Below are 111,530 nucleotides of genomic sequence, written 5' to 3'. Positions count from 1 at the left end.
TGCGTAGCCATCAAATACATCACCTGTTCTTGCAGGGGATATGATAACACAGGGCACTGACTGTGGCAGAACCGGGCGAAGGCGCAATAATCCCAAGCTTTTGGTTATGGATGGGAAGCACCCCCCGGACAGACGGACGGACAGAAGCTGCTCGGCCCGAAGCGAGGTCTGAGAGCGGAGCCTCGGAGGGGTGCAACACTTACTGTTGGCTATGTTGGAAGCAGTGTAACTGTCTGCCATTCCTGAGACCTGGCTGGCAATGCTGATCTCACTGGCTCTCCGGAAGCCCCTGAACTGAGGGGCTGAAATGGGGGTGGACAGGGACGCGTTTTCCATGAAGACGGCACCATGAGACTGAACAACATCTGCTACAAAGTTGAAACAGGGAAATCAAAATATTAGACCAACAGACAGAGGCTGGGCAAGATGAACTCGGGGGAGAGGAAGGAAGCAAACAAAGCTGGAAGGTGCAAAAACCTTTCAGAACTGATTGGAATGAAACAAAAACACCCCACATTTCATTGGAGCTCTGGTTTGAAAAGAAAGCACACAGCACAGCAGGCAGAGACATGTGGCTGGAGGAGCAGTCTTTGATTGAGAGAAGCAAAGTAAGTAGCTCAAAAGGCAGATCCAAAGAAAAACCCAGGCAGACTTATTCAAGCAGCAATAACAAGCATGTGTCATACATACAGATGTGAATATACACAATTTTATATATTCACATTGAGACAAAATAACCAAGCTAAGGAAAACAACAAAAAAACAACCTTAGAAAGGGGGTATTTGTTTTCTTGAGATATTGAAATTTAAATTAATGTCTCCAAGATAGAAGCATTATTAAAAAACAAAAATCAAGAAAACATCTTCATGCCTGGCAGGGACTAAATTTGGACTTGTATTTTACTGCTGAAGGATACAGCCAACACTCGTTAATCTGGAGAAAGGGCTACTGAAGGGAGTCTGGTGCTGAGCACTTGTATCTCCCACTGGAGTCAGCAGATCAGGGAGCACTCAGGCTCTAAGAAAACAGAGCTTTTTTGGTACAGCATGCAGGTCTGGATTTTTAAATCCCAACCTGAGGTTTCCCAAGTTAGGCCAAACCCCTTAGTACATGAATACAGAAAGGAGGGTTTAAAATCATGCTCACACAGACCTTATATACGGATGGGAGGCAAAAGGACCTCAAACACTCAGGAGTGGCAAAATGAGAGATGCTGAAAGTCACACTAAAATCTCTGCATTTCAGTTCTCTCTCTGTAATGGGGCTAAGAGCATCCACCCCTCTGTGGATGCTGTGAGGCCGAATTAAGTGGGATATCCCAAGCTCCTGCAGGGCAGAGGTTTGTAATGCCAACACCAGGTGCTCACAGCAGGCAGCACCAGTGTGGCATTAACATGCAAAAGCAAAGCAATTCATTATGGTTTTATGGTTGCCCATCTCTGCTGCACTTGAGGAGCAGCACCTGAATTTATTCCCAGGTATCAGACAGGAGATACCAGAAAGAACATGAGCACATTACTCCCACACACCAACATCCTCCACCTATTCCAGCCTGTTTAGATATCCCTGGATTTAATCCTGGCACATGGCTGACACAGGGCATTGTTTTAGCAACTGGGTTCTTTTAATATCAATCTTTTTTTGCTTGAGGCTACTGATTTCCTCCCTCCGATCTCTCCGTTTGCAGCAGCAGCGTCTGTGCCCACACAAATCCTGCTGCAGCCGAGGGAGAGGGAATGTATGAAGCAAAAAAATGTGTGGCTAAGTGTCAGTAAAAGAGTTCTGTTCTCTGCAGGGAAAATCAGGCCACAAGCTGCTCTGTTTAAAAGCTTTGTGGACTGTGAGATCTGAGCCTTAGCAGGAGCCTGACCTGATGATGAGCTGCACACACAGCCCACGTTGTGCCTCAAAGGCCATTAGCAGCATCACTTTCTCAGCACTTTCCCCCTCTTTCTGCCTTGCTTCAAGCTGCTGGCTGTCAAGGCTGTGACCAGGATCCACAACCCAGCCAGTCCCACCAGGCCAGTGCTGTTTTCTGACTGTACAAAGCACCAGCATAAGCAAGAAGAGACAATCCAAGTGGAGAACAGGAGCTGCACTGAACCCCACTAAGGTCTCAAGGGTAAAGGGTCTCATTCCCTTTGCTGGAGGACCTGAACAACCCTCTCTTCTCTGGTCATCCCTCCCTCTCTGTTCTCTTGCCTGTGAGAGCCTCCTGTGCTCCTGCTCTTGTGTTGCCAAATGAGTGGCCCAACACAGGTGATGACCATCAGCTTCCCTGAATCCCCCTCAGATGCAAGGAGAGGTTTGGCTTTGTCTGTGTCAAGAAAAACGCCAGATTCAGGTTTAACCACCAGAGAAACCTGAACTTCCTTCCAATCCCTTAACCTAAAGCACCTGTGGCTTGAATTAGGAAGACAAGTTCAGGAGAAAAGGCTGGGCCCAGCATGGTCCTGCCTGGGGTGGTCATGGCTTTGACTCCATTAGCCCATCTTCATTCAGCTCTGCCTGAACTTCAACTCGTTTCTGAGAACTCAGAAAGTGAATAAAGGAAGAAACAGTGGGATTTTGGGTTTCCTGTTTTTTAGCCAATCTTGTTTTTCTGGGACCAGGGATTTTGGAATACAAAGAATTCACAGCAAATGCACCCAACCTCAACAGCCCTTCCAGCCCCATTCTGGTGCCATCAGAGGAACAATTCCCACTCCTGTTAAAGCTGGAGGTGTTTTAGCATCACTGAACTGTGCAGTTCAGCACTGCCTGCATTGGGGGCAGGACTCTGCTCTGCAGGGGATGAGGTGCCACCTGACAGCAGCGCTCCCCTGCTCCTGCCCACTCAGGTTGCTCTTGTGCTTTTCCCTTTCCCCAGGCTACACACCCTCTGTCCCTGAGAAAGGGCAGTTTCTAAGAAAAACGTAGGCCAGGAAAAGGCAGGGCAGGAAATGTGGAGAAAAACCTGTTTTATGCATTACAACCCCCTCAGAAAAGCTTCCTCCACACCAAAGCTGCAGTGACAGCAACTTCCGAAGAAAATCCTGAGACCTGACTTGGAGAAAGAACCCACAAACCTAACAGCATATTTCCTGAATTCATGGATTCTCTGCACCACCTCCCTTGTGCAGCAGTTTTGAAACCAAGGGGGCTTTTTTGGGGAGTGCAGTGACCAGGGTGGGATGTCACAGATGCTGCCACGCTGGCACAGACTGACCCCAGCACCTGCAGCCAGGTGCTCCTAATGGGAGCATGGGAAGTCTCCTGCACTGCAGAGGTGCATCCCCAGCCACAGCTCAGGTCCTGACAGCCACGGGGACAGAGGTGCCTTGTTTACTGCACTTTGTACTGTGACTCAGGGCTGACTCAGGGCCACTGCACCAGAGCGAGGAAGAGGAGCCTGGCTGGAGCAGTGCCCTGAGCACCCTCCCAGCAAAGCACCTGCTGCTGCTGGAACCACATGGCACAACCCATGCCACGACCCAAGATTTAACTGCACTTCCAGGGGAGTGGACGTGGGAAGCCAAAAAACTTTTGGTTTTGGCCTACCTAAGAATCTTTAATACTCATTTTGATACTGTGCTCTCTCGCTTACAGACTCATTTCTCAGCATTCTTATAAGGGAACAGCCCTGAGCCATCCTCTCAGGCAAGTCCTTGGGGTACCTGAATGACAGATTTTGAGATGTGCTATTTGGGGACTGAGCTATTGCACCAAAGCGGGAAGTACTGAAAGCAATCAAAAAATATGCACGGTTCAATAAAAACAAAAAGACTGAAAAATACAGAAAAGCCAGCCAGCTGCTCAGCACAGGCCAGGCCCTGCTTGCACTGGAGTCACTGGTCAGTGCTGGGCACTCTGCAGTCACTGCCCTGAGATCAAGAGCAACAGATTTCTGTTGTCCACGAGTTCTTGTGAGTTTGGAAATCTCCTGCAGTCCAGTGGCTGAACTGGGATTCAGCACTTGCTACACTCACATCAAGAATTGCTTGGACATGCTGTGCTCTTAACCCACAATGTGAAAAACAGAGAATCATAGAATCCTGTAATGTTTTGGGTTGGAAGAGACCTTAAAGACCATCTAATTCCAACCCCCTGCCATGGGCAAGGGATGCTTCTGCAAGCTCTGTCCTGACCACAGGCAGTATCAGCTCACAGTGAAATGGCATTTCATCAGGGACCTCCAAAGCAATCAACCAATAGTACCAGATCCTTTCCCTCTGCTCTGTCACAGAACCTCACAGCACAGGCAGCACGGCAACTGCACACCTAAAAATCCTCTCCACCTTCAGGAGACAGAGGGAGAGACCACCTGGAAAACTCAGCAATGTTGCTGTGCTGTATGACCACATAACAGCCCAAACTGCTCAGGGACAGTGAGGGTCAGCTTGTTAAAGACAAACAGGGCAGCAGAACCTGGCTCTCAATGCAAAACACCAAGAAAGGAACGAGAACGGGCAAGTGAGACACGCAGGGAAGAAAAAAAACCAAAACAAAGGCAAGTCTCATCAAAATTGCAGATGTAGCACCAGCCACAATCAGAATAAATGAGGCCATGCAGCACTGATGATGGAAAATAAGGCAAAACAAATGCATCAAACTTTGCTTTTAAGGCAGGAGATGAGAAATTGATTTAAAATAACCAACACGCAGAGCCACCCTGGGGTCTGAAAGCCTCAGTGCTGTGTTCAGCAGAGCCACGAGGAGCGTCCAAACGTGAAATACTCAAAGGGACAAAATCTGGTGTGACATGGACATCAACTGGACTTCTGGGCACGGTGGCTCATGGCTGCTGGGGAGCTGCACACTGCAGGACACCCTTTCCTGAGGGATCCTGCCCTTGGTGAGCACCACATGAGCAGGGTCACCTGGGACTGTCTCTGCCAAAGCCTCTTTCCAGCAGCACAGGCACCACAGAGGAAACCAGTCCGTGCATGGCAGCAGCTCCCCTTCCAGCATCAACACCAGAATGGGACAGAGTTTATAATCCCAAGCCCTTGTGTCCAAAGTGGCTCTCCCAGATCCAGGCGTGATCCCCAGTGGTTATTCCGTGTGGCACAGCCTGAGACACAGCACGAAGATTTCAACTCCAGGAGGCAACAGTGTGATCTCCAAAAAAGGACCCCAAGAACCCAACACCACAGACAATACAAAAGTGTAGATTACACACACTCAGCACAACCAGCACTTTTATTGGAAACATCTTGCCAATTCAGTACGGGAACAGGGATACTTGTTTCCATGAAGCTGTCCTGGTGCTGGAGAGCACCCAGAGGGCTACTTTCCATGAGGATGATGGGATTGTTCTGGATTGTCTCAACTAGAAGCAGATGGGGAAAAAAAAAACATAACAGAAGGACAAAGAACAACAGACATGCGGCCACAAAGTGTTAAACATACAAACAGTTACACCCCAGCACTTAATTATGAGTCTTCAATGAACAGACAACCTTCAAATAGAGTAAAAGAAACAAAACAGGGGTGATTTCCAAACAGACCAACATCAGAGATTAACTGGGAGCAGAGGAGAACACAACGATGGCATTTCAACAACAAAAGGGAGGCATCTTCACCCCCTTCTAAGCCAAATCCATCAATACACAGCAGATCCAGAGAAATCTTTTTTACTACGCGTGGAAAAAAATATGGCGTAAGGGAAGAATCAGACTCACAGCCTACACAGTGCAAAGCACAGGAGTACGCAGGGATGTGAGTTTGATTTTACTCTGCAAGTTCACTGAAATGAAACAGGGACCAGCATTTAGTACAGATGGGAAAATGGGGGAAAAAACAGCCTGAGAGGCTTTCTGAATTGTGAACTCCCAAAAAAGCTATGTGCATGAGGAGATGTGCACAAGCAGTGTGACACAAGGTTTTGTACAGAACCAATTATAATTGAGCACCTGGATTTTACATGATCAGCAGAACACACAGCTTAATTATAGCAGCAATTAACTTTTCTGGAGTGCCCTCCAGTGAACACTAACTTCAGGAGCAGCTTGGTGAATCATGGTTAGTCCTTCTGGGTAGTGTGTCCATCGCAACACTGACTCTAATGGAAAGGAATGGCCTGTTACTTTCTGATAAGAAAATGAAGAGGCTTTGTCTTACAGGAAAAGAGAATTTAAAGCTGGTTTTTGTCAGTTTTATTCATCAAGGCAGAGCAGTATCTCTTAAAATAACAAGGCTCAGACCTGGAGGTTTTGCAATCACTCTGCCCTTCTCACAGAAGAGCTAATTGCCATTTAACTTCACTGCATAGCAAGTGTCTCTCCAAATACAGCCAACTCAGAGGTCCAGGGAGGCTCTAATATTCCTGCTGCTGTCCAGAATGATAACCAGAGCACAGGTTTAGTATCAATGGGGCCTCTACCTCTGGGTTCAGTGAGAACAGGGGCTTTGGGATGTATTTAAGAAAAAGAAGGTAAGATGTTTAGCTGTCATTTTTTTGAAATAAGCCCCTTGCAGCTGATACCTAGAATACACCCAAAAAGCAAATTGCTTTTCAAGTTGCTATAGATTCCCTGAGCTGTTGTAACTGGCCTGGGTACAAATGCAGTTGTGGGTGGATCCATTTTTAAAAGTGTTGCAGCAAGATCTTGGCTAAATTTGACAAGTGAGTGGGGCCTGCAGAAAGCATTTTATTCACTTCATTAAACATGGGGTTTAGTTTGTGCCCATTTAACAAATCAGACTTCTAGACTGAGCAATTACAATCTTTAAAGGCACTGATACATAGAAGACCATTTCTTTGGATTTTCAACTTTAAAATTATTTAGAAGATCACCAGAATTATCCAGCTCTAGATATACAGTCTTCTTCATTTAGCCCTGCATGATTCAAATATTAAGACAAACAGGATGCAAACAAGTAAATCATCTCATCATCTCACTGTAGACTCTGCTCCTTCCAGTCTTCACTGGCCTTCCAAGTCCTAAATTCTGCCAACTCAGTTGTGTTTCATTCACTCTCAATCACAAGCACCAGCCTGGGTGTAGAACAGAGGCCTTTACAGAGAGGTCACCACCTGATGACCCTCAGCAGCTGGAGGCCCTTGTGTGACAAACAAAGGGCACATGGGACACAAGGCACTGATTTCACTGGAAGAAAATTCCTTTTCTGGTAAATCAGGAGCAAGGCTAATGCTGCAGGGCCAATCCTCTTTCTCACCATTCCCAACTGTGTGGATAACTTCATGTAAAATGTGGCTGTAACCCCTTAAACAGCTAATGTGGATCCAGAGGGACTTACCCAAAACAGCAGAGTTGCCATCGCCCAGCGGGAACCTCTGGTACCGGGGAATACTGAAGGGGGGCAAAAGGTAAAACTTCCTCTCCAAAAGAGGCTCGAGGCGTGAAGCAGATGGGTCTGCAGGGTGGAACAGGTTATAGACCTGCTGACAAGCTGGTCTGAGCTGAAAGACTAAAAAGACAAAGAAAAAAAATCCCTCAAGTCTCAAAATACTACTTTTTAGAATATAGTAAATATTTGTCTCTGAAAAGGACAACTGTCGGGTTACAAAATTGCAAAGGATTTATCATCTCCCTCATCTCCCAGTTCAGTCAACTGAAACAAGTTATTACAATGTTTACAGACTTAAGAATTATCCAGTACTTTTCACGTTTGGAAATCATGTAATCGGTGGTGCATAGAGCACACAGAGATCTGCTTCTTTACGGTGCAATAAATATGATACAGAAATGTTTGGCTTTAACCAGATTCCTGCAATTGCAGCAGGAGGTGCTTACACCACCCACCAAGGGAGCAGTCTGCATCAGGACTTACTGTCAAGAGCTGGAATTACAGTTTTCCGCAGTGCAAGCACCAGACCCAAGGGAGAACCAAAGAGGAAGAAGTCGGTGATCTCAAAGTCAAACTTCCCAATATTTCCTCCATCCAACATTGTGGAGCTGCTGGATCGCCTGGATGTGGGGTCGTTTCTCAGGACACTAGAATGTAAACTGGGAGAAGAACAGAAAATAAAGTCAGAATTTTATTCTGTGTTTTCATAATTAAAGCCTGGATTAGTGATTGACAGCGGATATAATTTCTATCTCTTCAGTGAAGGAACTGTGCTAATCAACCCACAATGACCCCATTGCACTGGCATAATTTAGATGTACAAATGCAAGCTTCAAGTGAGTTCATTTACACACCATCTCCTCAAAATGCTTTTTCTTTAAGGAGTTAAAATTTTGGTTGCTGCTACTGTATCAAACGTGTCCAGCTTTTCCTCCCTCTCTCAGGTGCCAAATCTGTTCGACAGATTCCACCTCTGTGGTGGAAAAAATGTTTGCAAAATTCCATCGCTGTGTAGTGCAGGCTGGGCAATGCACAGGTTTAACACAGAGATTTAAATTCACATTTTCCTTGGACATTGAAGAAGCAGCAGCAGGAACACTTAGGTGAAAATGCTGGGAATCCACCCCCACGTTAGAGAGAGTTGCTTCTTTACAGTCTAGATCTGGGAATGCAAAATGACAGATGTGTAACACTGATAACCTGGTTCACAAAAGGCTTTCTGGGATGCTTCTGTTCCCACCCAAAAGCACGAAGCTGCAAATTCCTTTGCTCTCCAGGCTGTACAGATTCCAGTGGCAGCTGTAGTGGGTTGTCTCATTATAATTAGAAGCAGAGAGTTGAAGGCAGTACCAGCAGTGCCTTTAAGAGGGTGTTTGCAAACACTTTAAAAAGCATCAGAACAGGTTCTACAAAACATGTAGGAGAAATGGATCCCGTAAGAGTTGGGTTGGATAAAGAATTTACTGGCCTGGAGTTGGGAATGACGCAAATCCAACAGTCTCCTGCCAGCTCTGTGGCCCCAAAACAAAACCCTGGGTGGTGACCAGCACTTGTCACATCCTCATGTGCAACAGCTCTGGCTCATCATGGCCACTTCTGAGGGCACCAACACTCCAGCACTGCTGTGATCCCAAAACAGGGCTGTTCTTCCCCACCACCCTCAGCACCAGAGCAGCTGCTCACAGACCCCTCAAGACACAGCCACTCAGCCCAGGAGCAGCTGCAAACGCTCACACTTTCGGGGAAGAAAACCGGGCTTCACGCAGACTTTGCCTTCCTGCCACAGCAAATAACACATCATGCCAGAGACAGCTCCTCTGCTGAACACCATTCCCAAAGGACGCTAAACCTCCGCCTGCTCCTGCTGCGCTGTCATGTTCCCTCTGGAGCTGCACACACGCACATGCACGGCTCTGCTCTCCCGGTTCCCAGCCAGGGAATGATAAGTTACTTATGCCAGACACACACACATCACGGGGAGTCAAAACAGTGGTGTCAAATGCAGGAGGAACGGGAGGTTACAGCAGTGACAGCTAAAACGAGCCTGTTCCTGTTCCTGTGATGCAAACGAGCCTGCCTGAGATCACAGTGCTCAGCTGCAGAGCCCTGAAACACATCTGAGAACAAGCCACCTTCGGTGGAGCTACAATTGCTTTAGCTAACAAGATGAAATGCATCAAGTTTGCTGTGTGTGAGGAATGCAAAGTCATTTAGGACACGCTCAGCTTTGCTGAAGGGAGGGTGACAGCGACGGGATTCCAACAAAGGCACCAGAGGAAAAGCTATCCCGACAGCAGGATGGGTGCAGGGGGTTTTGGTGTATTCCATACAGCTTCCCACAGCATCTCTTCGTGGGGAAGGGAAGAAGCAGAGCAGGCACAGCACTGAGCAATTTGGGCAGCTTCTCTCCTTTTGCCAGGAACTTGGTATCGTCTTTTCAGCAACAAAAGAAATGAGAGCCAAGGGGAACTCTGGATCCATCATGCTCCAAGCAACCTACAGTGCCCTGTTCTCCCTTTAAAAAGCAGCAGATGTACTGTGTGCATTAATTAAACAAGAGCGTATGGATTTCTGAAGCAAATCAACTCATTTACAATAATACAAGTACAGCACAGCCAGAAATAATGTAGTTGTGCAGAAGGACTGAATTTAAAAATAAATGTGTGATTGTAATCTCCAGATGCTGCTCTGGCTTGCTGGGCATTATCCCAGAGAAGTGGGTAGGTCTGATACATGAATAAAAATGAGTGTCTTTGGCACAGGCTGAAATCTGCAGTGGGCACGGACAGAAAGGTCCCCGTTTGCCAGGCTGCCCGTCTGCCGAGCCCAGGAGGAAAACTTGGCTCTGTTCTGCCAACCTCCTGTTCGAAGCCACGTCACACTAGGGCTTGGTTTTTGCATGGGAAAAAATCATTCCTTGGTGGCAGAGGCCAACAGGGCATTCTGCTGGTGCTGGCTGGGAGAACAAGGTCCAGGGACGGGCGTGGGAGCGACGTCCTGCTGACATACAGGAGGGAACGAGTGAATCCCTGCTCCTCAGCCTCCCCTGCACCACAGAGCTGAGTGAGAGACATGCAGAGAGAGCTGCTACTGCAGCTTCAACCTGCCCCTTTCCCTGAGGGAATCCTGGTCTTGAGTTCTGGGAAGAGCCAGACATTTTTAACCCAAGTTCTAAAGGGACATTTAAAAACACATAAAAACTCTTAAGAAGTAAAGATGCACCAATCTGTCACCCCACTGAATGCTGACAATTCTTGCCAGGGACCCACAAGTGCTGCATGTTGGGTGCAGGCACAGCCCTTCAGAGATGGAACAGGAAGGATCAGCACAAAGCTATTTGGAACAACAAACTGAGCAATCCATTATCCCCATCAGGCTCAGCACTTATTCTAAAATAGGTGTAAAAATGCATCAAGATGCCAGCCCGGTTTCCTTAACTGAGTCTGTGCCCCTGAGGTCAATAACGAGGAGGAGAATGAGCACATTTTTGCATGACTCATATTTTCTCCTGTGATGCAGGAGACTGTTTTGAGGAGGCAAAAACAAGAGCCTGATTGCCTTTTATTAACCTGCTGGAAATAGCCAAGAACCTTATTGTGGATTTTGTAAATGCAGCTGTCTTTCTGAATACCCTATCTCTGTGCACCAACAACATTCACTTCGACACCTTCTCTCTCCTATAAATCATTTACAAAAGGGCCCTGATGTGGCAGGACAACAGAAGTCCCTGTGCTGAAGAAATGACTCCAAGTAGTGATGGAGGGGGAGAAATGCAGGAGAAGCCTTCAGCTCAGCACAGGGCAAAAGGAGCAGCCTTGGACGCAGCTGCAATGCAGGTAATGGGGTTTGCTGTGGGGGACACTGCTCCCCACTTCCTGGGACATGAGGGAAGAGGGATTAAGAACATATTTACTGCAGTTCCTCCAGGCCTGCAGGAGAAAAAGGTCTGGGCTGTCCAGTTCCAGAGGCTGAAGAAGATGATTCAGCCAGAAAAATCCTCTGGATTTACAGAAATAATCCCTGAATGACCAGTGGCCATGGACAGACTGCTGTTAACAGACACATTCTGAAAGTCCATTTGAAAAAGCTTGAAAATGTGATACTGGGGGCTTCAGCAGTGACTAACAAATTTGAGATGTGCCCTTGGTGAAATGAAGCAGCCCTGGCAGGGGACAGAATAACTCAAGATCAGGTTTCAGAGAAGCTTTAAAATTAACAATGCTGGCTTCCCAGTTCTGCTTCAGCGAGTTCCCTTACACGATTTCTCCATTTGCTTTCTGACCTCCATCCCACACTTGCAGCACAGCAGAGAAGCAGTTCCCTGACTGCCTTGGCTGTCACACGACAGCTCAAAGGGCTTCTTGCCATTGCAACACTGATGCAGTACAGAAGCTGGATTCTCTCAGTACCACTCAGCAAGAAAGCTGTTAATTTTATTTGCATATACAACACACTGAAATCGATAACCCTCTAATCTAAATTGTTTTCCTCCACCCTGCTTATCACAGGATGACAAAGCAACACTCAGGTTCCACAGATGCACCACCCTCAGCTCCAGGACACTGCTGGATCTGTTCCTTCCAAATCTTAAATCTTACCTTGAAAGAAAGGCTTGATGTTGCTTTATCGTGTCCAGTTCATAGGTGGATGAATCACTCCTTTTTCGTGGCAGCTGCTTCTTTGGATCTTCTCCGTTGCTACGAGGAATATCAATGTTGCTCCTGCTGAGGTGTCTGCTGGCTTCCAGATTAGAGCCACTGGAACAGTGGCTGTTGTTCACTGTTATTCCAGGAGACAGAAGGTCGGTATCCTGGGATTTGAAGTACATGGATTTAGCTGAATTAAGAATACACCCACATTGTAACACCTCCCTCCTATCCTCCTTTCCCCATTTACCCCAAGATCCAGTTGAGGCCAATACAGAATCTCAGGCTCAACCACTCCCTCACACTTCACACCAGAGGCTGAAACGTCCCTGTTTAGAGCAAACACACCCAAACTGACACCCATATGCACCTTAAGACATGTCTGCCATTGATAAGGAATCGTCTTTGTTGTTTCAGGAGATCCTTACTAAAAACAGGGTCCATGGAGGAACTGGGAGCCAGCATTACCTGGACGCTCACAACGCTCCCTCGCCGACTGCTGTTCTGGCTCTCGGACACGGTCTGATTGCTGTAGCATAAGGCATCAAATCCCAGGATCCCTCCAACACAGTCCCCTACCAAGCAGACCTGAGACAGTCAACAGAAGCAGGGGAGGAGAAGGAGGAGAAATAAAAAAGAAATTTAAAAAAAAGTCCCTTGACTTCAGTTCAGAACTAACGGTTGGACAGAGCGCTGGATTACAGCCAGACAAGCTGGAGTAACAGGATGCCCATAACTGTTCAGCCCATGAAATCTGGCATTGCCTGCAGACTCCCATTCTCTCACACAGCTCAGGTGTCCTGGCAGTCCCTACCAGCCAACTGGAGTGACAGGACAGTAACACAGAGCTCTGATCCCGGTGCTAACTCAGGAAACCAAGCTGGATCTCCCTTGCCAGCTATCCGTGCTAGCTCAGGAAAGCTTCTGCCCATTTGTATCCTGAGGGGATAACACTGTCCTGCCTCTGAAGGTATAGGCAGGCAGGCACAGTAAAGCACCAAGATGCCTGGGCAGGAGAGGGCTGGCTGGGAAGAAGCTCAGGATGGATAAACCACGCTACAGCAGTGCAGTGTGACAGCTCCTCCAATGTCTCTGCTCTCGTGGGGCTGGGGAGTCACTTTGCTCAGAGGTGTGAGGCTCAGTCATGCTCTTTATGGGGTGCAGCAGCTGCACAGTCTCAAAAAATAAACCCATGGGTGCAACAGCTCCAGCACGAGCTGCTGAAGGTCCTTTAAAGCCAGGAATGCTTAAACAGCCTTGGTTTGCAATGGGGAAGAGACCATGTTTAGTAACAAAGGCAGCATTCCTGCTCGGGCAAGGTGTGTCACACTGAAACCTGATTAACTTCAATGCTTTGGAGCTTCATTTCTGAACACAAACTCAGACTGCTTTGAATCCCAAAGATTCAGGACAGCGCACAAGCACTAATCTCTCCCTCTCAGAAAGAAAGAAATGGAAAGCACAACACTTCCTTATTGCAGCCCAACACTGCCACGCTTCCAACCCTCCTGAGACACTGAAGGCAAAGAGAGAATTTCAGAAGGAAATTGCTTCATTTATTCTTCCTCTGGCTGTGGCATGAGCAGCCCCTGGCTCACCTGGCCATTGAAGGAGGTGCCCTCCTGGGATTTGATGAACTCACTGTAGGCCTGGTTGGCTCTGACAATGACAGTGGCCACGGCTTCTTGGTACTGCGGGGAGGACGTGGCGAGCAGCGGGAGCGCAGCGAGGGGAATGTGATCCTGGCTGTTGGACAGGCAGCCCTCGTCATAACTGTATGGGCTGAGGCTGAAGAGGGCAAGAGACAGTGGGAATATGGGGAAAACAACTTGCAGACAGTACAGTCAAGTGTTGTTGTTCATAAAAAAAGCCCCAAGACAGGAAGGCCATTTATTCCTCTGTGAATGGGTGAGAGCTTAATAAATCTTTCCCTCCCATCAAACGTAAATCTTCAAGGACAACACACTTACACTGACAGAACAACCCCCAGACAAGGAATTAAATCCTCAGTATTTATTGGATTAATTAGAATAAATCAATCTCAGAACTTGTGCTGCATGATTACCGTATTCACTCCAGCTAAGTATGAAATCGAGATTGAATGCCTTGCTGGTACATTAATAAATGCATTCTCAAAGCATGGCCAGAGCTTTCAGTGCTACATGCAGAACATCTCAGGGAAACAAATAAAACAAAACAAAACCCCCAAAAACCCCCACTCCATGATAAAACAGCATCAACTTACCTGGACACCAGGGAAAATGCTTCGGAGCAGATGGCTGGGCAAGGGACAAGTTTGATGGCAATGTGTCCCAGAGCAGCTGGGTAATGCACCCTCATCACTGTGTCAAACACAGTTGTGATGGTGTTGACATCCCCTTGCTTAGAGCTCTGGTCACCACTTCCTGAGTCCAGGATGTTCCCTCCGTGGAGGACCAAGAGGAGGACATGGATTTTACTTGGCTGCATTAATGGCTGCACTGATTCATCCTAGGTGGGGATGGAAGAGAAACAGAAACACTCATTTTTCAAAGGGGGGACTTGCACTTCATTTATGGCAAATTAATTTGTGGCAAAGGCCATTAGATACACCAGAATACAACAGCTGAGAACCTGAGTACTCCTTCCAGGTATCTTATCCTACACTTGTGCATGCACAAATGCACACACAGCCTCAGCCTGACTCGTCAGAAGCAGAAGGAATGCTGAAAGTCAAAAAAAACCAACATAAAATTGTATCCAGGTAAAACATGGCAGCAGTAAAGACATTTCTTGTGTGTATTAGAGTGGAAAAATACAGAAATAAGAGATGGGTGTTGCTTTTTGTGGGGTGCTGAGCTGCAGTGAAACACATTCAGCAAAATTAACAAATGAGATCAAACAGGTCAGCAAGCGGCAAGTTACTGAGAAGTTGTGGGAAGATCAGCCATTGCATGTTTGCCTAACACAGAAGTTATAAATAAGAGTTCAGATTTGCTTAAACTGTTGCAAGAGAGGAACTGAAAAAAGTTGATGGCCCTATAACCCAAGGAATGGCCAGCACGTGGCTGCGAGACTGCTGCATGAGCACAGTGAGGGATTTTAATCTGGCTGCCCAGATGATTTGCTTCTTGTGTTGAACCAATTCCTTGCCTAAACACACAAGCTGTAATTTGGGGGAAGGAGGGAATTGTACCCTTATCATTAATGCCCTGCCAGAAGAGCTGTAAGCCCAATCCTGACACCCCAGGCAGGTACAAGAGCATCCATGTGCACATATTGTAACACAACAGAGCAGTAACTATTTTTAAAATCTATTTGCTACCAGGGCTTTCAGTGTCTACAGCTCCCACACGGACTCAAATCATCCATCCCACACCTCTGAGATCTGTGCAAACCCTCCTGTACCTGACGCCTGGGTTAGCAAAGACAACACCTGAGAACATCCTGAGCAACTCCCTGTTGCCACTGACAGGGGGTATGGAAGGGGTGGAAGGCAGCAGCGTTTTCCATTTGGCAAATTGTTCTAATTCTAGCATCTTTAGTCACCTGTTGTCCTTTGAGCAGCGATTGAGTCCCTGACAGGCCTGCTGGTGGGAGGAAAGCATGCCCAGGCACACATTAGCAGCCTAACAACTAGATTACATTTTTACCAGATACTGTTAAAGCTTGTCTTACTACACAGCCCACCAGAGGTATTAAAATTCACATCCAAGTCTGTAAAAACGATTTTCACAGACCTCCTGCATAAGAACGGCCTTTAATTATTTAGTGCCGTTCCACCGTACTCATGGCTGCTCTTGAAACCTTCTGTGAGTCCAGTTTTAGCACCTGCACAGTGAACCTTTCCCTGGGTGGAGGCACAGGAGGAGCCCTCAAAGTGTCTCAGCACCTCTTCTGCTTCCAGACAAGTATTTTAAGTGCTCATTTGGAGAACGACATGAGTCACCATGCTCAGGTCATGCAGAAGTTTATCAGCAATGATTTGGAGGCACCTTTCAGTACATTACCCTCTGCTCTGAAGGAAGTGGGGAACTGCTGATTCGTTTAAGGGTGGAGGTAACAATTTAGAACTTCCTTGTAAGATCTGGAGCCTCTTAAAACACCTAAATCCTGAACCACCTTCTGGTGAGGGAAGCTTTTAACCTGAAAATCATTGCAATTGGTGGCACAGGAATTTCATACTATTTTAGCAGACAGCTTGTGAACAACTACAAATAACTGTCTTTTTCATCTTGCTTTGAAGTCTGTTCTTTTTCTAAAATGAAGGCAGAAACAGGAGGGGGTTGAGTTTGCACAGCCCTCTGAGGAAGACAAGGTTCCCACACCATCTTGAGCTCCAAGAGAAATCTTAGGGCTGTGACTTGCCTATTTTGAGGTGGCCAGAGATGTTCCCCTCCCAGCCACCCACTCTCCTCGTGGCCCTTGAGCTCTCATTCTATTATGGAAAAGCCAAACCACTGTGAACTTAGAGCCTGGCACAAACAGTAATTCCAAAACTCATTGTCTTTGATGGACCACTCAGACATAATATAGGCACTCTGCAGAGCAGCTGCACCACCTCTGCAGCACAGACAGGCAGCTACTGTAAGGGCAGGACAGGAACAGTCACCCCGGGGTGTCTCACAAGTCTAGAAAACCGGGGTGGGTCAGTGTGGTGTTATTTATTTATTATTTAGCCCAGAGCACTAACACAGGCTGTGCTATAACTGGTTTCCACACAAGACCCTGAGCAGCTCCACACTGTGGGCTTCAGCTGAGTGCTGTCCTTTGCACCTTGGTGCTGCAGGAATGTGCTCTCCCACTCCCACACTTGCTCATCTGGCATTGCAGGATAGCCCTACCCAGCCTCGAGCTGCTCTGATCCCCACAGGACTACCAGTTTTTTCCAGCTGGATACCTGATGCTGCCTGCAAACTACACAGCTTCTTCTACATGATGTTCAAAAGATGGGAGAAAAATCCCTTAAATCTGAAGTACAAAAGGACACACACAGGTGTTACTGGGGCTCAGCAGCACATGGAGACAAGACATTGCTGACAGCAAAGGGACCCGTTTATCCCACACAGAGACCTTCCACCAACGAAGGATCTTGTTCTGAGAAGCCAAAGCACTCACCTCGATGATGCTGAGCCTCTCCACGCTGGAGCCAACGCGGTACTCTGCTGATGTCTCCTGGTACAAGTCACCTGGAAACACAGAGGTGTAGAATGTCAGCACTGCCAGATGCTCTTCGGTAAAGAAACTCTTCCGTAAAGACACTGCTTGTTCCAATGCCTCACATCTCCTTCATTATTTCACCAAATCATCCTCTCCCTCCTTCTTGCCTCTTTCCACCTGAGAAGCCTGGGCAATGCTGGGTCATTTATTTTCCAGCAATTTCTCATAATCTGGGTAAGAGCTGAGGACATTAGTGAGCTCTTCTCTCATTACAGAGATCTGGTACCGCTGCTTTATTAAGGATGGCAACAATGGGAAATCCCTGCACAACTGTCAGAAATGATTGGTTTGTGGGAAAATAAAAGGAATTGCTTGAACTACACTGGGGAGTAGAGATCTGATGTATTCCTACATCTGTGCCTACACAGACTGACTTTGTACCAGAAAGCCTGAGTGTCACCTTCCACCGTGAATCGCTCTGGCTGAGGAGCTACCGATTCCTTTCATCACTTCATAATGATGAGCAGAAAATAAAACTGACGCAGATACAGTCAAGAACAAAGGATGGAGCAAAGGGAAAGAAGAGTCAGGAGAAATTCAAGTCATTCAAGACAGAGCTGGGATATTTCATCATTATATGAGAGAATCCTGGCTGTCACACAAAGGAGCCAAACCAACATGGAAAATAAAAGAGAATCAAAATCTATCCCAGCTCCCACTGAGCAAATCTTTTTCGGCAGCACCGGGCAGTCATCTTTATGCTCTGTCTCAGCTTCTCCCTTTGTGAGACAAGGATAACAAGTTTTACCTTGTTCACAATGAGGCTGTGACAATTGCCTGGAAATACAGTAAAACAGCACATGCAGTTTGTACTTGGAAAAGAATTACCCTGGACATCATCGCATTCGGGGGTTTCAATTTTATCCATCAGATCGTTGGAACTCCATTTTGTTATTTCTTTCGGGAACATTTCCTCATTGTCAGACAAGTCCTCTTTAAAAAAACAGATTTTTTGAGAGTCACACACACAAAAACATGTATACAGACAAGAGCACAGAATAGAATTTTAAATAAAACCAAGGCCCCATAACTCTATGCAATCTATCAACACTTGGATAATTTAAGTCATAATAAACCATATACTTTACCAGCTTTTGCTATATAGAAACCAAAGCACCTTTTGAAAAGTAAACAAAATGTTTTAGTTGCATGATTTAAAAAAACAAAACCTCTAAAACATGGAAAAAAGTAACTTGGATTTTTAATGCTACCATCTAAGGTACCACGTTTGGCCTTTGTCTTGCTACTTTCTCTGATTGGAGCCAGAATGCTCCAATACAGGAGAGGACAAAGCAAGGATTCCCACTGGGATTCTCCCAGACCCCATTTGAGAGCTGTGGGATTTCTTTGGGGGAAGCAGGGACAAGGATCACTGTTGCTCATAGGATTGAACACCTAAAAAGGCAGGAGCAACGAAGGGAATGTGACCTCCCCAGGCTGATTTCCTCAAGAGACGAGACACAGAGCATGGATCTGTCATTTCCTTCCTACCTCAGTATCTTCCAAATCCCCTGGCTCAGTTCAACTATAGTCAATAAAGAACAAGGGTCCCAAAAAATATTATGTTCCTCAAGTGAAATTAAAAGGAAGAGATATACAAAGGGGAGCTCTCCTTTCTCTTTTTTTTTTTCCATTGAGGATGTATCTTTTGCTGCTACGAAGGTTAAGTGCTTTCTAATTTATTTATACTTCTGTGCTTAGTATGTCTTTCCTGAAAATTTTGGGCTTGCAAATTTAATAAAGAATTTTAAACATAATAACAGCAGTAATTACAGATGTCTTGAAGATCTAAAAGCTGTAATCTTCAGAGTCCCAGACTAGGATTTCCCCTTTCTTATTGCTGTAGAGTTACGAAGAAAATAATTAGCTGGAAGAATCCCACAATGGGGAACAAAAAAAGGTTATGAAATATATTAGTCTTTTCAGCAAATCTGAGCAACAGCTTTAAAAAAAATTCGTATGAAGGGCACTAAGTGAAGATCCAAGCAAAGCCTGATTATTTTTAGGAGCTTCTATTTCAACTTTGACCATAAAAAGAGAGCAACCTGGAAATTTTGCACCAGCATGCCATTTCCTTTTTCAACCATGGAAAAAATTTGAGTAAATCCCAATTTCCCTGCACATGGGAGCGTGGAGCTGCCTGTCCAGAGTAAGTGGAAAGCACAGGCTTGTAACACATGTGCTGGCAGAGAATTAAGAGGACGATTGCACTCAAAGCTCTTCCAGCAACTTAATCTAAATATTAAACTTAATTCCTTGAGAGGTCTAATTACAGCCCTTACTGCTGCTCAAGTGATCCCTGAATGGGATATTACTCCCATTATTAGCATTTATTACAGGATAGATATTCGATATTACTGTATTTGTCACTATCTTTACCAGTGAATGAGGGTGAGTGGGAAGCTGGAGACAAGGAATCTTCTCGGGCTCAGGTTACGCCCACTGCGCTGCGAGGAAATTTTGTGTGTGTGTGTGTGTGTGTGTGTGTATGGGAAGCACTTCTGAGGAACTCTGCTGGATGTTGACTCACATCCTGAGCCGTGCCAGTTCCCATGGTACCGACCCCGGCAGGATGAGCTGCGAGTGGAGCCTCATCCCTGCTCACAGACCCGGAGTCTCTGCGGGCCAAGGGACACCGAGAGGTCCCTCCTGGGGACGGGCTCTGCTCAGCTGCACACACACACCAAGGCTTTGACTCGTGAGCCAAAATCCCACCAGATTTAGGCAGACTTTTCAACCCAACTGTGCCGACTGCAGAGGACAAACTGTGCGTACACGGAGACTCGCTGTTGCTCGCAGGAGAGCAGCTGCTTTTACTCTTAGCACCCTCCTACAAGTATTGCAAGAGAGGTGCACAAGGCTCGTTTTTGTTAAGTCCCTTTCCCAGGCCTGTTAGGAGCATGCCAGGGATTCCCTGGGGCCCTGGATCCCAGGCAGAGCTGTCTCATTCTCAATTTTATTACTGAGTAATTAAAAAGGCAAGAAGCGTGTGGATAGCAACGGTGCCGTTTGGATGACTCATTCCTCTTCCCTTGTATGTGTATTGCTGCAATAAATCCCTCACATACTTGTTGTAAATGCTACATAAGTTAATAAATAAAGACACTTAAACTAAGTTGGCCCATCCCCTTCCTGGCAGGAGACACACATTTATCCCAAATACGTGTCCTGGCCATTTCAGCTGCTGTTGGGCAGGTCACTACACTAACACACCCCCTTCTACCCCACAATTTGAGACCCATGCCTAAAAACTTCATGGGAGAACTTTTCTGGAACACAATGCTATCAGTTTTGGAGGCTGAACTTCAGCTGAGCATCAGCAAAATTCTGCTTTGCAAAACTGGGGTGTCATCTTTTAACAATTGCATTTCCCAACTTCATCCAACCTCTCACTTCCATCAGACCAGCTGGGAGAAGAGTCCATCTGTTGCCAATAGAGACAGAGCCCTTCAGGCTTAAATTTGCATTAAGTCCAACATATAAAATGAGTGCAGTGGAACAAAGCTTCTTTACACACACATGCACAGAGAAAAAAATATAACAGCGTTCGCTTAATACAGATAATCAAAATTACTTTGAGAATTCTGGAATCAACACTGATTAATTTTGGCACCTGAAGTACCTGGTTGCATTTGCTGTTGTATTTGTTGGAATGGTAGAATGAGGAGTTAATAAAGGCAAACTTGGGTCTCTTCAGGCCCAGACAGAACAATTAATCATAGCTCTAACTGATTAAAAAACAAATTAGAAAAATAATCAGTCACAGTGAATCATTAGGACACACCCACAGCCCAGTTAGTACTGCTAGATTTCACGCACACTCATTTGCACCAAATAAAATACAACCCCTAGGGCTAAGACTGTTCAAGATCCCCTCAAACAGCTCAGACTGCACCTGAAATGGTGCTGCATTAATATAAGAGTATGCTGGGTGATGCTGGAAGAAGCTGCACGTCATGGTTAGAAAGGAAAAGACTTCAAAACAAAAAAGTCTCGCTTCCTTCCCTGCTCACCCCCCGCCCTTCATGCCTTCCGTTCTCTTACCCCACCATTTCAGGGAAGAAACGATGGTGATTTAGGCTCCACATACCATGTGCATCAAAGAATTCATCATCTGAGCTGTCATCTGAATCCCTGGCAATGCTCTGCATCCTCCACTCGGAGATACTATGGCGCGAGGGACTTGCTGGAAGAAACAAAAAAGCCTTATGCGAAACGCGACATCGACAAGACGGAGAGTTCCCAACATGATCTTTGCTGGAGGAAGAATCATGTGTTCTCTAAGAAAATTCACTGCTGCAATATTAAAAAACACAAAACCCCGATGATGCTGGTGTGATGTCAGTGTACCGCTTTACAGATCCTGTTTGTTTACTGTTGGTAGAACCTGCCAGCAAGATGCTACATTAAAGCAAAGCTGCTTGGATCACTCTTCTGCTATTTTGAATGGCAGCTATTTATAATTGTTAGTAGGACGTGCAAAATCAGCTGGGTTTTAAAGTTTGCAATTAGGAAGGAAGCAGGCTGATTGGAAGCTTTCTCCGTGCCTCTCATCAGCACACAAGCCATGCCTCTGCTTCGCTAACTTTCGGGTGGGTAGCTGAGCAGAGCAGCCTGGAGAGGAATAATCTGTTTTCTGGAAGGAAATTGCTTCCACACAAATCGAATTAAAGATCTATTTAAACTTTAAACTTGAATGATTTAAACAACATGCTATCCGACTACTTCAAACGGAGCTGTTGGAGCGGTGGTCCTGACAGCAAGGAGAAACCCCAAAGTCCTTTTAGTGCTGTTTGCCCTCCTGTTCTCACACCTACCTACTCCCTTTCACTTTCCCCTCCAGAGTTCTCTGATCTAAATATAAAGACATTATGGCTTCTTCTTTTCAGCTATAATTTAGCAACGATCCAGCCTGAGCTCTTCCCAGCTGAAGTTGTCACAGAGCAGCTGCCTGCTGAAGGGAACGCTGTCCAGAGAATGATGGGAGAGAGGGTTTGCCCCCTCGTGCCTGTCACACAGAGCACAAAAAGTGCTCACAGCAGCCACCTAACCCAGCAAAGACCTGAGGAGACTGACAAGTTCTCATTTAGCATCTAGAAGAGCCTGAAAGGCTCTGGTTACTGTGACAGCCGCATGAGTCGTTTTGTGCTATTGTTCCAACAGAGGTGAATATATAAGTAAAATTCTTCTAATTCTTTCTAATCTCCCAGCCGGTTGTCACATGGAACAAGGATGGAGACCCTGTGCAGAGTCATGTAATTGCAGCTCAGCAGCCCCCAGCACCACACCGCCCACCCCTCGGGAGCAGCCAGCGAGGAGGTGGCGGAGCAGAGCTAATTCACGCTGGAGTGACGTCAAGGCACTCGCATAACAGTTGCTAAAAATAGAGGATGTAATAACATATGGGATGGCAACCAGGGTCCTGCCATCACCAGAGGTCTCGCTCGGGTGGTGGAGAAAAGGAGATCTTTTGGAGAAAAGGCATTTTTTTCAGCTGGAGGTGGCGGTGCGTCGCGACAGCCCTCCTTGCTTCCATATGGTAATGTGCTGCCAGCATGAAGGAGGATTAAAATATCTGCATGACGTACTTCCCAGCACATCACAATTAATTTCTTTCATTACTTTTCCTTGTAAAAGCTGAGACATTCTGCAGTTGAAAAGAAATTCATGCTTTGCTCCCAGTGAAAACCTTCAAGTGAAATCCTGAGAGGTCTGAGAACTCCAGCTCCCAGTGAACATGTCAGCAGTGGAAGAGGGGGTTTGTGCAAAGAGCATAATGGGAGACGGGTGCATCAATATAAAATCTGGTGCAGGCAAAGTAGCCAGTATTTTTATCTTTACGCAGTGATTTATGAAGCATCTGGTAGGTTCTTCCCTGGGGCTCACTTGAGTGAGTCATGGCAAGGTAAAACTACTGCTCCTCTCTCACTCACCCTGCGATGAAATCAGTGATGGAGTGGGAAATAAAAACAGGAGGCTCAACTCCCGATATTTAGTGCACGTGATAGATGAAAAAGCTTCACTCACCCAGATGTTCCCTTCCACCGTCACTGGAAGAAATGCTGCCCCTTGGGGTTTTCAGAAAAATCAAGATTTTTTTCCCCCCCCCCTCTTGCAGTGAGAGCTGCTATTTCCCTGCTACCAGCAGCACTTGGCTAAACAGAGGGAATTGAAGGTTTGAACCTTGTGGCTGTAACTCACCAGGGATTCACCCCTTTGTACAGAACAGTCCAAAGAAGGGAAGAGTTTAGTACAGCAAAACGAGGTGAGTCCCAAGGGAGAGGTGAATAACAAAATCCAAGACTCAAAGCTGAGTCCTTACAGGGTATCCACAGCAGAGCTTTAACATCAAAATCCTGAAAGCTTCCTGGATGGTGTTTCAAAGGGAATGCAGATATGATCCACAGTCCCACTTAATCCCAGAGTAAGGTTATGTCTCCAAACAGCTACTGCACATCATCACCAGGGGAAGGCAGCAGCCCCCATGTACCTTTGGGGGTTCCTGCCTTAATCTCCCCAGCAGCTGACAAGATGTTTCACTGTGTGCAGCCCTATGGAGTCAAACACCCCTTCTGAAATGACAGGCATGTGGGGGCACAGAACCCTGGCCAAGGAGCACAGGTACCTGCTGTGACACAGGTATCAAGGATAAGCAGATATCCAGAAGGGAACACCATGGAAGGGCCTTATAAAGCCACCAGTGGCTCCTGGGTAACAAGGACTAACTCTGTGCTGCTGGCTGTCTTCTGAGCCCCAGTGCTGCCAGCCAGCTCCTGCCTGCTCCTCTATGCTGTTTTCACAGATTCTGTGCTTTTGCTATCAGCAAAAACTCTGCCACGTGACATTAAGTCACAATTATGGGACAACTAGAAACATTCCCAACCCCAAAACAGGTCACCTGAGAAGACTGAGCCTGCAGCAACAGCAGAGAAGGCATCACAGGACGAATACACATTGTCCCAAAGGCGCCTGGCCCCAAGGAGATGTGGTCCAACCTCCCAAAAGCCCAACCTCCATGAGTTCAGAAGAGCAAGCCATTGGCAGCATCTTACCTCCTCTCTTTGAAGACCGTGAGGACTTGGAGGAGGTGGACCATTGTTTGGTGAGCGACCTGCCGGAGGCCGCGTCGCTGTTTGCAGAGGCATCCTCGGTGTCTGCAGGTGACCCCGTGCTGGGCTCCACGTCCTTCTCTCCAGGAGCCTCTTTGACACCGTGCTGCTCAGGGTCATTGTCACTGCAGAACTGGGCCATCTTCTGGGCCAGCATCAGCTGGGCCTCCTTCTCCAGCTGCCGGATGTCCTCAATGGTGAGCCCGTACCACTCGTCCTGCCAGCACCAGGCCTGTCGGTGGGCCCGGACCATGACCTTCCGCAGGCCTGTAAAGCCAAAATGTCCCTGTCACCACAGCTACAAACTGCAGGAACCAATGTGTTCCCCCTCCCAAAACCTCACAACACCATGGCAGGGACATTACAGTGACATCCAGCCCACAGTGCTGCAGTGAAAGACCTTCCCACAGTCAGGGTGGCAAAACTGGTCACTTCATGTACTGTATCTCCTCAGTTGTTCCTCATCAACTGTGCACTGAAAAATCAGCCAGTCTTCTGTCACTGCTTTTAACCTGGAAAGGGATTTCCTAATTTTGGATGGAAGACTGTCCTGTGGCTGCCTGCTCCACCAAGAAGGAGCCACAGTTTCAACCACAGTTTCAACTCCCTGAAGTTCTAGGAAGTTGTAACATCTGGATCCAGTCTTCAAAGTGAAATATGTTCCCAGGAGTAAAAAGAAAAAAAAAAAAAAAAAGAAGAAAGAAAGCTATGGATTTTTTTTTTAATCCTGCAGAGTTTCAAGTCATTCCTTGATGAATGCGCCACAGCCCTCCCCAGTTGTTACATGACAGAAGAACATCCCACACCAGCAGCGTTAAGACTAAAACCTTTCCTTTCCTTGGAAACCTGGTTTCTGCACCTGGTTTCAGTATCAGTGAAACAGCATCACAAATGGGAGCTTCTGAGATAATGGAACAGAAAACAAAGTAAGGGAGGGAATAAAGATGCTTTATTTTGCAGATACCATCTGTCGTCGGCTGCAGGAGAAAAATGGAGTGGGTAAAGCCAATTTAAAATATTTCAATGTATCACATATCTGAAACGAAGAACGGCCTCAGTATCAACACACAATGCATCTGACCAGGCAACAGATACTCTCCTCAAGACTTAGACTCACTAACATCATCACACCCCCAAGACTTTTAAAATGTGAGAGTCACTCAGGACTTTCACCAATATTATTCCTTAAAAGCTCACAACAGGCCAAAACTCCAAACTGCTATTTATTCCTAACGTGATCACACAGCAGTAATGATGCTTTTAAAGCTTCTGTAAATATTGACCAACTGATCCTCAGGAGTCTTTCTGATAATAGATAATCAATTAATATTGCCCCCTCTTTAATTAATAGGAAACTGAGGCGAAGATGGGTTGAAGGACAAGCCAAAAGCACCAGTGGGATTTGTTGTCAGTGGGATTAAGAGAGCAATCAACAGGCTACGTTAGAATCATTTAGGTTTTGCAAGCTGCAGATCGAGCTCTCTAAGCACCACCACGAGGAAAGACATCCCTCATAAGCCACTCTCCATCTCCAGGAGCATGGCCCAAGGGGGATGGTCCCACCACATGCAGGGTTTCTAAGGTGCTTCCAGCAACACAGGCTTCACTGCTGTACAGAAAACCTTAGATCCCACTACTGTCACAGTTTCTGTGATGCTGAGCCTAAAGATCCAATTTGTTTTCAGCAATCACTTTTTGTTTGTTTGTTTTCTTAAACACACAAAAAGCATGTTTTTATATATTTATCTCCTTCCAGGTCTGAGCACTTTGTTGTCTGTTCTGCTCTTTCATCAGTCCTTAATGCCACCAGTCATCCCAAGCCAGGCTATCAGGAGGAAATGGCCACTGAGATCAGCTAATGCCACAGACCAGCTCAGCCTGAACTTCATTTTCATTTACACACTAAGATTAAATCTATCAATATTTGATGCATTTTGCTGACTGACTTTCAGAAGGAAGAGGCAAGTTTGAGCCAGCAGAGTGTGACCTTCTGGGGCAGAATGACAGTCCTCAGCAACTAAATTCTGTTCAACCTGAGTTGAGATTCAGAGTTATTTCCCCTGCCAGATTACTTTTTGCAGAACTACAGGAGAATGTTTTAGCCTCTTCACCTCCTGTTATGATTGACAACCAGCAGACCTTAAAGACCAAGATTAAATTCGCATCACATCCAGACTGAAAGCCAAGAAAACATTTCTCTTGCACAACCACCCTTTGGACTTCTACACCTGCAGTGTCCACTTCTACCTTGCTTGGGACACCTTAAACAGACTGTGATCAGACACAGAAGTGAATGTTGCTCTTATCCCAAGACTTCCCCCGTTCAAGGGCTCAGCAGGCTCCACTCCTGCTCCTGGATCCAGCCTTGATGTATCAGTGCACCAACTCCTCAGAAATTCTCTGTGTAGAGGCACAGATGCCACCAACCACATATCTGTGTTTTAATGGACTAACATCATAGGGAACATGAAAACCACTTGGGGGCAAAAAAAGTCTCTTGAAGTTCCTCTCAGCCTTCTTAGATCTCAAAAATTGCCTGCACTGCTTCCTGCCAATCCACAGACCTCCCCATGTGCCCTGCTCACATCCCTTTGATTAGACATCCCAAACTGCCCTTCCTTAAAGCTTTGCTCCTTTGAAAATAGGATGGCACAACAGGGCTTCACAGCTGGTGTGCCTCTACCCCTCCAGGTTAGTTAAGAAGTCCAAAAGACAGATTACTTTCCCAGCATCTGGCTTTCACCTGGAATGTGCCAGCAGTGCTGCATTTCTCTTTCTTAAACACAAGGAGAAAACCTAGGGGAGAATGAGGCTGTGCAGGTACAAAAGAAATGAAAAAAGAAAAGTCATTGCTTGCAGAAAAGGCTTCAGTGCTAGGGAAGAGAACTTGAGGGGCTCCTCTGTGCACAGCAGTGGGCACATCACTGAATTCCTGCCCAGCCTGCAGCTGCAGCCACCCAGCAGAGACCCAGGGAACTCAAGTTCCCCACACAGCTACAGGGAGCCAGGATCCAGCTACAAAGGACTGACCTCACTTGTCCAGGCACTGTGTCCCTCCCTGTGCAATGGAAAAAAACCCACAAGTCTCAAAGCATTTTTGTATCAAAATCTAAGAGAAAAACAAGGTTTTTAGTGAAAAGTGAAAAGGAGGGAAAACACCAGACCCAGGACAGAGTGTAATTGGGAAAAACTCTCTTTGTAACAGATGCCCATCAGGAGAGTGCTGAGGGAATCTGTGGCCCAGCTGGCTTTCCTTTTTCTCCCTGGAAGGAGAGAAGGTGTAAATATGTCCTGCTCAGCCAGAGAAGTCCCTGTCACACACTGCCCCAGCTGCTGCACAGTTGGAAGTTTGCCTTGCCAGCAGGTTTTCCCCCTCCACCCAGCATGTCCCAAGCTTATCTGAGCCTTCTTCCCCAGAATCAGAGGAAAACCCCACAGCCTCATCAGGCACCTCACTGAAGTCACCCAGAAAAAATGAGAAGAGGTTTTTGACAAGGATGCAGGTACCAGCTGATTATCAGTTGTTAGGCAGACTGATAGACTCTCCAGAGTGCAAGGCTTTGTTTAAAAAAACAAACAAACAATACCATCACACATGCACAAATGTGCAGGCTGAGTTCAGAGCAGCCATCATCATGTGTTGATTTAATTATTGTAACATTTCCCACTGTGCTATGCAGAAAGATCATCTGTGAAGAGCTGAGCAGGGTGCAAACATTTAAATCATTTTGTTTCCAGCTCACCACTTCAACAACTCAAGAGGCTGGTTGAATCCATGAGGTGCTGACTCCTGTAAATGATTTGTGGTGTTGGACTCCATCATACAAAAGGAAGTGTAAATGACCATGAGACAAGTCAGGACAGAAAGGAGTCCTCATGTGAATTTAAAAAGCTTTGGTCTGTAGTTCTGGAATTGTTTTTCAACATGAAATAAAACCAGTAAATGTAGTAAGAACTCAGTGGAAATCAATCAGAAAACCCACCAACAAATTCTGCCCCAAATGCCCTCAATATCCAAATGAAGCAACTGTTCAGATACCCACTGACTCTGTACCCAGAAGCAACCTCCCAAATAATTTTATAATGCACTGTCACAATTTCCTTACAGCAAATACAGGATGCTGATTGTCCATGTGCAGCACTATTTCCCTGACAGTCACACCAGATCTCATAACCTCGTCAGTACAATCCAACCAAAGGCCACCTGCAGTTACATCTGTTTGCTTCCCTGCCCTCCCTTGCTCAGAATCCTCACAAAGGAAAAAGCCTGTGGTCACATCATGCCAACTGCAACCTGCCTCCCCTTGGAAAGACGAAACTCTGCCTTTGAGATCCAGTGGGCAGTGGATGAACTTAGTCATTTGAGTGCTTTAGTGAAGCCAAAGTTCTGCAAAAGACCTTTCAAAAACCCCTTCACCACTGTGCAGCAATTTGGGCATATTTAGCCTAAGACACAGTGGTTTAGACAAAGCTCCAGTTACTGGGATGGAACACACTTTGCCACAGTATATAATTAATAACCCATACACAGTCAACACACTTGTTTAACAACAAAAGACTCAGAGCCCACATGCACCATTAGGAAGCAAGTGGGAGCAGAACATTATGCAGTGCCAGTCCAATTAAAATCTATGGGAAAGGAGTAAAAAAGCATACAAATACTACAGCCAAGTAGACTAATAGCCCACAATCACAATTTTAGTCTGTGTCTCAGGCTGTCAAAGCACTGAGTAACTGTCCAATTAGTCATGGGAAAGAATGGCTGCTGTAGTCAGTATGAGTGAGAACGTTTCAACACCGTTCCCCAGAGTTCCTCCCCCTGTGCTCAGCAGCCTTTCCACATGGCACAAGCCATCCATCACTTACCTCAGACCTGCTCATTTTTCAACCCATTCTCTAATTTTAGTTTGTACCACTAAGCTTTGCTGCCCATTGGGCAGAGTTTGGATCCTGCTGTTTGCTTCTGCTTCCGTTTCCTTTCTGGCTTGATGACCCTGCACAGGGTGGGCTAATTCCCCAAGAAATAAATTTACACTAGTTGGGAACAGAGGAACCAGGAGGAAAATGCCAAGGAAGGAGGGGCTGATCCACCACAGTATCTCTGGCTCCTGGGAGCTTGGTCCACCATCAGCTGCACAATGCACAAAGGTCTCCATCTGCTTTTGGCCACCAGCTGAAAGCTCCACACAGGGATGTGCATCTAAGCCTGGTCAGTCCTGTTGTAACCACATCTTTCCAACTCAAACATCCTCATACACTGCTGGCTTTGGTACAAATGCTGTGGCACTTTGCCCACTCGTGGCTTCCCCACGGCCATCCCAGGGCAGGGGAAGGCCACACAGCTCCTGCAGATACCCCAAGCTTTTACTTTCACTTTTCACTCACTCTACTTTGTCTTGCCTAAAAGACTTTCCTGATTTTATGCATCTTAACCACTTTGAAAAACACTATTTGCCATCTTTATAACAGAGTGGAAAAGCTTTTGAAAGGCAGACAATGAGCTGGCTCTGCTCTCTGCAAAGCCTCAATCAAGAGGGAAATGGCAGGCAATCTTTCACAGAATACAAAAGCAGCGTTTAGAAGGGACCACAGTTTAATCTGTGCTGAACACCTCTGAGCAACTGGAAGAGTCATGAGCTCGTTCTTCATTTAACAGATACAATGGAGTTGTTATTGTGCCCTCCTGTTTTCCAGCATACACGAAATTAACCCGTGTCACCAAAACACCAAGGGAGTTCAGTGCAGAGAGGCCCTTGTAACACAGTCTATAGCAGGTAAAAACTTCCATCTCTATGTAAAGAAAAGCAAAGGAGCTTTAAGAAAACCTGTGAGCATTCAGAGAGAGAGGTGCACACTATTCTCCACTGCTCTATCAGTGTTTTTCACGTTAGCTCTCAGGAGCACAGTGTGACTGCGAAGAGCTTGAGAATTACTTACGCTAGAATCAGGCACTTCATGAAGACTTGCCTATCAAGAGCAGAGTTGTAGAGGTCATGCAGGAGGATTTGCTGTGTACAGGAAGGTGGTAGCATCCTCTACACAGCCTTTCTTTGGCCTTCTCTTTGCCAGAGGACAGCCAGAGCTCTGCCCTTTCAGATGAGAACACTCCTTTAAAACACTATTTAGGTTTTTCACTTGGCTATAGATTCTGTCATTTGTGGCAAGGCTCAGAAACTGTATCAGCTGTTTTACAGATCTTCTGCAAAGAACAAATTACTGCCAGCACTGCCACCACCTGTACTGTCTCCACTTAAGTTACTCCCAGGCACATCCAATTCCTCCTTAAAAGCGCTGACCTAAGAATGATGCATCCATCAAAGCAGGACATTTACTCACAACTCAGAGCCACACAGAGACCCACCAGTCCTGTCACAAGGCAGGTAGAAACTAGGGATGCCCCAGAGAGTGGTCTTCTGGAACCACTCAGGACTCACAGGGAAGTGAAGCTTATTTCTTTAGGCAGCCCTTCAGGACGGATTTTGGTCACAATAAAGAAGACTGGCAGAGTTTAAAAATGATCTGGCAAGTTTATATTAAAAAAAAATTTTAAAAAAGAGAATGCAAGATCTTGCCTACACAGGACTTGAAACCTTTTCAGTGGGTACACGTGGTTTGGATTTGTACATACCATGATTATAAGTGATTAAATAACAGGGTTTTTTCTGAGCTGACCCACAGAGCCATCAGATCTGAGAATCTCTTCACAGACATGCCTTGGAATGTGATGCATTGCACATACCTCACCTTTGTGTTTCAATTCAGTGGGAACATTAAGGAGTGAACTCTGCAAGACCATAAATGCTCACCAACATCGTGGATAAAGCGCTCGATTTTCGACTGCATCCCCCAGTATCTGAACTCCACTTTACACAGTTTATATGCACACATGATGGGGTATTTCCCAGGGTTGTTCTTGTACTCTTGAATCCAATCTTCTGAGAGGGGCCCTCTTTTAGTCTTCACTGATTTATACAGCTTTGGATCCTCCTCAGCTTTGTATTCATGTGGAGGGATAGGATCTTTAACAATATCAATAGGATCTACAGAAAGAGAATGGAAACAGTTAGACACTTCCTTTTCCTGAGCGAAACAAGGAAACACCATTTTTCATGAGTTATTCCTGTTTTAGTAAGTACCAGAAGCATTACAGCAATTTAGTTTCTTTTTTCTTACACTTAAACAACTGATATTTAAATTGTTTATACACTGCTGCTGGGCAGAGATCAGCTCTGCCAGAGGAACGAGCACACACAGTTCCAGCAAACAGAGGCTTTGCTCCAAATAGATGTTTTTGCCCACAGTAACTGCAGATCCACAGCACTCTGGCAGCCCTGCACACTCTGTCTTTCCAGCTCCACACAGATCTGTTGCACATTCCATCTTCCAGCTTTTCTAATATCACTCCCAGCACTGCAGCTGTCTCAGCCAAGACAGTTAAATACACCTGCCCTGCTATGGAATAGACATTACCCGTGGAACAACTTATCCTTGGGTCCATCAGATGAGGGGACTGGTAACTCCTCATTTGCTATTGTTAGACCAGATGTACTGTGGAAAGCAGAAAGTTTAACTGAAGTCCTAATTAACAATCCAACAATGGAGAAGTGGAAACTGCAGCAGGAGTGGAGTGAATGAATGTATTCTAAAGATCTGCAACCCCCGGAGCTCAGCAGAAGCATCTGAAGTTTGGATTGAAGGGCAGGATCACACTTCCCAAGAAGTGACAGCTCTGTGACACCTCTCAGTGTAGCAGTGGGACTCGAGTCTGCTCAGCAGTGAAAGCCTGGTCAGACAGGCCCAGGAATGAGGACACTTGAAGTGAAGTACAAAAGTACCTCTTTGAAGTACTTTTGCCTTTTCTCATTAATTCCTTACATTAACTCAATCTTCTAAAGACAGCTGTGACCTGAGTGTTAACCTGCATGAGGGGCAGGACTAAAAGGAGAGGGAACAAAATTAAATGCACCTTCATGCTTCTGAAGTGCAGATAGGAATCATTTTCATATACATGAAGCAGCCACACAAATAAACAGCAATATTTTCACAACTCTACAGCTATTTTCTCCTCTTCTGTGGTTATTTCTACTCATTACCCCCAAATTCATTACATGTTTCACTTCTCTTGGGAACTACATATATAAGATAGAAAAGTATCAGCTTAAATTTGCAGATGGGGGATTCAAATTATTTCCATGGGATTTACATTAAGCCTAGAAGAGAATTGTGGTATCCTCATCCTACTTGATGTAACTCTCCATGCAGTGACACTGACAGGGATGCAGGTGTGTGTTTAGGGGGGATGGGCAGGCAGATGGACACACCAAGGAAAAAAAAAAAAAGGCAAAACTAAGGAAAAAGTGGAGGAAAAAGGCTATTCACCTAAAATGGTTTGTCTTTTTTCTGCAGCAGAAAGGTTGAACACGTTGTTATGGTCTCCTGGGTCAGTTTTGTAGTACGTCTCAATATCAATAGAGAACTTCTCCACAAAAGGACACGTGTACCTGAGAGCCAGAACAACACAGCTTAGAGTAAATCAGCCTCAAATCCCAGCCAGCCTTCTCATGTTTTCCTTCATATATGCTTAAAATATCAACTGCACAGGTTAAAGAGATTGTTCTTTAATAACTTCTGAAGACAGGAGCTCACCAGTTTTCAGCAAGGAGATAAATTTTGGGCCCACTACATAAAAAAGTTATGACACAGATACTGATACAAGGACACAGGAAATGCACCTGTGCAAGGAGGAAAGCTGCCTGGAACCTATGGCAGAATAAAATATGAACTAGTTCTGTGCACCACAGGGTTCCTGGCCAACTGATTGACTCATAGGCATTTCAAGAGAAGAGAGAAAAACTGACTGGAGGTGAACTTTAATCACGTAAAAGTCAGGCAGCTCCATTATATTCAGTCACTGGCAACATTCCACACGCAAACACTGACTCCCCACCTTCCCAGGATTCATGTTACTTGCAGAGACCAGCTAAAACAGAACTAGGAAACTTTTCTAGATTTTTCATAAAAATCAAAATACCCATTAAAACCTTCCTATTATGAAAGATGACAGGAATATCAGATTTGTAAATCCGAAAAAGAGCAAATGCTCTAAACCGGAGTAACTGGCACAAAGGTTATTTATTCCAGGGTATCTGAAGCCCTCCCTGACAAAATCAGCTGAAATGAGGAGGTCCCAGAGGGCTCCACAGAGCCTCTGGCTCTCTTTCCCCCTCAGGGTGAAAACCATAGGATGTAGTTTGTTATTTTCTAGTTAAATGACAGTCCCAGAAAAGAAGTGCTGTGATTATTTATTTATTTATTAAAATTTTTCTTTCCCCTGTACAAATGCATCCTGTCTTCCCTGATGATATTCAGCATGACATCTGTCCCAGCACTGTGCACATTTATAACTTCCCTGAGCTTGCAGAGATGTGCAATGTTAAGCAGAACACACAGTGCAGGATACAAGACTAAATAAGAACCATTCACGATTCCCCAAGCATTGACAGACAAAACAGCTCCACATTTTACAGCAACGAGCCACAAACTCTCAGGTAGGTGTGCAGTCAGCCCAGGCAAACTCCTGAGATCAAGCTCTGCACAGGAATTTTAGGATTTGACCCCAGTTGCTCTAAAGGATATTACTGGAGAGGGAAATGCCACTGCCAGAGAGCGACATCAAGCCCTCTCTTTAACAAACAGCTGTGGATGTTTTGCCCAGTTTTTACCTCGTCCTTGTGTAAGGATAAGCATTCCAGGACTCCTCTTCGACGCGCAGAGCTGCCTTGGGCAGTATGGAGCGGAACCAGCTGGGGATGTGCATCCCGATGTGGTAAACCTTGTGCGTGTACTGCCCGCTGCCCCCCGGGCCATCCACGTAGGGCCTGTTCTCCAGGATCTCCACTCCGCTGCCTTCCCCACATGTCTCCTCTCTGCTCTTTTTCTGAAAGAGAAATATGTCACAAATACATCACAAAAATGTTCATTTCCCAGGGCATCGTACACAGACCGGGCTCTCAAAGCACGTGGACACTGGGGATGGTTTCTAGGACTCCTTTGAAGCAGAGCAGAGCTGTAGCAGCATCCCAGCACTAAGATTACCAAACCTACAGATTATAAAGGAAAAATGAGAGACTCGCCTGGCTAACACAGAGATTTGATTTATTTGGGACCTCATGAACATTTCCATTTGGATGCTCAGTTTGAATAGAGATGCAATGACACCTCAACTCCTGTTCCTGTACCAGGTAACACATCGCACTCCAAACCTTGGCTCCCGCTGTGAACCACCCAAGAACACAAAAACCTTTTACACCAGCAGATGACACAGCCAAGGGGAGTTTGTCCAACTTGGCACATCCCTGTGGTGATGTGTCAGTGTGAAGAATCACACACACTCTTGGTGCAGCAGCATCTCAGGCTGGACACCAGGAAGAATTTCTTCAGTGGAAGAGTGGTCAGGCATTGGAGCCACCATCCCTGGAGGCACTCAAGAAATGACTGCATGTGGCACTCAGTGCTCTGGTTGAGCTGACAAGCTGGGAATTGGTCACAGGTTGGACTTGATGATCTCAGAGGTCTTTTCCAACCTCAATGATTCCATGATCACAGTTATAAAGACTATTCTATGACCTAAACCCACAGGATTTGGGGCTTTGTTGCATGTGATCTGGCCCAGCAGCAGCTCTCCAAGAACAGCTTGGAGACTATGCTCTGCTAATTAAGATATTTAGAAGAAACAACCCAAGTTTGCCAGAACGATCACTGCACCCCCTGGCAGCCTCTGCATTTTGGCTTATTTGTAGGACTGTCCTTCAGTGAGAAACCTGGCAAAAAATCCTCAATAAAAAAATACTAATTTCAGTGCTTCTAAGATGAGCTAGAGGCAAACCAAATATTTATTAATTTCTCACACATTTCAGCAGATTGGATGATGTATAACCTCCATCATTTCCAAACAACAGATTCATTCTGTTAGCATTTTGAGATTATTGTTTGTATTTGAGAGCACAGTACTTTGGAAATTAAGGGGAGAAAAAAGGAATTTCATACCAAGAATCAACTGTGAAATATAACACAATAACAATTCCTCATTTTTGGCATACAGACAATTCAAAGGATAACACGGTTTAACAGAAAATTTTTAATAAGATGCAAGAGAACAACTTCTTATCTTTTGAGGACAGGATGTTAAGCCAACAGAGCTGTTTAGAAGTAAATAGCCCTGTTTATAAAGAGCTCTCAAGTGATTTTACATTTACAGCTGTAACTGACAAACCTAAATAACTGACAATCTAAATAATCACTTTTTCCTGCCCCACAAACTACTGTAGAAAAAACCAGAAAAGTACTTTTTTATAGTTTATTTCTAACACTCGGCTGGCAGTTCATTAAAGCACACATCCTCTTCTAACAAATTACTGTCTTTCAGTTCTTATATAAGCACTGACCAAGTCCTGTACAAATATTTATGACAATAACATTAAATAATCTTGATGACCTCAAAATCTGCTTAATTCAAAGGTCTCAGAAAAGGCAGTAACCCAGCCAGCACAGTGCAAGTGTCAGACAATAACTGCACAGCATCTGCTCTGAAGAGTTGATACAAATTATAGAGATTTAGAGTTTTGTTATATGGCAGAAGCACATGGAAATCATAAGCAGAGGGAAGATGAGTTTTCTTCATGCAAAGTTATTCAAAACTCCCTTCTAGATTGCACAGTTACAGCAATTCCTGTCAATTCTGCAAGTCCTCATTTGGGACCAAAATCCACTGAGGAGTTTTAGTCACTATCACTCCCCACTTCACTTTTCCCCGTTCAGCCAGTTTTAACAGAAACCTCTTTGCATGAAGATGAGCTGCCTGGTTCTCACCCTGGAGAACCCACAGTACTGGTCAATTTTTGCTGTACATGAACAATTCCACCAGCAGCTTTTCCACACGACCTGGAACTGGTGATGCACTGATGGTGGGAGATGGGAGGGTGGCACAGTGTCATTGTCCCAACACACTGTGAAAGAAGGAAGGAAGAAAGAAAAATCCAAGTTCACTGAGACTTTCTGTGAAAGTCAGTTCACGTCCCACTTCTGATTTGTGGTTATTTTATTCACTTCTGTGCAGCTGCAGCAGACTGCAAACCCTGTTCTGGGAGCAGGGTGTGCTTCCTCCTCCAGCCTTTCCAGATGACCAACTTCAGCCCACAGCCTTTGTCACCCAGTTACAAACCTTAAGCAAATTTTGGTCCTTCACATTCCTCCTACTTGTCACTTATCTACATAAGATATGACAAGGGCAGCAAGAACATTTTCTCAGATGAATGTGAAATAAGAGCTGCAGCTCTGCTGACAAAAAAAAAAAAAAAAAAAAAATCAAAGATTATATCCCAAACTATCTTTAGAGCCAGGACTTTTGAGTCAGGCCAAATTTATACTCATAACACAACACACTGCTGGGAAGGATAGTACGATCAAAGAGAAACTCCCCAGGATAAACCCACACAAAGCTGCTTCCCAGCCCTCCAGGCTCTTGCACTTAGCAGCTGGCTTGTTGAGAAGACAACGAGCTGCAGGGAAGAGAAGAAGGGCCAAGAGTCAGGAGAGGTGGTGAACAGAGCAATTACTGACCAGTCAGAAAGACAAAGAGAAAATATGTTTCTCATATAACAAAAATAAAGACATCAGCCACATGCACTTGAGAGAGCAGGATGGTACTCTGGGCATAAGAGGTGCTGTGAAAGTGGAGCACTTCTGGGAATGAAGAGCAATTTGCTCTGCAGCCATTGCAGCCTCTTCATGCCACTGTGCCTGAGCTACAGCCTGGAGAGGGCTTGTTACAAGGAATTTGTCTGTAAACAACAATTAAAAAACAACCATCCATTAGGTAAACATTTGGCTTGAAAAGTGTGTGGCAGGCCCTCTCCCAGGAATATCTGCTGGAGGTGCTGATGTGCAGGCACTTTAGAGTCAGTCTTGAAGGTTTCCACCTCAGAGAGAAGTAGAGACTTTATTCAGCAGATTACCTGGGTCATTGCTACTTGCTACTGACAAAGCATCTTCCCCCTCTATAAATATCTGAGGAATGGTCCCCAACAAAACCAAAGAGTAGCTAAAAGCCTTTATATGCAGGTTATCTAACCTGTAATCACAGCAAACCATGTTATATTGTATTACAAGAGGAAATCCAGTCATCCCTTTACAAGCCCCTCTCTCCTGCTGATGACACTCCATGTTCTGCACAGCCCCATCAATAGCTTTTCAGGACAGATGGTGACACAGATCCCTTCTAGCTAAAGTAATAGCATTAAATTACTCATAACAGGGAACCCAGAGAAGCAGATGCACCATGATTAGCAAGAATGCCAGTTACTTAAAGGCTTCTATTAAAATAAATCTCTTGGCACAGCAACATAGCATGGGACACAGCACATGACCTCAGCATAACAATCACAGATGAATAATTCCCATGAACGTCGCTTAACCACTGGGCCAGCCTAACCCCATTTATCATCTGCCCTTCTCCACAGCAGTCAAACAGCTGTAAACAAAGCCTTCCACAGGCAGGTTCATCAGTTCTCAGATCTTCCATCTCCTTTCCCAGTTACAAATGTCTCCCCACCAGAGCACATCTTGCAAAGCCTTAGTCCAGCAAACCACCTCTCCCAGGTGAACAGAAGCAGGTGACTCAATGCAATTTGTTGTTTTTCTAGTGGGACAGAGTTTCATAAAGGAATGATGGTTGACGGCAACAGAAACTTCCACAACCCGAAGAGTCTCAGCACAGCTGGAGGACCAGCATTCCCAGAACAGGAATGCATAATGCTGGATAAAACAGTTAGGATGCAGTTTATTGCATCAGCTGGAGAAATACACAAGTCAGGCTGTGTAAATTAAGATTGCCTCGTAATGTTTTGCTTTTGGGGAATTAGATGAAAAACAGCCCCATCAACCAACTCAGAAGAACACCAAGAAGAATATTAATCCTAAACCAGAGTTCCTCCTGCTGTTCCTGCCCTGGAATCCGGCACAAGCTGCTCACAGGCTCAGGTCCACAAGCACAGAATCTCTGCAAAGCCGACAGCAGCATGGCAAACAGCTCAGCTGGTTTAGTTTCTCCTGAAGTTGTCTGGTTTTATTGTAACTACATTGAGCCCTGGAATGGTTCTGCAGAGAACAGTAAGGATGGGGTAGGCTGCACAGTGATAATGGGTGATCCGGGCATGTTTTAGCTTTCAAAAATAGATTATAGCTACAATCTCACCTTGTTTACCACTGATTATTGCCTATAGTACAACCTCTCAATCTAAATATGTGAGACAGTGATTACAAAAGGTTGGGATGCTTTAGCTTCCTGATGAAGTTCTTACTTCCTTTCAGCAGTGCAGTCACACAGTGCCACAGGACCCACGAGAGTTCTGATTTGAAACTACTCCAATTATGAAGACTGACAGCATCACGCTTGCAGACTATCATCCATGGGTAAGGAAGACACGAATCATTGTCTGGAAACAATAACCAGAAGATTTTTTTGGTGGTGTTTTTTTCCTCCAGCTCCCATTTGGAAATGGGGTATTTTGACAGTCTGGGCAAAACTCTTCTGGGAGAATGCATTAAAATAACACTGAACTCTCAGGATTTTTTTTAGCCCACTTAGACACAGATAGGGATATGAGAAGGTTCCAGCCGGCTGATGGTTTCAGTTAACAAGGACAGCAAAGACATCTCTGTAACCACAGAACAAGAACAAGACAGCAAATATCCCCAGAGGACCCTGCTAACATACTTGTTCATATTGTTGTGGCAAGGGAGACTGAGAAAACATTCTCTGTGACCAATTACTATTTTTTAATTGTTTTGGATGCTAAGGCTACCACAAACACCAGTTAAGTCCCCAGAAACAGATCCTTCCTTTGGGAACCAGAGAAAGCGTGAAGTGCCTCACACAATCCATCAGACCACAAAAATGCCTGAAGCTGCTCAGCAAGATGACTCCTGCCATCACTGGAGAGACCGTAAGACCTGTTTTCACTAACCAGACTTGTTCTGTTCAGTTTTAGAAAGGCAGTAAAAAGGCGCCTAGGGTATAAACAAAATTTAGGCTGGGGGAGAGGAATAAACTCTTTGCTCTCAATCTCTTCCATATGCTCAGGGAAAAATAGTCCCAACTATCTCCAATTGGACATTATTTAGGCTGAGGGACATTTCACTCTTACAATTGATTTTCCAAGGTGGCATCTTCTTCACACCACCAAGAGCCTTCCTTGCTGTACTCCAGCACTGCCCACCAGCCGTCCTCACTCCCACCCCAGGCACCATACACTGAGGAGGTACCAGTGACACTGTGACTGGGACCTTGCACGTGGTAAACTTGAACAGAAAAGCTGGGAGAGGTTGTAAGGACAGCAGCCTGTTAGTCTCAGCCATGTAATTTGGTTTATTGTGGCAATATCAGCAGTCAAACACCACAAACAAACCAGCACAAAATATGACAGCACATTCCAGCCATAGGTCCAGAATTAAACAGCACCTAAAACCAGAAAGCCAATGAGGGACACACTAGGAAACACCAAAAAGTCCTGGAACTAATGCTTGATTTATTCTTAACAGGTTTTGCCAGCACAGGATTGCTGCACACGGGTAACATGTCCAGTGAGGGTGTGCCTGCTCAGGGTGTACCCACTCTGCCTGTGCTGCGGAATGACTCAGCTCTGTGTTCTGTTAACCACTCCTTCACGAGCATTTGAGCTGACATCTAATTCATTACGAGCAATCTGCTTTCACCACCAGCAACCTTCTGCCTGCTGATGCAGATATCTGATAGACCAGGCCCCATTCATGGTCACTATTTACTGCAGGTAATCAAAACCTAGGTCTTGAGCTATGAAAACAAAATGCTGGGTTATCCTAAAAGTACAGTAGTTTCATACTTTCCAAGTTGTTATTTTGTTTTCTTTTCAAAACGTGCACATCAAAGACCTGAAATGCTCGATTAAAATCATATCACCATAACCAGGGCAAAACCTGAGCAAACAGCTTTGTTCAGAGTGAAAGAAGGGAGCGGAGCAGAGGAGATGGAACTATTCCATTCTTAGACAAACCAAGATGCAGAACTTCTCATCATACCAAAACCAACATAATTTTATCAGTGCACAACATGTTCTCAAAGCAAACAGGAAGTTACAGGAATTAAATTAAAAATAAAAATCACCCTTACTGTTATTTATGCAGGAGAGTGCTGAAGTATAACAGCACACACGACTTCTGGCTGTCAAAGGTTTTCATGCTCCAGTCAAAACAGCTGAGTTCTCTCACATTAAAGACGATGGAATCAACAAAAGAGCACCATTTTGAAGAAGGAAAAAGTAACTTGAAGGCACAGAGCTGCTGGCAGGGCTACAACCAGTACCCAGATCTCTGAATCCCCATTTCAGCATCCTAACCATCTTGTGACAGTGTTCTTTGCAGGGCTGGAGTAGGGATCTTTATCAAAATACAGCAAAACAGTACTCAAACAGGGAAGCTTCTCTACTCCTGCTTTGCAGGAGTTGAGCACAGTCTTAAGGGTTATATTAGAAAGACAATCTGAAAGACAGGCAGGGGCTTTCCTTTAACAATGGGATCCCTGCTATGACAGGGATGGTTTTAACAGAACTTTTGAGCCTGCATTTTGTAAGGTCTAATCAGAAACAATTACATCAAGTCAGGCTGGCAGTCCCTCAGCTACAAAACTGCTGGAGGACAGCAAGAGACAAGTTTTGCTCTTGTCCCTCAAAGCAAGGCTCACTCTGTCTCGTTGTGCACAGTTAAGTCAATGGGAAAACAAGTCCAACCATAACAGGATTCCCCACTCTCCTCATTACACTATTCCTGCCCTTCTGGAAGCTGTGGACACCACAGGACTGTGTTTTTGTTTACACCATGAGCACCACGTTATGCATGCAGGCAACTTTAAACTGCATCCTGTGTTTCCATGGCAATGGGAGGGGCTGCATCAGCAATCCCCTGGATTTAATTTGGGCCATCCTCACTTGGGCTTCAGCTGCACAGCAATCCTTGCAGGGAACAGCAAACCAGTGATGTCACCAGTAACCATGGTGCCCACAGCTGAGTCTCCCCAGTGCCCTTTGTGCTCTAACATGCATCCTTCATGCGTGACAATTGCTTTAATCCAATTAATGCTGTTAAAAAAAAAAAAAAACCACCACAACAAAAAACCATGTAGGGCCATGTCAATACTTACTTCGGGAAGGAAGGTTAGTTTGAGTCAACAAGATAACGATCAGAACATGAGGCTTTACAATAGCACTTTGAGCCTCATCGCTCCAAACACACAGGAATGACCTGAAACCCAGGGGAGAGGGGAAAGAAATCTGTTCCTCATCAACGGCTTCATTAATGAAGGCAAAAGAGCAGCTGTTTTAAACATCCCCCTTCTAGGTTTGCTCAATGGCTGGGCAATATGCAGTGCTTTGTTCCAGCCAGGCACTGCACTGTCCCCAAACACTGATGCCTCAACAGCTGAACATGACTTCTGATAGTAACCATAAAGTAGTTACCATCTACCTTTCCCAATCCAGCACTAATCAGCTGCAACTTCCAGGACCTTTTGGGTCCTTCCCAGCTCTGCAGAGAGATGCCACCTGATCACTCCTGCTCTGGCAGGGATTTTATGGGGGGAATCTTCCCTCAAGTTTACTAAGCAAGAATTGGGACTACCACACAGGCCTGTAACCACTCTCTACGCTGCTTCCAAGGAGACGTCAAGCACACAAGGAGATGTCACCCAAGAAGGGTCTTCGTGTGAGGGAGAGGCACATGGAGAGCTGCACCAGCCAAGCTGGGCGTGCAGGAGGCCCTGAGGAAGGGACCACTCTCACCCAGGCACACACACATTACCTGTGCTGCATCTGCAGCACCAGCACTCCTGGATGCTTCTCTTGTAATGGAACACATTTTTTATTTTTTTAAAAAGCCCTAAAAGCTGAAGGCAGCCTGGGCTGTCAGTGTCATGTCCCACGAGGCAGAGCAGAAACACGAGCAACATCACTTTGTACAAGCGTTGTAGGCACTGCATTATTTAGAATCAGGGCTAGATATTAATGAAGCTGCTTGTACAAAACCAGGATATTTTGGGGACAATCAATTGTGCAGGGTTATAAAAAATTTACAGCATTAAGAGAACCTTTCTCATGGCCACTCATTAATCACTTTGCCTTACAAAGATGCCCAGTCATACTCCTTTAGAGCCAGGGCTGGATGTGCCAGAGGCACATGAATTAGGGATCACTTTATTATGGAGATACCTCAAACTTGTTTACCCCACATGCCCCATCTTTCAAAATGTCTACTGCACTTCCAGCTCAGTATTTCATCTACTCTAAGTATTTCCTTGCGCATCTTTAAACTGATTTTTCACTGCATTAACTATTCCACAGACACTGTCTGTAAGAATTACTGTTCCTGGTTTAAAGGGAGGCAAAGCAAGTTGTCCATTACTATACTGTGAGTCAGAGACAAGATTTCAACTTGGGATGCTCTGGATCAATTCTAATCCTCTGACTACATCCCTTATACTTTAGGAACCCAATGCAGTTGTTTACTAACAATGGGCTGTGTGCTAAAATACTGCAGGACTGGCTTAAAGAAATCCCCAGAGTCTTCCTGATACTTAATTCATTACTTGGCTTCAGGTATTTGAAAAAATGAGAACCTAATCCCGGTCAACATTTTAGTCCTTCTTTCATAAGAATATAAAAATACAGAAGGAAAATGATTTTTGACAGTCAGCAAGCTCAGTAGGATTGGCAGTGCTGCATCCTACATTAAAATCAGTGCAAATCTGAAGTTTAAAATTGTCTGTGTTATAACATTATCTCAGCTTCATTCACCTTTGTTAAGAGAAAAAGAGCACATGTGAGCTGTCAAGGCAACAAGTTCACTACCATAAAATCAATCTTTTTTGGAATATCGTATGGAAACACACAATATAAGACAAAACAAGAAAAAGTAGATGTAAAGGTGTTTGCTCCTTCTGTATGTTTTCCCAAAGTGATAAGCTGTATGGGTGTCACTGTCACCTGTGCAAATGAGACCCCAGGTCTGCTCCCACCAAACCTAACTGTACCACCCACCCTTGTCCTCAAAACTAAACATCTGCAAGTGCCTTACTTTCCTCCTCCAGAAGGATGAAAATCCTCATGATCACAAAGAAAAGGTTATGAAAACCAGAGGAAGAAGAGAGAATACAGGAGCCACAGGTTTTAAGGCTGCAGCACAGCAATCAGGGGAAAAGCTTCAAACCGGGTTTTGCTTTTAGACTTGTGAGCCTTCCAGGGTCTCTGGAGCCATCAGCAGCATCACCTGCTTTAAAATTGAAGCATGAATGTCTGTCTGTGCAGATGGCCAAGGCATCTGCATGCAGAACAAAAATAATCAGCCATCCAGTTCTTCAGTGTCCAGCAATGAAGGGTTAGTTTGCCTTCCCCTACTCAATGAGTCCTTCACCATCTGCTGAGCCTGCTGGCAACTGCCAAGTGGAGCTGAGGGTTTAAGGGACACGACTTGTGCACCTGGGTATCACGACAGGGCCTCAAGAATTACCACCACCACCAAGTAGAGTTTTAAGTCTGTTCTCCAAGATGCTTCCTGAGAGCTACATGGAAATGAAGGGGAAAATAGGACAGTCCAGGTGCCTGGAAACTGAGACGATGGACAAACCATGATCCTCCAGAAAGGAGGAAAGTGACTCAGAATACTCCATCAGCAGTCAGAACAGGAGAGTACAGCACACTGCAGATGTTTGGAACACACTTTGATTTTTCAGGGAAGGCAATAAATGCAAAGCCCTGCAGGACTGTAGAGGAGAGGCTCATGTTAAAACATGAGGGAAGCCCTCAATTCCCTGGATCCTGCCTGAGTTCAGCAGGCAGTGTTGAGCAGATGGGTTATCATCCAGGAGGTGCCTCAAACAGGGCCAGAGGCCTTTCCCAGTCATGGACCCTCAAAGTGATGAACGACGAAGTATTAACGCTACTAACTGGGAAGGATGATGCTGCACCTTAAAATAAGTCCCATCCTCAAAAGGTAATCACTAGGTCCAGCAGAAGAATATTTTTAAAGCAACTATTTTTGGAGGAAGGTCACAAATACCCAGAGAAATCTGTGTGGACAAAATGAGGACCAGAGTTATTTACAACAGACAAGAAAGCTGAGCACACTGATATAAAAATAAGTTTTAATAACAAGAGGAATTCTCTTGTCTTATGAAAGGGTCAGAAGGGCAGCAGTCTCTCGGAATCTCATGGCATATGGAAGCACTGTAATGAACATTATTAAGATGATAAAAGGACTGACCTTTGGCTAATAACATCCTGACAAATGCATTCAGGGCTCGTATTCCAAGCTTTTATGAAACAGAGACTTTACGCTAATGTGTGCATAGTTTCTGGGGTGAGGAGGAGGTGTACAGAAAGGAAGGCTCCCTGAACATGCAAGGAAAGGATGCCAGTGTTCCAGGAAAGGATTGCTGTTGAGACAAAAATATGCAGGACTCAGGAGGGGAAGAATTAAGAGACCCTTTAATAACATCTCTCTAATGTGTAACACAGATCCCTTTGTGCCCAACAGGATTCACCTCGCAGAGACTGAAATAGCACACACGCACTGGATGTGATGTGCAGGCTCTGAGAAGACATCCAGGACAGAGTCCTTGGCTCAAAACTTCTGCAGGAAAAAACAAGTTCCTACAGATGGTTACAGTTGTTCCCCCCATAAACAGTTTGTGCTTCATGGAACTCATTCCAGTGCTCATCTCCAGTTCCTCTCTGCTTACTTTAGGGCAGGAGCCTGCAGCTTCCCCAGATCAAACCACAGCTCTCCCACTTCCATGGACAGCTATCGAGTTCATTGAGAAATCTCTCACCCTTGGAAGCAGGGCTGGCTTTTAAATGTGCACACAGATTTCAGGAAAACGTTACATGAATAGAGGTACAAAGAATGATTTCACTGTTTTGAAATATTTTGCCTGTTTTATGCACCAGAACAAAACCAGGTCACAGCAGGAAGGAAGATCACTGCTTCTCAGCTCAGATATAAAAATGAGCATGTTTTAATTTGGATGTCAAAAGAGACAAAAACTCAGCAATGATGCAAAAAGGCCTTGTGCTTTTGGAAAAGCTAAACCCAACTTCCCTGGAGCAAGCGCTCCCAACCTGGAGAGGCTGACAACGCTGTGTGAGAGGTTTCCCATGGAAGGATATTGAAAGTCTGAAATTTAATAGAGAAAAACAATTCAGTTCAGATCTGCTAGGCTTCAAGCAAGTCGAGGGTACATTAAGTCCTTGCTGTAATGTAAAATTAACTTATTTAGGGAAGAATTTAAGTGCTACTTAAAGTACTGAAACCACTGACTGTAGATAATATTTCAGAAGCCAGCAGAAAGCAACTTAGGAGACTTTTTGCTCTCTCACCTCAAATTCAAAAAAAAAAAATTAAAAAGCAAAGCAGCAGGCCACGCATCTCAGTTTTCACAGCTTTATACACCAGCCTGGAGAACTTGTAGTTATAAGAGGAATTACAGAGCAACACGGGCATGCACACAATGATTTATTGCACATCTCACCTGCCCAGTGGCGCAGAGAACCAAGAGAGATGTGGATTATATACTGCACAATTTTAATTCTCCCATCCAGTAAACACAGCAAATATGAGAACAGCCTGTTCCCATTTAATGGAAGGATCCTTTGCTACTTGGGCATGATGCTGCTTACATCAAATCTGGTGGAAATTTTTGTTAAGACTTCTAAGAAGAAGGGGTTGTTTTCTCATGAAAACAGATGATTGACCCTTCCACTGCAAAGCAAAAAATCTGCATGAAAAAGCCTTTGAAAAGTGATGACAGTACTACAGCTTGAGCCTGAACATCCCTCTCCACATGGCTTTGAAGCACCACTTCTACCACAAGGGCTCAGGGGAGAAGGGCCTTTTGGAAAACTTCCATTTGGACAATGCTGAAGTCTAGGAAAATTTATACCCAGGCAAAAAAATAGGCAGCTTTGTACCAACTGGTTTGGAATTTAACAGGAATTTTCACTCATGAGCTTGAAGGTAAACGAGTGATCAACTTCAAACATGTGCTTGAGGCTCCCTAAAACCCTTGAGGAACGATCATGACATCTCCTTTTCCACTGCTGGAGAAGTGCTTCTCACAGGACTTGGCTGCCTGGTGCCTCCAGCAATAACACCACCATTCTGTACATGACAAATGTCTTAGAAATTAACCTTTTGCTTTTAAAAATCGCTTCTCTTCCCAGGAACTACTTCAAAACATTCTGTTCTATATTTCAGCCACAAATTTCTCAGAAATGCCTCTTCACTGCTGCTTTGCACAGATATCTCAGCTTGTACCCATAAGGGGGCTCAACACACAGAACTTACTTTTCCTGTGGCCTCTTCAGGCGTTTCAGAGGAAAAATAAAAGGACAGACATGAAGCACTTTCTCATTCTCTGAAAAGGATGGAAGTCACGCTCCCCACTGCTCCTTCCCCAGTGCCTGTCTCAAAGACAAAACCTCCACTTTTAAGTCAAACTGAAGAAAAAGAACATTTGATATCCTGGTCTAGGAAAAGCTCACATTGAAGCCAGCAGGAATCTTTCCACCAACTTCAGGAACAATTGAAGCAAATCGCTACCAAACTATGAACTCTACCCTAAGTGGTCTTTCTTGTTTTGTTATTGTTTTTTGTTATTTTCAAACTTGAGCTGAAACTAGTATTCTCAAGGAAAAGCACAGCTAACTTTTCCTCTTGCACTACTTGTACAAGTAACACAGCGAAGTCCCTTGCTTGTCATGCACTCCTCCAGCTCCCCCAGACCTTGGGCTCCATGCAGCATTTCCAGCTTAGCCCCCTGCTCCAGGAGGGTGGAGGGAGATCAGAAACCTGACTTGACACCTGATCTGAGAGGAAACCTTACTCTGCTGCCTGTCAATGCAGTAGAAAATTAAAGCAGGGCTGGATGGCAATTTGGAGATGTAATTTCTCAAGCAGTTTCCTGTGCTGGTGAACTTCCCCTCGCATGAAACCCTAATAGCTTCTCAGGTCCTTTTGATGTTAAGATACAGCCAAAATCCCTGTCAAGTAACAAAGCAGAACCCAGTGTTCTGCATTAAGGAAATAAAAATCAGCAATTTAACTTCTGAGATCAAAAAGCAAATCCTCCTCCCTGACCAAGTCCTCCAGAATTCCCAGAGGCCCCACAGACACTCCTCCATTAAGGATTCATCCTCTGTTGAATCAGGTGGGCTCCTCCTTCCTAATCAGATCACTCTCCCCTATGCTCTGCTGCTCACTGACAAGCTCTGCACAGATAATACTCTGCTGCCATCCACCAGCTCTTCATGCAAAGCAGCTGAGACAAATTAGGAAGACAAAGTTGTTAACAATATAATTGTACCAATATTCAAAGCAGCTACAGCATCAGTAAAAGGTATAGAAAAATGAAGGCACCTAAGAAAAATGTTTACCTGTTTATGCCAAGATTTAGGTTAAACACACATTTGTGTCAGAAAAAGGAATTTGAGCGTTATTACTGGAAAATACAAACCATCCATTCTATTAACAGTCAAGCCCAAGTGCACGAGTCCTTAAGGAACACGGCTGGGTGGTCAGGCAAGAAATGGGGGAGTTGTCCTTTTGCTTTGGGGGGTTTGCTTTTTCCCCTTAATTTACTCTGGGTTTTAAGCCAAAGCAGGTTTTTCTAGCATCGCTTCATCCTGCTTCAGAAAGCAAAGTTCTCCTGCAAGCTCAGTATGAGATGTGTGTTTTGCTGGATGAGCAAAATTACATTTTATTTAAAGCATGGGACAATGAAATAACACTTCAGATTCATTTCCTTTTATAACTGCTCCTGGTTGAATTTCAAACACTGGGAGAATATGGGCACAGGGGATTTCAGTTACAAAACCCCAACATTTTAATTAACTGCTTTACTGCAGACAGGGAATTCCACAAAAATTCCCATCAGTATTCAGAAGCCTATTAAAAATAATCTACATTTTATGCCTAAACTGATTAGTATCTGTTCCACCAGATATATTACATTTAATTTTTTCCCTCCCTTAATTCCAAGTTACACCTTTGGTTTACCCTCTCTAATTTATATTCAACTGTTGCTTCCCAAGAAAAGAACAGAATTTAGTTTGCAACTGGAACTGGCATGACCAGCAACCACAGCCCACCTGGGAAGCAGTGGCTGTTTATGCCCTACAGCTTGATCCCTTCCAGTAGGTACCCACACAGGTGGGCTGAGTGTTTCCACAGGAATAAGTTGCTGTTTCCCCAGGTAGGTCAAACAGAGGTTCTCCAATTTAAGGAGAAGAGGAAGCAGGTCAGAAATTGAAATCTGTGTTACTTTCCCTGCTTCTCCTTTATAAGCAAACAGCAAAACCCAAATTTAAAACACCCAATCCTGCAGCAATTCTCCCCCACCCCACCCAGAGCCCCCCAGGGCCCTGCAGGGACCAGAATGTTCCTGACCTGTATCATGTAGAGCTGGGCGATGCGATATTCTTCCACGCTCATTGGAAGAGGAATACGATATTCCTTTATGAGCATTTTGGATACAAAAATCTCTTCTCTGCTCAAAAACACAATCCAAAAGCTTTTAGTAAAGGCTCCTTAAATAATGGCAAGGAAATGCATCGAGGATCCCTGAAACAGAGAGAAAGGGAGGGAGGGGGAAAAGAGAGAAGTGGTTATTTTCCATTCTTATGGCAGAACATCCTATTTAGAAAAAATAAAAAAAACCAACAGACAAACATTAATTTTTGTAATAGCTATAAGCCTAATAGCAGAGAGAAGAATCCCTGGAGTGCTACCAGACCTTTGGTATCAAACTGAACAGAATCCTTCCCAAGAATTTTGAGTTGCTTCAGGGGATGCCATCAAAGCTTTTACCCTCGTGACCTTTGCCACTGTATCAATCAGACTTTCATATGCAACAGCATCTCCACGGAAGGGATGTGACAAAAGCTCCAAATGAATAGGCCCAAATGAATCTGCTGCTGCCCACAATAAAGTCTCTCTCCAGTGTCAGCAACACACCAGAGATGCATCCACTCAAAGGCATCAGGTTTTATCCTCTCAAAAGCATTTAGCAACAAGAAAAGGCAATAATTAGACTTCCTCAGCCCTCAGTAACAACATGATGAAGAAAGATCTTTGGATTCTAAGAATAAAGACAGTACAAACGTACTTTTCTTCCCTGCTTTATTCTGAATTATTTTCTTGGTAGGACCCCTTCTCTTGCACCTCCAAAGCAGTCTGGCAAGATCCTCCTGTCACTTCTGTCAATGTCAGGCTCATTTTTACACTCCCACTGTATGAGAATACAGTCAAAGATCAAACTGCAACAGAGAAAAATCCCATCCTACCCCACCTCAAGGCACTGTAACAGAATTACTGGTTAAGAATTCAGGGAATATAGCATTTGCTACACCACAGGTCAAAGCAGGAACTCTTCAAATATCTTTAATAACCTCTATGGACTGTGGATAAAGACAATAACTTTATGTAAGGAAGGGGGAAATAAAAGGATGAATGGTGATGAAAAGAGGACACAAGAAGCAAAGTCTGTTATCAGCCCAAGTCAGCTGTGGCAGGATCTGGTGACGGCTCTCACAGCACACAAACCATTCACTTGGTTCCTTCTTGTCACCAAAATCCACCTTTCCTGCTGTGCCTGCTTATTGGATGTCTTCAGAGAGAGCTGCTGGAGCCAAACCAGCCCCAAACCCTGTGACTGGTGAAAACAACCAACAGAATAAACCCAACCAATTTATCTTGTGGATTAAACCATGATGCGGGAACCAGGAAACCGCACCACTATCAACAGCCCTTAGTGCCAGTTGGTGTTTGCACAACACTTCACCAAACTTTTACAAGGTTTAGAGAGGTTCAAACACATGCCCATGGTCACAGAGCAACCAGGGACAACATTCAGTATTTATAGCCCAGGTTTACTGTGACATCTCTGCCAGAGCTGCCCCAGTGCCGAGCATACACGGGGACACTGCCCAGGGGACACTGCCCAGGGGACACGGCCCAGGGCTCACTGGCCCAGGCACACCCAGCCCCGTGCCATGGTGCCCCCAGCTCGCCTCCCTGTGACTGCCACATTTCTAATCCAGCACTAAAGCAAATCCACCCCGGACCGACTCTTCTGGAATAGTGATCTGTCTGGTGCTGCATCATCTAAACAATTTATTTCCAAATTCAATTCTCTGCCGCATTTTATTGCTGTCAGAGCAATCTGTGTGCGTGGAGGGGAGGATAAAAAAGTCTCAACTATGGCAAAGCCTACAGAGAATAATTCTGGGAAAACTCTGCTTCCCTACACTGCCAAGCTATGCACAGAAGTGTGTGCATCCACACGCACGTGCATGATTTCCTCCATCAAACTAATCCTCCAGAACAGGTGGAGATAATCTCATTAAGTGGTTTTTAATTAGTGTCATGGCAAAGAACAACAGTTACCACCACAGGATGGATCTCAAGCACCAGATTTGCAATGGTGCAGCTCCAGGATCTCAACTCTTGGAGCTAATGGCAGTGGGAGCTACACGTCTTGAGCAGTTTGTTGTGCTTTAGAGATCTTTGAAAATTAGATTTAAAAGCTTCTCCCCCTGTTCCCCAAATGCTCTGAAAGTGGTTCTGCTCCATCATAAGGACATCAGTCATGTCTGCACTTGCTGCTTGCTAAAACCAGGGTATTTCTATCGACTGGAAGAGATGAATAAAACAAAAAATAAAACCTAAAAAGCAGTAAAATGGCAAGAAACAAGTACCAACATGGAAAAAATGTGTTTTATAATGAAGTGCCAGTCAGGTAATAATTCAGATGGCTGAGACACAAGAGGGTTTATTTTATTACAGACTAAAAACCCCAACATTTTGGCCCCAAGCAGGTGCAGCAGCAGCCTTGGCATGAGAAGCCTGTCTGGTCACAGCACTGGCTCCTGCTCCAGCTTCCTGCTCAGCTTTTATGGGAGCTGAGGGTTCAGTGGGAAGTTCCCCATCAGATTTCTCCTTCCCTGTGGCCAATGATTAAAAAGCAGTGTTTGGGCTCAGTCTGCAGGTCTGCAGGCTGCAGCAGATCCTGCTTATGTACCCACTGGAAACCTCCTCCAGCAGCGACCCACTCCAGCTACTGCTGCTAGCCCCCAAAAGCTGGGTAGAAAACAACCCCAGAAACACACTGGGCAACACCAAGGAGCAAATCCCAACCTCATACCAAGGGAAAAGCACCTGGGATCAGCAGCCTGACACTGAAGGAGGCACAAAGAGAACAAACCTGACTTGTTTGCCTGGTTTTTAGCTTGACTGGCCAAAAAAAAAAAAAAAAAAAAAGAAAATCGAGGTAAGTTTGCAGTTTGGGTTGTCTTTGAGTTGAAAATAACCTGTTCCAAGCCTTCCAAGAGCCATGGAGCCCAGGTATTAAACCACAAAATACAAACATAGGATTTCACCAAATTCAAATCCGGGGGAACACCATTCCAGGTGGAACAGAGGTGACAAAATGGCTCTTTCAGACAACTCACTGAGAAGAGCGGCCTCCTTCCAAAATCTTGGGATTTTATAGAGAATTAAAGCTCATCAAGACCCCTCATTGTATTGTCCAAACCAAACACAGAAGTTCGTCTGCAGAAATGATGGGAGAGAAGGAAAAAGCACTTCTGGAAGCAGGGGAGCCACCACACAGCTCTGGAAAACGGGTGTCAAAACCCCAGCTGCATCCATGGCACTTGTCTGCACCCAGCCCATTGCTACAGCCAGAGGTGTTTGAGATGCTCCACGTGCCGGGATTAGCAAACAGCCAGGGTTTCACCACTGGATTTCAGCGGCACCAAGCTGGACTTCCTCTGGATTTGCCAAACCCCTGTGGCTGCACAAGTGGAAGATCCAGAGGCTGTTTGCAGACCTCAGCCTGCAGCCAGCTTCCCAGCAAGAGGAAAACAGCGGTGACGCAGGACATTTCCAGACTCGCTGCTATTCCTGCTATAGCCAAGTGGCACATTTGTACAGCCCGTTATTCAATTTATACCCAGAGCTGTAGTAACTGTGCAAGCCAGGCGCATAATTTTATACCTCAATTATTTTAAAATCAGGTTCTCAAAGCATCATAATTATGCTGCAGAGTCAATATCCTGCTGCGATGAGTCAGGTCCACCTCTGAGCCATTGCTCCAGGCTGTCTGAAGGCTCACGCACAGCCTGCTGCATTTACTTCCAATTTTAACAGTCTCCCTCACAACAACAAACTCCCTAAAAAAAGTGCCCGTGCTTTAAAATCAGGGGAGGATTATCTGGATCTGCAGAAGCTGAACAGACCAAGAGACCCAGCAGAACCTCTTGTTTAACCCATGAACTTGGTGTTCGCTTTGGGAAGTCAGGGCAACCTCCCTGGTACTAAAGGAGGTAGCAAAGGACTGATAACAACTGACAGCTCGTAATTAAGGAGTAAGAATCAGGGTGTGACGGGGTGGTTCAACTGTGCTTCTGGAGTGCTGGAGGTGAAATCCCAGCCAGGGTTCCCAGGCTGGCCCTGAGGGGATGGAAACTGAGTGTGGCAGCAGAAATCCCGGCTCTTCTGCGGGTTCAGGACAGGAGAACCACTCACACCGTGGGTTCAGGCTACAAAAGGGCTGTTATGACTCTGTTCCCAGCTGTCACCTTAATGACTAATTTTTGACCAGCTCACATTTTCCGTGCTCAGGCTGCTGAGCAGAGGCTTTTCAGGGCTGCAGTGAGCAACAAATGCCCCAGCAGGAGGAACCCACCTCGGGCCATGGTTGCTGCATCCCTTTTTCAACAGAGAAAAAATGGCCCCAGACACAGAGAGCAACTATAATGAGCTTCACACAGGAGGTTCATTTTATGCTTTTATAAAGTTAAAAGGAAAGCCCATCACGGAGACTCACACAGCAGCCGGTGGCAGAGGCAGGTCCCAGCCCCAGGTCTCAGGTTCTGATCAACCACTGCCTGCTCAGGGCTGTGGTGTCTGTAGAAGCTGAGAAAAGTCTCCTTTATGAAAGAGCACACTTGCGAGCTAAGGATTGGTATCTTTGACTCAGCTATTGAACAATTTTCCTTGTAATATTTTTACATCATCAAGAAATTAAAGATAATTAAGAGAAACAACCATAAGAAAACCAAGCCAAACCCGTAATGGCAAAAGGATGAGTGAAGGCATTACCTGGAGACCTCACCTACCTCCCTAAAGACCTTCCTTAGGTTCTCTACATCGCCTTTATTCCCCAAGAAGATGCTTCCTTGAAGGAAGTGATATCAAAGAGATGTTAGCATTGATCCCAAGTGTATCCAACACTTGGACTTCGGGAAGCAACGCCAGGCTTAGCAGCCTGGCCACCTTCCCTCTCCCGCAGAGTTCCCTGGAGGAGGACACAGTGCTCTCCCACGACTGGAAGCGCTGCATACTTACTGTGCTTGGATTTATTTATGCCTTCAGAAGCAGCAGCATAAATGGGAAACAGATTCCCAAGGCCTAAGTCAGCAGTTTTCAAAGGCAGCCTCGGTGCTCACACCTTGATTAATGCAGCAGTTTCCCTCCTGGCCCAGAGCAGTCTTGCTCAGCTTTATCTCTCCAGAGTGACACTGCTGCAAAGACCATTCCCCGTCACTCTGATCCTGGTTGTCCACGGTGTCCCTGCCTCTCAGGAGCTTTCCAGGAGCATCTACAGAGCTTGGCTGTCAAACCTTGCTCAGCCCAACCCTCTCCAGAGGCTGTGGCACACTCAGCCTGAGATCCATCACAGGGACCGGCACGGCCTCACAATTGGCCTGCCCACATCCCGCTGCCAGCTCCATGGGAAGGACCACAAGACAGAGAGGAACTTCTTGGTTTGTGAGTGCTTAGCACACTCTAGGCTGGAGCCTAAGTGTCACTGTGAATCTCTCATGACTGACCACCACTCTGTAAAGGTCAGGGGAAAACACAGTTTATGAAGCTTTTCCAAGGAGATGAATAATGAGTGCTCATATTTTACCTTTCCCTTCTCTCCCCTCCTCTCCCAACCCCACCAAAGTGATCTCTCCAGTGGGACTGTTTCAAGCCATGTCTACACCAAAAGGTTAAAAAGCCTCAACATTTCTATTTAGTAGCTTTGTGGCCACAAACACTCATCACTACTCTCAAAACTGTCTCTCTCTCACACACATGCACTAAACTGAAGAGACAGAACAAGCTTTTTAAAATCAGCAGTTTTCAGTTTTCATAGTGTGGGCCGTACCTGCTCACTGACAGCTAAGCAGATTTAAAAATTCATCAGGCCTGGGGAGAAAAAAAAAATGGATCAAAAGTTAAAGCTCCTTAAAAGTGCACAGTTCACAGGCTCTCAGCTCCAAGGCCACTGTGTCAGTGCATGACTCTCAGTGCGGTCGTTCATCTTAATCGCCCATCTCATCTGTCACATCTTCACAGAGAAATATTACAGTGCAGATGTTTGCACATCCGAGTTTCATGACTGAGCTTAGATCCCATCTGACAGTGAACCAGCAGCTAATGAACAAGTGCCCACGTCGCAAAACTGCAGCAGTCCTTCCAGCGCTGGAGCAGCTGGAGCTCCCCATGCCTGCCCCTGGGGCTGGCCACTGCCTCCAACACAGCCAGGGGACAAGGAAGGGGGAAGAGAACAAGGAAAACACAAGCATTTGTGGAAATCAGCTTTTGCCAGGTGTAGGGCAAGCTCCAGAGCTCTCGAAGGCAGGCAGCACAGCAAGGGGCTGAGGACAAACACTGCTCGGTGAGACAGGGCGAACAAGTCACACTTACAGTACTTGATCTTTTTTCCATTATTAGATACAATTTGACGTCACTTATAGAATTTAAGAGCTCATTGTAAAGCAGACGTTTATTACAACTGAAGGATGGAAGCGGTCCAAATGCAATATAGCAACACTGGAGCTATTAAATCTTGTTATAGTTCACTGGGCAGCCAAATACTGGCTTGAAGCAACATGAGGAGAAAGGACAGGGGAAAGCAACACCACAGCAAAGCGTGCACAATACCCACCACCTCTTCTGCTTAAGCGTTCTAGGATATTGTGCTGGTTTTTTGTACTTTCCATTCCTATTACTCCTTTAACACCTGGGAGAGGAAAAACTAACTCCCTCCCTTCTGCTTTATAAATGATGCTGTGGTGCAAAGCCAGCCAGCCCTCCTCATGCACACACTGACTCCAAGGAGATCAGGTGAAGTCCATCAGCTGAACTTTGGTTGGAAAATTAACATTTCAAGTCCTGCCGTGCCTGGAGGTTATGCAATAACGAACTAATAAAGAAGCCATTAAAAGAACTAATAAGCACACTGGAGCCACAGACGAGTTCAGAGGGAAAGACAAACCAGCCTCTAATCCTTTTGCTGATACTGAGGATAAAGATGAATATCAAAAAGAACGCTGACATTAAAGGTTAAACGTTTCCAAGTGAAACTGCATGAGGAGAGCAGCCACAAACCCCAGCATCCTGTGGCCAGGCTGCAGAGCCTGGTGAGCTAAAGGAACTGGGCAGACCCTGCTTTTAATGGGGTTGCTCTTAGTCCAAGACTCAACATTATCCAGTGAAAACAGGCCAACATTATGCACACAAATACATCAAGATAGATATGTAATATATATTTTATATATAGACACACATATATATAGACATACATATATATACACACAGGGAAACAAAAATAAAAGCAGCACTGACAGTGTGGCAAGTACAGCGTGTTGGCTGAAAACAGACTGAAAATTGCTGGCAGCTCATTAAACCACTGTAAAGAAAAATCTATGGAATGCCACAGGCAAACAGCATGGACAGGATTTTTCTTTGGTTGGTGGCACATCCATTAGACTGAAGGGCCACTGCCAAGCAGAAGCCTGCACACTCTGGGCAGCAGTGGCAAGGAGATGGGAGGCAGGCCAAGTTAAAAAAAAAATAAATAAACATATCTAATTTCCCAGGTAGCCTCCCTGGGAGGTTATTGCATTTACACTTTCCAGCTCCAGGTGCTACAATCCCTCTTCCTGACAGAACTCAGAAAAGCGAGCACAACGGAGCTTGGTGCAGCTCCCACCAGCTGGTCAAGGCTCCACTTGTATTAAGAAGTAAAATCCCAATGACAAATCCATCCAGGCTCTTAATGTCCATGTCCACACCATCCCTGTTCCCTTTCTCTCCATCAGTAGCTGCACTGGAAATTACAGTTTTCTATTAAAACATCAAGAGCAGAAAGTCATGAAAACTCCCACTCCTTCATCTTACCAGTCGCTAAGCACGAAAATAAAAAATTGAGAGCAGAGAGGGTGAAGTCCAAAGCTCCATGTCTTTCCTGTAACTCTTGTTCATACCCCTCTGCATGGTATTTGCCAATAGCACAAGGCACTTGACAGCCACTCAGTCCCAAACCCATTACAGCCATATCCCACCTCTCCTGGATGGCAACCACAGCATTCATTCCCCATTTTATAGCTGATTCATGGGTCTTTATGCTCATCTTTTCCAACCTACAGCCCATTTTAGGCTATTTCTCAATGTTAATTTGAATTTTTATCTCCAAACACTTGCAGATCCACTAAACCTGCTTTTGAGACACAAAAATGCAATTTTGGGATTTGAGTCAACATCGGACAGAGCCTGGATTGCTTCCTTAGTAACTCCCTATTCAAACTGAAAAGGGTCATCAACAGCTCCTCCACTTTTTCAGTAGTTACAGTCCTGACGGAAATAACATTTTATTCCCTCGCTTATGCAAATACCATGTGGAACAAGAAATGAGCATTCAAAGCTGGTTTAAAAAGACTATTTCATGGAGGAAAACACGATACCGTTGCAAAGGCAGTGTTAGAGCACCGTCATACTTCACACTGGTTTCATTAGGCTGAGCCTTGCCTAAAGGCAAAATGGGGATAAAGAAAATAAGTCCCACTCCATCAGAAGAAACTTGTAATGACACCTAAAATTCCTACATGGGGAGCAAGACAGACACAGCAGTGAAGGCTGATGAATAATGGTGCAATTGAGGTAGAAAGTACAGGGCCATTTTGCACAAGAGCAGTAAATGTTTAATATCTCTGTTGCATCTTTCATCCATAACACCAACAGATTAACAAGGTTTCTGTGGCTGGGTAATTTCTTTGGAGTTTTGATCTTGGAAATAATTACACTAAATATTTCATAAGTGCCTTTGAAAGTCTTTTCTCTTTTTTTTTTTTTTAATAAAGAAAAAAGAATCACTCACTGCTCTCGGACTGCAGCAGGGTAATGAAAGTGCACAGCTAATCAATAACCACTTTCAGTTCATTATTCAGCACATTTTGGGCTGGTGTTATGTCTTCCCTTCTACCATTCCACATCCCACATATGGAGTGATGGTGCATTTTTAAACCATCACATCTTACTGCTTTTGCAAATCATCCTTAATGCTAACCACAACATGGAACACACAGCCTCTAAATACCACCCACACCATTTAGAGGGTTCCAGGGTGTTTCCAGCTGAGCAGTTTTGCCAGCTGAGGCAGAGAAGGCCGAAGTGCCAGAGCAGTTCCATTTCTCCTTTAGTCTGGGTAACAAATTGCTGGGCCATTTCTGTCCCCTGCCCTTTTCTGAGAAGTCTGAAGGAGGACGAAGCTTTGCCAGTCACTTGGACAGTCCCAGCTCGAGGGCTGTGGGACATGCGGCTCCAGGTTCCTCCCTGGGGGGCTGCCGATGGGACCAGACCCTCGGCTTTGCCCCAAATCCAGCTGCTGCACTGGGGCCACAGCTGCACCTCCCCAACACCCAGGACCTCTGCACACCCTTCCAAACCAGGATCCAATGGCCAGCTCAGGCAACAAGAGACCCCCAGGGATACTGCCAGGTGCTATCCACATCCCGAATTCTCACCTGCTCTGGGAAAACCCAACACACTCCTTCCCCATTCTGCCCATTCCATAAAAAATACAACCCAAAGGACACACTATGATCACTTAAAATATAGCTGAAACTACATATTAATAAATGATGAATTTGCCCAAGCCAAGGGCAGGAGTGGTACCTAAGGAGACAAATGCAGGTACTGGCAAGAGAAGAGGAAACAACATTCTCTGAGTCACACACCCAGAGCAGAGCCACAGGAGCAGGAGTGCCTGGCTGGGGCCCAGCCGTGATCCTTGCAGCAGCTCCCAGTGCTTGAGGGATGCATTAAAGCTCTGCCCTGGCCTCAGGGACAACCATCATTATCCCTCATTTGCAGGGAAATTGAGACATAGGGAGAAAAGTTATCTGGTCCAATATCCAAGAGAGAATCAGTGACAGAGCAGATTCAAGATTGGATCCAACTTTTGCCACAAAATAATTTTTTATAAATAGAGGAGGGAGTGGGGTAGCTCAAGCAAATTCAACTTCCCTGATAACCGGCACAAGTCCACTGGAAAAAAAAAGTGAAGAATTCTTTTTTCTTCTTACCAACTGCCTTTCAAGCTATCAGTAATTTCTGCAGAAAATAAAACGATTCTTGAAAATATCAAATTCCCCCAAGAGCCCAGAGGTCCTCAGCACACACCACACCCCACCTCCTGTCGCTCATAGAAAGGCCTTTTTCCTGCTGGAAAGTAGGTCCAGGTTTGGTTGATGCAGTAACTTGAATGAAGACTGGCAGAGCTGCCCAGGCAGCCTGTGACACTCAAACCAGCGTAGCCACAACCAAACACTCACCCTCCCTCTTCTAGAAGGGCTACAGACCTCCTATTACTTCAAATGGCAAGGAAATTTCTTCAAATGACAAGATCAAAAGATGCTCAAACTCTCACAACAGTATCCCCAAAACCCCATGCAAATAATCCTTGCTGGGGAAAATATTCTCAGATGTAATTAAGTTGTGCTCTGAACCCAATTTTTGCATTAATATCTTGGGCATCACAAACCAAACTCACTTTTCAGCTGTCAAATCCACAAGACAAAACTTTGAAGCAAATCCTTCAGCCTTTTGTTGTGACCCATTTTGCTGAACCCCTCCCACAGCTGTTCCCACTGCCACTGGTTTCAGAAAGCCAAGATCTGGCTTCACTCAGACTTCTCTCCAGGAAACAATTCTCTTTTCTACAGAAAATTTCTGGATGTATCAAAGCATTTAACAGCCATAGAGCACATATTGTGGTTTCAGCCCAACAAAGCAAGCAGAGAGCTTTCCCAAGGGCAGAATTCTCATGTTCCTTGAGGACTCCTGTGGAGTTCTGTGTGGTTTTATTCCTCAAACTAAATGGGATTTCAACCACCTCCACCAACTACAAATTCAGTTTCACAAGTCCATCAGGGTGTCCTGCAACAATGTGTCATACTGCACAGATGGATCAAAAGAAAGCAATTTAATGTACATTAAAACAAAAGTAACAAAATTTGTTTCTTGACCTCCAAGACCCATTCAAATAAACTTTTCCTTTTTTCCCCAACAAATATCCAAATTGTTTAGGGGGTGGCCTTTATAAGGGACACTTCTTTTTTGGGGTGTCCCTTATAAGAGAGCATTACAAAATTAAGTTCACTAAGGGTTCAGACACAACATTTTCCTTTTCATGAGATGCACCATAGGATGGAAACCTTGTTCCAGCCTGACAGCAGCTGAGGAAGCAAAGCACTGAGCAGAAAGTGTCCAGCCCCCTCGGTTCAGATTTCAGGGATGGCTCTGACTGAGCGGTGCAGTTCCCTGTCCTGGCTCTACAGCTCCTGCCGTGGTCTGGCCAGTTGTTTCACACCTTGGGAATTTCTCCATCCTGGCTGATCCAGCTCTGTCAGCTCTCGGATTGCAGGAGCACTGCACAGCCCCAGATGCCCTTTGCTAAAGGGCATTACAGCTGTATTTATATCTGACATAAATCTGCTTTGTAAACAGTGACCTGATTCAGGAGCTGGGCTTTCTTAGACAGCCACATCCAGAGCACACACGTGTGTCTGCTGGCCCTGAGGGATGCCCTGAGGAACACCCTCTCAGAAACCCCAGAACTGGCAGGTGGGAAGCCAAAACCACCCAAAGCTGGAGGGTTTGGCATATCCACGAAGTGTACCAGAGGAGCTAAAGGACTTCAACATTCCAGCTTGATCACAACATGGCATGAAGAAAAGGACAATTAATCTGTGCAATAAAAGCTACCTGCAGTCTACAAGGAGTGCAATATCTGAGGGACACTAAAGTTTGGACAGTTTAGTCTAAAATTCACTGCAAATGCTGGCTCCCAGTCAAAACAATCAGGAGCTGAACTGAAAATAATATCAAAGTTCTCAGTCCAGGCACCAGACCCTGTTTTCTCATCTCATTTCTATTCTTCTGTTTGCTGCCAATTCAAAGCTGTGACCAAAAAAATCAGCCCATTAGTCTTGTTCTCAGAAGTGTTAAGCTCTTATATATGAAGTTAGTGTTATCCACTGAGTCCATAAATTACAGCTAAAGTACATAAGGAAGCAGTCATGACATAACCCCAATTTAATCTGAACCAGGCCACCACAGTCAAAGAAGTGTTTTTCAAAATGTTAATTAATTTTTTAAAAGAATGGATTAAAGGGGGTTCTCAATTCAAAGAACACTTTAAGGAGACAAGCTAGAGAGGATTGTCCACTTTATTAATACAGCAATTTAACAGCTATTCAACATGTAATAACTTCTCATTAAAAGTCAACCCTCCCCCTTCTCCAGCAGATTAGCCACCCATTTGTCAGACACAATACAGCTTCATTAGCCTAAAAGTTCCATTTCTGCTCTTCCACAGATTTGCTTTTATTTTGCTTCTGTCAGTAAGCAAAAATCCTGAATGACAGCGAAGTCCAGAAATCAATAACACAAACAGTGCCTTGGTCTCTCACGGGTTCCAGAGGGTGTTTGGAAGCTGCATTCCCAGCAATGCCAGCAGTGACAGCACACACAGTCAACTCCTGCAAGAGCCAGGCTGCAAACCTTGGGATCAACCTAAACAACGCTGCCCAAACGCAGGGCAAGGCTCATCCATGAACTGTACCCTGTCTGGAGGAGCTCACAAATGATACCTTTTCCCACCAGCACCTCTCACAGCCTGCATGGAAATGGAGTGTGTCACTGAAAAGAGCATATACAATTCTACCAGAAGCTCCCCACTGCAACCTTGAGTTTTCAGGTTAAGCATTATCACGTGTAACACACAAGCAGACACCTTGTTCTGTGTGGGTGCCCTCAATCAATGCTGAGGCCCCACAGACCTGCCCAGGAGCTCCAGGTGGGAGCTGAGACAGGGACAGCAGGGACAAGTCCTGGGCCTGGGCACCAGCAGCGTGCAGTTCTCAACACCTCTGAGAAATGTACACCCAGGTGTCCTGGAGACACAGACAGGAGACACAGTAAAGGTCCTGTAAGGGTAGCCCTACGACTAAATAAATCAATAGGAAGAGCCCTGTGATTCCAGTGGGAAAGTCTGAGCAGCACAGCAGCAGCCCCGTGCTCCGTGTCAGCCTCGTTGCTGCAGCCACAGCTGGATTCTGCATGGATTTCACTGCAGGATCAAAGCTCTAGGAAGTCCTTATTAAAAGACAACAGAAACTGAAAGAGGTTACAGCTAAGGCTAGTACCACTCAAAAGTTAAAGCAAACAAAAACATTCCAGGCTAGGATTTATCTGCAAAGACCAGTCAAGCTACTCTTAAGACCATTAACAGCCACATGCCCAGGCTTCAATAAAAAGGGACACCTTTCCTCCAGCTCCTGCAATTTTAAGAAATTAATCCAGATATCAGTAGAACAGGAAGTTCGGGATATATACAGCATTAGTTTCCAAGAGAATATTTATCGTGTCACGTGAGACCAGCATTTTTAGCCAACTTGGGAGAAAATAGACAAGCTGCAAAGCTGCCCTAAAAATACCAGTCACGATAATTACAAGGAAGAAAAGCAAAGCGTAAGCAATGGAAGCACTAACAATCTATACTTCTAGTGACAACCTGCTAACAATTTTTTTTAATTACAGAGACCACTGCTAGAAGATTATCTCAGCTGCTCAGGTGTGCAATTTATGTTTTCAGTTTAAAAAAAAAGAAAAGGCATCAATAATTATGTAAATCCATGGCCTTATCCTCTCTGTTCTCTCACTAGAACACAAGCTTTTGCCAACAACCAGCTGCCCCTCCTTCCTCAGGAGAGCGCTATTCAGCTTCAGGATTTTTAATAAAATTGATAAAGATCAAAACAATCCAAGAGGTAGTAAAAGTTTAACAATTTATCGTAGGCTAGAGGTGGAGGGAAAAGAGCCTGGCTGACAGGAGCCACATGTGGGTGAGATGCCTCCCTGGCCACGTGCTGGTGACAGTGGCTCTTCCCAAGGCACAAACCAGCACCAGCTCCTGCAATGAGTAACTGCAGGGCTTGCAGGAGTCAACAGTTGTAACAGAAGATTTATTTTTGTCACTGAAATCAGTGAGGGTGACTCACAATAGGCTCAGGGAGCCTTGTTGATGAGTTTCATTTTATACAGTCACTTTTCACCCTTGATTCTCAAAAATACCCTGAGTGACAATAATGACAATAGAGTATAATAGTCCTAATTAGCTAATGGGAGAGAAAACTTCCAAGTTCCAAACTAACCAGATTTGCTACTTCTAAAAATGCAATGCACTTGATCCCTGTTGATCTCTGAAATTAGAAGAGAAAGAAGAATGGCCATTCTCTTCTGCACATTCAGCAACAACATCCCGACAGCTCCATCAGGAGGAAAGAACACAAGCAAGAGCTGTTCAGAGACCTGGCTTCAGGATGATTTACTGCTAAATACATTAGAAGCATCTACCACTGACAAAATAAATAGGTCTGACTGTATCAAAAACCAAGCAAATCATTGCCTTCTCAAGCACAGGTTTTTTCCCAGCAATGATAAAGAGGACCAAAGGACAATGGCAAGCTTTGAAAATGACTTGCCAACTAAGTGATGGCTCAATGATTACATTTTGGAATGTTTTCCTTGCATTTCACACCACTGAAGCCACTCTCAAAGCAACTGAAAGCACCAGTAACAAAGAGAAACCAATGTGAACCTTGCTCTGTTGACCTGACCAAAGGAAAGGGCTATGCAGGAGAGTGGACCTGGTAAGGTCAAATTTAGGACAACCACTAACTGTTCTTTAAAGCACCAAAGTTGGCCGGAATCTTTATTTAGGACTAAAGTCCAGGAGCTTTCCTCTGAATATGGGATCACATGGAAGCTATTTTATTTGTGGAGTTTATTTTGAGCTGAAAATATTTTCCAGTTCCATGCTGACAGACAGGATTGTAACTACGCTGTTTTACAGAATAATGGACAAGTTTCTAAAGCCTGTCATAGGGGAAAGTAGAGAGAGCATCATTTTTCTCTTTACAATATTTATTCCTGCAGAAGTTTACTCTTTCAAAATAAGGTCATGTGCTCCTTTAGCACAAAAGGACTGAGCAAAGCACAGCTATCTGTTCCATCTGTCATCCCAGGCAAGATGAGATGATCAGATTAGCCAAACAGTTACAAATTGCACACATCTGAAGGAGAAGGAGTAATTTTCTCATATTCCTCTCCCCGGCAATCACCTCCAGAATTTCCGAAACAGCAGTGTCAGCCTCCCTAACACTTCCCAGTCCTTAGCTCCTCCAGGATTCAGGGACAAATTCCTCTGGAAGCACCAGGTCAGCCTGTCACATTTATTGGAGAAAATGGTTTGCCAAGATGATGTGGTAAAAGCCTGCATTAATAGCTCCAGTTTTATCCACACCTCCAGCAAGGTTCAAGGTGTGACTGGCTACAAAAGCCCTCCTGGGAGAGGTTCCTCCAGTCCCTCCACCCAAACCAACATGCACTGGGTGCAGCACAAGGACAAAAGGGCTGGTTTACTGTGTTCCTGTTACATCTTTCACCCTGAGTGGCCCAACACCTCTTCCTTCAGAAATGCTGCCAGACCAAGGGCAAGGGGAGCACCCAGGAAGAAAGCTATGCAGCATAAGGAGGTTTTCAAAACAGAGAAAAACATCAGTGTGGTATTTGCACAGGCAACTCAAAAATCCCACCTGAGCCCCTTGTTTGGGTTTGGGGTGCCCTAGTACCGAAGCTTAAGTTATCACATTCTAAGAAGGGATGGGGATTAGTTAACTAAATTCCTTTATACCTTTGGAGTTCGGTTCTTACACTGAAAGACACTCACACAATCTGCACTGAACACTCTTTGGAAGAAGCTCCCTGAGCCGGTGCAGCAAAGGAGCACAAAGTTACCAGCAAGCACAACCCTCTTCCAGCTCTTCAACTTGCAGGTGATTGACAGGATTTCCAGATCAAAAGCCTTGTACCACACAGAACCATCCGCCAGGCAGTACCAGACTTTTTTCAGTGAACTGTAAATTGCTCATTTGCAGGAACACACGGTGCTTCATTTTCCTCCCTAAGACACCACTAATCCTGTGTGCAGGGCTAAAATATCTCTGCTGCCCAGTCTGGTGCTGTCAGTGCTGAGAAATACTGGAAACCGGAGTGCTTTGATTCACACTAAGGACAGCTGAAACAAGTGTCACCAGTTTTTATTTTTAAATGCATGTAGTGCTGTGCCCAGGGCTAGGAACACTCCCAGTTCCCTCGGATGTTTTAGCACATACCAGTTCTTCTGAAAAAGGTGGTAGAGACAAACCTTTCACTCAATAGTGCCCTTCTTGAGGTCAGCCACACAAGCCCCTCTCCTCCTTCACTCCCCAAACCAACTTCCCACCTCTGGGACCTCTCTGAGCTTGCATTGCACCCCAGGGGACTGGGGATGGTAAAGGTCCATCCTCAAGTCTGTGTGGAAACAATGGTTTGTGCAGCTTTTTGACTTAATTGTTTCACCTCCAGAGGACAGAGAAATCATCTCTCTGACTGCCATCCCTGAAACTGGCACCCCTACAGTTAATGTCAAACATCCTCTGCCCCTGTCCTGCAGCACGAAACGAGCACAAAAAAATCCCCAAAAGTTAAGCAATATAGAGACAGACTGTGCTGCAGTTGGGAGGGTTACACACACCACCCAAACTTGTGACATTCCCATAGAAACCACAGTGGGAAAAGAGAAAAGCCTCAAAAAACTGACAAGATAAAACACACATGTTGAAATCTGAAAGTTCCTCCTCAGCTCTCCAGCAGCTCAGGCACTCAGGGCTAACACAGGTAACACCCAACTGACACCAATAAAACTTTCTTTTTCAGATCCCTCAGGCTGCCTGATGGGAATAACCACACATTCCCAGTAGTGGTATTTCAGAGGACAAAGCTGTTGGGTACTAGAAGCAACTTTCTTCCCTGTTACTTATGGGCCAGTTCTTATAGTTAAGTGTCACTAGAAACAAAGGAACTTCCTAAACGTTTCCTTTGAGTGTGTAAAGCCTTTCAGAACATACATTTTCCTCCTTAGCAGGACCAGTTAAGCAAATAAATATTGGGATGTGCAAGAGAAGCAACTGATTCTTTCAGTCAAATACACATCCCTGTAGGAAAAAAAAAAATTCCAAGAAAAAACGCCCTATTGCTACCAAGAGCACACATGGTCAGCTAATGAGCCAACTGGCCACTTTCAGAAAAAAAAAAAAGTTAAAAAGTTAAATGTTCCATTAGACACACTTCCCTACTCCAAACAAGTGTTTTTGTGTGACATCAAAAAAGGGAAAGAGAAAAAGAAGAAAAGGGAAAAAAAAAAGACAGGAATGCTAAGCACTGGTTTTTTAAATCACTCGGGATGCTCTGCTCATGTTCTGGAAAACCAGTCACATTCCAGTGCTTGGCAGAAGCAAGTCAGCTCTACCAGGAGAGACAAAAACATGCATGGAAGGAGGCTGTTTGTTACAAACTGAATCATTCCCTGAGATGTCTGATGCATCTCTAAAGACCTTCCAGACAGAGGAATAACATCCACAGTGTGTCTGGTGCTAAGCTCGATTGACTGCACACTGCGCTCTACTACAAAAGCCAGAAGTAAAAGCCAACCCAAAATCCAGAAGGTTTGCAAGTGAATCTGGACACCAACATTCTTCTGCTCATCCAAGTCTCCATCCCAGCAGGAATGCCTCGTGAATCTCACTCTCCTGGGATGGCTGGGATGTTACGAGCCCATTGCCCCTGTTTTTCCCATTTGGAAAGCCCAAGCTTTACCACCAGCATCTTTCATGCAAAGCACACGATTTTCTGCTTAGGAAAAACAAAAAATAGGATTGTTTTTTGGGTCTTGAAAAATACTTTAGTCTGATGGATGGGGTTTTTTTCTGGAATTAGTTTCTAAATATATACTCTACCTACCACGCCATCAAAGGCAGGGCTAAAGACACTAACAAGGCAATACATTAAATGGTTTATCTTGTTAGAGGTTTTACAGCTACTTAATAAAGAGTTTTGGTAACCACTGCCTCTATGTGTTTATTACTGTAAAACAGCTTTTTAAAAAAAGCATAATCTGCAAGAGCATAACCTTTCCATTCAGCTGCATAAAAATGCTGTACTCCAATCAATATCATCCGTAGCAAGAAACTAAAAAAAGATCCGCAGAAGCCATAAAGCACAGTAAATTACGTTCAGAGAACAGCTCTACTGCAACCGTATTTTATAGAAATTCTATTTAAAATTCACACATAGAAAAAAGATTAGACATACAGAAAAAAATAGCAGATCCGGACAGGAGATAAAGCAAGTAAGTTGCATTGTCTGACAAGCGGGATATGAAAAGCAGAAGGGTGGACTGAACCTGACCTTTAAGGGTCAGTCACATTTTCCATGTGCTGCTAAAGATCTCTCCCCAGGGGGAGGAGGGGGCAGTGAGAGAATCAATTCATAAAAAACCCCATCAGTGTTTACATGAAGTAACCAGTGAGAAATTATTATTTTACAAATCAGAGCAAATCTCCCTATTACTTATCTGGAAAAGAGGAAAGTTTAGCATCACCCTGCCAATATTTTGGCGTTTGAAGGTTTTACACATCTCAGAGTCTGAAAACAGGCCCTTCCATCACACAAAATAACAAGCATTCCTCCCACTCCAAATCCAGAGGCACTGAAGGGCACCGCGGCAGCTGAGTTCACAGGCACCAGAAGAGCACAGGCATTTCTTTAGCCAATAACAACAAAATTCAAAACAAAGCTACAAATATAAACTCAACCTGGATTGCAAGCCCTCTGCTTAGGGAGCAAGTTATTTGCTCTTTAGCTTTACTGACCTTCCTGAACAAAAAGTCATGAAGAGATGCTGACACAAGGAATCAAAGTTGCTGCCACCTTATTATCTGAGCACAGGAGCCATAGGCTTATAACCCAGAGCCCCCACCCCATCAGCATCTCCAACCAGTAAGGAATCAGGTGTTTATTAAGAATAGCTGGGCATCCAAAACAAATAGGCTGAAAACTCACTACAGTTTAGGGGGAAAAAAAAAAAAGCTGCAAGCCCCCCTGCTTTTCCTGCTTGCTCCTTTCACAGAAGCTTGGAACAACTGCAGGAACTGCCTCGCCAAGTATATCCCAGGGTTTACTTACTATTTATTCCCAGGCAAATTTCAAACCACCAGCCCTTGCCAGAGCTGTCTGAGATGACCCTGTGGCTGCCCCACCTTCGGCTGCGTTCCCAAGCATTCCCAAGGCTGCAGGTCCTGTGAAAGGTGCCAGCCACCGGCCTTCCTCCTCTGCAAATGCTGCTTATCTCACCTACAGCCAAGATTTCCTTCTTTTCTGGTCTAAGGCTACTTCCAATCAGAGTCGGGAAGATGAAAGGAAAGCAGATACAGAGGCATGGTTGGAAGTAGAAGTAATTAGGATGTTGGAAACCAAATCAAAACAGAAGATACAACTTTTAAGAAGTGCCCCTCTATTAATCTCAGGCTGAGAAAGGGATAAAAATGTTTCTATTCTAGTGAGGATCTCTGAAGAAAAAACTCAGTATTTGGTACAAGGAGAAAAGGTAACTCTCAAACTGAACAATTAAGCACTACTTCCCTTTATTCCCATTTCCTTAGCTAAGCCAGGTACAATTACCTCCACTGCATGTTTCCATGCACAACACAAAAAGCAGGCATATCCCTAATCTAAATCTAAAAGAGGGACTTGAGACAGCGTAGCCAGGTGATGCTCTCCATAAAGAGCAAATATAGCAATACTGTCATTTTCTTTGAAAAGCTGGTGCTTTAGGGTTGTTGTTTTTGCAGGGATTTTTGTTTAATGGTACACTTTTTTCTTTCTACCTTTCTGCCAGCTTCCCTAGAAGAAAACAAAACAAACCTCTATGACTAATCCCTCTCTTTGCCAGCTGACAAAAACCACGGTGTTACCACAGCACATTTAAAATAAAAATACAGTTTTAAGGGGAAAATATAGGAGCACATTCCGGTCCTTTGCCTTCTCCCTCATCCCCATGGCATCACCCTGCACTGACATCCTTTGTGAGCTGGGGGCTGGAGCTGCTCCCTTCACTTGGGGGAAGCCTCAACACTTCAATGATGGACAGAAAATCCATGTCAGGACAGAGGGGGAACTGCCTCTGCCACCCAGAACTGGTGTGAAAAGTTGCCATGGAGGAAAGGGAACTGCTCAAGTGTCCTGAGGTACCGTGAGACACTACAGCCAAGCCAGAGGAAATACAGAAGCAAATAGAATCAAGTTCTCCCACAAACCTGAAGCTTCCAGACAAGAAATTACCAGTAATTACTAATAATATAATTTTCATGCAGCACTCATCAGCATGAACCAGTTCTGTCCTCACAACAAAGAGGAACAACAAAAGCCACAAACAGTTACTGAATTAGCTTATTAAGATCTCTGGGATTTTTTTGAACCTTCATAACCATCAAAATTGGTCTGAATGCACAAACATGATTACAATAAAAAGGCCCAGATGTCTTCTGGACACGGCAGCATCAGATCCAACATCATACTGCAGAGAGCTCACACCGAGGAAGCTCTTCCAAGGGAATGAAGGCTGCTCCCCTGGAGTCACTGCCCATCCTGCAACACTGCTCCTTCTCAGAAGGACTGCAGCACAGGAGGAATTTCAGAAGCTGCTACTCCAGTTTCAAATGTGCTCCTCTTTAAAAGAGCACACACCTACCAAATGGCAGGGGGGGCGCCAAGCAGACTGTCCAGGGCACAGCATAGTAAAACAAACAAACAAACAAACAAACACACCTAACAGCAAAAAAAGAGAGCCCAAAGGCTGCAGCTGATTTTCCTCCAGTGCCTGTCACTATTTCCCATCAAATCACAGCACTGTAAGGCAGAAAGCTCAAGCTCAATCAGATGCTCTCCTGGTTAAGAGCCAGGAAGAGGCAATGCAACCTATGGACCAAAGCAGACCCATTTACATAAAAAATTTAACCTCTGGGATGAAAAGACCAGGAGGCCCCTCCTGATGGTGAAAAAGAACCAATCACTTCATGAGCAAGGTGGTCCTAAAGGGAAAAGAAGCACAGCAGGACAGAGGAGGCTTCGTCCAGCTCTGCAGAGCCCTTCCCAGTGCCTGGAGCCAGAGCCAGGGCACCAGGAGGGGACAGGAGCCCTTCGGAGGCTGCTGTGCCCAGCCAGCAGGAGCAGAGCCAGAGCAGGACACGGCTCGTTCCAGAGACATTTTTAGCACAAAGAAGGGAAGAGCACAGCAGCTCTCCTGGATTACTGTGTCCACCCAGTTTCCAGAATTTCCAGCTCTATAATGATATGGTTCCTGGAAGAGCACTTCTAACTGGATTAGAGGACATCTCGTGAGCACACCCTTGGCAGCACGATGACCATGGTATGGAAAGACTCCTGGCTGCATTATCCAGGCCCTCCGTAATTCAGTTACGTGCCCTTTTTAGCAGAGGTGAGAGGCAGGTGTTTCAAAAGCAGCTTGATCCTAAGTTTGTTCTGTGTTTGAGGGGTTCTTAACATTTTTTTTCCTTTGTTTCCTCCTTATAATAGTAAAACAAATTGCTGTTTTTCCTCCAGTACCAATATTGGTTGTGCAGCTGAGAAAGCTCCTGTAGCTGAGCAAAACTCAACTCAATTAAGGATGAAGCATGGACTCTGTTTTCTTTTGAGCACGAAGGACAGAGACTCTCAAGAAGCTTCACCCTACACTAACCAGGTTTGGCATTGCCCAGGCACGCTTGCTTAGGGAATTTTTATGCAGGGGAAAAAGAGTTTTTCCACAGAGACAAATACTTTATACAGTTGTCCAAACTAAAACACCCATCTGACAGCAGATTCAGCCCATCCTTGGATTCATTCATGCTCTGAACCATGTCCTTAAAAGGAGAGTGTGTTATTCTTTTGCATCAAGCAAAGCTGTGTTAAAATGTTTGTTTCTGATGGAACAGGGAGACAGACACCAGGAGGAAGCAAGCTGTGTCTGAAGAGCAGAATTCCTGGCAGATGGGTCAAGAGCAGCAGCTGTGTTCACAGAAAACACACACGTCTTTACATACTTAGGGCTGCCATGTGGAAAACATCACAAGAGATGGTTCACAACGAGGGGAAAAGGGACCGTTTTTGACAGCAGGTATCAGGATGCTGCTCTCCTGAGCCTCTGCAGTGGATGCTGCAGATGGATGTTTCATCGGGCAGGGAAAAGGTCAACATTAATAATGGAGCTGCACCAGCTCGTGACAGTCCCAGAAATACCATGAAGAGATACTGATCTTTACTGCAGTGTCATCGCGTGAGAACAGCCCCACCCACCCAAGACCAAGCTGAGCCACCACTGCTCCCAACCAGGCTTAATTTGCTTGGCAGCACCGTGTCCCGGGGCACCTCAGGAGCACATTCCTCCCACTGTCTACACAGGAGATGTGCAAAGGGAGAACCAAAAAGTGACACATTCCAGTCCCTATCCTTGCTGCAAAGCAGATCCTTGTGCAGGGATGACCATGGAAGACTGAACCAGAGCAGCCAGAGCCCAACGAGACTGAAATCAGAGTTCACACTTAATAGACAAATGACCCAATCTTAGAGTGCTCATTACACACCACTTTGTGCAGCCAAGTCAAAAAGCAGCTCCACATCTTCTCTTCGAGTCAGGCAAAGGGCTGCTGCTGGATTTACTAAACTGTGTCATGGAAAGAGCTACAGATGCCTTATCATTGCTGAAATGTTACAGAGATAAGGTCCTTGTGTCAGCTGCCTCCTGGAAACGCAGCTAAGGGCATTTTTATGCTTATTCGGCACTGAAACCAGTGTATCAAATCTTTTATGCTAACAGGAGTTCCAGACACTCAGCAGAAAAGGAGCATCAACATTACCACCACATACTTTGAATTGCCCTGGCCTCAGCAGGCTCTCTCTAGCCCTTCTTTCAAGATGTTTTAAGGGATTATTCTCCCCAAGAAGGGCCAGGGAGATACAGAAATTGTTACAAGCACAACAAGTAATGAGTTTAGCAAATCCCTCATGCCAGTTACACTTAAAATGCTGTCCTAAATGCACTAGGTAGTAACAGTAATTAAATAGCAACAGCATTGTGCTCCCAGGAATTTTTTCCACTGAAGGGCTGGAAAGCACTTGAAGCCTTTCTCAGGAAACCATGTAGGAGAGAGTTTGCTCTCTCCTCCTTGTGAGGATGAGGAGGCAGCTCTCCATTTCCAGAGGAGCACTACACAGGTTAACAGCACTCCTGTTTTCTCCTCTATAGTTCAGGGATACAGGGGAACACAAAGTGTGATGTGAACATCTGGTGAACACACACAGGAGGGCTGCAGTAAGAGGAGGAAGAGCATCAGAAATAATTGTGTCAAAGACAGAGCCAGTCCTATGAGCCTTTTGCAAATGAGTACACTCAGGATTACCCTGAAAAATCAGCCTGCTGCAGAGGAGAAAGTAAAGCAGCAGCAGGATAACTCACTTGGCAGCACTGAACAGGTTGTCCAAAGAAGCTGTGGATGTCTCATCCCTGGAAATGTTCAAAGCCAGGTTGGACAGGGCTTGGAGCAACCTGGCCCAGTGGAAGGTGTCCCTACCCAAGGCAGGGGGTTGGAACAAAGTGATCTTTGAGGTCCTTCCAACCCAAGCCATTCTGTGATTATAAAGGAAAATAAATCATCGTTTCTGTTGCAAGTGCCCTCAGCACCATTTCAAAAAAACCAGCCTGGTAAGATCAGCTGAATTCATGAAGAGATCACCTATAGGTGCTGAACTTGACTCTTCATGGCAAGTACCGCAACAGAAACACACCCTCACCCTCAGGGGGGCCAGCAACCAAAGAAAAGCTGTTTCCTTCATCACATATTCAACAGGGTCATCTCTTCACAATTGTTATTCCGAGGACTGGTCCTTCAGCTCTCTGCTATTTATGCACATTGTTAATCTGAGCGCACCCCATACTCCACACATTCACGAGCCCACAGACAGGACTTGCTCTATTCATAAATAGCAGAGCTCCAACAGGGAAAGATCCCAGCATTAGTCAGAGCTATTGAGAGAAGGGAAATTAGACAGCAGGTACAGAGAGAAAGCCGGAGTGTGCATGTTAACATATTTAAATGACACTGACATTTCTTCAAAGCCTTATTGGGTTTTTCATAGGCTGGGTTTTTTGGGGTATTTTTGGTTGATTTATTTTTTGGAAGGCTGCAGTTGTAAAGTTAAAATTCTAACAAAAAATGATCAAGCAGCTGTTATTGTCACGGTGGGAGAGGGTGAATACCATATGATTAGTATCCAAGCTTACTGTGGAACAACAAGAAAGTACAGCTAGAAGAGACAAAGTCAAACTAGGAAAAAAAATCCAAACTGAAATCTCACACACATACAATTGATACAGTTTAGACACTGAGCATATTGTCACAAGGGACAGAACAAAGTCCCCACGGCTGAGGAGGGACCTGTGTGATGTGCTCACACCCAGGAGCAATGCCCATTTCGCTCTGCGCTCAAAGAGAAACGTGAGGGGGATCACGGCATCCTTGAGAGCAGGTCCTGGCTGAAGGCTGGAAAACACATGGCTCCTGCTAATAAATCCCTTAATTTATTAAGATAACTTCTCCTCATTGAAGAGAAAGAAAAGCCATACCCCTGGAAACCACACTGAGTGAACACAGCAACTAATAAATACAAAGACAACTCAAGAAATGTATGTTGTTATATCTTCTTAACTTCTTACTTCATTAGCTAAACTATAAATTAGCATATTTTTCCTCTTCTCTGAAGATCTTTCCCCCCCCCCTCCCCAAAACTGATATAGCTTCATTGCTGTTCCAAGGATTTTTCCCCACCTCAGTCCAAGAATTAACTTGCCACTTAAAGCCTCAGTCTGTGAAAACATGCACAGACAGAGCTTTCCTGAACTCAAATGTAGGCAGTTAACATAGTTCTGTCTTGTGCTGCTTCAGGAGAAAAAACAAGGGAGAAAACCAAACACCAGACCTTTACAGAAACCATTTTTTTTTTGCTCCACCAACCACTTGGACTAAAATCAGGCTCTGCCAATCCTCCCTCTATTGGTGAAAGCCAAACCATCCACCTGCAGCATCCCACTGCACCAAAGAGACTTTTCTTCCAAAAGCACCCACTCTGCATTTTCATCCTCTGCTGTACATGGACACAGGAGCCTCTCTTCAGGCTAAAAAACACATTAAATAGTTACAGGTTGAAGAACATGCAGGAACAGCAAAATAAAACTAGAATTTCTGACATTATTGTGCTGGTGAGTCACCAATTCATTCTTGTTTGTCAGCTCCTATAAGGGCCAGGATCTTCAGGGGCAGCTGAGGCCAACTGAGGTGGAAGCCAGGCTTGGGCCCAGATGCCCAGAGCCAGAAATGCCTTTTCCCCTTTTAACTGCTGGCTGCCAACAAAAGCAAGAAGGGATCAGAGAGGAACTTCAAGTGACAACATCCCCCTCTCCAGCCTCTCTCCCAACTGCAAACTCCAGCAGCATTTCAGCCAAGCCCAACACTGCCCATCAGTTCTGTCCCTCTGGGGAAGCGGCTCTTCCATCACAAAAAAACAAGGTTTCATTTCTGTCCCTGCAGTTTTACAGACTCAAACGACCTTTGGCAGCACAGCCAGGAGCCCTCTCCACAGGTGGCAGGACTGACAGATGCCCAGACCCCATGGAACAACAGCAGTAGATCAAAAAGCACCATCACAGCGACTCAGAGCAACACAGGCGATACAGAACACGGCTTGTTTCAAGCTGAGGCACAAGTGGCTCAGGGAATTTGTTTGCATAGTTCGTCCTTCATTAAGATCCCGTTGGCTGGGATGCAGAGGGGAAAATCAGGGATGTATTTGTACTAATGGCAGGGACCACATAATAATTTGCAGTGTCTGTGCCTAAGGCTCACATGTATCACTTGTACTGAACACTTGCTTTATGTCCTTTATTCTTTCTTCCCAGTTTTTCTCTCTTATCACAGCCCACTGTGTCTTTCATACACTTTCACCTTCTTCCCTACCACGAGCTCTGTTTGAACAAGGTTTTGCAGAACAGAAAAATCTGTGCCCTGCTGGAACTAGCCAGATCTGACTCTTTTGCCTAAGAAAACAGTGTCCAAATATAATAGCAATCCTCACAGCTCAGAGCTAGGATAGTTGGTGATCAATAATACCAAAAAACCCAAGTCAGCAGGGACCAAGAGTCAAGTTTCTAATCCCTAAATACAGTTACCACAAACTCCTGTTGCTTTGGAAACTTAAATCAGTTAAAAACAAACCACCACAAGGGGAATGGAGCTTGTTCAGTGGCCAACAGAGTTTTCTCCAAGTGGCAACAGTGGTAAAATGTTCAGAAGTCCCATTAAGGAAGTAGCAGCCCTTTGATGTTTAAGTGACTTAATGCTTTTGGAAAACCAGTCTTGGTTACATTGGTGATCCAGTATTCTATAGAAAAATTGTGGTTCTGGTGCTTAAAATCTTGATGTTTGAGGAAAATTCTGGCTACGGGATAGGGCTGGAGCAGTAAAACATCACAGTGGGCAGCGAGAATTTCCTTTGCTAATCATCAGAAGCCACTGTTGGCAAGGAGCATTACAGGCTTATCCAACGGCTTCCATAAAAAATTGCTCACCTGTGCACATTTTGAAAGGGCAACCCCTTCTGCCTCGCCTCTCTTCCACTGTTATATTTAAATACATTAATATTTTAAACTTCTAAAAGCCCAAGCAATTTATCTCTTCTTTAAAAATAAATAAGGTGGGGAATGTGATCATATTTAGAAAGAAGTACCTAGAGCAATACTTTAATGTAGATAGAAACATATTTCAATACCCCTAAAGCACACAGAAGGTCAGTCCAAAGTCACAACGGATCAGCAATTTTGGATGCCCAAAGTGACATCTTCTTTTAAAAGGAGCAGTTTTAAGAGATAAGCCTGCAACCACCTACTAATCTCCTGAAAACAGAGAGGAACAAACAGACTTCCATCACTTCAGAGAAATACTTCCTTCCATGTTTGACAATAAAGAAGATAAATAATAATAATGATGATGATGATAATAAAAATTAAAAAAAAAAAAAGAGAGACAGGAGACAGACAGACATCTGGGTTATGTTCTAAATGTAATTAGAAGCCTGACAACAGGACAGAATAATGTCAAACAAATTACAAGCAATGTGTTTTCATTCGCAGGGTGACAAGTCAACAGGCAGGCAGTTAATTTTAAGACTGATTATGTACCAACTCCTTAAATAACATCAACACACTCACCTCCACGAAAAGCAACAGGGAGTCCAAACACACCATCGATCTCCCTTTGGGCAAGGCTGAGCATCTCAGCTGTGTCTGGGAAATGATGAGCATGGATTTTAGGGGGGTTTGTTTGTTTTACAAGGTGCTGGCACTGCTCAGCGAGTGCCCCAGCCTGTGCACCTTGGATCACAGTCCTGGAGATGCTGAGCACCCTCAGCCCTCACTGGCACAGGCACATGGAAGAGCACGTATAAAATGACACTACAGAGGTCCTGCCTGAGGTGACCATCTGTGGGAGGAAAAGCTGTGTGGCTCCTACCAAGGGTTTTTCAGGCCAGCACCCTCACATCACGTCAGATGATTTCTTGCCCAGGTTCTCCAGTGCTCCAGGACACCACAGTGTGCAGGCAGTGAAGGGCTTGGCCATCTGAGCTCAGGTGCACTTCCAGGGGCTGAGGCACATCCCCTACCCACTCAGGGGCTCTCAGGCATCCAGTTTACAGGTTTGGGCAAACTGTGGCATGTTTTTACAGGAAAGCTGTGAATTTCCTTCCCACCGTGTCCACGCAGCTCCTGCATGACAGGAGTTTTCCAGCATGGACTTGCATCCCTGCTCCAAGGGACCCATTCTGCCTCCCACACCAGCACCTGCGGGGACCAATTGACACAAAGCTTCCACTTCCGAGGCACTTTAAAAACAAAACAACAAACTCCAAAAATCCTTATCGACCAAGTGGCAAAGGGGGAAGATGTGCAGCCTGGGGAGAGAGCAATTGCAGAGAGCAGCTCTTCATTTCCCTGCAGCAGTAAGAACCACCTATTTGTTTGAGTGATGGTGGCTTCACGAGAACACCAGTGCAGAGCCAAGCAACGACAGCTCTGACGTAAACGGAGGGAAAAAGCAAACAGAGTCAATGCAAAGCACTGAGGCAGCAATGGGACACGATGGTGGAGACGCCAGGCTGCAAGGAGAAACAACGCAGCAAGGCAGGATGACAGATGGAAAGAAAAGGTTACAAAAGCAGAACAGACTAGAAAGGCATTTATAGGATAATAATCCTTGCCTGTGCTTCTAATTATATCTGTAATAGTTAATAGCTGAGAGGATTTTAGAAAGCAAATTTACTTTTTGTCCTCTGTGCCATTTTCTGGTGGCATTTGCCCCAAATGCCTGAAGACGAATGGTTGGTTTCAACATCTACTGGGGTGGGTGGGTGGGTGTGGGTGTGTGTGTGTAGCTGGGGTGAAACACTTCCCAGGAAACTCTGCAAGGGACAGAGCTGAATTGGTTAAAATCCCCTCACTGGGGCAGGGACAAGTGGGGCAGCCCCTTTCAGTGGAAACGCAGGTTCAGCAGGAATCTTTTGGGGGACATTTTAACAAACTAGAAAATGGTCAAACAGCACCAAACTGCAAGATGGACATTGACACCAAATGCTCGGAATTAAATAAATACACGCACAGTTGTGGAAGGGCTGTGCTGGGGGCTGGTGAAACCGACTGGAACAATGACAAGCCAACAGAACCGTGCCTGGAGAGCAGAGGAATCACCTCCTAAATTTTTTCTGGACTCTTCCAGTGTTTCTTTTGAGCTTCCCATTACCTGATTAACACATTTACAAGCTCACAGCTGTGAACAAATTAATTTAAATTAGATCTCTGAAGCATGAACTGCCCCAAATGACTCAAATTTGAAACAAAGAGGAAATGATAGGTATTAGATTAAGCAAGTAAAGATATATCCATTTTAATTGTACAGCTATCCAGTGTATAGAGTGCTCTGGAGAGGAAAAAATACTTAGCTGATCACCTTGGAAGTAGTAATGCTTAGGTTTAATCTGTAGTGTTGTCACTCTACAGAGACGAGACACAGAGAGAATTTTTATGCCATGTGTCAGACTTCAAGAAGTCAACCCAAATTTCAGAACACCTCTAACAATAGTCAATCAGGACAAACATCATAACTGGAAGCATTTTTAGTTTGAAAACACACAGATATGATGATAGCTGCAGCAGCACTACCCGGTGCACTCTGAGAATTAATGTTTCTATCCAAAGGGAAGGGGAATGTCTCAGCACTTGCTCTCTGCTGCATGATTCAGGAGCCTGAACATTTTGCTGACACCTGAATCTCTCTGATTAGTGTCTTCCACCCAAAATTAAGGGAAGGGAAAGACTTTTGGAAAAGAAAAAATTACACCGGAGACGTTGTTGGAACAGTTCTGAATATTTCCAGTAATACTTCAGATGCTGCAATGAGAGATCTTACCCAACAGCTTTTGAAAACAAGGCAGTGATATTTACCATCATCACCTTCCCCAGCTCAGTATGCTGAAAGCACATGGAGACAAAAACCACACAGCCTTGGAACAGTTAAGTGTTGGGGGTGGAGGGGGCTGGGAGGGATTAGTTTGGGAAGGTTTTGTTGGTTTTTTTTTATTATTTTATTTTATTTTTTTTTTTTTTTATTACTTGTAACTGACTCAAACCAGAAAACCATCCCAAGAGTAGAGCCCTCGCAAACCACCCTGGACAGCAAAGATAAACACACTTTGGGAAAGTTAAAAACTGGTTCAACATATTGAGCAGACATTCTCAACATCTCTGACATCTTTTGAGCATCAACTGAAGGGGCTGAATCCCAGACTGAGCACAAACAACATGACCCAAGACTCCCCACAGTGCTGGATGTGGAGGCCACCATCCTGCCAGCCTGCCTGCCCTGGGAGGTTCGGTGCACCAGGGATATATATCCCTGTTCTTGGGAAGGGCTCTTTTAACTGGTGCTTTCTAACTAAACCTTATGAGCAAAGTGCCTCACTGCTCTCTAGAATCACAGAAACTTCCAGGGATGGAGCAGCCACAGCTTGTCTGGGCAATCTATTCCAAGGAACAGCCAGAAGTCAGAGCCCAGACTAAGGCCAAGTGAGAGGCAGCTTGGAGCCCCCAGAGTGGCTGGAGGCACTGACAGCTGCTTCCCACAGCTGCTGTAAAAACCATCAGCACTACCATGTTGCACCTGCAATTATTTTAAGCAATCAGCTTTGGAAAAACACTAAGTAAGGATCATTCCTCCTTTCTCATAACAGTACGACTTATACTTAGCCTTCCTGTCGCTAAAGAAATATTCTATTTAAGAAGGCAGCTCAGTATCAGTTTAACAACCAAGCAAACAATGCCTTCGTGTTGCTATGCCTGTTAACCTTTGATTTACAACCCCGTTTGTCAGCTTTGTTTTTGAAATTAAGATGCTTGTGTGCTGAACAGTAACAGAGTTCACGCCATTAAATTAACATCTGCTATAAATAATGTGCTACACGAGAGTCAAAGAACATTTACAAAGCACTAAAAACAGGTGAGTGAGCATTAAACAGTCTTTTGTTGAATAACTTAAAAGATAAAAAGATCCTAAACATCTAAAAACAAAGCTTTTTTTATTTTGCACACATTTTTGGTAGAAGAGTCAGCTCCAAATAATTTGCTTTGTGGTGGCTGTCAGGGGAGACCCAAGTGAGACTCTGGCTGTGCTGGGGAACAGCTGATGTGGAAAACAGAGGCTTCCAGGGACAGACAATTTGTTGACCCCATCTGTAGGTTATTATAACACTGACTGATCCCCCAAAGCAATTTTCATTAATAAGAAGTTTCCAAGACCAGTTTTTCTCCTTCCCTCACCCCAGAGGAAGATTTACACGAGATTCCTGGAGACCAATTCTGCCCTCTCTCCCTCTATTTTTTTTTTTTCTTATGATGGGAGAATCAAGCTCAGTAATTTCTTATGGATAACAGAAGAAAACAATCAGCAGGCCACATGGCATCACTTCCCTGTATGAATTTCCCATACATGCTCTGCACAAAGGCTGTGGGATTTTTTTATTTATGTGAATCCATGGAGCTCACTGCTATCACAGTCACTTCTGCACCATTTTAAAAACGCAAAGGAAATAAAAAGCATAAATTGCCTTCTAAAACAAGCACTTTTTTTGGTGCTGAAGTCTTCGGTGAAGAAATATAAAACACAATTGCAACAAGAGCTCAAATTGCTGCTTTAGACTCTAATGGCTTCATAACAGTAATTAAGGCTTCTTCCTGACTTCATAACTATGCCATAATGCATTTATCAAAAGCACATTACCACAATGGACACGTTCATTCTTTCTGCAATATTTCGACAACTCCCTTTGGACACTATCAGTAAATAAAATCTTATGTGGGCCAATTAAAGAAAGCATAAATCCAAATTCTCTCTGGCTATCTTGTTTTGAATCCGCTGCTCTGTCAAATCTTTTTAATGGGAAATGGGTAAGTGCTTTGAATCCAGGAAAAAACTTCCTCCCCAGAGCAGCTCTGGGATGCAGAGTCTTTCTTAAGAGCCACAGGAAGGAAGGAGAGCAGTGTTTTTTGGAGCTGTGTTTTTATCACAGGAGGAGGAGAGGTTTTGACAGCAGAGAGACTATTGTCAAGTACATTTGGACTCACGTCAAGTCTCTGCCTTGACAAATTGGACTGGGAGTCCTTCCACAGTCAAAGTGCACAACGTGCAATGCAGAGCCATTTCTCTACTTCGCTGAAGAGCAGAAGGGAATTACAGAGCTCTCTTCCCCCTCCTCCCACCCAACTGGCTCCAAGAGGCTGCAGCGAGCCCAGCGCTCTGCAGGGAAACATCCACAGCTGTGAGCAGCCTCCCACCAGCCCCTGCCCCACGCAGACCCCACTGTGTGGCTGTGGGAACACAAATCACCCCTGCAGAAGGAGCGGCACATGTGCGGAGCTCACACTGTGTAATGAGTGCTACCCAAAGTGCAAATGCAAGTGGGTGAATATTGGCATGAACCCTGCAGAGTGAAGCTAAAATTAGGGCTTGCAATATGGAAATCTGTAATATCCTCTGCACCTGGGTAGCTCAGTGTATTCCAGCCCAAATGCTTTAACTAAAGGGAGGGTAAAAGGGGCAAGAAGCGAAATACACATGACCTTCCCTCACCATTTTTATCACCAAGAGAGGTTTCTAGATTAGACATCCTGCAGCAACAGCTCAAAAGATTTTACAGTGGAGATAATTAGGAACACATCACCCTTTCTTTGATCACATGAAAGATTATTTTAAACCAAACAGGAACACAGCTCCTGCAATGATCCTCAGTCTTTGCCATACACTTCTCTCTCTTATCTCTTAACAGCTACAGTGGGGAAAGATTGGCAGATGCTTTAAACATAGGATTATTAGTGTGAGGTCAGTATTCAAGCCAGAAGTAACAAACCCCACTTTACATGGGATGTTGAGTGCTCAGCATCCCACACCAGTCAATCCGTGTTGTTCACTCCCTTGTGTGGAGGGTTTTACACTGGTAAGTTCAGACTGCTCCTTAGCACAGGCAGAGCTGTGGGCAGTAACCTGACATTTCTGCCACCCTCCAATTTTAGTATCCTTTGCAAAGAACACAGAATTTCTCCAACTCCATCAGCAAGCCAGGCAAAGCAGCCAAGCAGCACACAAAGGAGCTCCTGGGTTTTTGTCTCTGGGCTGCTGGGGGTGAAAAGGGAGATTTGTCAAGAAACCTTCTAGAAACCCTGGGGGTGAAAGGAGAGGCCTGGAACTGGCTACAGTAAATGAGAAGCATAATTCAAATGCTGACATGTACTTCACAAAGCTGTTTGCTCAACTACATGGGAAGGAACGGCACCAACTGCAATTTAAAGTAGAAAAAAGGAGAAATGAAAAAAAAGCTTAGGTACAGCATTACACAGGAGCTGTTCCCAAGGCTTCCATCCAGAAACAGACTACCAAGCTTTCATTCAATAAGGTACTGCTACAACAAAATTACCTCCTGGGCACTAATGGTCTCTTAGTTATAAACAACCTCTTTAAATAAAGGGGGGAAAAAAACCCCGTGTGTTATAAAGGATTTTGCCACACATTCCCTTCAATAAATCCTTCCTCCATTCAGTGCTTCCCAACAGGAGCTGGCCTACCAACTATCATCACCAGTAATTCTCTCCCACCAGGGGGAAAGTAAAATAAAAAATTCAGACTATAAAAATATCTCCTTTATCATAGAAGAAAGTTATTATGAGCCTCCATGCTGCCTGGCTGATGCCTGTGCACACTGATGGCTCCCTCTTTCTCCAGTAATTGCTTGCAGAGGGAGAAAGGAACAAATGCTGACCGTGTGAGGTGCCTCCAGAGACTCCAGGTAATCATACTCATTCCGTTTTATTTATAGTAACAAGTATTTTATTTATTTGATTTTATTTACACCACAAAGAATAGGTCCAAAGGTTCCTGGCAAAAGTATCCTGTTAGGGCAGCTGGGTAAGTTGCCATCATACTGTGCCAGGTATTCCCCTTCTGAACCACCTACCCTTGGCATATGCCTGAAAAACGGAAAAGAAATATTCCCCTCTAATTTCCTGACAGTTCCTACCTGCTTGGCTTGTCCTCTGCCAGCTCTGTATCACTGCCAGCTCCAGATTTCTTGGCCAGTGCCCTGCTCTGGAGAAGTCTCTCTTTGGGGCAGCCAAGGCTGTCAGAATAGAGGGACCAGCTGCAGGAACCTGGGATGAGCCCTGGGAGACACTGTGCAAGAAATGCTCCTATAGGCCCCTACCCAAAGCTCAAAACTACTGCAAACACCCTTGGTTTCCAGGTTTTCCCTGCCCAGCACACACGCCTGAGACAAGTGTGGATGTGCCAGCTCTCCCCAGGGCTGCTCACACGTTCCAAGTCCAGACAGTGGCAGAGCAGGACAGCACATCCCAGACCTCAGCATGGCAAAGCCTCCCAGCTGTGAGCCCCCTGCCAGAAGAGCCCAATAGGCAAGGGATGAGCCCAAGGGAACAAGCTCTGCCAAGTCACAGTCCCCTTCGCAGGGCTCTTCCACCAAACATGGAATACCAGGAGAGCAAATGTCTTGGGAGAAAAGTGGTTTGGACTCAGCTGGACTGGTCAAATCTGCCTCCCCAGGCAAAGAGCTGCTGCAGAAGGCAAAAAGACACATTTACCTTAAGCAAAGCCCAGCCAGAGAATTGGGTGATTTTGTCCTCCAAATGCATAAGTTTATTGCTCGTAAAAGGTTTACGTTGGTTGGAGGAACTTACACTAATGAAGTTTTATCACTCCCTATACTCAGTTCCCAAGGGAGTCCCAGCAAAGCTTTGCAGGCAGCCACAAAACTCTGGGATTGTGCTGCATCCCATCTGAAGGCAAAACAAATCCTGCTGGCAATCTAAAACACCAAGCAGATATTCAGGATATATTCAGCCCCTGAACCAGAAAAAGAAAAAAAAAGAAAAAAAAAGAAAAAAAAAAAAATTCACCCACGCTTGTAAGCTGGTCACACCCTTAAGCCCTCCAGAGAAGTTTTACAGCTTGTAAAACCCTCATGATTCATTTGGAAAGAAACCACAGTCTGTGCTGCAGCCACAGCAGTGTAAGCTTTCACCAAGGGAAGAGATGCCTCGATCAACTGGACTTCGAGGGGCTACCTAAGGAGCACTAATATATGTCAGGGCCCAGCTACAAACACAAAGAAAGGTAAAAAGAGAAGGGTTTGTGCCCCATGCCCACAAGAATTTATGCCAAGAAAAGCAGGTTGTTTATACAGGAGCTTTGTTTTCAGCATCACCACTCAGCTATCCATTATCAGCCCCAAAACAACAGGAGACTAATGAACAGCATGAGCAGGAAACACAGAGATGTGAAGCAAGATTTAGAGAACAAATGGTTCAGGCACCCTTGTATTTTACAGAAGGTCATTCACTGGGCCTTTATACTTCATTTATCAAATTAGATCTGAATTGGTGCAGTCATCCTGATTCAAGAAACCATCACACATCTTTTCACTTCAAAAGGGGAAATAAACACCTTATCTCTAAAGCAGTTTCCATCAGAGGATCTCCAAGTCCTTCCCTGGCACTTTGCCTCACAAAACCACCCAGGCAGAGCTGCCTACCCTACAGATGGCCTTCAGAGGTGCAAAGAGCTCAAGTGTTTTGCCTGTAATGGCTTGGGCCAGATCTCAGATCCACATCTCCCCTGAGATGCACCTGACTGAGCCAATTATCCATGTGCTGCCCTTAACGAGTGGGATTTTATAGCCTCTATTTTTCTAGTGCTTTCCTTGTCATCATAAATATCCCAGTGTTTGCTCACAAGTTGTTCCATTAAAAACAAATATGCTGCCACTCCACGGCTGTGGAATTCGTTGCAGAAAATCATCAAGAGAACAGCACTGCCTTGCCAGCCACCTGCATCACCTCCCCCTTTAACTCTAACCCAGAGGCATGTTAAAATTACATTATTCCAACTAAATAAAATTATTTTCCCCTGTTCCAAGACATAAAACAACCACATTATTATGGCCATTGCCACTGTGATTTAATAATTTAAACAAAAGACACACAGAATGATAGGAACATAGTAAGTAGGTACAGCACTTCATTACAGCTGGAACCAGTATTTTATGGCCTCTGAAAGCAAAGATGGTCGTGAAAATTATATGCCCAAACGCGTCGCTTCAAAATTACAACTTAATCATATAATGCTCAGCACAGAGGTTTCAAACACACTGATTGTCTTTTGTTTTTTTCCAGGGTGAAGAAAAGCCCTGAGAGATAATAAATCGCTTAAGGTATCGGTGGAAGCGGCTTACTTACGAAACAGGATTTGCAATGCAAAAAGTGAATCATGAAGCATCACCTTCACACACTTCACCCTTCCTCAAGCTGCTCTTGGAGGACTGTCTATCCAGTGGCCCCCTGCCTCCCCCAGCACAGGTCAGGGACAGCCACCCATGGCCATAGGAAAGGATTCATGTGCTCTTGGAGCTGAGATGCAGAGCAGTCACTGAAGAAGCAAGTGCTTTCAGAGCTCCAGACCAGGCTGCACAGAGAAGTTAATCCAGTAAAAATGCTTTGGACGTGTAGCCACAGCCCAAGTACAGCTCTCTGCCAAGACTGAGGACAATACATTAGTAACTAAAGTTTAATTATGTCCACAAACATACATTTCTAGCTGAGGCTTACAACCACATCTCTGTAGATTTGTTTGTTCTTCTACTGGTCCTCTTAAGAAATGAGTTTCGTGATCACTTTCATAGCCCAGAATACACATTTATCTGGTATTAAATTTACTTCTGTTTTGTTTCCATAGGAATTTTGCTGGTTCCATATTAATTAATTTATGTCAGAAACAGATAACACTTCACAAAGGACCCTCTAATTAGTGGCTATTAAGGGTGGGCTGCAATATGGTTTTTATGTAACGCTGGTCAGAGTATTTTCAAAAGACAAAGCCCAGTTTTAAAAAAGAAGCTATTGTCTCCCCACCAAATGATTATGGAAATTAAGGAGCACTTAATTATTACATTTGCGATGCTCTGGATTAGGCAAGATCGATTTCCAGCAAGTATCGTACCCTGTAGAAAGAAAAATCTGGCTACTTGTAACATAGAGACAACGTTTTGGGTTTTTAAGAGAAATTTTGCAGGAAGAATGAGTCAGCAGCAGACAAGCAGCCAGGTGTCTACAGCCAACCAACAACCACGACATGGGCTTCAGTGGGGAAAGCCTCACACTCTCAAAGACCCAAGTATAAGGCAGCCCCACTGAAAGGCTGCCCACTCTTCCCAGTAACCTGAAAGCCACAGAAACCACGCATACTTTACCTCCTCCCATTCTCTTTCATGTGCACCAGCCTGTGCTCAAGCAAAGAGCACAGGCTCTGTTCCAGAAGAAAAGCCAAAATTCAATTAATGACACCAATCCTTAAAAGCCAGCTGAGACTGAAGAAACGGCTCATTCAGGAAATTTTTCTTTCTGAAAGCTTCCATGAACTGTAATAATGCAACTATTGCAGGCATTTATTTATTACTACAGAAAGATTTATTTATGAGAGATCTGCAATCAGCTTAATCTCCAAAAGCACAGCCCAGTGTAGTTTAGCCCCTGGCCAGAGCTACTCCTCTGCTTTGACAGCAGGAAGCAGCACCCCATAGCTCAGGAGCTATTGGGAGTAGCCCAGGTAACACCTCAGCAAAACCAGCCAGCACCCTGCACTCCCCCACACTCCACTTTGATGCCAGGCATTGATACGAGAAAGAGGCAGATTCCACAGGCAAGGAAAGCTGGCAAGTGCAACAGTCAGGGTGTGTGTGATGGCATGGGTGGAAGGAGATGGAGAATTGACACTTTCCCTTAAATCAGCATGGCAGGGAGGATTATGAAAGGTTGGTAGTGTGAGTTACCAGACCCTGCTCTTCTGCAAAAGAAGTCCAGTGTCAGATGGTCACAGCACAGAAGATGCAGCAGCAGCACATCTCTGTGTCTCTGCTGGGCAGAATATTCCCCCGAGCTACCAGCAACACGAGTTTGGCAACACTGAAGCCACTTGATTTAAGGCAACTGTGCTATTAAATGAACGTATTAATTTGCAGTAGAGGCAAGCTTATATTTAAAATAAAGGGAATGGCACAGGGGGCTATTTCAATTCATAAGAGGCAGCTATTAAGACAGCACGAAAATGTGGGGAGGGAAGCTTTCCAATAGTTTTTGCTACTTTCTCCCACCATGATTTCAAAGTTTGAGTAGTCAATAAAAGCACATTTCAGGTCTTCAAGGAAGCAGATCTCCACAGTGTCTCAACTCTGTCCAGCACAAGAGACAAATTCAAATGAAAGCATTGCCCCGTTCCCAAGTATCAGGATCCTGGTCCTCTTCTGCTTCTCCTTTATCGCTAGTGAACAGCCATGGTGATAACAAGAGAAGTAAGTACAGCTGTGTAGAGGGATGGCAGGTACTGCCCTGAACATGCCACAAAATTCAACACAAACCAACACAGAACCAGAGCAGAAATAAGAACAAGCGCAGGTTTTCCACCAGCAGGAGCTCTGCCAGCAGCAGGTTTTCCACCAGCAGGAGAACTGCTTCCTGCTGTCCCACCTCCTGAACTTCCTGCCATCCTGTCCAGGGAATATGCCTTTGTCCCTGACTGTGACCTGCAGAACAGAGCCATCCACCCAGACATGAGCATTAAGAATGTCCCCAGCAAAGTCGCAGTGCTGGGACAGTCCCTCCCCTCCGGGTTATCGGAAGTTCAGCAGTGCTGTACCCACCATGACCTTGAGAAGGGACACCCTCCATGCCTTCCTGCTTCTGGCTCCTCATGACAAAATCACTGGTACTGGGCCAAAATTGAGCACCCGTGCCCTGAGAACACAGGGAGGGAGAGAACTGCTCATCACTGCCTCTGACACAACACAGATGACATTTTGCATATTAAGCATACACAGAAAAAAGAATTTGAGCTGTTAACATTTGTCATTGCTGTATATCCCACTGAACCCAAGGGAACACAGCCATGCTCAAAGCAATAGGCACCACAGGCCCTAAGGGTGGTGTGAAACAAAAGACAAAGGGCTCATGGAGTTTGTTTCACATGCAGAGGAAACTCCCAGACAGAAGAGGAAATAGTATTTTGAAGTCCACCTAAAAGAACAGCACCAGACAACTGCCCAGGAGACAGTCAGGTGCCAGCTGTTTATGTCACAAGACCTGTAGCATCTCTGCTACACATTCTTACCCAGGAGTCTCACACTGCATCAGGAGTGCTCTTGGGTACCCACCCAACTGTCCATATGCCAGCCCCTCTGCTGAACACGTTCTCAGCTCCACGAACCACAGGGACAGCTTTGGCTGTTGCTGACAAGGCCACAAAAGGGTCACAAGTGCTCATGTAATCCTGGAGAAGTGAGCACCTGTGGGGCAGGACCCTTTGGGGTGCAGGGGAGCCCCTGAACCACTCAGCCAGGAGCATCTCTGCCCACATCCTCCCCTTCCATTTCACGTGGTAGGTCCTCACTGGCACAGCTGCTGATTAAAGCTTACAGTGACATCTGAAGACTCAAAGGCAAATTAAAATAACCCTACACTTCTTAATCCGACTCATGCTTTTTTAATGACTGGAGTTCCTATCATGCGGAAAGCATCTCTTGCAGGAAACTGCTTTGACCACTACTGTTCATAAAAGTAAAAAGACTTGCTAATGCTCTCCAAACTTCCCACAGAAGTATTTATATCAGCACCCCTCTTTTTTTCCCCGACAATAATCTAATTCATGTGACTCTTATCTTAACTATGAAACAGCATGTTAAATCCAGGCTCACAGCTCATTTAGATAAATGGAATTGGGCACATCTAGCGAGTCATTCCTGCTGTGACATTTCTACTATTGACAGAGTTATTTCCAGGCCCAGCGTGGGCAGGGAACTGGGAGCACTCGCACCCTTCAGCACAGTCACTGCCCCTCGCTGAGGGTGCACAGAAGAGCCAGATTTTCTCAAGGGACTCTACCTGGGTCTAGTCACATGTTAATAAACATTCTGGCAGCATTTCCCAGAAATAACCTTCAACAGTTACCTAGAAACATAATCCATCAAAATAAACCTCAAAATAGTAAGAAACTAAAAGAACTTTTATTGGTAGGCGGTGTTCTACCTATATATACAGAAGAATTAGTGGACAAACTAGAGTCATTGATCAAGGGGATAGCTCAAATTAATTTAAAGGTTATTTTCTTTGTTCTTTTATAAACACAAACAGTGTTTTTAAAAAGTTTCCTTTACCTCATTCTTTCCTACTCTCTGTGAGCTCTGAGGAATAGAGCTGAACCTCGTGGGCCTCTACAGGACTTGAGAGCACCAAGCAGAACCCAAACACTTAGCAGGTGATGAGCTGAAATCAGTCTATTGCTCTAGAGCTTAACAGTTAAATCATCCAGAATAGATTAAAATTTCCCATCAAATAAATTGAAAGGTCTCCTTCAGCACTGAACAGTTCCCCTTCTCCCTATGGCTCCATCCCCACACTCCTTTTTAATCTGAATAAATACGGATGGTATTTGCATCCCCCTCTTTTGCTTTCTATTTTTTAATAAACTGCTGGGATGACGCAGAAACCACAGTCAAAGGATTTTCTTTAGGTACTCAGAGCACTCCTGATCTGCATATTGATTTCAGCTCGTAACTCTTCATAAACAAAACAGGTATGTGAATCTGTCACTGCGTGTGCTGGTGAATCCTCCTCACAGCCCGTGCACAGGGATTAACAGACCAGCACTGCAGAACACACTGCCTCAGTAGGAACTGGAATTTCCTGGAGTTTCCACTCAAGGCTGTGAAGCTGAGATACCATCACAAGTGGCCCCAAGACACTCTGAGTGCTGGGGTTCAGCCAGGCTATCTCCCTGATAACCCCTCCACAGCCTGGGGACGCGTGTGCAGCATGACATCCACATGCTGACGTTCTAGAGGATGGGAAACCAGACTTGGCTGGAGCTCATCATTTCCCAGCACTGCCTGAGTGCCACGGAGAGGGAGCTGGGCTTGGTTCACAGGGATGCGTGTGCTCTGCCTAACTGCATCCATAACAACGAGCTGCTGCCCATTTACAGCTTCCCTCCCTCCTGAAAAATTGTATTTTCAACCAGATGACACACTTCTGATTATTAAGAAAGATCTCTGCATACCCCAGAAATTAATCATTTCTCTACTCTGCTAAAACCCATGACAATGTAGCCTTGGCTCTGAAAAATTAACTGCTACGGGTCAGTCACAAAGATATATAATTCAAAATTTTCATACATTCTTTCACTCAGGTAGAATCCCCTCTTCAACCCTTCTCTGCAATCATCAAGGTTTTATTGGATCTGGCATAAATATTCAACCCATGCTGCTCATCAATCTGGTTAGAAAGAGATGGTGGGGGTTCAGTTCAAGTCCCAGGGCAGGTTCTCTTCACACCCATCAAATTTTGCTTTTGACCTCGGTAAAAGCAGAGTTAGACCCTAAATAGGTCCATCCACAATGACATAAGGGAGCTTGAAATGGATGAAGACAATACAAGGAAAGAGAACCTCAAAGCAAGATAGTTTAATCAGACAAGAGTGTATTCTATGCAATAAAATAAGCTTATCACCCTTATCTGCATTACGTCAAGTATCTTTTACTTCCAAAAGTCCTTAAGGCTGCAGAGTTTTCAGCTACCTTTTCCCCCCGTTTCCTCTAGGATTAATACTCTTCCTTAGCAGTCTGCTGCCAGCTGCTGCATGGTCTCTCTGGATATCATGAATTAAATTCTTGGGTTTTCTGATTTTTTCCACCATTAGAAGGACACTTATCAGGTTAAGCCCAGCTTTCTTTCCCTGTCTTACCAGCAGAGTTTTGGATGACTAATCAAAGGTCTGAATATATTTTAAAGATTTAATTCTCCCTTCACTATTTATACTAGTCAATGTCACTTTGACACTATTCTGGCTTTTCACTGCAAAAAACTTTCCAACTCCAATTCCCTTAAAACGAACATGCTCTCATAAGCAGACAAGTGCCATTTGCTCCATCTTGCCCTCCCCCAAGCTAGCTTCAGCTGTCACCAAAAACACAGTAAGCATTTTCCTTTTGGGAACTATATGTTCCTGCAGTTATATTCAGTGGACCAGAAGAGTCTGGCATTGGAAAAAGAACTATCTGATTTCTTGGACTCACTGCAAGAGAACCTGTCTCGGCCAGACACAGTTATAACCACCAAGAATTCAGTTAAAAGATACCCTGGGCAATGAATACTGGCTGTATAAAAAGTGATCAAGCATTCACCCACCTCAGATACAGCTTGGGGCTCTGACTGCCCTCTAAAGGGTGTTTCTTCCTGCAGTGAGAGAAACAAGTAACAGTGAGCAAAACTCACTTCGTACATTAGCGTGGAGGTTTTTGGAGTCACCATCCATGAACTGCCACCACTATTTCAGTATAGAGAAAGTAGTCAACAGCTCTTGAGAACCTCTCACATTTTCACCTTTCTGTTTTCAGTGTGTTCAGATCTGAAAGCATATTTTTCAGTTTAATTCAGACTCAGCATTTAAGGTCATATCTACTATTTTTGCCATGATCTATGTTGCCTTTTTTCATCTACATTACCTAGAATTTCTATTTCTATGCTCGGTTATAAGGAGGGAAACATGCCCTAAAAAAGCAGCTGCTCCTCAGACCTACCTCGAGGTACTGAACCTTGTAGTGCTCCCTTGTGCCAGGAGCTGCCATGTTCAGATGGCTGATCCCTGTGTGGCAATACCCAGACATCTCAGAGGACACGAGGAAAAAGTACAAAAATAAAAAACACACCCAAGCCATCTTCCTAAAAACCTGCTCAGGGCAACAGTTTTTCCACAGATAATTTCCATCTTCTGCCTCACTATGTGCCAAGCCCAGTCCTCAGGCACAGACAGCTCCCCCAACTTCCAAGAGAGGTCTCCACCCAGATCTGCCTCTACCTTAGGTGCCCTTCTCTCACTTCATTAATTGCCCCTTTCCATCACACTATTATGACATGGTAAAAGCTCATCTGGAACACATCTGCAGCCTTCTGTCCCCTCCAGGAAGGGCCCAGCATCTCACTGGAATGGTACCAATGGGAACGTTATTGAATGGCGGGGTGAATTGCATCGCATCTGCTCTATGCTGTGCTTAGGACAACCTTCTCCACAGAGCTTTTCCAGGAGGGGTTGTTCATCAGGTCTTATTTTTAAAGAATCTGGGCCAAGTCATCCCTGCTGTAGCTTTAATGACGTCAATGAGCTACAGCAGGGGTGAAATTGGGCCATTATTTTTTATGTCCATATGTCCTGTGCCTATTAAAGAAAAAAAAAAACGCAAAAGAAGATCAAGGAAGAAAAGTTATTGAATCAAAAGACTACCCGGTGCAGAGATTAACATCTAGATGTGGAATGTTCCTCTTTTGTTCCTGCTGTACATTATAAATGTAACAGTTTATGGAAAAAGAAATACTTCTGTAGCGTCAAGGTACAATGCGAGTTCTGCAGTGACAAATTATATTCACATTTTGTATCCTGTTTTGATAAAAAAAAAACAACAGAAAAAATCATTACCAGGAAAAGGCCTCTTCAGAACTCAACAAAAGTGAGCAGACACAGTTGCCAGTAAGTGTTAATGTCTCCTCTGTAAACCAATATTCATCACACCCAGCATGTCACCACACAGTAGTAAAGCCCAGTGGACCTTGTCCTGAGCTCATTTCTTAATAAATCCAAAACATGATTATACAAATATCAAAAGAGAAAAATATTAAAAGGTTACACCTAACCAGTGTTTTCTGTGAGTACACAAAGCCTCAAACACCAACATGAGAAGGGACGCAGCTGAGGAGACCAAGTCTGCAGATGTAGGACACCAGCTGTGAACAGCAGCAGCAACAGCCACGATTCTGTGGGCATTTTCAGAAGGCTGAACTGCACCATTAATCTTGAGAAAATGTGCAAACAGGTTTCCCACCCCCCATGCCGCAGCCCGTGGGGTACTGCCCGGGCTGCGGACGCGACTCCGGCTCGCCCAACCACAGCCAGCAAGACCTTACAACCACAATTTCTCAACTCCACACCTAAAGCCCACTTAACTGACATTTAAGGGTATGAGTAACCACATTCAGAGGGACATAGGTAAAATTACTCACCCACATGCCTATAGTCAGGCTGATGAACCTCTAAAGGCAGATAACAACTGCCCAGCAACAGCCCCAGATCACAGGAGTTGGTGTTCAGGGCCTCTGCTTTGTAGATAACTTTTATTTCAAAGCTTTACAGAAGATTCCTTTGAAATCTTCGACCCTAATTATCCAAGTCATAGCTTCAGTCAAAGACTAAGTCCTCCTTGCAAAGGCCTTTTTTCCAATTGCTTCCCCTTTGCATTAATGAGCTCTTTTTCCCACAATAAGCTACAACAGTTTGAGGTTTTGGTTTTGTTTTTGTTTTTATTTTTATTCCTCTCCTCCCCTCCCATTCCAGCACTGGAATCAAAATAACTTGAGATGGAAAACGGGTGACCTCCCAAGCCTTTATTTACAATATCACAAACCACAAGGGAAAGTTCTGTCCAAGTTTTCCAGCTGGAATGGGAACAGCAGGGAAAAAACGTGCCCTCATTTTTGCAGCTGTGATATTTAACACATCACAGGGGAGAAGGGTGGGAAGGAGGCAGGAGAATTAGAAGCCAGTAATGATGCCATGGAAATATCGGATGAAGAGCCTCAGCCACACAGGCAGGTTCACATGATGACATCTTTTCTCCTCAGAAATAAACAGAGCTTTGTAGATGCAAATGTAACTGCAAAACCAGTCTGACACACATTTAATGGGGTTACTTCTTCACTTCTACATTAAACCAGACTGTAAAACACAGAAACTTTTTGGACTCCACTTAAGTTTGTATCAGTGCTGTAATGATCTCTCTTCATGCCACCAACCCCCAAAATTAGTACAACAAAGACTTTGTCAAAAAATAGAAGCCTAGCAGCAACAGAACCTTTCTCAGATATTTAAACAGCACAGAAAAACAAACACAAATGAAGGAGGTTTACATCTATAGAAAGTTACTTGCAGCAGGAAACTGTCAGTTAGTTTGTGGTTACAACCACAGCAGCGTCACAGCTCTTTCCTCCCAGTTAAAAACCTATGTCCAAACAGTTCCTCGTGTCTTGTGTTTCTATTGTAAAAGGAGGAAAACCACCAGAAGAAAAACTCACCCGTTTCCATGAGAAATTTCATAGTTCCAGATTATACAGGAGACTCTGTAGACCCCTTCTTTTTGAAAAAGGGTCCTTCTGTACCTTTCCAAACATTTCTGTCCTGTCTGTCAGGTCTAACCAGGTTTACCTGTAGCTCCCTCCCACCTTTAAAAGATCCCATTCCCCTTTCCTCACCTCTCAGCTCCCCCTTCTCCCTGCCTGGCACAGTAACAAGTGCCACACTAACCCACAACCTTTACACCCTGAGACAGGGGAATGTCACAATTGTGCTGCTTCATTACGCTGCCAAACAGGGCTCCTCTCCTTGCCGGTACAAAAGCAGCCATCACCCAGCTCCCTGGAGTGTTATCACCTCGATCTAACTCTTTACAGTGAGTTTTTCAATCTAGTTGATGAAGGATCCAACATGAAGACTGATTTCTCTGCATTTAGTTGGTTTTCACAAGCTCACCCCTTACAAGGGGTTCAATTCTCATGTCATGGGTCCCACACTAAGTCCCCTGGTAAATACAGGGTGCAGTAGAAGTAAGGTCCAGGCCCAATCTGTGTCCATATAAAAGGACATAAGGCTCTGGAAGGAGAAGAGCTGGTCACATTACACAGCCAGGGGTGGAAAATCACAGCCCAGCATGGCACAGGCGCAGGGACAGGCACTGCAAGCAAGGCAGGGAGTGCTGGAAGGGCATTAGAAGGAGCCAAGTGCAAAGCAAAGCTGTGCTTCCTTTTGGCAGGACACGACACACTCCTTCAACAACGTTACAAATGGCTTAGAGGGGACATCACTTCCCCAGTGCACAAGGCCCCTGTCCCCAGCCTGCCTCACATCTTCTCAGGCACCCTTGGATTCCACCTCATCTACTTTCCCCTCTTACTATCCTCCTGTCCAGTGTCAGCCCCTGCCTCTTCTTACAGACAGAAAACATCCCATCCAGGCTTCTTTTGCTGCAGGAGCAGTGGAAGCACAAAAAGGCAGCACAGTGCCTCTGGACAGCTGGAAGTGAGGATGCTGAGGGACAGAGCAGCAGGTCCCTCCTCATTCTACACTAGCATACTCCATCTCCCCATCACACTGCGTTCCCCTGGCTCCCTGCCCAGGTCCCACAGCTCCCAACATCACCGGCACACACGGCTCACGTCCGCACTCGCGTCCCTCGGGCTCTGCTCACTGCAGGAATTGAGGACACTTTCCTAGATTTTGAAATAGTTCCATGCAAAACACTCCCAAGGATGATTTGCAGAGGAACATTCTCCCAACATTTTCATTCTGTCCAGCAGTTTGGATTGAAAGACTTCAGGTTTGGAAAAACAAAGTGCTGCACAGTGATGCTGGCAGAACAGAGGGGGAAATTACCCAGTGCCTACGGTATTTTCCTGGCCATGGTGATTTAGCTTTTCGTCTCCATAAACACTGCATTCCCTGACAAGGTTTAAAACCCATTTCTCTCCCTACACTCCCTACCTGCCAACTCACAGACGTTACTCGTTCTCTGGTGACGCAAGAGCAGGGATTCATTTTCCTGTGAACACCGTTCTGGAGGCAATTTCCCCTCACCTGCCCAGAGAACTAATGACCACTTGGTCACCTCATCAGCCCTGTAAAATCCTTCAGGCAAGAGAAATGAGTGGAGCCTCAGCCTTGGGGCAAAGCAAACTCTAAGCTCTGCCAAGGATTGCATTTCTTGTCTGCTGCTACTGCTAATTCAGAGAAAAACACTCCCCTCTACAACAGCCTACAGGGGAGTGCGTGACCTAAAACTGGAGGCAAAGCTCTCGGGATACAGATGCTCCGCCTCAGCACAGCAGCACAAACTCACATGGCAATTAATGCCTCTACGAGCATCAACTCCTCTGTTAAAGCTGCTGCTGGCAGCTTTTGATCCCTGAGAGACCCAGCCACAGCTCCTTCGGAGCTGCAGTGGGCAGGAAGGAGCTGCTGGGCTCTCTCCCGAGGAAATCAGGTATTCCACAGAGAGACAAGACACAGCACTGGGAACAGCCTACCCAGCCTGGCACTGGGCTCTGCTAATCCCAAACAGAAGCTTCAGGAAGGGAATCGACCTGTAGAATGACAATGAATTCACTGGGAGCCAATTTCCCAACAGGAGACAATTAAGGTATTCAAGTCACCCGTAGTTTTCAACAATTACTGGTCAAGATATTGCATGTTAATACAGAGCTGCTGTCACTGCAGTCTCAGTGTAACTGCTGTGACCCCAAGGTATAAACCCAGAGAGACTGAAAACATTTCAGTCTGGTAAGTGAACAGTCTCGGATCCAAGCTCATTTATTCTTTCTCTTCTTCCCAGCAATTTGTTGCTCTTGAAGCAAAACCTGACAATTGTTAAACTTTAGCATCCAGCAGCAAAAATGGAAAGTTGCTATACCACAGTATCACCCCAAAGAAACATTTGGTGGAGTCAAAAACACTGTTTCTGATAAAGTAAAAAAATACCACTTAAGTGCTGAGGAATGTACTGGAGGAAAATAACAAGATGCAGAACTCTGCAGTCAGGCTAAAGGCTGACACCCCATCAAAAAACTCCAGCCACTAATTTTGTAGTGGTAGTTCACACTATGAATTCTATATTTGTAGAATTCACACAAGAGGTTTGCATGGAGCTGGACACACAGTGAACCCACAAGCAACACTCCAAAGGTCACACCCTAAAGGAGCAGCAGGTACACACATTTATTAAAAAAAACCCCAAACAATCTCTTCACTTTTACTTGTTAAAAGCCACCACAGGTAACTGGTTTCCCTTCTACGCTGTTTATTGGGAAGTTCTGCATCTCAATCCTATCGGCAATGTAAAACAAATTTAAGTTCAGAGGACAAAAAAAAAAAAAAAAAAAGAGGTAGAAACTACAACTTGATGGTAGAAAATGAGGCTGCCCAACTGTTTATTTCAATACAAGGTTAAGATTTTTTTCGAGAAAAAAATTCACCCAAGATTTAAATTAAAAATTATGTTAATTGCACATCCTGTGCAGCCATTCTCCCTTTTAATTTATTTATTTGAAAGATTTTAAATAAACAAGGATGCTGACTAAGCAGAAAAAGGCAGGGAGCATGAGCTTTCTTTAAAAAGAGGTTTATTACCAAGGCACACATCTATGCAATTTAAGCCAACCATGTCCTGTGACTGCCAAGCCCTTCTCAAAGAGCTCCTGCATTCTCCAGACTCCATTTTATCACATTTTCCCCAAGCATTTGTGCAAGTGGAACCCAAGCTAAGGTTAATCCCCTCTCACCTGCAGCGAGTTAGTATCCCTCAGATTAATTACCACTCCCCTGGTAACAGCTAATGGTTCTTCTAACCCAGACGAGAAATAACAGCCATCCAGCTGAAAAGTCAGAACCTACCTTCTGCAAAAAATCTCTCTAGATGCTTCTGAATGCAGGAGGGAGCAAAGACAGCATTGCTGAAAAAGGATGTCACTGTTGGTCCACATGTGTCAACATCCTAGAAAAAGACAGAACACAGTTGCTGAACTGCCATGCCCATGGGAAATCAAGAGCAAGAATAAAGCTGCATTTATTTTCCCAGTTATACCATGCTAATGGCTCCTATGCAAACAACATAAAGCTACAACATTTTATAATTGCACATCAGAGTTTCTCTGCAGACATCCCTCCGGTATGTCAGAAATTCAATACGTGATAGTAGGCGGCAATGAGCACCTCAGGGATTTAAAGTGTGTTCCAAGCCATGAGTCATCGTCATCTCTAACTCATGGAAATTAGGAAGGAAAAAAAAGATATAAGAAAAAACACAAGCGTTGCACTGACCACTCTCACGTGCTCCCTCTGTACCACACTTCCCCTCAAAGCATTTCCCTTCTAAACTGGGAGCTCCATGACTTCCACGGAGGAGACATCACCACAGACAAACCCAGCACATCACAGATTCTTCCAGGGAGCCCCCAGAGCCTGGGCAGGATCCCACATTTGAGGGTGGAAGCAGAGCCAGAGCTGCCCTTGTAATCCCCACAAATCCTTGCACACCTGGAGGAGCAAGGAGACGGCAGCTCCCATGGAGAACAAAGAAAGGGCTGGTGAACCAGCAGCACCCAGGAGGGCAAATCCAGCTCGGGAAAGCCCAGGCACCCCGTTTTCACCCCTAATCCAGCCACCTGCTCTCCCCCAAGGCTGATTTTTGTCAGGAGGGCTGGGGGCCAGAAGAAACCTGTAATGCTGCCTGCAGAGCAAGTTATGGGCTTTGCTCGTCATTCCAAGCAGCCCGCTGCCCTTCGAAGAGATTCCTTCAGGCAGTCTCATCTTTACCTCCAATCACCACAAACTGGTTTTAATGCTGCTTTTAAAGCAGCTGCGCTGCACTTAAGGGCACACACAGGTGCTCTCCACTCCCCTCTCTACTGACGATCTCCCCAAGTATATCCAGGTTCCTTTAGGTTTTCTTTAATGTCTTGGCTTATCCTTGTTTCTCTGTCCTCCAAGCAGCAGCCAGAACAGAGCCAGGGCTCTCACAGCACTGGTCTAACAGGGTAATGGAGCAGGGAAGGTTGGGGTACATCCCACAAGTCACCCCAAAACCCACATGCTCACATTAAAATTGCCTCTATCTCACTGAACTCCCCATCAGCAGAAATATCCCTTTCCCTTTCAGGTCAGGAAGGGCACAGTTGCCCTTCCCAGTTGTCCTTCCCAGCAGCAGGAGTTTGTGTTTTGCACCGGAACATGCAAATCTGGGTCCACAACCACACAAATAAAAGTACATCTCCTTGACTGGGACTTGGGTCCAAGCCTTAAGACCAGCACCCGCTACCAAAACGTTACACAAAAAATAAATAAAACATCAATACACTCTGTTCCCTCCCCTAAAGAACCTGAAATGCTTGGAAAAACCATCAATACCTTTAGCTGCAAACACTGCTTCAGTTAACAGATAAATTTACATCTTGCCAACAGCTTAAAAAAAAACAGTAACCGATCTGTACTCTTGTAACTTCTTGCACAGCAATTTAAAAAATGTAATAGTGCTTGCACAGGTCAGATTCATCCTGGAGGAAGAGCAAATGCCAGTAACGTTTCAGGACCATTAATCTCAGAAATCTCACTGAGAGCAAGCAGCCAGGCAGCTTAAAAATATATTTAGTCCACAAATGCTTATTAACGTCATTTGCTGATTCACAGCAGAGCTGGGCACACAGAACCCAAATGCCACTTCTGCTTTCCCAGACTGGGTGGTGGTAATAATAATAATAATAATAATAATAATAATAATAAAGTTGGAAGTGTTGAGCATCAAGTTGCTTAACCTATCTCAAAACCTTCCATGACACAACTTTTAGATTGGAGCTGTCAGAACTGGAAACCACAGTCTGTGGCCATGTGGTTTAGGATCTGATCAGAATTTATCTGGAACAGAATCTTGGTTTTCTTTTCTTTCACTGACTATCCATCTTGCTGCCAACATTAATACAGTCAAGACCAGAAGATAAATAAAATTAATTCTTCAGGCTCACAACAAAATTAACACTGAAATTCACCACTACTTTTAAAATTACATCCCCTTTATAACGGAAGAAAAAATATTTGATTATTTGATACCTGTGCCAGTATTTTGTGTGTGAGCTTTGGGGCAGAATTAACTCACTATATTCTTAGGGAAAGCTCTAAGTAAAAATTCTTCTAAATGTAAAATGTTTCTTCCCCTAATGTTATATACAATACAGTGATGCAAAGCCCAAAGGACCTTCTCTCTAAAGCAACTATTCAAATCTGTATGATGGAAATATATTTAAATATAACATTTTAATCTTGCTTTGCCTTTGAATTTTTAAATGCCTTTTCATGAAAGCAAGCATTTCATTTGTCCTTTTAGCCATTCCACCATTAGGATTTACAAGTAAACAAGAACTGTCACATTACCTTTCTCTTTTAAAATTATTCATTATAGCTATGTAGTTTTTAACTCAATACACATCCAATCTGATTGAGCCTTACCAATTTTTACATGTTATACTGTAATTCATTCCTCAAGCACATTGGGATTTGTCCACATCCACTCTTTCTCAATTTTCCACAAGCAAGACAAGTGTCTCTAGATGCTGGATATGCCAGACAACATCCTCCCAAAAGAACCATGCACTACAACCCACACTTCGGTAAATAAATTGTAAAAAATTGAGTCAGAGCAGGGCCCTGCTCTGGCTGGTTGGCTTGGCTGAGCAGGAAACAGTTCTCAGAATTAGCAGAGCCTGGACCCAGGGGTTCAAAAGGTTTCAGTGTTTAGGTGAGGCCAATCTCAAAGCCCCCCAGGGTACCTGCAAACCTGGAAGGGCAACCACAAAGCCTCCTTCAGTTAAGAAAAATCTATCTTCCTACCTCTTTTATTCTTTTTTGTTGCGGGGTTGGGTTTTTTCCCCGTGTTGTAGATTGGGGAAGGATGACAAAAGTTCCTATTCTCAGTGACAGTAGGTCTGTAGCAATTGTGCCAAACAGAAGAACTGAGTTCTCTCCACATTTGTTAATGGTACTGCAATCAGAAGTGATTAAAAGCAAAAACATTTCTGTACAAGAGAAACTGAAAGTATTGCCTCTGGGAAAACAGAAACACTGGCATTTTCTTTGCAGCAAACACTAAAAGTAATAGATAATTAATGTAGCCTAGGACATTATGACATTTATAAAGCTTGTTTTCTGGAATAATCATAAACAATTCACCTTTACTGTATTCCCAAGTCATCACTTTTTAAAGTCACTGCAGTTTGCAGAGGCCTCGCTGATGCTATTCTTAATTTACTTATTTTTAGGTGTGAGAACAGATTACCAAGGCAAAATTTAAACTTAAAAATTGTCAGGTTTTCAGCCTCTTCTATAATCATTAACCCTGTCTGCATTTCAGAAACATTTTGTGCTAAGTGGAAATCAAATACACAGTTAAAACTGCTTCTGCTTTAAAATTAAACTCCCAAAGTGTGGGAGGACTCAGCATTGTTAAACAAGGGGCACATTTATCCAAACCACCAGGAAAAAGCAATGCAACAAAAACACAGAAATGTGAGTTAATGCAAGAGCTCCCAAAAGGCTACAACAGCATTTTTATTATGGGTGATTTGCAAAGAAGAACATTACAGACTCCCTCCCTTCCTTGAAAGGCTTTCAGGGAAGCATCTCCCCAGGGAAGCCTCTGGGCACTGGAGCAGCTCAGAACCGAATCAAAGACCACGTTTGGTTCTGGAGCAGCACGACAGCTCAGCAGCACCCAAGGCATGGGAAAGCAGACCACAGCTATTAATAGACAGATTCACATGTAAATACCTTTTGCAAAGAGGCAGAGGTGCCACAAGGCTCAGTTTTAGCACCAATGTTGAAAACACCACATTGCACTAACAGAACTGGCATTTACCTTTCCATGGAGGATGTTTAATTAATTATAAGATGCTTTCTGCTGGCTTCTGAAGGCTTCTCTGCTCAACTTCACTTTCCAGTCCTTCCAAGAGGCACCACCACACTAAATCACTTTATACTGGTGGGACGGGCAGAGCTCCCACCTCACCATTACCTGGACAAACACACCTGGTGACAACCCCAGACCACAACTCATCGGTGTCGGGGAACAGAGCCCTGCCAAAGACAGGCAATAAAAAGGCCACTGCAAAGGCAGAGGCACTGACAGCACTGTCTTACAGGGAGAAATGAACCAGCAAAACTGTTCCCCAAGACCACCACAGCTGATCTAGCTCAGCCTCCTGCTCTTGCCCAATCTACAGGAATAAATTCTAAGCCCTACCAAGTGTCAGCTGTGGTCAAATACCACATGCCCATGGTTTGGGAGCATCAGTTTCAGACCACAGATAGTCTCCAGAGCCCTTTATCCTCAGAAAAGGTGGTTTCTGTTCTCCTATCAGCCACCCTAAATCACTTAGGGGATGTAAGTAAAAATCAACAAACCACAGGGAAATAAATGCAAAATCCTGAAGAACTCTAATTGGAGGAACAGGCTCCAGGATGTGCCAGGAAATTAATCAACATGCAAGAGAAATGCAGCAGTTAACTGGAAAATACGAGCAGCCTGGAAAGGCACTGAGACCATTTTTCCCTCTCTGATGTTTGTAGCATCTGGACCCTCCAAGTGGCCCGGGGTTACGTTCCCAAAGGAGCACAAGGTCCTGGCCTCACTGTAAGCAGCCAGACCCAAGGGAAAGGGAGGGAAAACAAACAGCACAATGCTTCCAGAAGCTGCCTGGGCTCTGGACCCTGCTGTAGCTATAATGAGCTTTTCATTTGCAAAGCCCTCTCCCTCCTTCCTTAGAAGTCATTAATCCTTTCCTAAAAAAGTCTTTATTCCCTCATATGAAATGAGAAGTGTTACAACCCATTGCTCTGATCAACTGCAAGAAAAAAATATTAAGAAAACCCCAAACCCTGCACACTGTATGCACCCTTACAAGATTTTTAGGAACCTCACACCAATCTATGTAAAACAGAAGAGCCACATTTAATATCACACAAAGGTGGCAACCTGCTCCCCACACACACCACCTTCCCAAACCAGGGTGACTGACCTCCTGCCCCCAGGGTGGGATCCCAGGAACCACCACCAGCAGCACTTGCTCCACACTGGGATTGCTTTGGGGTGGGCAGATCTTAAAAAGCAGCTTTCAAAAGAGTCTATCTAGTGTCAAGCTTCAGACTCCCCTCTGAGAGCAGTAAAACCCACAGGATTTTTTTTCTCCAGGAGCACAAAAGTGGAGGAGGGAAAGAGAGAAGGAAAAAAAAAAAGGAAAAAAAAAAAGAAAGAGCTTCTGGGTGGGTTCAGCACCTGTGTATGCCAAAGGCACTTCATGTTTTATGCATGAGAATGCTATCACCCCAGGAAGGTTTCTAAGTGACTCAGCCAGACAGGGTCTCTACAACCAGCCTTCAGGGGGATTTTTTTTTTGAAAAAAAATTATTTTAATTCCTCTGTTTGATTGGTAGTATTTTCCAGTCGTTTCTAGCCAGGTATATTTCAAGCAGAGAACTCTATGTCAGCTTCCACCTTGCCCCTTCCCGTATAAATGTGGCAATTAGCACAGAAAAATTAGTCAATTATGCAGTATTTCACCTTAAATAAAGCAGCTCAAGAAATAAAACACCATTTAATTGGTAGCTGACAGCCAGGGAAGGAACACAGTGGCTCAGTAACATGCTTAAAGAGCGTTTGAAATCCATTCCTAGCCCTTGATGGAAGCCTGTCCTTGTCAATGAAATCCACAATCCATAATAATGCTCGGTATTGTGCTTTCATCCTCTGTTTTATCAGAGCTCATCTGCTGATCAATGAGGAGTCCCACAGAATAACACTCTGAATTTCAATGTCAACACAGCAGTACTGTGGTAATGATCGAAAATATTTACGTATTGCCTCATTGATCGTGGGGTGTTCTCTTCCAACCATCTGGCTACTGGGCACTCTTCTTTTTTATTATTTTATTTTATTTTTTAGGCCTTTACAACTATTTCAAGCAGGTTATCTTGACAGCTAACTTCCAACATTCCACTTGAATCACATTTCCCTGTTATTTTTAACCCAGGACATCAGCAACACCATTAATCAATTTCATGCCATCTCGGGGAACAGGAAAATAATTTTCCTAACAAGGACAAACCCCCAAAAACCCCAGCAAACACCTGCTCCGTGATGTGCCAATTCAGCTACAGGGTCTCGTTTTTGATGTGACTCAAGGGTGTCACCATTTCAACAACGGATGAGTCAAATGGAAATATGTCCCTCACTCTGCTACCGCTGCCAGGCACGGAGAAAAAAAGGCTGCAAGGGTTGTTTTTCCCACCTCCCGATGGAATATCCCTTGATCCCTGCAGTGCAGGGCCCTGGGCACGCAGCACAAGCCTGGGGTGATGCTGCTTTAGGAACTGCTCAGGTTTTCCAAGCCTGGTGGTTCAGACCAGGGGCTGTCACAGGCTGCAGGAAGAAAACCCAGCACCAGCCAACCTCCCTTCCCCTCTCCCACCTGAGCCTGTGCACCCCGACACCCCACAGCCCATCCCACTGTCTCCTGTGGTGATGGATTTGCTGCACCCTCCACTCCCCTGGAGCCAGAAACTGTGGGGAGAAATTGGCATTTAGCCTCAAGAAAACCCAAACAAAAGCAAAAAGCACCTCCCTGCAAGGTGCTCTGAGCACCAAGGTACTGCACCCCCCCCAGCACAGCACAACCAGTTTCCTCTCAATTCTCATCTTGCTGAGCCCAGGTTTCCATGTAAAAATGAATTTTAAAGCACCTTTGGAAAGCTTATCCATGTGCATTCTTCTAGGAAGCTTAAGAGCAAGTTAAAATAAAATATGCAGGAAAGACTAACATCTACAAGATCTACAAGGCTGCTGCAAGAGACCTCAGCAGGGTACTTGCTGCAAATATTAATAAGGTGGCTCTCAAACAGTTGTCAAACTGATTTCAAGGAGTTTTTTAGTGGCTCCAAACCTGTTTATAATCAGAAGCTGACACTCATGGCTGCTGCTACCATAAACTTGATTTAAGAAGAATGGGAGGTCTGAAAGCCAAATTGTACTCAGTCCTTAAACCAGGAATTAAAATAGTCACTCAACATGGTTTAGCTGATGATTTTGGTAACAACATTTAAGACAAAGCAACACCTCTCTTTTTTCAGTTCTACTTTGATAACAAGGAATACAACACAAGTTCTATCAGCAAAATGACATTCAAACAACAAAAGACAGAGCAGGGAGGGGGGAAAGTGCTCTGACATATCTGCCTTTGATAATACAGATGCTCCATTAGACAGTGAAATAAATCTCCCCTTTATGTCAAGCTCCTTTTTCTCCTGGGGCACCTGTATGAAGGAACAGGAGGACAGAAGGCTCCCTCCTCTCCATCCTTTCTGCCCAGATGTTTGGCAGACATGATGTAGAAAATCTGACCTAAAGATACCAAAGTGCCCACCCCCAGCAAGGCAAGTCAAACCATCTCTCCCTGCTGTAAACAAAAGGATAAATGAAAACTGAGAAGCCAGGGCAATACAGACAAGCTGAACTAGAAAGTTTAATTCTTCAACCAGGCTTGTCCAAATATGCTCTTTCTTCTCACAGTGGCAACATGTCAGACAAAGGTGCCCTTCTGAAAAACTTATTTATAGGCATTAAATGTAAGCAAAAGAGAGCATTAAAATTTTTTTAGTCCCAATAGAAACAGTTGTGCCCAGGCTAAACACATGTCTGAGGGTATCTGATGGAAGATATTTACTGTTTGTTGAAGTTAAAACACAGAACAATGTTTTACAAACAAATGTTTTACAATCCAGTTACAGGTTAGACAAACAATGAGCCCCAATGAGTCTGGATAAATGATCCTTAAAAACAAGAGGGAGAACAAAACAGGCTGTGTGCTCTTCTCCATCAGTTCACTTTGGTGGATCAGAAGCCTAAAAGCCCCATGTTAAGCCTGCTCAAGTAATTAACAGCACAACAAGAAAAGCAAAGCAAAACTGGAGACAGAAAACTCAGGAATTTTAGTGTCTCTTCTGCTGAATTGTGCCTGCAACATTTCCTACATCTGCTCCTGGTTTACCTCTGTTTAAGACAGAAGCAATCCTCCTCCACCTTTGTTTGTGAAGAGCACAGAGAATGGAGATGGGATGGCAGAGAAAAAGCAAGCGAGAGGCCTTCCTCCCCCTCCTGCTCTTTTCCACCAGATATCTCCGAGTTATTTACATCCTCATATCCCAAACTCCCCCTCCAGTTTCACAGCTTGCAGTTTATTCTGCATTCTGGTCGAGACAACACATGCTTAGCTTTCAGCATGTTTAGGCTCGAACACCCTCTGAACGTGAGGCCAGGTCACAGAGCCCACAGAGAGAAGGATTTCCAGATGCAGAGAAGAGCTAGAAAGTAAGAGCCAGAAACGCGAGGCTCCATCTCTCCGCCACCCTGGAGAAATCAACCTGCTCTGTGGAGGAGACAACTAAACAGCTTGGCAACGCCTACAGCTGGTGCTCAACCTCAGATCCAGTGAAAAGATGTAAATATTTAGATTTCAATTTCATCTGATATGATAAATATAAAATCTCTATTTCCTTCTTAAAAAAAAAAGCAACATTAAAATAGGTAAGCCACCCACATAGAGAAAGTGATTCTACCGTGTTTGTACCTTTAGAAGGTTATTTAAGTTATGGTATTGCTCTTGAAGTAACTTACAATCACAAGTGAAATTATTTCCATTGAATTGTCCTCTGATGTAATAAAACATACTTACACCACGTTTATCTATAAGTGCATATGTGAAATTGTTTTGCTGTTCCTTCCAAACATGTAGTGGCTGATGGCAGTCCACTACTTTTTTACCTCTTCAGAAATGCCCACAGCCCTCCAGGTTTTGCTATGGATAACTCTGACTCCAACCCAAATCATCAGAAAAGACGCCCAAAGGGATCCAAACCCAACTCCTTATGAGTACCTGTACAAAACACAGCTGAAGCTGAACTGCTGTTTACCACAGCTGTTCTAGAAAAACCTGAAATCCTTCCATAACCTTCTGCAGCACATAATGGAATTAAGGCCTCTCTACACATCCAGAGTTAAGTCATGCAAATACCAAACTTCTTTGGAGCCAGAGATAAGGCGGCCTCGCCCCTGCAGTGCCCAGATACCTCAGCACGCTGATGTGATTAAACACTCCCACCCTCCAAATTGGTTATCGTGCCATTAAAATGCCTTCCCAGGTCACTGCTCTGAGGGTTAAGCCTGAATTAGTATCCTGAAGCTCCCTGATCGTTATATAAGTGCCAGCAATCCAAACAAATCAGAGTTAACTTCCCTGTCCATTACAGGAATCCCTGTTCAGTGATGAATTACGGATCTTTCAGCAGTTCATTCACTATTTTCTTCCCCAAGTCCTCAGAGTTTACTTCAACAACCAGATGTGCCTTCCCAGCCCACAGCAAACCACCTCTGTTCCACTACTGGATTTTCTGGATCTCAGTTCCCCCCCCCACCATGATGAGACCATAGAAACTGGTGGAAAACCCCTGAGTAGAAATCCCAGTATCTGGTCCCTGACTGGAGACTGAGCTGTTTAAAGAAAACCATGACTGGCAAATCACTTTTCCTCATCACATCGAGGGACTCTCTCCAACTTACCTAATCCCACCTGTTTTCCTGCCAAGGAGAGTTTGAAGGTTCCCACCCACAACATCTCAGCACTCACCAACCTCAGCTGTCCAAATACACAAAGCCAGGACTGTAAAAGCTGTGCAGAGTCCTCCCTATCCAAGGTACTCAGTGCTCAGGCTTGGGTTATTTTTGTGGGAAAACAACTCCAAGTCCACTGGGGTGCAGATTTCTGGATGTTGTAGGTCTTCAAATCTGCCTGAGCAAGATTTTCTGGTTTTAAAGCCAGAAGAAAGAAAGAAAAAAAAAAATCTACTTTGGAGTTCTAAAGCACCACCTGGGTCAGGAGAAGCCAAAGATCAGCCTGTGCTGCTCTTGGGAGACCCAGACTCTGCCGTGGGTACCCCTGCTCCTATCAGCACTCCTCCCTCAGCCAAGGTGTTTGCTTTGTCCTGCCCTTGGTGGCACCCTGGGCACACTCAGGGAGCTGGCATGTTCTAGGGAGCGCCAGGTCTAGGGCCACCGGGACAATGACCTCGGCACTGCCGCTCCCGCAGCCCTGCCAGGCCCCCACCCTTCACTGACCCAGGCACCAAACCCAAGGGTCCTGCTCATCCTCCTCACCATCCACAGCACAGGGAGGCAGGAAGATGCTGTTTTCCCTCCCAATTTCCCTCCTGCATGGTCTCTCCCTGTAAAGCCAGCACCTCCTTGCTGGGATCAGCTCAGGTGTGGCCAAGCTCCCCAGGGCAGGTTTTAGCCCTGTGCCAACTGGATTTCTTCCCTGCACTCAGATTTGCCCAATAACTATTTATTTCCATTTGCCTGAGTAACGTCTCACTTCTTCTCCCCTCTGAAGCCTGACCCTGTGTCACACACTCAGGAAGAGCTGCAGGAAGGGGAAGCAGCTCTGTCTCCAGATCCTGCCATCCCTCAGGAGGTCCCCTGGACCTCTCCCTTCCCCCCTTCAAAATGAAAGATACCTTTTTCCAACTGGTATCTTAGTTCTCCAGTGGAATTTACTGAAGCATTTCGCTGTGAGCTTCTAAGAGGTATTTTTTTAATTAAAAAAAAATTAAAATCACCATCCAGTCACACCAGCAAACCCTATGGAAAATGCACAAGCTGGACTTCAGGAGCTCTGCCTATTGACTTGGCTTCGTGCTGATTAGAACTCCCTGTAGTGACAGGATCTGGCCCAGCCCCAGGCTAGATTGTTTTCTTCTTACATTAAGAACATCCAAACATCATCCATTACTTTGTTCATTTAAAATTTCCTTGGACTCTTGGCACGGACACCGCAATTAGAGAAGCCACATTCCCTTTCAGCTTGTGGGTGAACTCAGACAGACTCTGCCCCAGTACAATCTTGTGGCACTTGGATTTCCTCCAACACCCAGGAAATAAAGTTATAAATAAAAAGTGTTTTATTTATTCCCTCCCCCCCTTCCCTTAATTATTCCATTTCCATTCACACTGAAAACTACGGAACATTTTTGTTTATAAAATGCTTTCGGGCTCAAAATTAAATTTAGGCATATTTTACCAATTTGGGGAGATAAACAAATATTAATTGCATCACACCCTACGTCAGCCAGTTTTAAAATTAAATGAGAAGGCATCTTCACCATTTAGAGAAATTGGCTGTTAAGAAAACCATGGGGTTTAGATGTTGCTTTTTCCTTCTAAGAAAATTAAAATAAAGCAAAGAGACACATTGATGCCTGTTTCTAGCCTCTCCTCTTATCTGAGTCTCTAATAAAACAAAACACCTTAAAAGAAAAAATGTTTCTCGAGGGATCCTGCTGGTCCTGGAACAGGACATTATGGTGAATATGCATGAAAGGCATGAGTCAAACTGTACTCAGGAGTGAGCATCAGCTTTCACTTGCCATTTTCCGAAGCCTTCTACTCAGGCTGCCAAGACAGCAACTGAATGACAAGAGTTTTATTTGAATGCAGAGGGGAGATAAACGCTCCTTAGAACTAATTGGAGGAACCTTCTTTAAATTAGCTCACTTGAAGGATGTGCTGCTTCTGTCTTTGGCCAGCTCGCAGAAGCAGTAACAATTTGTGAATAAAAAGAGACTAATTATTTAAATTCAAAACCTTTTAGCCCCATTGTCAGTTTTAAGTTTTGAGAATTTCTATTAGGGGGGAAAAAAAAAATCAGGACAAGGTCTTTCCAAACTGGTTGCTGTCAAGTAAAATGAGAAGTTAGATAAAACACCCACGTGCCAGATGGTAAATCACAATAAATGCTCGGGCTGTTAGATGCACAACAAGCGACAAAGCATTGACACACACCATCAGCAGCAAACCCAAAATAGAAAAGATATTTTAATAAGAAGTTGTCATTTGGGGAAAAGATCCTCATTAAGCTCATCAGAATCAAAAGTCATACACCGAGGGTTTCTTACTTTCTTCATCACCTCACATAAGCCTGAGAACAGCCAACAATTTCAGGTGACTTACATTAGGCTCAGAGCTACAGCCAGCAAGAGCCTTGGAGTTCACTATTTAGGCAGCACTTCTGACCCTTTCTGCCAAGTTCCTTAAAAAAACATTGTTAAAGGATACCAGGGAATTGCTTACTCAAACCATTATTGTTTCCCGAACACAGACGCAAGAAAAAGTTTTATTAAGAAGATAAACAGCTGCTACTGTACACGGTTTAGATGGCAACAAAAGCATCTAAGGGCCATAAAGGGAATAGTAAGGGAATTAAAAAGCATTTTTATGCATGAAGATGGCTAACATCTGTACGTTCATTAAAGTGGTACCAACTATGCTTTTAATTAAAAGTTAGTGACAGAAACTTAAATATGATTAATGAAGCCCAGCAGCCTACCAGAAGTCTGATCTATCAAAAGGAAGCAGCACAAGCTGCGTTCCCAGCCCTTGCTGCTCATTTCTTCCCCTCTCAGAGATGCTGCCACAACCAGAACACACTGCAAGGACCACAAGGCAGAAATCCTGAGACAAACAACAAGCCAGGACAAGTCTGCAACTGCGCTTTCAAGCTTGGCCATCCTTTATTCTGTATATCCCGAGGAGGTGTTTCAATTACAGAGCAGCCCGCAGCAAGAACGAGGAGCTGGTTACCTGTCAGAATAACCAGGCACTCAGAGATCCATCAGCCATGGGAGGCACGAGGTCTGCCACAGGAAAAGAGGGAAAAGGGCTGCCCTACAAACAGCAGTTTCCTATTCAGCAGTGGGGGGGGAACACCCCTCACCCAGAAGCCAGTGCTGAACTCCGTAAGGCAGTCAGTCGTCTTGTGTTACTCGGGAGCACAAGGCAGTCATGACAAAAATAAACCACACGATAAAAATACCGCACGAGCAAAAAGATGTGGGCATGGAGTGGGAATCAGTGCCATCGGAGGATAAGGAGCCCTACAGCCACAGATATTCTGACGTGCACCCAAACTTCCGCCTATTCAAGTCCTGATGTTCACAAAAACCGATCTATTGCCACTGTCCTGCTGAACTGCTGTCATGTTCAGAGCTGAGCACTCACAGATTATGTCTTCAAAGACTGAAGGCGCTTCCTGACATCAAATTTCCCACTTAGCAGCTTCCAGACACACAGAGCACACAGAAGATGGAAGCTCTCGCTTTAGAGCAGGTACCAACACAAGACGAAACTTTTTTTTCTGCTTAAATACACGGCTTATTTAAACTTCACCTCAGTCGTGGCATTTAAATAGAAAATGTGACAGGACTGACTTGTGTGGCTGACTGAGCAGGGCGCTAGCCTGAGAGGCTCCCTGAATGATGCTTCAGCTCCAGGCTGAGCACCTCAGTGCACTCAGTCCTTCTGCTTCTTCAGTGGAGCAGGAGAGGCTGGGGAGGAGGTGAAGAACGGCACTTAACGATCCCGCAGCCGGGCAAAAAGCTGGAGCTGCTCACACTGTAGCCGTGGGGCAGCAGCACTCTCCAGGATGGAGCCCAGGGCTGTTCGGGAGCACCAGGCAGGACCCCTTCTGTCAAGGAATGGGAAGGCCAGGACAAAGGACGGCCAGGCCCGGCAAAGAGAATCCCCTCTTGCAACCCATCATCCAGCTAAGGAATGGGCATTTTGCTCTTTCCAAAGGGAAAAAATCTCTTCCTCCCACTCCCGCAAGGAAAAGCTCCGCCTGAGGAGCACGGCCAGCTCCCAGTCACCACCCAGCAGCGCCCTGACATAGCGGGGTCTCGAGCCCCGAAAGCCCACGGGGCTCTCCCTCAGCCGTAGTGAGTCACCAGCGTTTATTCTCTGAGGCTGCTGCGGGTCTCACCCTCCTCTCCCACAGGTATGGGAGGCACCCTCGGGCAGCACGTTCACCCCTTCCCCACGGCCAGGCCCCGTCCGAGGGGCTCCTGGGCCACCGCACGACAAAACCTCCACCGGGGGCCTCCGCCAGAGCCGAATTCGGTGAAATTCAAGGCTCGGAGATGCGGTACCCAAGGAAGGAGGCCAGCACGGAGCTCTCCGAGGGGCTGGCTCCGGCCTCGAGCCATGACCGCCCCGTACGCTCCGGGTGCCGGGACCCGGCGCGGAGGGTGCTCCGTGCGGCCGTCCGCTCGTCCCCGGCTGTCCCCGCGGGCACGGAGCGTGTCTGCCGCCCGCAACCCGCCAGCGCACCGAGAGCCGGACACCGGCCGTGCCACACGCCGGACCTCGGTAGCGCCGGACTGCAGGTCCCGCGTCCCTGTCGTGCGGTGCCGGGCGCTGCCATGGCCGCGGGGCCCTCCCGGTCACCGACTGCTCCATCGGGAAACTTTTACCACCGCATCCCGGGCAAAGACGGACGGCCCGGCCCCGCTCAGGCCGCGGCAGCCCCGAGGTGCCGGTCGGGACCGGCCGCGGCCCGTGGGGGCCGTTCCACGGCCCGGGGAGGGGCCCCCGTGCCGCACCGGCCCCTCCGCGGAGCCGCAGCCGCCCCGCGGGCCCGGCCACCCCCCC

The 111,530-nt window shown here is 45.0% G+C and overlaps 1 protein-coding gene across 2 annotated transcripts; it reads right to left on the bottom strand.

Annotated features, from left to right (window-relative positions):
• Window positions 1–5,150: 5,150 nt before the first annotated feature.
• LOC121672784 (membrane-associated phosphatidylinositol transfer protein 2-like) lies at window positions 5,151–96,950 on the bottom strand. 2 transcript variants are annotated; one of them, XM_042045635.1, is made up of 16 exons: window positions 96,851–96,950; window positions 48,774–48,947; window positions 33,971–34,185; window positions 32,628–32,749; window positions 31,055–31,288; window positions 24,192–24,515; window positions 21,230–21,325; window positions 17,968–18,072; window positions 17,038–17,108; window positions 14,186–14,430; window positions 13,539–13,728; window positions 12,409–12,528; window positions 11,893–12,104; window positions 7,778–7,953; window positions 7,244–7,414; window positions 5,151–6,044 (listed from the first exon to the last, which is right to left on the bottom strand). In XM_042045635.1, the coding sequence occupies exons 2-16, from the start codon at window positions 48,849–48,851 to the stop codon at window positions 5,944–5,946; spliced, it is 2,460 nt and encodes an 819-aa protein (XP_041901569.1). In that variant the 5' UTR covers window positions 48,852–48,947; window positions 96,851–96,950; the 3' UTR covers window positions 5,151–5,943. The 2 variants fall into 2 exon arrangements, with proteins under 2 accessions (XP_041901569.1, XP_041901568.1); XM_042045634.1 differs by having other exon boundaries at window positions 5,151–5,312.
• Window positions 96,951–111,530: the final 14,580 nt, after the last annotated feature.

This window comes from Corvus kubaryi, unplaced genomic scaffold, assembly GCF_017639235.1.
Source record: "Corvus kubaryi isolate FWS band 111438036 unplaced genomic scaffold, C.kubaryi_AGA036_p1.0 64961, whole genome shotgun sequence".
NCBI classification, from domain to species: Eukaryota; Metazoa; Chordata; class Aves; order Passeriformes; family Corvidae; genus Corvus; species Corvus kubaryi.
This window is presented reverse-complemented; position numbering and strand designations above follow the sequence as displayed.

Bases quoted from the DNA above. Each gene is read 5' to 3' on its own strand.
- LOC121672784 (XM_042045634.1), bottom strand. From the start codon at position 48,851: ATGCTCATAAAGGAATATCGTATTCCTCTTCCAATGAGCGTGGAAGAA. The intron at 34,186-48,773 runs GTCAGGAACATT...TTTCTCTTTCAG, and splicing joins CCCAGCTCTACATGATACAG to AAAAAGAGCAGAGAGGAGAC. The intron at 13,729-14,185 runs GTAAGTTGATGC...TGCCCTCTTCAG, and splicing joins GCATTTTCCCTGGTGTCCAG to CCTCAGCCCATACAGTTATG.